This window comes from Hermetia illucens, chromosome 1 (assembly GCF_905115235.1).
Source record: "Hermetia illucens chromosome 1, iHerIll2.2.curated.20191125, whole genome shotgun sequence".
Taxonomy (NCBI): Eukaryota; Metazoa; Arthropoda; class Insecta; order Diptera; family Stratiomyidae; genus Hermetia; species Hermetia illucens.
In genome coordinates, this window is record NC_051849.1 from 139,348,574 (window position 1) to 139,471,790 (window position 123,217).

The following is a 123,217-nucleotide window of genomic DNA, read 5'->3' on the forward strand; positions in this document are numbered from 1 at the left end:
CTGATGATAGCCATTCCTGTGTGTGTTCCTGACAAAGCCGGGTATTTTTTGGGAGTGGACCTCCCGGTCTCGTAGTTTTCTCGGGGGCCAGAATAAAAATTTCAAAAAGGGATAATAGGAAGCTCACAGAAGTTACACCCCCTTATGATTTTCACCCTGGGTCCCATTTTTCCGTATAATTTTCACTCTGAGCCCGGATGTGACGTTGTTAAATTTTTGATTGTTAACATACGTGTCCCATTGATAGGAGGAAACATATCATTTTGCTTTTTAATCTCTTATTATTCTAGAGGCCAGTTCTCGCCCGGCCTGCTTTGCGTTCTTGCATTGTAGAATGAAACAAGTCGGAATACCGGAAGCTCGCGCTTCGGGTATAAAGGTTTTGTGTTCATCTTATGTAAGAGACGCACATTTTTCTGTCCGTATATAGCTACAAATCCAACAATCCATCCAAATCCTTCATATTTTTCCAAACTACGAGACATACGTACATATTAGAGCCATAGATATCACGCTCACCCTAAACAAACAAACTGCCTATTACCTACTGTACACATATATGCACGTATCTAAATTTATCGTACCCATATTTCCGATTTACGCCTTATATCTATCTGAATTAGGCACTACCCGCAAAGTTCATTAGCACGCATATATTATATACCTACATACAGACATGTCTGGTTGACAATTAACTAAAAAACTAAAGCAAAATAATTGTCTGCGACCCAATTCATAAGAATTCATTTCGTTGTGGTATTGACCACAGTTAGATACTAGACAGCTACCTCACTCCCCCTTGCCCCTCAAGGGGGGAAATCAGTGCGAGTACACACGATTTCAAATTGTTTTGCTCTTGAGCATGAACGAGATGTACCAAAAACCCGATCAGCTGTGTTTGACATACCGCCCGGACTTGCCAATGTATTGGTGAAATTGGCAAGTTTTTGCTTATGTATAAGTGAATACGTGAAACGACTTTTTGCTATATGGGTGACCACGCCGTAGTATCAGAATAGCAGAAGCTTACCGATCTCTCTCTTACCAATACGATTTGACGAAGATTATGCCTTTTCCTTGTTTAGCGTCTCTGATGTGTACAGATAAGCTTCTGCAAGCACATTTGCAAGTGGGGTCATTTTTGTAAGGGTACTGCCTATAGTAGATCTACTGTGGTATTGACGAATTGATATGGGATGATGATGTCATGCGGGTTGTAGAGTGCACGAAATTCACAAAAAATTATAAAGTTTCACCCCCTACAACTTTGTTAATAATAGTTGGATTTTCTTCAAACTTGACCAAACTGTGCATTATATTCTTCATTACACGCATGCCAAATTTTGTACTTCTGGGATGAACATAAGGGGGGTACCCGGTAAATATCTAAAATGTGGAAATATACTATTATTAACTTTATTTGTGCAGATATCGGAACCGGATATATTTTGAGGCCTAGATTTTGTAGAGATGCACTACTGGGATTTTTTTCAGATTTTTCGGTTGGATAGGTTCTGAGAACGAGACCTGTTACACTTTTTGTGAGTCATATTTTGAACCCTCACTCCCCTATGTTTCATATAATATCAAATATTGAATCAGATTCGAAAAGTACTAATAGAGACCTTTCATTTGATACCCTACATGGCTACATTCTGTGAAAAAAAAATGTGCACCCTCCATTCACATGTACGGGGAGCCCCCCTTTAAACTTAACACAAGATGGCGCCACTTGCTGCATGCAAAGGGATCACCAGATTACATACTCTCACCAATTTTCGTGACAATCGGTCTAGCCGTTTCCGAATAAATCGGGTGTGACAGACATATAGACAGACAGACAGACAGACGGACAGACAGACACCGTCTCGATTCTAATAAGGTTTTGTTTCACACAAAACCTTAAAAAGTTAGAAAAATAGAAGCTCGACCCTTTCAAATATTCCTTCAGGCATTTCTAAATTGCAAAATACACTAGCCGCCAAAAAACGCATAAGGGAAAATTTTCTGAAATCTTATGTTTCCAGGTAGAACTGTTCGCTTCAGATATGAAAGGTTTTGTGAATTGGTTGCATGAGCAGATTTGAGTGGTCATTGGTCCCATTTGTACCTAACTCGTAGCGTTTATGCATTTAGTTTTTCACACCATTCGCTTTAGTATGATATTGCCTTTCAAAGTCTTAGAATGCATGAAATTCGCACAAAAGTAACAGCTTTGACCTACTATAACTTTGTTAGTAATAGTGTTATTTCCACCAAAGTTTCCAGTACCATGCTCTATAGTATAGCGTATATTACTGCAGTTAATGATTCTAGCATAAACTTAAGGGAGTTTCCCACCTTTCTAAAAAATATGCCTATAATAAATATGGCTATCTCTTATATTAAGTTTCTTTAAACCGGTATTGGTATGGAGAGTATTTTGAGGCCTAGATGCCACACCTTTTCAGTTAGTTGCCTTCGGTAGTTTCTGAGAACGGGTCGTTGAATTAACTGACATCTTTCGGACCCTCGCACTTCTCTCCTTTGCAACCAATGTCAAAACGAATACCGGCTTGGTAATAATATTCCACACGGCTACACTCGGTGAAAAAAAAATTGTACACCTCCTTTTACATATATGGGGTCCCCTTCTCACCTTTCTACCAAATTTCGTATCAAAAGAAGTAACCGTTTCTGAAATATAAGATGTAACAGACATACAGTAAACCGATCTTGTTTGATATAAAACCTTAAAAAACGATTGAGTAGTGAATACTAGACAATTTTGATTTGGAAAATCGTGTTAGCCACGGAAAATGTGAGTTACTTGTACGTAGGATGTTTTGTAAGATCGCTGTAAAAGCAAGGTATGGGTAATATGGTACTCGTGGAGGGGTATATGGATGCGAATATGTACATCGATATTTTTAAAAAAATTACATGCCTCTGCGCTGGCTTTTGGATATTTGTCAAACATTCAAAATATGCCAAAACAGTGACTCGAAACATAAAGTGTGAAAGAAGCTACTCAAAACCTCTCTACAGTCCAAGGAGTGCAATATTATTGCTAACCTGCAAGATTATGTCGTCGGTAGGTTTCGCGAAGTCCAATTTCGCATAAAAGATACTTGATGGAATGTCTTCTCGAATAATGGAGAAAAATTCCAATTCCGCAACATTCCTCCCCAACAACACGAAGGGGCCGGACGGGGTCGTAGAAAAATTTACAGAAACCCCACCTTGACCAAACTTTGGTAAAAAATACGTACTCGACTGTTGCCTGTTCAGTTTATGATTTTCGTTCGACCGAGGCATGATTATATGTTTTTCAGGTTTTGTGTAAAACAAAATCTTATAAAATCGATGCAAATTCTGTCTGTCTGTCACAGGCATTTTTCTCCAAAACGGCTTAACCGATCCGAACGAAATTTGGTGGATAGATGAAAACTGTGGAAACCCACGCACACAGCAAGTGATATTAATTTAGGTGGAGTTTAAAACGTAGAAAAAAATCAGGGTGGTGCGTTTAGATGAAATCTAGACTTCAAAATATGTTGCATTCCGATATCTGCTCAAATAAACTTACTAATAGTATATTACTAACTTTTAGATATTTACTGAAAACCCCCCTTAAATTCATCCTACGACTTCCGACACTCAGAACTATAGAGAGCGGTAGACGGACGATATTGCAGTATATTTTAGATTTGGGACGTGCGCTGATACGTCGATCACAAAGAACACCAGTTGTGGAATGCCACCTCATCCAGGTTGCGTTAATGCGTGAAGCAATTTCATCACGCAGTTCTCCATTGGCTGATAGCATTGACTCGAGATATTTAAATCGCTGAGTTCAGAGCAGGTTACTACCATTGACAGAACTGAGCGATTTAAATATTTTAAGTCAATGCTATCAGCCAGTGGAAGACTGCGTTATGCTCTTCACAAAGAGAAACACAAAACCTTTTATACCTGAAGCATCTAGTTTTAACGAACTATATTTATTTTAGCGTGTATTGGTGTAAGATAGTGTAAATTGTGCGTATTTTATTACCTAGTGACTGATATAGGGACACGAGTTCTAAAGTTAACCAGCCTCAAAAAAGATAACATGAGATTTTAACATTAGCTCAAAAGCTGGAAATTGTAAAGAATATTGAAAACGGGTTAAGTAGGCACGTCACTATCGGAATATAACATAGCGTCGTCTACAACTTATGACATTAAAAAAAAATTAAGGAAATTCAATTCAGGACCAAAAGATCTGAGGGTAAACGCATAACCGGCCCAATGATTGTTGAACAAGGCAAACAGTTTCAACAAGACTTGAACTTCGATATCGATTTCAAATTTTCTGAAGACTAGCTCAGAAACTTTAAGACTCGTCACGGTATCAGAAAATTTCTGATGAATTAGAGTCTGCCAGTGGGGAAGAATTCAAAGTTAATTCAAGTCTACTGTGTCTTAAACGACGAAACTGACCTACGTGGCGTTGCCTACCAAAGTCAACGCTTGCTGATAGGCATGAGAAAAGTGTTAAAATTTTTAAGAAAAATAAAGATCGGTTAACAGTACTGGTCTGTTCTAATTTACGGGAACCACAAGCTAGATCCTTTTTTAATAGGAAAGTAAAAGAAATCTAGGGCTTTGAAAGACTTAAGATGGCAATAGCCTGTAATTTATAGAGCATAAAAAACGCATGATTGAATCAAGAATTTTTTCGAAATTGGTTTTTCAAAAACTTTGCGCCAGATGTAGGGAAGAATTTCGCAAATCGAAAATGCCTGAATAAAGTAGAGCAATTTTGTTCTTAGACAACTGTAGAGCCAATCCAGATAAGGGAAAAATAAGCATCTGGTAACATATCAGTTGATTACCTTCCTCCCAATGTTACATCTCCTTTTCAACCCATGGATGAAGGGGTGATCTAGAATTTTAAGTCACATTAAAGACGTTATTTTGTCCAAAGTTTATTGGTATCAGATTGTGACAGGACAGTTTTTCATTAAAGATGCCATCTTTACTGTTGCTTTGGCGTGGGGAGTGGTAAAGCAGGGCACGCTAATGAAGTCTTGGCGAAAACTTTGGCCTGAAGTTGTGGCAGATGATGTCATAATTACTGAATGCGATACAGTGGATGAACTGGAAGACGTTTTAGATGATTTGCCGTTAGAGAACTCTATGTCAAAAATTAACCGAGAAGAAATAACAGTGTGGGTGGAAGTAAATGATGATGACGTGGCGGAGGATATTCTGACAGATGAGACCATCATGCAGAGTGTCATCCATCAAACACCCAAAGATAATGGGACATATGACTCGGAAAATGATGTAATGATAATGATGATAATAGTAATAGTAGGATTTCCTTCAAACTTATTATTATTCCCTGTATAATGCTTTGTGTTCTTGCCTAATTTCATACTTCTATAAAATTTCCATTGTACATATAAGATCGACAAAATTTTACACTCCCATTTTACATGTATGGGGAGCCGCCCTTAAACTAAATGTAAACTAATGCTATCTACTGCATGCAAAGGGACGTTGCTACTAAATGTCCTACTAATTGTATTTCTAGGATAAACTAGGAAGTTTTCTTGTAAATTTATAAAATATGGCAATATACTATTACTAACTTTATTTAAGCAGATATCAAAATGGCATGCATTTTGAGGTTTAAGTTTCGTATGGATGCACCATTGTAATTTTTTCAGATTTTTCGGCTGGATACGCTCTGAGAGCGAGACCTTTTACACTTTTTGGGACAAACACTTTGAGCTGTCGCTCCCCTATATTTAACCCGGTATCAAAAATAACACCATTTTCGAAAGGTAATAATTGATCCCTTTCATTTGGTACTCTACACGACCATATTCTGAACAAAAATATAAACCTTAAACTCAGTGCAAAATGATGCTACCTGTTGCATTACAAGGGATTCACAGAACTCATATCCTCACCTAATTTCATGACAATTGGTTTAGCCGTTTCCGAGTAAGATGGATAGACAGAGAAAGCATAGGACAGACAGACATCGAATCGATTCTTATAAGGTTTAGTTTTACACAAAAGCTTGAAAACTGAACAAAGTCTCATGAAAAGTAAGATTGGTTGGATGTCCTACACTGCACAAAGGAGTAACTAGGCGGCATAGGTATACATGGTGCTGAGCGGTTTCTATGAGGTGGCGGAGAGGCATCCTCGGCGCTGGACGCAGTACCCGTGAACGTGGGAACCTCATTTAAGAAGAAGAGACCTGGGGTTTATAGTGAACCTGAGATACGTGATTGCCAATTTAGTCAGGAGCATTGCTTGGCATGCTAACGAGGATTATACTCTACTCACACTGACAATTACGCAATTTGTAATTAAAGGCCAACCGGGCTCCAAAAGGAAAGGAAAGGGAGTTCTTCAAAATAACGAATGGCAGCTTGAATGGACGGACGATCATAGAAAAAGCCAATCAGATCACACAATAGGGCAAGGAAACATGTGTTTTTTACACCCAAAAGACAACTGCTTCCCAGTAAGTACCACAATCCTACAATTGCGGAGAAAGAACAAAAAATCCTACGTATAATATTCGAGCAATTCACACTTTCATTGACTAACGCAATTACGGTAGCTTTTTTGTTAACGGTTCAGTTATTTCCTTTTCTAAATCAAATTTTCGGGCTAGTAGCATCTCCAACCAGCTTTAAGGCTGGGTGTGAAGACTTTATGGTGGTCAACATCCGATAAATGGATCATAGCGCATCCACTACGGTTATGCGCCCTCATTGTTGGTTCGACGAAATGTGCTTCAGATCTCTCTAGGTCTTTACGAGAAACCCACACTCCTTCTCCACTGTTCTGCGCCATGTGTCTTTAGATTGGCTCACTTCTCGACAATGCAGTTGTCGCTCTTTCTTAAAGTGTGATATATCCGCGTCCACTTCTGCCAGAGTACATTGACCATGGGGCGGGAACATCCGTTGACGAAAACTTGGAGATTTTGAGTAACAAAAGGGGTCACATAGAGAACATTACCGCGGAATAGCCTCAACTTGATCTTAGTGCTCAAATAACTGCATTTCCAGATTTTGAATAAAACAGTGAAGGCGAATCTGACACTGTTAATGTGTCGGATGAGATTATCGTTGCCACCGTCGGGAGATACAACGCTACCAAGATAGATAAATGTACCAACGGCCACGGGGTGGGAGGAACTCCCATTAGTACAGATAGGGCTAGTGCGGTGACTAGTTAGACTAAAAACATTGGTTTTGGTGGGATTTATCTTCAGTGTGCCTCTCTTTACCCTTTTCTGTATATCCCGATCCATTTCGCTAAGAAGCATCCGTCTAGGCAAAGATTGCATAGTCTATGGTAACTGATTCCAAGGTGTGGTAGCCGCTTCCGAAGCATAAGCAGTTTGAGAATTGCAGATTGCTTGCCCATAAATCTCTATCTTTTTGAGTCACATTTTACGGCAAATAAGAGAACCCCCCTGCTCCTCCCGTCTTAGTAATGAATACAATTGGACAGGGTGTAGTTGTAGTAGTAATAGTTACCTGAACGCCAAGGTGTTACATGGCTATTGCAACTGTGATGCCTCTTCCCTTTTCCTCTATTAACTAGGCTTGGGACTGTCTATGGGAGAATTCGTGAAGACTACGCCTGACCCTTTTCAGGTGAACTTAAAAGATTGAATATTCTACTCCTAGTGGAAAAAGCAAAAAGTTGGTGTTGGTTTCCACCTGGAAAGTCAGTATCATATCACTTGATTTGCGAGTAAGATACAATGGCGAAGATGATAAAGAGAGTTATCTACAAATGACTGCTACTCACGGCACGTGCACTTCACTAAGGATGGAATAAGCACGATGGTAAGCCTGGAAAAAGGTGCGTGAATTCTGGTGAGTCGGCATACGATTGCCTCTAAGTCGGTTTTTAAATACCGGGAGGTGGTAATTGACGCTAAACTAAGCCTAAGCGAACATCTGAAGTATGCATGTCGAAAGGCAGATAGTGCCACTGTGGTACTTGCAAGAATGTTGACGAATATTAGAGGGCTGAATTGCGGTCAGAGGTTACCTGCAGCTGGAATGGTACGAACCATGCTGTGTAAAGCAAGAATATGTTTAGGTCAGAGTCTTGCATCGCAGATGGCGAGTCCAGGATGCAACGTATAAGCCCGTTTCGAAGATTAAATAATGGGTTAAACGGAGACATAGGGAGACCAACTACTATAATACCCAGCTCCTTACGGAGTATGGTAGTTGCAACTGTCAATGCCTGCGCTACTTTGAATGATCCGTAGCATGTGATAATTGACATCATAGTCTGATTATGCTTTAAGTTACGGCTAAATAATTCGGCAAGTTCTTCCACGACCTCCTCAGGGTGGCCATTGGAAACCGTCTTCGGAAGGCTAAGACGATAGAGTATATAAACTGATCCAAATGACGAGGATCTGTTTACCTGCTGGTCATATGTTAGCCGGAAACGGATCTGGCGGGGAAATGAGCCAATGCAACATCCTGGGAATGGTCCTGCCTGCACTGGAGAAGGTGCTGACCGGATCCCAAGCCACGGTGGAACAGCACACGCCCAGGTTTGCGAGGACAATGAGGAGCTTGGTTTTAGTATACGAACTCTGAATAATCTTAGTGGCCGGGACATGGACTCAATGAACAAAAGTAAAGAAACAGACTATAGAAGAAGTGGTGGGGATGCCAGGCGCATCATTGGGGACGAGCTGCTGGTATCCAACTAGGAGACAGTAACCGTTGAAGGCAGTACAATCGGTGCTAGTCGTAGCACCGCTGTGCTAAAACCAACAACAATTGCTTTCGGGAGCGAGGCGGCAGACGGAACAGTGGTTTCTAGCTTGCAATCCGCTGACATCAAGCTGAGTGCAGCAAGTACAAGCCATAGTACCCCTAACCAAACTGACGACTTCGGGGGTCCCCTCTAAAGTAAGAGCTGACAAGAATGTCAGTCCCCGGAAACCAGCGTAGATCCACTGGAGTCCTCTTTAAGAGCCAGTACCAGGAGGCCATACATATTTTCGACTGTCAACCAGCGGGATGAAAAGGAACTCGCTAAACACCAGGCGATTGTCGAAGAATATAACAAGCAACACCTCAGAAGTGAGCAGATGGCTCAAAACGAGATCGAACAACAACACAAGCGGAGCAGGTTGTACATGGGCTCCGACGCCAAACGATCTCTACAAACAGGTAAGCAACAACAGTCAGCCGATGAAGTACGAACTAAGAAATCCTTCAGTGACGTGGCCAGGATTCATTTACGTGTGACTTTGGCAGATGGTCATTCCAATAACGACAAACTAGTGCCGGAAGTGTGGACAAGTGTTGAGGATAGATTGTCGGAGAAAGTCATTGAGCATATGCCGGCTACGGACACTAGGTGAACCATTCATTGAGAACATCAGAGAGATCTCTAGCTGCGGGATGGGAGAACTACTTTCATCCGTGAATGCTACAGACGGGCTCTCAAAAGCTGAGCTGGCTGGACTCTGCCTCCTTGGTCTTCTACAGCAGTCATGGTCTTAAGAGTCTGCGAAATCGCTTTCGCACCACAGCGCTATTTGGTCTCCTTGAAGCGGCCACTGATATCTACTTTCCCACCGTTATCATCAACTCAGAGTCCGCAGTTCTAAATCTTTTCTTGCTGTTTTCGGACAGAGTTTTAACTGGGTGCTCATTCTTCTTTGAGAAGCAGAACTAAATAGTGCCTCCTATTGTAATCAATATTATGGTCAGTCACGATTTCCACCTACGGTGCTATGTGGTTCTTAATAGTTAGCTAGTTAGAAGGTAGTTCCACACAGTTTGGCACGATTACTCTTCAAGATTCTATGCGTAGTATATGCACATATTATACGGTTGATAATTTGTCACTAAACTATAGTTCAATGCAAGGTTTTGATGGAGAAATTTGCAGACTGCTGCTGGATGATTTATCCTCCACAGCTGCATAACCTAGAACTGGAATTGTTGGAGGCTTTGATGTCAATACCTGGCAAGAACGCATTTGTTATATATCCTCCATGAACGGGTTTCTCTGACTGCATGTTGATCTTCTGCTGCTTCATGGAGCCCCACTCTCTGCTGTTCAAGTGCAAATGAGACAATTTATTATGTACCGAGACTAGAGAAGGAGTCTCTCAAATTTCTCATAGAAAAACTCACGAAGAGGATACACTTGAATCTTCGGCAAGGTTTTCATAGTAACGTCCCACCTTGGAGAGACCTGATGACGTGGCATAGTGATTGTCAAATTTTCTGCAGCTTTATTGTACGTATTGCGTTGTGCAATAGTTGTGGGAACCGTACTGTTTCTAAATTGCAACGGCTGAGTTTACTACAAAGGTTGCTTTCCCGACAAAAGTTACAAAATTTTTATAAAATCCTATTTAGTTTTGGAAGAGCAAACTATTGTCTGTGTGCTCCGGATAGCTGAGTGGTTAGAGCGCAAGGCTGTCGTACGGGAGGTCGCGGTTCAAATCTCACTGGTGGCAGTGGAATTTGTATCGTGATTTGATGTCGGACACCAGTCAACTCAGCTGTGAATGAGTACCTGAGTCAAATCAGGGTAATAATCTCGGGCGAGCGCAATGCTGACCACATTGCCTCCTAGTGTACCGTTACGGTCTTGAATGAAGTGCTCTAACACACTTCAAGGCCCTGATCCAACATGGATTGTTGCGCCAACGATTATTATTATTATTTATTGAGCCAAAGGTGGCAATGACGTTATCAGTGACCGAAGTAAACTTTAATTTTCGAATTTTTGGCCTACCGACTGGGAGCATCTCAGCATATTGTGCGAATGCAACTTGGAATTAGATTAAAGCCTTATGAAGTTCCTCCTTGGATTCACCCAGTTAGTAAATGTCTCCACACCGAAGTCAACCGAAACATCATGAAAGAGTTCTTTTCTAGTTTGTAGGGCAATTCGATTATTTTTCCCTTTCATTTGGTATTCGTTTACAATGTTCTGTTTGGGAACATGACTTGGTACAGGGGTCGGTTTATGAACACGTTATGTGCTCAATGTCTGTATCCTGCAGAAAACTGTCCTAATCCTGTCAAATGGTATAAGACGCAGACGATAAATTCGTTCAGTTGATTCATCCGAACGAAGGACAGGTATTCAATCCCTGGTGGTGCCATAATTGGAGAAAGTTGATACATCTACATAGACAACATTATTATTCTTGGTAAAACTAGAGCAATGCATTTAGACTTCAAAATTGTCCAGATGCTCCAATCCTCACCAAACCTAAAAATTGGAAACTTAAGGTAAACCTGGAAAAATTAACTTTGGTGTTAATTCAGGTTGAATTCCTGGATATATCATTAATCATGATGTAATTTTACCGGCTCATATAAAAATGCTGCAATAACGAAAGCGACCTGAAAATGTTAACCGTGTTAAAGCTTTTTGGCGGAAAAACAATGGAAATCCTCACAGATCACCAACCGCTGGCTTTTGCACCTAGCAGCAGAAACCATAACGCCAAGCTGAACAAGTCGGAATACCGGAAGCTCGCGCTTCGGGTATAAAGGTTTTGTGTTCATCTTATGTGAGAAACTTCAACGCACATTTTTCTGTCCGTATATAGCTACAAATCCAACATAATCCTTCATATTTTTCCAAACTACGAGACATACGTACATATTACAGCCATAGATATCACGCTCACCCTAAACAAACAAACTGCCTATTACCGAATACTGTACACATATATCCACGTATATCAATTGATCGTACCCATATTTCCGATTTACTTCTTAAGGGGGCTTTACACGCAACGATAACTCGTAACAATTCATTGAACGATTTATCGCTCCAACAAATCGAAAGAGTAGAGCACTGCTTACACGCTACGCTAAATTGTAACGATTTCTTGTCAAATGTCACCCTACATCGACCCCCCAGTCTTTATAAAAGCTTTAACCATGGAGGAAGTAGTGTTGCTGTCGCTGTACATCGGTTGTTTGGTGAGAAAGGTGAAGAATCGTTACGATTCCCAGAAATTGATGCCGGCCGGCATCAACCATCCACTCCAACTCCAATCCCAATAAATCGCTACAATCTCCCGTTTACACACAACGATAAATTGTAACAATCTGATCGTTACGATAAATTGCTACAATGTATCGTTGCGTGTAAAGCCCCCTTTATATCTATCTGAATTAGGCACTACCCGCAAAGTTCATTAGCACGCATATATTATATACCTGAACACACACATGTCTGGCTGACAAATAACTAAAAAACTAAAACAAAATAATTCTCTGCGATTCAATTCATAAGAACTCATTTCGTTGTGGTATTGACGAATTGATATGTGATGATGACGTCATGCAGGTTGTAGAGTGCACGAAATTCAGAAAAAATTGTAAAGTTTCACCCCCTATAACTTTGTTAATAATAGTTGGATTTTCTTCAAACTTGACCGTTGTGCACCATGTTCTTTATTATACGCATGCCAAATTTTGTACTTCTGGGATGAACATAAGGGGGGTTGCCGGGTAAATTTCTAAAATATGGAAATATACTATTATTAACTTTATTTGTGCAGATATCGGAACCGGATATATTTTGAGGCCTAGATTTCGTAGAGATGCACCATTGTGATTTTTTTCAGATTTTTCGGTTGGATAGGTTCTGAGAACGAGACCTGTTACACTTTTTGTGGGTCATATTTTGAACCCTCACTCCCCTATGTTTCATCTAATATAAAATATTGAACCAGATTCGAAAAGTACTAATTGAGACCTTTCATTTGATACCCTACATGGCTACATTTTGTGAAAAAAAAATTTGCACCCTCCATTCACATGTATGGGGAGCCCCCCTTAAACTTAACACAAGATGGCGCCACTTACTGCATGTAAAGGGATCACCAGATTACATACTCTCACCAATTTTTGTGACAATCGGTCTAGTCGTTTCCGAATAAATCGGGTGTGACAGACAGACAGACAGACAGACAGACAGACAGACAGACAGACGGACAGACGGACAGACAGACACCGTCTCGATTCTAATAAGGTTTTGTTTCACACAAAACCTTAATAAGGTTTTGTTTCACACAAAACCTTAAAAAGTGGAAGGCACGAATAGAAGGGTATAATTACGCACCGGGGAAAACTAATGTTGTTGCTCTATCGTAGTTGCCGTTAAAAGCGAATAGCGTGGAAAATTCGGCAACGGTGCATAGCGGCACGAAAGATAACACCGACCTTATACCATGAATAAACGTTTGAAAACTTGTAATTTCACAAGGAAAAGTTCAACAAGGCATCACAATTTTATCGATGGCAGTCACAATTTGGGCTAGCTTTCCCGCTTTCATTGCCTTTGGGATCCTTTAAATCAGGGAAAACCTTTCACCCACGGTCGGGTAGAAGAGTAACGAAATTGTCCATTTAAGGAACAGCCTGCCATTCGGTCCCTCCATCGGTCGAGCTTAATCTTCCTGACAACAAGATGAATGTGAATGTAATCCACAAAACGCACAATCTGTTAGCGCCGCTCACAACCCTATTGTAGGATACACAGTCAGGGGATTGTACCTTCCCAATCATGCGCAGGTAAGACTGAAAGCCCCTATGCCGGTTTAGAAACTCTAAGAAGCTCGCGTTCAGATAGAGCGTCAATTCAAGGACATCCTCGTCTAACCTTCTAGCGTCTCGTAGAGCAGGGCATATCAGATAATCCCTCAATATCCGTAAGACAACCCGACACGTGCAATGAATTTTCTAATGTGCCTGGCATGCCTTTCCATCTTCCGGAATTGACAACATTTCTGAGATCAAGCATTACGAGGAGCAATACTCGTCCAGATCGTTGACTGTGCACCTCATAAACTGCATTCTCCATTTCCATGACAGCATCCACCGTGGATCTTCATGATCTAAACCCAAACTCTATTGGGGATAGGCTCCCGGCAGTACGTATCATTTCTAACGGTCTGCTTCTTATGACCTTTTCTACACTTCCCGGTGAATGTTTAATGCTCCAAGCAGTAGGTCTGGCCGATTGTGGAATACTAGTTTATATACCTCTGGTGGGATACCATCGAATCCTGGATCTTTCCCCTTTTTCATCTAAACAATTAACTTTTCCAGTCCTTTCATGGGGAAATCTTCGGCACCTTTCGCGCTATTGTCATCAGCTCGTATAGATCAGCTTTAACTTCCGCAGCGCACTGCGCTGGCAATTGATGAACGGTGCACAACGATGCGTATTGATTCGTTCGATCATGTTAACCGCATCCTAGTCCTTTCCAATCCCGTCCTAAATACCGGACAACGCCCGAAACTGGAGTATGTGCAACTCTCTTACTAGCAGTGCCCCGTTCTCTGCAGAAAACACACCTCTCCTTTTCATTGAAGGTCGCTTTTTGATCTAACTACCTGCATCTGTCGCATGTTGCTCTCTTGTCAGATCCTGAGTAGATAGGAAACGTAAGTCCACCGCTGAAACGTCTGTGACACTTGGTAGGGGTTACCTGAATTCGTACCCTACATACCATTCAACCAATTTTGATTTTCCTGCTGTTAAGGAGTTTCCTCGAATATTACTTTACAACGAAATTTGGTAGACACACGTGAATTGTAAAATCCCACGTATACAGTGAGTGGCATAAATTTGCGTCAAGTTTAAAGGGGGGATGTACAATTTTTTACCGAATATAGTCATGTGGGATATTAAACGAAAGGTCTCCATTAGTACTTTCCGAATCTGATATTAGTTTTCAAGTGAATTGCCCATCCCAAAAATGTGGAAAAATCAGAGTGATACGTTTATATGAAATCTAGCCTTCAAAATATGTTCCATTCCAATATCTGTTCAAATAAACTTAGTAATAGAATATTACCAACTTTTCGAAATTAACGGAAAAATCCCTTTAAGTTGCTCCTAAGAATACTATATGTAAATTGCACCAGTATGGAGGACAGTATCGTGCATATGCATGCTAAGTTCCATATTATCAAAGTTATAGCAGTTCAAACTTATCAATTTCACACGAATTTACTGCATCTTGAGCCATGCAAATAAGATGATGACGTCATAATGGACGCGAATAATTTCGGTTGAAATATCATGGCCATGTGCGATATCAAATGGAAGGGTTTAATTAATACTTTTCGAAACTGGTCCGATATTTGACATCAAGTGAAATGTAGGCGAAAGAGGGCTCAAAATATCACCCTCAAAAACCTATCCAACCGAAAAATCTGAAAGAAATCATAGTGGTTTATCTAAACGAAATCTAAGCCTCAATATACATCCGGTTTCGATACTTGCACAAATAAAGTTAATAATAGTATATTAGCATAATTTAGAAATTTAGCCGGAAACCCAATTTAAATTCATGTTAGAAGTACAAAATTTGTCAGTGGTATAAAAGATAACATAGGCATGACTCTGGGGAGTTCGAAGGGAATCCAACTATTATAGAAGGTGAAACTTTTACATTTTATGTGAATTGCGTGCATTCTGGAACGCGAATGACGTCATCATTAAATATCAATTCGTCAATACCACAACAAAGTGAACTGACATGAATGGGGGGTCGCAGGGAAACATTTCGTTTTAGTCTTTTAATCACTTATATATAAATATCAATTACTCGAGACAGGCATATGTATATATTTACAATATATGTACATGTTAATGAAGCATTGGGGTAGTGCCTGATTCAGGTAGATATGTTTGTACATTAAAACAGTGGTATTCAATATACGTACTTTATATGTACATATGTATGCTTTTATGCCCGAAGTAAATCGGAAATATATACACGATCAATTTATATACTTGCATATATAAAAAAGTATTCGGTAATAGGCAATGTTTGTTTGTTTAGGGTGAGCATAACATCTTTTTTTTTTTTGTGCATACACGGAGGTGGAAAATCTTAGAAAGACACGTCCGCCGCCCGAACGGCGGAACAACAGCGGGCGCGTGTGGGATTCACACCCACTAAAAACCACCCCCGGTCTCTCCAGCCCCAGCCCCGCGGGACCACCATTGAGGTATTACTTCGCGGGGTAGGTTTGCTCTTAGGCACTCATCCTTCTCTTATTTGCAGCTTTCCTCCTTCTTTGTTCTTTCAGCAACTCCTCCTGCATTTGGATGATTGCGCCACCAGGTTTTCCCCTGAGCCTCTGGCAAAGCCTCCTTGCCCGAAAACATGCGGCTCGCAAACTTGCGATTTCATTGTTCCACCAGTAGTTGGGTTGCCTACTGGGGAGCAATCGCCTTCTGGGCATAGTAGCATCGCATGCTTCCGCCACCCATCGAGTGATCTGGGTGGCTTTCTCTCCAGCCGTACCATTCAGGGATATGTCGGATTTGAGCACCGCGGAAAACGTGTCCCCCTCGAACGCTTTCACTGTCCAGCCAAGCATACCACCCGGCATTTTGCGAAAACTCTTTTTCGAGCTCGATCCGCCCTTGATCTCTATGCAGATTGCCTGGTGGTCGCTGTGAGTATAGTCCTCACTGACATGCCAAGCGATTCTACTGGCTAAAGCATAACATCGAAGTCGGTAATATGAACGTATATCTTGTATGTAGTTTGTATGTAGTATAGCAATGGAAAAATTTGCGTAGAAAGTTTCTCACATAAGGTGAACACAAAACCTTTATACCCGAAGCCCCAGCTTCCGGTATTGCGACTTGTTTGTATCTGTTCTGTGAAAAAGTTAACATTTGCTAATAATTTTGAACTCATGGTCTGAAGCGTACCATTTTGACTATCATCAATACAGTGCTTTCCAGATCAAATTATTTGTGTAAATAAATAGAGGGCAATTGAAATTTTTACTGTGCACACACGGAACTGTCATGCACTCATCTTCCCCACAGCGAAACATGAAACCTTTTATTCCTGAAGCGTCTAGCTTCCGGTTTCTCGATTTGTCTATGCTTTTGTTGACATTTTTTGGAGGAAGTTTGTAGACCGCGCTTCATAATTGCCGCGCATTTCCTAATAAATCTTTCCTCTTGAGCTCTCGGGAAAACAGTTAACTCGGCCTATGTGCAAACCCATCTGCCCAGTTTCAGTTATTGTCGGTGGGCTTCTTTCCGGAACAGAAATACTGGAAGGTAATGGGATTCCCGTTCCCGCACTGGCAGCTGCATCACCTTGTGCGACTTCCTCTGCGTTTCGCGGTGCACATCCCGATGCCTGGTCGGGTGTTTCAGCCCTTGTTAATTCCTTTGCTGGACGCCGCGGCAAACAACGCATTTTGGTACTGCTGCTAAACGCAACGAACTCTTTCTATCTCCCATCTATATCCTCATTATTCTTATTATTTTTTTTCTCCACGGAAATGGTATTAGCACATCAAATGAAAAAGAGCACGCCGCAGTATTCAAGAATCGATATACCCTCGGCCTCCCAGAGGCCTCAACTACACTTGGTTGATCCTGAACTCAAGAACGGATCTGCACCGCGGTTTACTAACCGACCCAGTGTACACTACCCGACCAGGATACTGAAAGAACAGCCTCCTGATACAAGCCGTAGTTACCAATTTGGGAGAGCTAGGAGCTAGCCATTCTAGTTTATTTATTAATCAAAAACGGATATATAGTTTATTTGGAAATGGATGCGAAACTTGACAATATGCAATATGCATGAGTTCTTGACGGAACAAGTACCTTCTGTGACTGCCAGTATCATATCGGCCGAAAATTAAAACATTAAACGAAAATACTATTTTTTTTGTAAATTTTAACGGGACAATTCTTTATCAGAACGAAACGCAGATCTTGCAAGCAACCTTCATTGTCAATTTGTCGAATAACACAATTCGGATAAATGGCATTACTTACAATAGCATCCGGTAACATAACACCTAGATATCAACAGACATCCTTGTTTCATTATTCCTCCATTTTCGGTCGAAAACAATTTCCAGAAGACTCCAAATCAATTTACCCTATACTTGCACCTAATACCAAGCTGTTTGAGAAAAATTTTATATTTGAACTGTGTATGAAAAACATACATATAAGCATAATCTCAGTAACTTTCAGTTTTGTTATCATTTATCTGGTCCTTTCCAATTTGAATTTGAAGAAAATTAAAATTAACTTGTCAACACCAAGATGCTAGACAAATTCTTTATACAACCACTGTACATCTGAGATAGTGATGTGTATTGAATTATATTATGAACATGTTCTTCTAGTCTAGAATCATTGACCGTGAAAATTGACAAACTCGAAGTGCATTCGTTTCGCTTTCAAGACATGATCTTGGGTGCATCATCGCCAATCGAGGGAACCTGCTACTTCTCGCAGGGCTGGCTTTTGCCTTGTTCCCGGTTCTTGCAACCAATTTGTTTATAAACTAGTGAAAACCTTATCTGGCAGTTCAACAACCTGAGTTAGTGCATCTGCGGGTGAGCAGCAATTAATCCTAGCGACTTTGATCTTCTGATCGAATTGTCTGGCTCTTTAACCCAAAGAGCATCCATAGAATACAATGGAAATTCGTACTAGCGAATTTCCACCATTTGGGAAGAAATTAACATTCGTTTATTGTATTCAACGCTGTTTCGGGTCATAAATATTACCGTGAGACGTGAGATGGATGCCATTAACTCTGAGAAAAGAACGTTCTTTCCCAAAGTTTCAGTTGCAAAAAGCCTGGAACATGAGAAATGATGCTGCCGCAACCTTCAAAGAGGAAACAGAGGACAATTTATTTTGATGGATTGGATCAACGATACTTGTAGATATTTATGCTAGAAAATAATTAAGTGTACAATAAGGAGCTATTCTACATAAACGAGTGTCGAAAGGAAGATACGATATATGTATGCAGCTTACTCGTGCATGTTACATCGCACATATAGATAGCTGTAGATTTTACCTTTCGTTACAATATAAATCACCAGTATGGAATGTTCAGGCGAGTATATATAGGATAAACCCACATCCCACCATCTATTCTTGTTTGGTGCTCAAATGTGTCCTGTTCCTGTTGTTCCTTATTATTGTTTTCCCCACCGCCCATTTAATTCATTGTCATTACATTTATGGTGAGCAAATGATAGATTCTGCCGTTTAATGTGCTTCGTGTCTATTCTATTATGAAATATTTTATGTAACGGAAGTCTCCTGGTTCTCCTTCAAGAAAAGGGTACGATGGCTGCCTAAGTTTCAATCAGCCTAGAATTAAGATTACTGATAGCTGAAGTAATTAATTTCGTACAATGCCTCGTCCGTATGTAGAGAAACGATGACACATTATAAGAATTGAAAGAAGATAAATCCGATTGAAGGTCTGATTTGCCCCGCTTTAGGATAACATTATGTTAGACAGTGAATGAAAAAAGGTGGATAATTTCATCGCTAAGGAGCATTGGACACAATGCAACTACTCACAACGGAGCACAGGTCGTGGAAGCCACTACAGCCTTGGCGTATTAGGCACCTCTAGGATATGTTGATGGCTGGGAAAGTACAAATGCTTTGCATACAGCCTAGACCGATACCGTTACATGTAAAATAGGACAATGTGAAACTTTTTATTATGATTATTAAAATATCTGGCACGTAAAACAGGTGTTTTGAGTTTCTTCTTGTCGTTTTATCGTCTCTATTTGTCTTCGTTTGCTTACCTTTTCCGTGATTGAATTAGAATTTTCATAAATAAATGAAAATAAAACAAAATGCAATTCATGTCCTCAATTTCACTTTATTTTCTATTCTTTAGAAATAAAATGAAAAATAAGCACTCCACTCCATTGTTACGAAGAAAAAACAAATACATAAAATAAACCTCATCATTACACAACAAAAAAGTATTTGTCTCTATGAATTTTCTCTTGAAATATATGTATAAACGCTACTTACCAAAACATTTTGGTGCGTACCCTAGTTAAAATAAGTTATTGCGACTTTAGTATTTTAAAGATGATTTTTTTAATTAAAACGCCTGTAGCAGCTAAAGGGTTAAAAGAAAACGGAAAAAAAATATTTTATAATTTTTGCTTGGAATTTCATGGGGAATCCGAACTGTTGTATTAGTACTGGAAATCGTAGTATAAAGTAATGAGCGTGGACATGGATAACCTCGCCTAGGATCCACATATCCATATGAATATACTATATGTATGGTATATGAGTTCCCAAGCAAGAAACTGAGGACTATTTCACGAATAATTTTCATATATATAATAGATTATACAGGGTGTCCCGCTTATGATGGTATAAAGTTTAATGGTGGATAGTACCACTTGTTTGAGGAAAATCAATCCAGGAAATTGGTACTCTATCTTTTACCGTTACAGAGTTATAGAGTTTTTCGTAAATACTATCAAAAAGCATGACCTTCCCAACAAAATCACAATTTTCCTCTCCTTCAATTATTTAATCTCAGATTTTCGGAAACTACGTAAAATTTCTTATAAATGAATTTTTCTTTACTTTTTATTTAAATTTTAAAGAAATTTCAAATTAGATTTTTTATCTAAATTTCAATAAGCTTCTTCTTGATGTCGTTCCCGAGGGTGCTATTGTTTTTTTAGCGATGAAGTCCATTTTCATTTGTGTGGGTCGGTTAACAAACAAAACATGCGCTACTGGGCTGACACCAACCCTCGAGAATTGCATCAAAAGCCTTTGCATTCACCCAAAGTCACAGTGTGGTGTGCAATTTCCTCAGCTGGAATTATTGGTCCCTGGTTTTTTGAGGAAAATGAGGTTACAGTGACAGTGAATTCGGCCGGTATGTAAACATGCTACAGAATTTTTTTTCCCACGGCTAGAAAATTTGGATTTGGGGGACACTTGGTTCCAACAAGACGGAGCAACAGCACACACTTCAAGAGCATCGATGGCTGTTTTGAGGGAACACTTTCCAGAGCGCCTTATCTCAATTAGAGGCGATTTGGAATGGCCGGCACGTTCTCCCGATCTGTCCCCTTGTGATTTTTTTCTATGGGGTTTTTTGAAATCCCGTGTTTATGTGAACCGTCCAAGAGGCCTACAAGATTTGAAGACCAACATCTAAGAAGAAATTGCCAACATAACACCTGCTATGCTAACAAGAGTCATGACAAACGCCAGAAATCGGTTTACGCAATGTATGGAGAATGGGGGACATCACCTAACAGATTTGATTTTCAAAACAATGTAAATAAAAACTTTAGACATGTACCTACATTATAAAAAATAAATAAATATTTTCCGATGCATACAATACTTTTTATTGAGTTTTGAAAAAAGGAAGTTATGCTGCCGCACCCTGTACTTGCAAACCTGTAAAGTTGATGAAATTTGCCTCATTACGCTTACTTTCAAATGACATGTAAAAATGATGGGCAAGGATCCTCAAAAATGTTAAACCTCCCCTTTCCCATGTATGGGACGCCCCCCCTTAACCCCAATGCAAATTATTGTCATTGTTTGCATGTAAAGGAACTCACATACTCTCACCAAAATTTAGGACAATAGGTTCAGCACACGGACTTGTAACTGGCGCTGCAATAGATCAACGTATACCCCTTTCAAAGTTCGTCGTGACAAAGATGACTGTGATTGGTAAGATGCCAAATTCTGAAAATTATTGAAAATTCCACCCAAAGAATCGAACATTGGAAGACAACCAGACATGCACGGCAACTGCCACTCAGTAGAGATACTGAAATATAGTATCTGAAGAACGAGACTCGCCACTGAAAACAAAACGAACCAGAGGTTCTATTTCAAGAGCTGCTGAAACATTGAATAAGATTGAGAAAAAAGCAGCATTCAATTACAATGAAGACTGCAATTACAAAATGCCTTGAAATGTCTTCGTTGATCTAATGATTATATTGTGTTTACAATGTCGTCCTTTGAAGTTTCAATAAGAAATGCCTGGTATGTGTTGTTGACAAGGACATGCGGTCACTCCGCGTTCAGTTGATACAGAAATAAGTATGAGACAAGAGGACACAGTCGCTCCTTGAGAACATTTAAACAGAACGACATCATCAAACCCATTTAAATAGGAAAATTCTTAGCACTGCTCCACTGTTCGTCCTCCATTTTGCAAATTTTTTCTTGTTATCTCGGAAATATGATATTTCTCCACAAGAAAAACGCCCGATCTAAAACTTCTAGTCAGCTACAAGCTCAATTTATTAAAAATTAACGCAAAATATCAATGTCGATGCTCCATGAACTGATAGTACGCCCTTGGATTATAACGATCGTACATAGGGTGCGTCTTAACAATCAACTTGAAATGCAAACATTCACCGATAAGAACGATTAGTGCCATCAAATAACCAAACAGTAAAACAACTAAAGAACTCCAGAATTTCTTCAGATCCATGAGAGCTTCGGCAGGCGGTTGTTCCTCGGCTAATAGATGTTTCGTTGAATCTTTCAACCATTTATCCGTGAGACCTTCATAAAAAAATTTTCCAATGATCAGAAAATGTATTCCTCATATTAACCTACCTGCTTCGATCAATCGTCTAAGATATTTATCAATATTTGGCTTGAGCGGTGAATTCTTCTCAAGTCCAATAGATACTGGGACATTTAAGACACATTCTTTCATTATATGCAAGACTTCTCCGTCATCTTTCTTGATTTCAAGTGTACGTTCCAACCGAAGATTTCTTAAAAAGTACTCGTTATCGTAATATGCATACTTCCCATTAGCGATTCGTTGCACCTTTATAAACGAAAAATATGAAAGTTACTATTATTGCAAAATTATGAAAAGTAAAGATTCATATACTCACGGATTTATCTGGATCATCAATTTGCTCAAGCTTATCTGCAATCTTCTGGGCGGTCTCGTCAAAAGCTGCGTTGAAAAAATCTTTGTTTTGGGCACCCCACGCACCAATAATTAGAGAGCTGTCTGCCAATTCATCAAGCGTATCAATTGTTATCCTGAAACACATGCATTTTATCGTTTCTGCATTGTTATCTTAGACATTATTAGAAAAGTTGCAATGTATAATTTACAAGATGCTAACCCAGCATTTAGTTTAACTTTCACTTTTATTAAATTCAATAGAAGGGAAATCTACTAGGGTTTGTAGTAGAACCGTCCAAAAGACTTGAATCACAATTGGGTTGAATGCACTGAAGACTGATCTGATGCTATTCACTACTATGATTATCTGAACGAATAGATTTTGTCCGCTTTGTTGCTAGGTAAACTGTCTGGATGTAACCATAAATTAGAAGTTAGTTTGGAGACTAAACATAGAATTGCGGATTAAGAAAGTTAGTATCGCTTGTAGCCTATGGCACGATTGTCGACCGTCTTCTGACTATCCCACTCACAGAGGAAGACTTCGAGATCGAAAAACAATACATTATGGGCACTGCAAAGAAGAACGGATGCAACCACCATAGATACGATGATCCGGAGACCCACACGAAGGATAGAACGTAGTATGCTTACTACACTGCACAGCCAACAATCGACTTCTACCACATTAAAAGGATCCAAGTGTCACCTTTTCAAATCTGTCAAAGCATATAAAAAGCCCATTAAAAAGGTTCGACATAGAACTGGTAGGATCAAGTCGTATCGATTAGCTAAAATCTCAGTTTGCTAGAAAAAAGGACCGGAAAACGGTAGATGAGATGAGCGGTATTTATAAAATCGCTTGCTCAGATTGTCCGAAGGTGTATTCAGACAGACAAAAAAGCTGGTAACCACGAGATTTAGGGAACATATGAAGGAGCGGTCAAAGGGTAGTATAGGTCCCAGGGCGAAACGTAGATTGGTACCCACAATGGAGCATAAAACCTGGGAAACTCCTGCTGAACCAACACCAACAGCTAGACTACCAAACACTATCTCCACCTCCATGTAGTGATCGCTGGGAGCTCTTTCTTAACGAAAAACTGCAGACGGAGAAGGATGAAGGCGGGTCTCCCGCACCTAAAAACGGGACAAATTGTACCAACGTCCAGGTTGGAGGTTACGGAGAGCTGACAATCCTACACGGAAAACAACTTATTACGAAGCCACAACCAGAGCCTCAGACTGGACTGATAACATAACGGCGAACTCGGCAACGACAACGGAATAAAGATTTGCGCATTTTCTCATGGAACGTGCGCTCCCTGTTCAAAGATGGAGCTGCCAAGCAGCTAGCCGGTACCCTGTCGCAGTATAGAACTGATGTAACAGCGTTTCAGGAGATGCGTTGGACAGGGACCGGTTTCCTGAAGAAGAGTCGCTCCACCATATATTATAGCGACCATCCAGTAAACCATGTGCTAGGAATAGGCTTCTTAATTAACCCAAAAATAAAACCTGCTGTTATCGGCTTTGAAAACATAAGCGGATGGCTATGCACTCTCCACTTGCGAGGAAAATTTAGAAACATAACCCTCATTAACGTTCAAGCCCCTACAGAGAAGACTGCAGAGTCGGAGAAGGATAGGTGCCTTCTACGAGGCAGTAGAACGAACCCTCGAAGATTGTGCCAGATTTTGGAGATTTTAACAACAAAGTAGGGAAAGAGCCCGTATTCTGCGATACGTTGGCTTTCATAGTTTACATCAAAATACAAATGATAACGGACTGCGGATTATTCAATTAGCAGTGTCACACGAAATGGTTGTGGGAAGTACCTGGTTTGCGTGGAAAGCGGTCCACAAACAAACGTGCGCCTCTCCAGACGAGACCACTTTCAACCAAATTGACCACGTGCTGATCGAACGCCGCGACCTCTCAACCTTAATGAATATGCCCATATCGTTGGCGTGATGCTCCGAGCTGGAATAATAACACCACCCAGAATCCCCTCTGACAATCAGGTGGGAGTTAACACTGAAGCCATCCACAACACAGCGCTCCGCAACACCCATAAGAGGGAAATTGATGCACCAGCCGCAAAACGAGTCGCAACGGCTGGTTTGATGATGAATGTGAGCTAGCAACGGAACGGAAGAATGCCGCATACCGAGTAATGTTGCATTCTCAAAGGACGCGGGCACACGCGGAGACTTATCATGAACTCCGGCGAGCGCAGTAACGACTTCACAGACGGAAAAAGGAATCCTGGGAGAACCAACAGGTCTGTGAATTCGAAAAGTACAGGGAGTAACGGCACCAGGCGCGGAATTTTTACCAACAAGTCGGCAGGATGAAGCCTTACACACCTTGATGCTCATCCTGCCGAGACAAAGAGGGAAATATGATTTCCGACAGAATGGGCATATTGGGGCGATGCGTTGAGTACTTTGATGAACTACTGAACAACCAGAACATCGGCGAAATAGAAGTCCCGCCAACTGAAAACGACGGGCAAATACTGCCACCACCAAGTATAGAAGAAACAGTCCGTGCAATTCAGCGGCTTAAAAATCATAAGTCGCCAGAAGCCGATGGAATTACAGCCGAATTAGTTAAATATGGAGGCGACCAATTAAACCAAGTGGTTCATCAACAACAGCGAATCAATGCCTGACGACTGGCAAAGAGGCATTATCTGTCCAATACATAAAAGGGGAGGTATCACACAGTGCAGCAATTATAGAGGTATCACGTTGCTGAGTACCATCTATAAGATATTCTCCGCTATCTTGATAGTCCCATACGCTCAGAACACCGTTGGCTCATACCAAAGAGGTTTCACTACAGGCAAATGGGCAATAGATCAGATTTTCTCTGTGCGGCAAGCGATGGAAAACTGTTCGAATATGGACATCAGTTGCACCATTTATTCATCGATTTTAAAGCCGCCTATGATAGCATAGCCAGGGTAAAACTGTACACGACCATGAGAGAATTCGGTATCCCCATGAAATTGATAAGACTGACTAGGCTGACCCTGACCAATGTGCGAGGCCAGATAAAAGCAGCAGAATCCCTCTCGAGACCATGCGACAACAACTACGGTCTACGACAAGGAGATGCCCTATAATGCGTCCTCTTTAACCTGGCCCTCGAGAAAGTGGCCCCTGATGCTGAGGTAAATGCAAGAGGTGCGATCCTCTTTAAGTCCACCCAACTACTGGCCTATTCTGACGATATCGACATCATGGGAAGAACCACCCGAGACGCACAAACTACCTTTATCCAGATCGAGCAGCGGCGCGAGATCTTGGGCTGCACAGCAATGAAGGCAAGACAAAATATATGGTGGCAACGTCAGCATCGAAGACGAACCAACCAACAACATCAAACCGCACTGGTCAAACAGGAAGAATAGGATAGGAGAATACAACTTTGAGACCGTTGATAATTTCTCCTATCTAGGGTCGAAAATCACAACCGATAACAGCTACGATGATGAAATCCGCGCAAGGTTGTTGTCAACCAACAGAGCCTATTTGAGCTTACAATGACTGTTCCGCTCGAAACGTCTCACCATAGGGTCAAAACTCTTACTGTACAAGACTATGATCTTGCCAGTCTTGATGTATTCCTCGGAGACTTGGGTTCTTAGCAAAAAAACTGCGAAGTCTTGGCCGCATTCGAGAGAAGAATCCTCCGAAGAATTTTTGGCCCCCTACATGAGGATGGACAATTCCGTAGCCTACACAACGACGAAATCTATGAGCGATACCATGACCATCTGGTTGTGGATAAAATCCGGCTCAATAGGTTACGGTGGGCGGGTGAGTTAATCCGTATGGATGAGGATGACCCAGCCCGGAAAGTCTATAAGGGCCATATCTATGGTAGAAAAAGAAGACGAGGCAGACCCTGCCTAAGAGGGAGCAATGGCGTAGGTCAGGACGCCACACAGCTTTTAGGGATATCGGCGCAAAACCGGGGTGTCTGGAGTTCCTTATTAAGGCAGGCCTGGACCGTATATCGGTTGTTGCGCCGTTGATGATGATAATAATGAAGGGGGGCAGATGTGTCTATCAAATACTCCCGAAAACCCACAAAATCTATGGAAGCTTATTCATTAGCAAACAGCCGGTAGACACTAGATTGAATTCAGATCTAGGTAATTGCTTTTTCCCGTTATTTAAAAAACTAATAAAAACTCTTCTTCTTCCAGCATATACAAATAAGTCTTTAAAATATAATTTAATATTTCTTATTTTTCAGGATATATAAATAAGTCTTTAAAAACTGATTTAGCAATATATTTAATTAGAATAGTATTATAGATTTAGTATAGCTTAAAAATACACTGAAGAGCAGAATTGTTAACACTGATGAAGGGAACAATTGGTTCACGAAATATCGGTTTTTGCAAGATCAATAAATATCACTAGCAAATTGACAAAGGCAGGGCTTAATTATTTCAAATAAAAGAGACTTTCGATGCTTCCACTACCGAAAGCATAGTTCTTGAAGAAGCAATTTTTGCTGACGTTCGAGTTGGAGACTTATGAATAAATTAATTAAGTAATCGAAAATTCATAATAATTCCACCATGTTATTTACATAGCATGCCCCAAGTCCAGAAAAAGGATGAGGCAGTGTCCTCAGTAAAACAAAAATGAAATCAGGGAAAGAGATAAATCAAATATAGTTGAAATTATTCCACTATGTTAAATCCTGTCTGATTTCTCTTAGTGACAACGCGACAGGCCGACCAAAAATGCGTTCAATACAGTTAAAAACAAAATGATCATGTTGGGTGCTAAGCCCCTGGGAAATGATAGGGCGTTCTCCTCAGTCAACGTGGCAGGACGAGTCCCAGTCTTGTCGAGAAAAAGGCAAGAATTCTTGACGCATGTACGGCGTCAGGACGTAAGTAAATTAGTCCGAGCGAACTAAATAGGTATCTACACGCTTAATATTGTTACCCTCACTATAAAGAGGGAAGAATTCACAAGAGTTCTTCGGAAAAGGCGTATCCATATCTACACTCTAAAATAATCCCAATGGTCCGATGCCAAAAGCTGCGACATCAAATGCGAGTCCCATAAAAATGGCTGTAAACTTCTCTATTTTGGTAGCCCACACATTCAATACGGTGTTGGCATAGGCATCTCTGAAGGTTTCCGTGATGTTATTAAAGAAGTCGAGCGATTTGATGATAGAGTTAAAGACACAATCCACAAAGCGACCTATGCTACCCTCGGGGTCACCAAGACAGGTAAGCGGGTTATCAATTGAGGTACTTGTCTTTGAAATAACGATGTTCGAATGAAGGACCCTGAAAAAAATGCCTCCAACACAAGTTTCTCGGCGATAAAACGCTCGCCAATTGGCAAATTTACAAAAACGCCAATCGGGAAGCAAAGAAAGCGATCGTTGTTACCGGAGCGATCCATTACAAAGATCTTTACAATAAAATGGACACTCGGGATGACGCGAGAAATGTCAAAAAGCCGACACGCACACAGGATATCGAACACTTCTGTTGCATCAATGACAAGAACGGTATTTCGCTTACCGACCGACGAACCGCGACGGATAGATGGCGAGAATATTTCGAGCAGATTTCGAAGGGAGAATTTGTTGATCCTCTACCCCCACAATCATTGCCGACATGTTGAGCAACTCCACTTGTCAGCACTACTGAAGTCAAGTCAGTTCGAATTACCGTCTGATCCGGTTACTACCATGAAGATTTTTGAACGCATTCTTGGCAACCATGTTCGCGAATTCGTTCAAATAACCGTGAATTAAGCCGAGTTTGTCAAGAACTGCCGTGAGAACCATCGCCCCATTAACATTGCATTTCTGTATCTGGGAAAGCGTTTGACCTTGTGCCACACGAACTTATCTGCTATCTGCTTCTGCTCTACAACAACACGGCAAAACCACTTCGTGCCTCAGTCGGTTTTCATCAAGGAAGCGCCCTCTCACAATTCCCCTTTCTTCTTGTTATGGACACTGTCACACGGGACATCCAACGTGCAGCACCCTCTACACTGTTTTATGCAGATTGAATCTTAATGAAACTGAATTTTTGTCAACGGATCCTCATGGAGCAGGTACTATCATCGTTAGTGGCAATGATCTGCCCATTACTGAGTGATTTAAATATAAGGGTCAATGGTATCAGCCAATGAAGAATTGCATTATGAAATTACTTCACTCATTGGAGCAACCTGGATGAATTGGCATTCTACAACTGGTGTTCTTCGTGATCGACGTATCAAGTAACGTCTCAAATCTAAAATTTACCACAATGTCGCCCTCTATGATTCTGAGTGTTGGCTGACTATAAAGGACAATGAACGACGTCTCGCATTAATGGAGACGAAGATGTTGGGTTGGAATAATGGCGTAATACGCGTTGATCACATCGAAAATGAAAATATCTGCGATCGATATGGGGTTGCACCGATCGTGGAAAACTTGTGAGAACGCCACCTTCGATTATATGGTCACGGAATTCGGGCTAAGGAAAATTCGCTTGCCAAGATTGCTGGATCGTGATTTAAAAACATCCTGTCTGCATTTACATTAGGCCTTTGATAGAACAAAATGCGGCAACCAATCACGATGAGCCAACCACGCATATGAATGGGACAAAGGCTAAAAAAGAAGAATCTAAAATTCATAATATAGCCCACAAATAAAATAAAAGGCACAGGGGCCCAAGAAAAAACAGAAGTCTTCCGACAATTATATGGGGACTTAGCAGGGAAAACTGGTGAACTCTGAAGCAAAGCACTGAAATCAAGAAATTTATACTGTCCCGAGGGCAGAGTGGTAACCGGGGTCAAGGCATGGCTATCGCTTTATCTCAGCAAGAGGGGTTTTGCCAAGCCTAACTCACTTTTTTCTGTATACATAGCTGCTTAGCAGTCACTTATGAAAACACAAACACTGCCCGCACTGCTAGTGATCAATCGTATAATCCTGTATCCGTTCAGAAATGCCCTTGGTAAATATCAGGTGCTGGATATCGAAGGAACAGAATGGATGTTAGGTGGTCACCCGAGGGTGGAACTGGTCTAACATCAAATGATGATGACCGGTATATACGGGATAGAGATATACGCCATTTTATTGGCAAAAGGAGAATTTTTGCGTTAAAACAACCAGTTTGCACCCCTCGAAACTTTTCCCTAAAAGTAATCGGCTTTATCAGTATTAAATGCAATTTATTGCCAGGCGAAAATCTTTATAAAAGAGGCTGAAGAAAGCATGAAAATTCTAATAGGAGTTCTAACAAGGCATTGTTCTTTCTACTTTCAGCTGTAGGCTTGAATATTTGTAGCCAATGTAAAGAAGAGATACCTGCGAAGGGCCCCCTTAAATCGTGAATACGCATCTTCTCTGCTTTTGAAAGACGTCGTTCAATTCTTTTAAGCCTGCGTGCAGTGCAGATTTTAAAGGTCTCACAATTTCCCTAATGGAAACTTATCGCTTTCTAAACGTTCAATTAGGTCTAATGAGATTTGTAAACGAGAAATTATTTGATAGAAGTTCATTTCATTTTAACAGGAATACATAGTCTGAAACTGATAGCGAAGAAACATAAAAGTTAAAACCCAATACCTTAAATGATCAAATTTCAAAATGAAATTAGAAATTTAATCAAACATATTAATCATAACTATGATATATAATATTTGTGATCTACTCACCTTGGTGATGGATTGGCTAAAATAGCAGTCAAACTGGCTCTGTAAATTACGACAACCTGAATGCAATAGGTCCAATACCATCCAGTTACTAAGCGTAAAGGCCAATCATGCGGCATCCTTGGTAGCGCTACTTGTAATTGCATACTATAAGTCAGTAGCAGGCAGTTTGAGAAAGTATCAAATATGTCACTCCTGTAATTATGTCTTTGTTGCTCAACATTCCTTTCTGAAGGTCTTTCAGTATTTTCACAGTGGAATTTCCGGCCTATCCTGAAGACTGCTAAGGGATTCATTATGGGTTTCCCGTAAATTATAGAGCGATGAATACAAGAAATCGCGTAGAACACTGCGCCAGCAAAAAATAATGAAACCAATACCCCCGTCCACATATTAACACTAAAAAGACATGTTGATCATCTTTGATAATGTTCATGCAAACTTATCAAATTTGCAGCTAATTAAAACGTACCTTAGTGGCAAGATGAAGGTTTTCCACGAATTATCTGTAGTTGACTCAGGTGTTAGGAAGGTTAAGCATTCACTCGAATGTGGAATGCTCAAGTCCATTAGATCCAAGTGATATTGGTTTAGGTGCAAATCAGCAACGGCAATGTCGGCCTGCCGTCTAACCATTTCTCCAAGAAGGCCAGTGTAGCTTCCATTCAATAATTTTCTACCCCATTTTTCATCAGTTGTATCATGGCTCTGGTAATATAATGCCGTGAAATTCATCACCTGAGAAATAGCTTTTACTATTTCCACCTCAACCCCTGCATATTCGTTAAAGGCACTAGTTTTCTTGAGTACCATTGGAATATGCTCAAAAGCAACGACTTTGAGTTCATGGCCTGAAATATAGTTAACATAAACGCATGTAAAAGAAGACAAAAAAAATTTACCACCCTATATTATATCAATGCTGGGTAAGAAGGAGAAACCTTAAAGTATTATATTTAATCATAATATTTTTTCAGAACTCAACTTTGGTGACAATATATATTTGGTAGACTGTTCTGAGAAGGTGCATTCTGGAGCTGAAACCTAAGAGAAGCCCGCAATCATCAACTGGGGAAAACGAATTCAAACTAATGAAAAATAATCAAGACGACATCCGTAATGAAAATAGGTTCCTGTTGCTTAGTGCAGATTAAAAAATAAATAAGGTAAAAACAATATAAAGAATAAACAATAAATTTAAGGTAACACTCCAATTCACTTGTCGACAATGTGATGTAACTAATCGGAAAAACACTTTCCATCTGCCTCGTCAAAGGTTCCATCCACAACATCAACGTGTAAATATATAGCGAAAGCAACTACAGAAACTGCACCATGTTGGTCCCAAGTCCAGGTAAAGGAGGAGGGTTTGAAACAACATATTTAGTACTATCTTCAGTAAAACAAGATCGAAGAAAGTGAGAAAAAGTAGAGGTAGACGCCCAGCTTAGTTGAGACAACTTCATCACACTGCATCCTACCTGACCAGCGATTGGCTCTAACCCGTCATCCACCAAAAACGAAACATCATGTACATAAACACAATGAACAACCTTGGACAGGATTGATACCATGGAAACTACCGCGTAATCGAATGAGTGACTACACTCTTTGGTCCTGGAATGTCACGCCGGCTCCACATGTCTGGCACTTTCGCAAACTCCAAATCTCCACAACTTCTTGGGAGATTAAACATTGCCATGCACACGCAAGTGCGTTAGTATTTTCTGAGCAGGCATGTAAATTGCCTTCGATTTGTCCAAAAAACCGACACTTGATCAGATCAATGGCAAGTGCTTAAAGTACTAAACAAATCTGGTGTTGTCAAAGACTTATCTCATCAGGGCAGCAGGCGCGAAGTCAGAGTTCTAGTAGTCCAGGAATCGAATTGGAATGGTTACGAGGTATCCAGCATGAGGTCGTACATAACCTTCGAAAGTGGGAAGCTATCAAGTAAACATGAGTTTGGAGTCACTTTCATCGTGCATAGGGACTTTAAAGCAAATTTTGTTGACTTGAAACCTATACACAAAAGATTGTGTGCGCTTCGTATTAAAACAAAGTTTTTTAATATATGGCTTGTTATCATACACGCCCAAATTGAAGAAAAAAATGACGAAGTCAAAGAGCAATTTTACGATGACTTAGAAAGACTATATGGTTCATTGCCTCTGAATGATGCCAATATATTGCTCGGGGATTTTAACGTCAAGATTAGGGATGAGGACCTACATCAAAGAACGACCGGATGACACAGGCTCCATGATATATTACATAAATGATAATGACCTCACTGACTTTGCAAGCAGCAGATATTAAATCACAAAATCTACATGCTTTCGGACACAAGCATGTCTAACAAGTCGGGAAACCGGGAGCTGGACGCTTCAGGTACGAAAGGTTTTGTGTATTTCTTAGTATGTAGCACGTAATATATCCATATATTATGTGAGAGTATCCACTTTCGGGTGATATTGACATTCATAGTCTTCAATTTTCGAAGAAGCAGCAAATTTGAGGTATTGTAACTTTGTTAGTAATAGTACGATTTCCACCAAACTTGGTAAGATTATGCTCTATATTATAGCCTATATCACTGCAAAATTTCATGGTACTGGGATGAACTTAAGGGGGGTTTCTAATCAATTACAAAAAATTGTAGTAATATACTATTATTAACTTTATTTAAACAGATATCGGCATGGAAGGTATTTCGGAGCCTAGGCACCATATAGTGGCAGCCTCCTGATTTTCAGATTTTTCGGTTTGGTAGTTTCTGAGAGGCCCCCTTAAAGAAGTGATCACTTTCAACCCCCCGCGCTCCCCACCCCTCCAACGAATGTCAAAACTAAGATCGGCTTTGAAAACTAATCGAGACCTTTAATTTGATACCCAACATGACTATATTTGATGAAAAAAAATTTTACACCCCCCTTTTGCATGTATGGGGACCCCCCCCCCCCTTAAATTCGACGTAAAAGGATGTAATTCACTGTATGCTTGAGCGTTCACAGTTCCCACCTTTCTACCAAATTTGGTGTTAATCGCTATAACCGTCCCCGAGAAAAATGCGTGTGACGGACAGACAGACAGACAGACAGACAGATAGACAGACAGACAGACAGACAGACAGACAGACAGACGGACAGACAGACAGACAGTAAACCGATTTTAATAAGGTTTTGTGTTTACACAAAACCTTAAAAAGGGGTATGACCGTCCCCAAATGGCATAACCATCATCCAGATAGACAACATTTTCATCACTAAAAGATTGGCTTCCTTGACGCGAGATCATATCAAGGAGTAAACTGTGATTCCAACAACTACAGGTGCCAAGACCCGCGGAATAAAAATCAACCCAAATTTGAGTTTGAAAAGCTAAAAAATGACTTAATAGCGAAAGAGTACAAGGAAAAACTGGAAGAACGATTAGGGTCTATTCTCTAGAATATCACGGGGAACTCTATAGATGACCTAAAAGGCGCTATCAAAACAACAGTCAAGAAGTCGTTGGATATGGATTCTGGCACCGGAGAAATAATTGGTTTGACGATGAATGCAAAGAAGCACTTGACAAAAGATAAACGAAGCATATAGACAATAGAGCCGAACACAAGGATGAAAAGAGAAAATTACGAAGATCACCGACAAGCAGCTAATAAAATACTAAGTCAAAAGAAACGAAAACATTTGACGAGGAATTAACACAAGCTTACAAAGTAGTGAAGGGCCTGAGGAGTGGATAAATACAAAAGCGAAGCAAACACGGACGAAAGTAAATCAGTTGAGAGATGAGCGTCTTATTTCAAATAACTCCACAACCCCTCTCACACAACCCAATCACCAGAACCCACAAGAATTATGGTCGCACATAATGGGAACATTGAACCGCGGAAGAAATAGACCCAACAATCAAATGTCAAAAAATGAACAAAACGCTGGGCATAAATGACATCCTCGCTGAATAAACAGGCGGTCCATGGACCCCGCAAGCTATCCATAATTTAGTCCTCCCCCTCTGGGGCCGAGAACAGATTCCGCAATAGTGATCAAAAAGTATGATTTGCCCTATCAACAAAAACGGTGGCAAGTTGGCACGCGAATATTCTCATTACTTTGTACGTCCTATAAAATTTTCATACAAATACTAAAAAGAAAAATTAGGCTGTACGCCGATGAGACGATTGGTAAATACCAAGAAGGTTTTCGGACTAGAGGATCGATAATTGAGCAGCTATTTACGGCCAAACAACTGCTAGAAAAATGCTGGGAATTGATTCCCCATATACAAGTTGCGGAAAAGAACCGCATTGTCAGCAGTTTCGCAAGCATTTTCAACGGTCGCCGTAAAAAAAAAAGAAAAAAAAATAGAAAACTCGCCATCAGGTAGATAAAATACCGAAGGCGATTTCCTTTACTCGCCGAATCCTCCTTAAATGATATTTGAACACGTACTTTTCAAACTGCTCATACTATTTCATCATTTCCTTCGCCACGCCTGCTTAAAGTATGCCTGTCTCTACTTTTCACTACTTTTCATTTCATGATTTAAACTAAAGAAACACTAACTGTCAATCTGATCTGATCTTACGACTATCATCATCAACGGCCCAACAACCGGTATCTGATCTAGGCCTGCCTTAATAAGGAACTCCAGACATCCCGGTTTTGCGCCGAGGTCCACCAATTCGATATCCCTAAAAGCTGTTTAGACTTACGCCATCGCTCCATCTTAGGCAGGGTCTGCCTCGTCTTCTTTTTTTACCGTAGATATTGCCCTTATAGACTTTCCGGGTGAGATCATCCTCATCCATGCGGATTAAGTGACCCGCCCACCGTAACCTATTGAGCCGGATTTTATCCACAACCGGACGGTCATGCTGTCGCCCATAGATTTCGTCGTTATGTAGGCTACGGAATCGTCCATCCTCATGTAGGGGGCCAAAAATTCTTCGGAGGATTCTTCTCTCGAACGCAGCCAAGAGTTCGCAATTCTTCTTGCTAAGAACCTAAGTCTCCGAGGAGTACATGAGGATTGGCAAGATCATAGTCTTATACAGTAAGAGCTTTGACCCTATGGTGAGACGTTTCGAGTGGAACAGTCTTTGTAAACTGAAATAGGCTCTGTTATCTGACCACAACCGTGCGCGGATTTCATCATCGTAACTGTTATCGGTTGAGATTTTCCACCCTAGATAGGAGAAATTGTCAACGGTCTCAAAGTTGTATTCTCCTATCCTTATTCTTCTTCGTGTTTGACCAGTGCGGTTTGATGTTGTTGGTTGATTCGTCTTCGGTGCTGACGTTGCCACCATATATTTTGTCTTGCCTTCATTGATGTGCAGCCCAAGATTTCGCCTGGATTGGCGCCTGCTCGATCTGGATGAAGGCAGTTTGTACGTCTCGGGTGATTCTTCCCATGATGTCGATATCGTCAGCATAGGCCAGTAGTTGGGTGGACTTAAAGAGGATCGTACCTCTTGCATTTACATCAACATCGCGGATCACTTTCTCGAGGGCAAGGTTAAAGAGGACGCATGATAGGGCATCCCCTTGTCGTAGACGGTAGTTGATGTCGAATGGTCTTGAGAGTGATCCTGCTGCTTTTATCTGCCCTCGCACATTGGTCAAGGTCAGCCTAGTCAGTCTTATCAAATTTGTCGGGATACCGAATTCTCTCATGGTCGTGTACAGTTTTACCCGGGCTATGCTATCATAGGCGGCTTTAAAGTCGATGTATAGATGGTGCAACTGTTGTCCATATTCCAACAGTTTTTCCATCGCTTGCTACAGAGAGAAAATCTGATCTGTTACTGATTTGCCTGGAGTGAAGCCTCTTTGGTATAGGCCAATGATGTTCTGGGCGTATGGGGCTATCCGACCTAGCAAGATAGCGAAGAATATCTTATAGATGGTACTCAGCAACGTGGTACCTCTATAATTGATGCAACGTGATACCTCTATAATTGATGATCCCTCGTTGCCAATCGTCAGGCATTGATTCGCTGTCCCATACCTTGAGCACAAGTTGATGAACCACTTGGTGTAAGTGGCCACCTCCATATTTAACCAATTCGGCTGTAATTCCATCCGCTCCTGGCGACTTATGATTTTTTAGCCGATGAATTGCACGGAATGTTTCTCCTAAACTTGGTGGTGGCAGTATTTGTCCGTCGTATTCAGTTGGCGGAACCTCCAACTCGTCGATGTTCTGGTTGTTCAGTAGCTCATCAAAGTACTCAACCCATCGCTCCAATATGCCCATTCTGTCGGAAATCAGATTTCCCTCTTTGTCTCGGCAGGACGATCATCGAGGTGTATAAGGTTTGATCCTGCTGACTTGTTGGTAAAACTTCCGCGCCTGGTGCGGTTGGTCCCTGTACTTTTCGAGTTCACAGACCTGATGGTTCTCCCAGGATTCCTTTTTCCGTCTGTGAAGTCGCTTCTCCGCTCAACGGAGTTCGTGATAAGTCTCTGCGGGTTCCCGCATTCTTTGAGAATGCAACATTACTCGGTATGCGGCATTCTTCCGTTCCGTTGCTGGCGTACATTCATCGTCAAACCAGCCGTTCCGACTCCTTTTGCGGCTGGGGCCAAATATGTTTGTGGCCGTATCAATGATAACGTTCTTCAGGTGGGTGTGAAGATCATTTGTTGATGCTTCATCTCCAGGTCCTCTGTTGACTGCGGTTATTGCGGCATCCATTTTCCTTTTATAGGTGTCGCGGAGGGCTGTGTTGTGGACGGCTTCAGTGTTAACTCTCACCTGATTGTCAGAGGGGATTCTAGGTGGTGTTGTTATTCGAGCTCGAGTCTATGTTGGCCCCGATATACTCGTATGTTCTGACATCAATGTTGAGAAGTGGCGGAGTTCAATCAACACGTGGTCAATTTGGTTGAAAGTGGTCCCGTCTGGAGAGGCCCATGTATGTTTGTGAACCGCATTCCACGCAAACCAGGTACTTCCAACAATCATTTCGTGTGACACTGCTAATTGGATAATCCGCAGTCCGTTATCATTTGTATTTTGGTGTGAACTATGGGAGCCAGCGTATCGCCTGAATATGGGCTCATTCCCTACTTGGCTGTTAAAATTCCCAAGTATGATTTTGATATCATATCTGGGACAGGCTTCAAGCGTTCATTCTACTGCCTCGTAGAAGGTATATTTCTCCGACTCTGCAGTCTCCTCTGTAGGGGCGTGAACGTTAATGAGGCTTATCTTCCATTATCTTACGACAATAGTAAATGATTTACGTAAAACATTACGTGACAACGTCTTATGTTACGTGTCTTAAGGTAAGTGACACTCCATTATGCGCATTGTAAATGCGGTATAGGGATCTTTCCCACCAGCAAAAGAGATTTTTATAAACCTCGACAAAACAGCAAAGGAAGAGGATCGAATCAAGGGTAGATTTGTCGAAGATTGAAGAAGCCTTAAATGGTGAAAAATGCGAGGTGAGGGTGGTATATAATATTATAGACCGCGATAGAATTCCAAGTGGAACTCAAACAAAAAAAAAATATTATAACCAGCAGCTTTTAGTATCATTTGTGCATTCTCAGCAGCAAAACCGTGGTTAATGGTTGCAAAGACGTAGCTTGACAAAGTGTGACTCATGCAAGGCTTTAAAATCTGCACTACAAAGCAAGCATATTCTGAAAGGGTTTCTCCTTACACTCATTTAAACAATGAACCAATTTATGCAAAGCAAGAAATGATGCGTATTTAGACCCAGATTTTACAAGTCCTTGTCAGAACCAATTCAAAATAAGTTACTGGGATAGAAACGGCATCAATCTGCATAAACTGCAAATATATCAATTATTGTTTGACAAAAATATGCTTATATCCGAAACTCATAAAGATAATTTTCAAATTTATGAGTCTTGCATGTGCGACACTAAGGAGAAAATCCACGACGGTACCGCAATACTTATCACACTTCACATTAAGCATTATCCTCTAGAAGAGTACTGAAAAGAGTACCGTCAAATGAAATGGACAAACAAGTTGCTCGGGTGATTAGAAAACGAACAGATCCAAACAGAACTCTAGGGCATAATCTCATCCCAGTAGAAATGTTGAAGAAGCGTCTAGGGAACGGAATTACCCACGTTATCCACATATTCACCACAATTCTACACCTTGCCTTTTATCACAGATAGAGCACTTCAAGTTTTACAATAATTTCTAATTTCTGATCAGACCTAAATTACATTCTACAGGCTATACCCATCCTCTCAAAAGTATGATATTTGAAAACCTAGAAACTTCAAAAATAACACCATAGGAAGTGTAAGATAAAGTAATTCAACAGCACCAGTTTAGCTTTCATAGAATTGTCTCTGAGAAAAAGGGTGCATTAAAGGATAGAAAGCATTGCTTAACGGTCTACTTGGACGTGGCGCAAGTTTTCGGTGCAGTGTGGCACAACGGTCTGCTCTGCAAATGTCGTCAAAACTTACGCCATAATGACAATCTGAACTCACGGAATTCAGTTCTGGGGTTCAAAGTACGTATTCAATACCAAATTCTCCCAGAAAGCCCAGGGCTGGATACTACGAATGATCGTAAACATTCACAGAGGCCTCAAAATTGCAGCAATAAGAGGAGAAATACTATTTCAAGCTAATGTCAGTCAATTAAAAGATTTGAACTTCCTGGAAAATAGGTAAAAGACTAAAACAAAATATTATGTAGACATGCCATACGTAATCTTACTTTATAAACAATGTATTCTGTAGCATGGACTATTCCTCATCAGATATGGTTTAAAAACTCATTTCAATTAAATTTGTGGAGGTTTGCTTACCTTGAAGGTTACTTGTCTTGTCAAAGAACAATTTGTCTTTCTTAACCAGCCTTCCATTGAACCAAATACCTAAACTTTTTCCAACAAACGTCCCCTTGAAGATATTCGGAAAAGGCACTGTTATCAGTTCAAATCTGAAAAAAAAATCTTTCATTTTCGTTAGCTATGCGAAAGGAACTGCCTACCCAATCATATTTTGCTCCTTCAAATCATTTTGACTGTCTATAGTTCTAACAAATATTACTGACAAAATCCTTCGCCAAATATAATTCACGTCCTTCGTGAAGATCCGATGATCGTATAGTAAAATAAATTTCGATCGTGTATTCAGGACCCGGTGCTCATCCATGAATATTAGGAAGCGTTTGGCTTGAATACCGTTTAAAATGAAGATGAAGATAAGTTCACAATTCTTTCTCCTGACCTCCTTTAATACTCGAACTGTCTTATAGTCGGGATTCAACATGTCTTCGGAGTCGTGAATACGGATAATGAAGTGACTAACCAGATGGGGCTGTTTTTTAAAGAATGGCGTTCCCCAAATTTCCTCATGGAATCCATCGGTTATAATTGTGAGGCAACTTTGAACTTTACTTTTTTCGACCAGTTTGATTATAAGCTTTTGGCATTGGGATGCGTAATTTGAATAATCCAAAGATTTCAAAATAGCGTTGCCTATTCTGAAAGATACAATAAAACATACAAAATTTATTTTATGATAAATATCTTCAAAATGTTTTCGTTGGTAAGCATGCCTTAAATCGATAATGATTAAGGAGGATTGAGATGCGGGTGGTTCAATCTACAAAGACAGCCTTTCGCAGAAGTACCTTTCCATGGATTGTTATGCTTTGTAAAAGCTTGCAGGGTTTTCTTGTCAATGAGATGCGCATTTCTCAGGAGAAAACCCAACTACTGGTGGAATAGGGAATTGCGCTTGCCACATAGCAGTTGAATGGCTCAAGTAAGTAAGACTGATCAGGATAGAAAAATTCGTCCTTAGAAACATTAACCTGATTATCCAGCGAAACAAGAGAGAATGTTTTAAGGAAGTCAGTTAACAGGAGGAGATGAACCGTTGGAGAATCACTTATAGAATTTTAATGGAACAACTTTGAAGCCGTTCATCTCTGCAGATCACATGCACGTGGAAATTATCCAGGAATCCCCCCGCCCCCCGACTGGACCTGACAACTTTCAGAGGCCTCTGGATGCACCAGCTATTTCCGCTGTAAACAGAGCTAAGCGAAAATAGAAGACAATAAACGTTGAGGCCTGGATGGTATACCGAATATGGCCTGAAAGCCTGGAGAAGAAAGCCTTTCAAATCGGTAGTATGAATCCACTGTATGAAGTCATCAAATGGCTTACTGGCTTATCTGAAGAAAGTGAGTACTAGTAATTATCGGGCGTTAGTAATCATGTACCCGAAAATGCATCCAATTCAGCCAGTGATAATTGCTGTCCTGAGCTATCTCACTGCCATTGTTTGCAACTACTTAGAAGAAGCAAGGGGAGGGTATGATACCGATGACGAACCGAAAGAATAGACTGTCTACTCGAGCGTTGCACAGGGTTCCGTACTGGCTATGGTATATCACTTAATGTTCCGGTTCCGGAAGAGCCCACGGTGATGGATTTCGCCGATGTTATAGCCCTGATGCTTAATCCCACCCGGTATCTTAGAGAGCATGGAAGATACCGGCAGTATCTCTGCTGGTTTCAATTGGACACAGCGCCTGGTAGTCTAATCTACGATGCCCCGTAGGGCCTAAGGAACACTTCTTCCACTGTCCGATTCGTGACGAGAGAAGAAACCTAGAGGACGTTCACTGGCTTGGGAGAAGTATAAATCTGTTTGGGGAAAGTTCGAAATTTGTTACGGATTTGGCTGAAAAACTATGTAAATATACATATATATATAGTGTCCGGATGGCTCAATAGTTTGAGCGCCAGGCTATCGCGGTTCCCACTAGAGGAAGCGGGATTTGATTGCAAATAAGTACCAGAGTCAAATCAGGGCAATAACCGCCGGCGAGCGCTATCCTGACCACATTAACCGTAGTCCTTTAGCGGGCTGGTACGGTTTTGAAGGAAGTGTTCTAACACACTACAAGGACCATATCCATTTGGACTGTGGCGCCAACGATTATTATTATATATTACGTTTAACACTCAATTGCGCAAAAAAGATCCAGATACACTATTTAAACACTATCGAAAACTTTTTCGAAGCCATTCTCGTGTCCCCCACAATTGCTTTTTGATTATATTATTCACATATTTTATATATTATTTACTTCACTTTGTTTACCTCTCATCACTCCGACAAGTTGGAAGTGCAATCAATGCCACAGCGAGAAGAGGAGCAACTTTTAGTAACTGCTTCATTTCCATGAGGAATCCACCACTGAACTAAAGCAAACTAACTTTCTGCGAGTGAAGGCACTTGAATTCTTGTCCGCACGTCACCCGGATGAATATTTTATCCTTCGTCCTTATTCGTGACGTTCAATCAATGAAGGGCAAACGAAAGTGCAAGTTTAACATGAAATTAATGGCATTTAGAAAAGAAAGTGAAACTGATTAGAAAAGAAACATTGATCGAATGCTGAAAATCTATAAGAAGAACCTAGAAAAGTTATAGGAGTAAAACCGGAAAAACCTTGAACTAATTCGACCTTGCATGCAACCAATATTTAGATTCCCATCTATTTTACAAAATTCAACAAAGATATTTCCTCAATAGCGAGGCAAAATTATAAGTCCCAATCTTTGAACTGAATTCAATTTTAATTTTTATGTACAATGTGTACAAATTGCACGAGAAAGGAAGGAAAAGGAAAATTTAAACCAAAAAACTCCTCATTTCGAAATTCCTGGACAAATGATGATTTCTCATCAAATCAAAGATATTTTATTCTGGTGTATGTTGGAGCAATGAATGGAACGTGTGATGTGTGTGATGTAATTAATTTATTGATATATTCGCTGTTATTGCTATTACTTGTAGCAACGGTAAGTACTTATAAATCAATTATCTGGGTACAGAACTAAAGAAGGGAAAAAGTAAATAATTCCGTAATAGGTTAGGACAGGTGAGCGTTTAGATCGAGGCTTGTACTTGATTTTTTATTAAAAGATATGTTTGCTATAGATGACAATCAACCACCAATGATAGCCACAACGCTATAAACCTGGTTCACGAGTTGAAAGGTTTTTTTTTATTCTTAAGATTTTGTATCAAAAGAAAACTTCATTCAAATCGACTTAACGTCTCTCTATGTGACACACCCAATTTACTCCGAATAAGTTGAAATCTTGTCACGAAACATGGTAAGAATGTTTGGTCCGTGGATTCCTTTGTGACGTTGCTAACGACATCTAGACACTTCCTTGGAGTGAGAATGTCCGAAGCCACCTCGACTAGTTTAATTACCTTCCTTTCTTACCGAAGACTCTACTCCCTAAAAGCGACCTAATTGTTAGAGGGTTAAGAAGGACAGTCTCTATTATCTCAAAATACTCACTTTAGTGTGATACTGACATTCAAGGTCTTAGATGTGCGCTGAAGCAACAATTTGACCTATCATAACTTATTATTATGTTAAGGGGAATTCGCACTGCGTCCTAAAAGAACTATTATGCCCCTCTTACTGATTATAGTGTATCTATTAACTGTAATATCTCAAGCAAGCCTATAAACGTTAGGAATTTTAGTATATTCCCTACTTCCAAATCTTTCAACTGAGGTTTCAACACACTCCGCACAGAACCTGCAGGCAGTTCCCGTAGATATCCCTAGCCTCCCTATATGGTGATAGTCCGGTCGGCAGTAACCAGTGAGAATTCCCGCTATGATTCGAAGGTTCTTCTTGGTGTTAAACAGTCCTTTGTGTAATTGGGTTTGTATCCCCCAATAAGCACCCTCCTTTTCATTTTTCAATATTTCCGATTCCATTCTGGCTGTGTGAAGGCGATCTTGCTCCCTTCTTGGCTAGTTCGTCCGCTGTTTCGTTGCCTTAAATCCAACATGCCCTGGAACCTAGAGTATTCAGGCCTTATTGAGTGAGTGAACCGTATTCAGTCTCCCAAGATATTCCCATACCCGTTTAGAGTTCACCTGGTTGGATCTAATTGCCATGATCGCTGTTTGGCTGTCAATCAGAATAACAATGTTCTGCTCCCTGTAGTTCCTTTCGCGATTAAAGGCCTACTGCGGATATTCCCGGCCGGAATATGTTAGTGTGCTTGCCCATTGGCTTCAATTACATTTTCCTTCCACCAATGACCCCGGAGCCCGCTCCCTCTGCTGCAAGGGATCCGTTAGTGTACCAAGTAATCAATTGCTGGTTTAAGCCGTATATCATAGCCACGCTCGACCAATTTGCCTTGTTACTCCAACATGTTTCAGACTTCTTACCCAAGTGCGACCTGTAGTCATGTTATCCCTTGGTATCAATAATTCGGGGTATTGCCTAGAAAGAATTTTAATCTTCCCTCGGTTTAGGCGGCTACCCGCCTCACTGATACTCCCGTCCATCTTGAAGATTGCCTACCTTCCTGAGTAAGTATAATAATTTTAGGTCTATCGTAATTCCCAAATATTTGACCTCCGTTTCTTGTTTAACCTCCATGTCATATAACCTTATGGTTCTCAGGTAATCAAGCTTATGTTTCCTAATGATACTATGGTGGTTTTGGCTGGATTAATATGCAGTCCCACCTTCCTGCACCAGACACTAGTAACCCTTAATCCAGTTTGGATTCTATCACATAAGGTATCCTTATATTTGCCACAACAGATTAAAACAATGTCGTCCACCTGGACCTGTATTCCATTATTTATTAGCTCGTCCAGGAGTTCGCTCAATACTCTCTAACTTGCACACAATACTCCTTTCCGGATCAGGGCATCTTGTATCTCTATTTATATATTTTGTTTCTATGGCTTCCCGTAATACATCCGTGAGCTTACAGCGTGTTAACACTGATGTAGGGGATTACGCTTTGGAACGTTTGTTCTAATACATATAACCTTCTCCACCGTTTTGAGTACGAACGATGTCAAATTGGTTTGAAAGATTTAGAGTGAAACGGAATAAAAACCATTTTTGCCTGCCTCCATGCCCTTTGTATATACCCCAGAACTATGGGGCCCCTTACCACCCTTGGAAGAGACTCTAAGATGATTTCTAGATCTCTGGATTAATGCTGGGAAGATGGCATCTACTCTAGGTGATTTCAGTGGTTTAAAATTTCCCACTGCCCACCTTATCCTAGCTTTCGAGCATACCTCTTTCGCTAGTTTCCAGTTCTTCTTTCTTTTCTTTTTATTAATTTTGCCTGACGGCAGAATGTTGTCGCCTTCCGCCGTGGTGTAGGACCCAGGGAAATGAGTTCTGAGAAGCAGGTATACTCTGTCTTCCTCATTCTCGGTAAATGTCTCATCCTCGCGTTAAGAAGTGGTAAAGTCCTCCTCTCACAGTACTGTTCTAGTTTAGCGGCTAGCTCCAGTGGGACCAGGATATCGTCTCCTGGAAAGTAGCCCGATACGACGACTGGCTCTCCAGTGCTCCCCCGGCTTCCAGTTAGATTTGGGTAGACACAAAAGTAACCTAGAAGATCTAGGTCTAGGTCGTCCGGCTTCTATTTTTTACTGGGCAGCAGGACTGCTTCCCTGACTGATCCAGTCCCTTTCATCTCTATGGCCTTCGACATCCCTTCGGGGACCTCGGTGTCTCCTCCGAGGTGTTTTTCCTCAACTTTTACCTGTGCACGTTCACAGGTATGTTGCCAAATGGTTAATTGATATGGCAACTCAGACGTTTGATTGCCCCAGGGATCGGTCATCCACCGCGATCATAAGGAGCCTACCCTTGGCTTCCTTGCTTCTGAAAACACTCCAAAATCGCGTATGGAGATCCTCATTCTGAGCCATTAGGAGCTTCATGAGCTCTTCCGCCTCTATTGTTGCTGCTTTCAGAAGAAACACTTTCACCATGTGTGCTCCTGGTATATCATCCCCAGCACTTGTCGACAGTTCTGCTCCCTCCCAGCTTGGCAATTTGCCAGTCTGCAGTGTGTTCCATCGTGCAGTCCAGTATGTGACCTGATCGAAATCGCATCCCGGTGAACACAAGTTTCGCAGTCCAGCCTTTGCACATCTGCCCGACGATAAGGTCTTCGATAGTTTACTGTTCCTCACGAGAGAGTATTTGCTCGAAAAACGTTTTTGGCAGTATGGTCAATCGAATGTCCTTGACCGCACTAACATTGCTAATGGCGGGCTTCCTGATTTCTCCCTTCACCCAAGACCTATGCGAATTTTTTCCCCTCCTGGGTTCAGGTTTGGGTTTCTTAGGAGCGTTCCCCTCATGCGGTCTAATCTTCGCTTAATCTCTCTTGGCTTCGATAAAGATGGCTTAGGTGTGGCTTAAACCTTCTTAAGGGCCTCTTCTGGTTTCAGGTCTTCCTTCAGATAACGCAGGTACCATTTTAGAGCCCCAGGGACCGTGTAGTGCTAGCTTAATGATTTTTTTCCAGATTTTTCGATTGGGTAGATTCTAAGAATGCATCCGTGAAAGAATGATCTCTCTCGAGCTCCCGCCCTCCCCATTTGTGCATTAAACGTCGGAACTGACATTGAAAAGTATGTTATTAATCGAGACCTTTTGTTTGATACCAAACATGAACATATTTAGTCAAAAATTTAACACCGCCATGTAGCTCGCTGTATGCATGGGCGTTCACAGTTCGCACACTGCCACCAGATTCGGTGTTAATCGGTACAAACGTTTCTAAGAAAAGTACATGTGGCAGATTGATGGAAAGACAGGCAGGCAGAAAACCAATTTTAATAAGCCTTTGCTTTAAACAAAACCTTAAAAAAGGGTTTTACTGAAGTACTACTGCCAACCATCAACCTTACCTGATGGTTAAGACGCCTACCGGCGCGGAAACAACGTCGGGCAAAATAACATCCCTCCTTCAGCAGCGGAAACCACCATACATGTAAAAGAGCGTGGTGTAAAATTCCTTTTATTAGAATATGGTCATTTGATAATTTTCAGAACTAGCGTAACTTTTGATATTAGCTGGAAGCTAAGCTTATTCGCATCTGACGGTTTCTGCATGAGATCACAAAAGGAATTCAGGAGTGAAATAATGAGATTATGAAACTTATGTATGTAATCCACTTAAAATTTCCATTGGAGGTATTGTTCAGGGAACAGATTGAGAAAACACAAATAGTCTGCAATGGCACTGCCATGCAGCTTCAGTTTTCAGTAGGGTTAATAGATTTGACTCACGGTACATTAGGCACGGTAACATTTAATATCATGGAGGGCTCACATAGACCCGTGATGAATTGACCAGCAAAGTTTGAATCCACGATTTTCCGGTTTGCGCCAGGCGAGCTGCAAGTGGCACGGTCCACTTGCTTAAATAAGGATATAAGTTCCCTGGGTCGGAGACAAATTTTTTGTGGAGATTCCCCTACGGGAGCGTCGGAGGAAATTGTAGTAGAAGCTGGCGTAGTAATCAGTAGGCCTGCAGTAACCCTGCTAGCTCGGATAGGCCCATATGGCCAGAACATCATCGGCCCATACCAAAGAAGCTTCACCCCAGGCAAATCAGCAACAGGTCAGATTTTCTCTCTGCGGTAAGCGATGGAAAAACTGTTGGAGTATGGACATCAGTTGCACAATTTTTTCATCGACTTTAAGGCCGCCAATGATAGCAAGACAAAATATATGTTGGCAATGTCAGCATCGAAAACCAACCAACCAACAACATCAAACCGCACTGAGCAAACGGGAAGAATAAAGATAGGAGACTACAACTTTGAGACCGTTGATAATTTCTTTTATCTAGGGTCGAAAATCGCAACCGATAACAGCTACGATTATGAAATCCGCGCACGGTTGTTCGCAGCCAACAGAGCCTATTTTAGCTTACAAAAACTGTTTCGCTCGAAACGTCTGACCATAGGGTCTGTTCGAGAAACAGATCATCAAACATTTTCGCTTAACAGCAAAATCATTATGATGGTCACGGCACCCGCACAATGCACCATACTCGAATAGCAACATTCACCTTGCACCACAAACGTGCTAACCAGGTGCGAACAGGTAATCGACCCATTTCAACTGCATGCAAATAGTATAGAAAGCAAAACGCTGACAGAAGTTCATCACGGTCAAGATGGGATTACAAATAAGATTTTTTTTGATATATATTCGTTTTAGCAAAGAATTGTAATTTGTTGATTTAGCATTTGAAGAAAGAAATAATTTGAATATAAATGAAAACAAAAATGAATAAAATAGTCTACTCATAATCAATCCGTGGTGTTTTCCATTACTGGTTTTTACTAGCCCCATTACCCGTCCCAAAGGTCGGATATCTTTCTTGTGGTCTAAGAGCCTTAAGCAAATATCCCAAGGATTTTTTCTCTACTCCGATACTCAACAGAGTCAAACTCTTAATTAACAAGACAATGATCTTGCGAGTCTTTATATATTCCTCGGAGACTTGGGTTCTCAGCAAGAAAAACTGCGATCTGTTGGCCGCGTTCGAGAAAAGAATCTTCCAACAAATCTTTCGCCCCCTACATGAGAGTGGAGGATGAAATCTATGAGCGATACCACAACCGTTTGTTGTAGATAAAATCCGATTCAATAGGTTGCGGTGGGCGGGTCACCTAATCCGTATGAGTGAGGATGATCCTGCCCGAAACGTCTATAAGGGCAATATCTATGGTAGAAAAAGAAAAGGTAGCAGATCCTGCTTCTGATGATGCGATGGCGTAAGGCAGGACGCCAGACAGCTTTTAGGAGTATCGAATCGATGGACCTCGGCACAAAACCGGGATGTCTGGAGTTCGTTACTAAGGCAGGCCAAGACCAGATACCGGTTGTTGCATTATTGATGAAAATGACCAATTGTTAGAAGGCATCTTTTTCCGTGTCGGTTCAACCTATTTGCGGTGTTTTTGCAGTGAAGGGACCAATCGTGCTGGTATAATAGCAAACATCCTCAGAGAGGACAACGAACAAATTTATTAATAGTTTTTATCGCCTTCGTGTTCTATGACGCATCTTTTGACACCACGACATCAAGTTTCCTGTAGAGCGCAAATATGAATGCACTTCTTCCGAAAGGCTTTTGCGAGTTCCAAAGTTCAGCATGGATGCAAGCATCTGGTTGGTTAGGACTAATTCACCTATGTCCTGACGCCCTCCATGCGTCAAAAAACGTTGCTCATTTCTCAACAAGACCAGGGCCCGTTCTGACGCGTCGAAAAAGGTGACTGCCCCAGTATTGCCCCAATGCTTTTGTTCAGAACGATTATTTTTTTAAACCTGGTTTTGGCGAGATTATTTAAAAAAGATTCAGGCTATGTTAATTTAGTTACGGATACTTCTGCTGAAAATGTAGAGTCATAGACGGAGAAGATCCGCCTGAAAGGTTTGTTGGTTTTATCAACCCGTATTGTTTACCACATGTTTATGCATTTGAAACTTTGTGATAATATTCAACTTTTATTTTTTTTCTTTACTTGTGACCTCAATCATTTCGAAATGAATACTTGTACTTAAATTTAAATTTAAAATTTTATTTTATAAAATAAAAACTTTAATTTGGAGTGCTAATATTTTTATTTCATTACATGGGAAAAATGACTTAGAAATTAGTTCCTCTAAAATCAATTCTGCTTAAGCGGAGGTATCGGAAAATCCAATGAAAAACATTTGCATGAGCACGCCGTTACAGGGCATTCCGGATTTGTGCTGTGAAAATTAATAGAAATTAATAAGATCTTTCGTTTCTATACATACTGTGTAGAGTTGGGTCGAAAGCGTTACTGTTTAAGACAAAACGTTTACCTAAACCACTCCATAAGATGTTCTGTATGTCCACCATGCCTGCATGTTTGACACCATGAAAACCATTTCGAGAAGGCCTTAGACTTCCATCCCACATTATTCTGAGCTGAAGTACCGTGTAAAGAAGTTGCAGTTGTTGTGCCCATATGTAGAAGGCACAGTGAACACCGTGGCAGCGGTTTTCGGCAGTTTGGACATGATGATAGCTGAAATGTGAATGTAAACATACAGAGTCAATAAATATCCATTACGAACGTCGACATTTGCTCTCATTTTATTGGTAAACACTATTTACCTTATTAGGATTTGCTGCCGCACTTCGCATCCTAACATCATCTTGTAGCGCACTCGAAACGGATTTTCCACAGAAATTGCAAAGCACAAACACAGAACGTGATATCTTGGGGGGAACTTGGAGGGACTCCATCTTAATGTCGAATTCCGCCCGCTTCTCCCATAGCTCCCACGTGTCCAATAAATCCCGATAGCTGTAGAAAATGAAGAGGCCTCGATTGAGTCCATATCAAGGAGTAATTTCAACGACTTACGTTTCGATCCAATACTTGAATCTGGGTTCTGTGTGAACTTCGCTAGGGAAAAACCTTATTGCTAATAAGGACACTGTTTGGATATCTTCTGTCCAGTCTAAATAACTTTGGAGTAAGTTGATTCCATCCTTGGATTCTCCAGTTAACAGTAGCCCATGTAAGTCGCCGTTATCAATACAGTTTTGTATTGTATTCTTGACGAGTTCTGCCAACTTTGAATCACTTAAATATCTACAAGCAAACGCCATTCGATCGGCTAAAGATATCTCTTTTTCATTCTGTGGGTTTTAAGTGACCATAATATTAGAGAATCATGAAAATTTTTTGGGATACTTACAATGACAGTGTCGTAATTGTCTGAATCGGATGATAGAAAGGCAAAAATGGTACGTAAATATGGATCATTAATTTGCGCAAAGGCGGACGGTCGTTGATTTTCGCCTGAAGCTTTGCTGCGATCTGCGTTGAATCCGGTCAACGCTATAGCTGCTAGTCGATAAGTTGTGCTGGCCGCATTCTAAAACAAGAAAAGAGAATTTACTATTAGTTACACCCCATCATCAGTAGCTTCAGGACTACGCATATATCTCGTACGAACGATGACAGCCGGACCGAAAATCGAGGATTGTTTATGCTGCGATTTACACAAAATAAGATCGGAGCAACAAACAATGGTAAGTTTAGACAAATGGCAGACAATGGAAAATTATATTCCAATACACAATATAATCGATCACAACGATAGGAGAAAGCAAAGATAAGGGAATGCAGTCTCTAAAGTTTCACCCGCTTAACAGATGATAACAAATGATAACCCTAGGTAGCATATCAACTATGACTACGCGACATGATTATCTGGTTTTGGCGATAGCACTTACGGTAAACATTTACAACTAGCTGAAACAGAAAACTATACGAACGCTACCTTTTTCAAAATTCTACGGACTTACGAATATGAAAAGAAACGCAAACGGATATTGTTGAAGAAGCTCAACTCATTGATCAGAAGTTCATCATGTACGATATAGGAAGCGCCTATTGTAAGCAAAATTCCTAATCAGGTTTTTATTAAGTCACTGATCAGTTTTATTAAGGAAGAAATTGGTCCATTGCATAGGTAATTGGACTACCCTTTAAAAAAATATGCCAACACATAACATTATACCAGATGTGGAAAAAGGTATAAAAATTCATGAGCAGCGAGGCGAAGAAAGAAACCCCCTAATCGACGGGAAGCTAAAATCATAAGAGACAACAGAAAGAAAGAGTAAACACCTAAAGAGTTCTTCCAACTCTTCAGTCTAGAAAAAAAAACAAGCTTATTTTTGTATATTTTTTTAACGAATTGTTTCTCACTTTAAGACAATGGTAATCCATATGCGTTGTGAAAATCTCCGGTTTGAATAATTTGAGTTAAAAAAATCCGAAAGATGTATGATGAGTAAATAAGCAACTATCGGCCCTAGGAGAAAACATACAATAGGATGAAGCCTAATAGGATTCAAAGAACCGCGTGTGCAGGTGCTACTGGGGCTCTGCAGTCCTGCCCGGCAGATGCTCTCAATGTACTCTTGCATCTCCTCCCCCTAGACCTCCACATTAAATATGTTGCGAACTTTGCTGTGGACTTTTCAACCAGGGCGAAGTGGAAGCTCGGCGGCGTGTTACAAAGTTATGACACAGTATTCTTTACGGACGGATCAAAGATGGCCTGTGGAGTCGGCGCGGGGGTTTTCTCGAATACACATAGTGTATCCAAGTCGTATAGTCTCCCAGGCTTTGTCAGTGTATACCAGGTGGAAGTACTGGCGATATTGGGCGAGATTCGAGCCCCAAGTGTAACATAGCTATTCTGACCGACAGCCAAGCGGCCATCAAGGCCTTGTATTCAGCGACGACATCTTCCAGGCTGGTGGACCAGTGCAGAGACGCGCTGAACCGTCTGGGCGGCACGCTCAAGGTCACTCTCCTCTGGGTTCCCGGGCATAGGAACATAGAGGGGAATGAGCGGGCTGACAGATTGACCAGGCTCTGCTCTGCTCTTGGCAGTGCTTCGGTAAATACAGGTGTTCCGCTGGCGGCGATCTGCACGGAGCACTGGCCCATGGGGGACCATGCCGCTAGGCTCGGCATACTCTACAATTGGCAATGCCGAAGCGGCGGAGAAGGAAGGGAAATCCTCATGCCCTTTCTCTGCGATTGCCCAGCTCTGGCTAGAGTCAGGTTGCGGACACTGGGTAAACCATTTTTTGGGGACCTCAGAGAGATTTCTAGCTGCAGGGTGGGAGAGCTGCTTTCTTTCGTGAATGCTACGAGCTGGCTCTGAAGATCCGAGCCGGCTGGACTCCGTCTCCCTGCTCCCATAACAACAGTCACGGTCTTAGGAATTTGTGGCATCAAAACGGCGCACAAAAGCGCTAATTGGGCTTCTCGGAACGGCCACTGAAACCTACCATCGGTCCTACCTCAATAAGGCTTTTTAGGAAAAAAAAAACAAAACGGCGGACAGTGGTTGCAATACCAGCTTTTTTTCTACACATTTTATGGACAGAAGTCGCAAAATTTTCAGTCAATACATAAGAAAAATGCAAAAAACGAATTTATAAATTGCTAATGCTGGAAGATTCACAGCGGATGAAGGTAAAAGACGACTGAAGGTATCGGGCAGCCCAAAGGCAAATCAACTGACGAAAGTCCTTGTAGGATCTGTTATATTCCAAAAAATAATAAAACTTATGTAATGATGGACAAGAAACATTACGACAGCTTGGCGATGAAAAAGTCGATAGGAGATAATTATTTTGAATTAAGATGCTCTTTAGTAGTGGTCGTCTCCCGGTGCCAAACTCCTCCTTAGCCAGGCTTCAGGAATGTGCGAAATCATTGTGAATTCCAACTCCCCTACAGACGAGTAAACCATCGTCAAGTGGTTGCGAGAAAATGCTAGAAACTGGAGACTACTAATACAAAAGAGTAAAAAATTTTAAGTGAGATTGAGGGGAGTGGGTGCGCTGACTGGTAATGGCCTTTCTCCTTACGCCTTCTCCCAGAGAGCAGCCCCACGCAGCAGGATAGGTTTCACTACTTAGCGATAATCAGCCCGTTATCATACTTTTACCCGCCCCCCCCCCCTTAATATGCATCATCAGAGATCAACTAGCCTTTGCTACCTTTTTTATCCATAATTTAAGTGTCTCTTTATGTTCAGCTTGTGCAGGTCATGATAATTGAAATAAGAATACAAAATCTACACCTTTTACTTTACTAAAAGAAAACATACTTTGCAAATATGCATATTTCGGCGACTATTTGTCGTGTTCTTCATTGCTAGTATTCAAATAATAATGACTTCATGATCACCAGCCCCGATACAGACAGTATCGTTTCTGCTGTTGGTGAAAAGAGCCTGCTCCGGCTTTGACTACGTCCTGGGGCACATCGCAACTACAACTTCGGCTTTTTCCAGATCGCGAAGACTAGGCACTCCATCGTCATCATATCATGAATTATTAATATCGCATCGACGTCAGAACCACACAAAACACAACAAATTCTATATTGTCACGGACCTGCTAATTCTATAAACGGGAGCCGCATGTCGTGTATCAAGCTTCTTGACATCTTTTCGATAATGTCTAAAAGACAGCTAAGGCGATATGAACAAGACACACCGGTTGCTTTTCGACATTTTCGCAGCAGGAGGAATTCCTGATTTTTCCACTGGGTGGGGAACACTCCTTCCGCCATGCATGATTTGAATTGGCTTATGAACTACTTTGGCTTGGTCTTAGTAACCAATTTGAAATTTCTCGAGAATCCCCCATACATATGGATGGGATGGCGAACCAAAGCTTTGTTTGGTATAAAGAGTTTCAAACGCGCATGCATAATAAACTGAAAAAACGTTTGCATAGTGTTGCATTGTTGAGTTCAATATGTCGAAATTCACACCAAATGGAAAGCATTCAAGATCAGTAATATTTTTCGTTTTTATTTAAGGAAAATTGCTGCTGAATTGTATCGATTACTCATCGTGAGCAAGCTCCATTGCAAGATACGGTATTTCAAAAAAGTGGTGATTTCGATGCTGCAGAAAAGGAACGGGGAAAACCAAGCGCCTACGAAAGATCGGGAGGATTCAGGAGATCGGCAGATGGATATCACATAAGTTGAACGAGGCGGAGATGGAAAGGCGCAAACACACCTGTGAAATGTAACTTGCACAATACAAAAGAAAATTAGTGTTCCATTGCACATCGATTGTGGGGATAAAAAGAAATTTTTTTTCCAAGCGGAAGAGATCATAGGTAGATCCAAGCGCACCATCCACATCGATTGCAAGTCCGAATTGCTTTGGCAGAAAGCGTGTGGTCTATTATGACCTGTTAAAGCTTGATGACGCGATTAATACTAGCCGCTACCAACAACAATTGATGGATTTCGACTGTTCACTGCTTGAGCAACGACTAGAATACCAAAGGGAACAATACAAGGTCATTTTTCTATATGACAATGTTCCACTACATACAGGAAAACCTGTTTGCGATACTTACTGAGGACAATGTGTAGCTACTAATAGAGCATACTTTGAATAAATCTCTTTTTCATTTGAGGATTGAGGAAGTCCAGAGTTCGCATCGACTTGATGGCAGACCGGACCACTTGGAAAGTAACTTACTTCCTCTTTTGTGGTCCGCACCCAAGTTTCGCAAAAAAATTGACAGGCATTTTTGTCTATCAGCGTAACCGAAAGTGGTGAAATGTGGTAATCGCTCCATTTATATATAGTCGCAAACACAACATGAGTGCTAGTTATATTCAAGTGAAATCCGTCATACATTCGGACCTAAACTCAGGCGAAACGATTTTTTTATGGACCACAAGAGAATTGCTTCCCAAGTGGCCCGGTACGTCATCAAGTTGATGCGGACTCAAGACTGTCTTAATCCTCGAACAAAAAATTCGCTTGGACAATATTTAGGTCTCTCTTTCTGATTTGCTCTCCCAATACTTTCCTTACAGTAAAGCGAAAAGAATCTGAATGATATGGCTTACATCATCGTTCAAGTCTCTTAGTTCTGAATTTGCTATTATTTTTCGAAGAATATTGACTTAGCAAGTCTTTCTTGGAAATAATTATTATTTTCGAGTGATTCTTATATTTATTCATTGATCGGACTATCGAGTATTGCATTCTTCAACTTTTGGATGTGTTAGCGAGCCGTTTCGCCGGGTCAGCTTTCTTCAGTGAAGAGGTTCCTTTTTTCGGTAATTTGCTGGGCTCTGAATGGCTTACTGATTGCTCTTCTATTTCGTTTCCCTTTTTTCGCATGCACCTTGCAATGACTGCATTTCCCTCGTGACTTTGCCATTTGATATTTTGGCATCTTCCTTGTGCCGTTGTAAATAATAATTTAGTGGCTTTTATTAACATCTGGGTGTTTTAATAAATATTCCGCCTCTCCGTTCAGAACACATAGAATTCCTTTATGCGTTGTCCAGATGAAAGAAAATGCTGTTCCGATTTGCTCATTTCGAGGTTCGAAGACATTTTCTACCCAGGGAATATCAAGATTTCTTTTGCTTATTTTCAAGCTTGGAACTCTCCCGAAAAGGATCCCGTATGGATCTCGTTTTCACTCCATTATTAGCTTAAGCAGTATCATATATCACAGTAGCCAAGTTTCTTATTTTGTGGGATGACGGCTGGGAACTAAGTTGCTGCAGCATGAAAAACTCCCCTTCCTCCTCCTTCATATGTGGTTTACTTTTCAGGGTATCCTTTCTATAGCTAATTTCTATTCACAATATATTCCACTTAACCAGCCTATGCATAAGAATGCTGCTCCTTCATGAAACGAAACGTCTGATGGGAGATCGCAGTGAGTGGACAAGGAAATGTTATCTAGGTGGTCGACCTCTTTGAGAGAAAATGGTAACTGTAATAGAACAGCTCTATGATCTATAGAAGAATCATCGAGAGAGAGCAACAGCCTCCACTTTGTACTTCATGTTATGTTGCATCGACATATGTAGCTTTGCGAATAGCTACAAGTTTCTCCAGAGCAAGACAGATACTGTTGCTGCCGGATGATTACCCGACCAGAATTAGTAGGCTGACGTTGAAGCTAATCTACCACGGAATTACATAATCCATTGTTGTGTGTGTAGAATTGACGCGTGATTTAGAATGCCCCTAAAATGGTTAATCAATGGTACTTGCTTGTACAGCATGTGTCCGTAACCAAGGCGATGCGACATTTTTTGCGCGAGAGGTATCCAATTAAACTAAACAGTAATCTGGCTCATAGATGATCCTGTCTCGCAAGTGAACAGATAAAAGCTCTCTCGTATGTAATGCCGCGAGGATGATCAATAGAAAAAATAAAATAATTCGTGGAAAAAATTTTACCTGGTCCGTTGCTGCCTTTGACAAAATGTCAATTGCTTCCTTTATTTTCATATAGAACGTGCATATCATTGCTGCTCTAGAAAACTCCTGGAAAGAAAAAACGAAAATAAGTTCAAACAAACCCGCTCAAATGTCCTAGTTGTGAATATGTACCTTTCTTGAGCATAAGCTTGGAATAAATTTGTTCAGCATTACCGAAAAGTTATTTTCGAATGTCCACCCGCATAGGCACTGTGCAAATTCACGCTGTTCACTTCTATTGGGGGTGAAAATAATCGATTAGAAATTGGCGGTTTTGATTTCTTTTCCTGCTTACTTGTAAATAGTCGCAAATGAACAAGAATTTGAAAAGTCTGGCCACTGAATAGCATCACATTCACTTTTTGACATTGGTGGACCATCCGCTGCGCTACTAACGCCTAAAATTTTCTTTAGGCCGATTAGTTGTCCATCTCTCGCCATATTTGCTAACAGATTCCAGACTGATTTCAAGGTGGGATTTTGTGCAACATCTCCGTTTTTCTTAATTTCATTCTGTAATTAGTTTTAAAAGATTAACTGATATCTACGATCTAGTATCATTTTTCTGCAAATGTTTGCTACCGATAAAAGTAAAATTAACAGCGAAAACTACAATTAATCGATCGCTCGATATTCTCTTTAGTATCAACTGAAATGAGGCGTAGCCTTTGTGGTTCGTATTTTGGATTCTTTGAATAAATCTAGAAAAGTCTGGGCGTGCTTGGTTATGTACAAGTTAACACATTCCTATTTCTGCCCAAATAAACACATTCCTCAAGTAAGCATTTATCTGTAATTAACACCATAAACTCAAGAGCGCATATTCCCGAATTGGACCCACATACAACCACCCGATCCAACTCCATACTTTAAATACTATAAAATTCAAGCGGATTTGCTTGGAAATTTTTTCCGACGATCGAATAACGTTTAGGGCATCAAATTTACCTAAAACACAACATTTATTGGAGAAACGAACTATTTAGATGCACGCATGTGCATTTCCGCTGCGAGGTAGAACAGGCTTTGTACATATCCTTTAACCAAGGCAGGTTTCGACCAGGGAGAGAAGTACATCCTGGATACAGCGAACAAAAATGGATACAGGAAAATCGCGATTGGAAAACTAATAAGGCAGAAACAAGAACGAATATGGAAGAGCGAACACCAACCGAACATGACTGAGGAGACAAAATGGATAAGCGTGCCGATCTCCAACAATTTCCATAAAATAACAACTCTTATGGAAAAATTCAACACAAAAGTGGTTGGTAGAGACATCACAGTTAAAAGAAGACTAGACAGAGAAAAGGGCCAATTGAAAAGGAGGAAAAGAGCGGCATATATAAAATAAATTGTAACGACTGTGACAAAGTCTATGTTGGACAGACCAAACGGCTCACCACGACGAGATTTCAAGAACACGTCAAAGAAACGGGATATGGTGAAAGACCAGGAGCCTACACGATGAGATCAGCAGCGCCATGCAGATTATTGAAGAGGGACATCCAGTAAAACCAGACAGCCTGGAACCAGTACGACATATAAATAAGGCTCATACATTGGACGCATGGGGAGCCTAGGAATAATGAGGAGCAAACCGGAAAAGCGGCTTAACACCGACGAAGGAAACTGCATATCAAGGCTCATTACAATGATCGCCTACAATACTCATTAATCTATCTTCAGTAAGAGACATTAATAGAATAAAAAAAATATTAATAACTTAATAATTCGCCGCACAACATCATCGCCAAATCGACTCGCTGCGCGCTTATTGTTACAGCAAAGAGCAGGCGAGTCCCTTGCATGCGGCTGTCTGTAAGGCAGACTGTGGACTGACTCCACTTAACTTGAAGGATCAATCTTTCTATCCTCTGAGTGGGGTGAAGTCGGATCAAGAACGGACCGATGAATGGAAGTCGAAGGCAATGTATGGTAAACACGTGAATTATGTTTGGCAGCCATTTGTCGATTTACATTTTTTGAAAAGATGGCTGTGTGCTAGGGAGCTCTTTGCTGAATGTGTGCCATTAAGGATGGCGTGGTTGCCACCCGAGCTTAAAAAAAGCTCATGAAAGAGCGGGTCGAGAACGGCCAGTGCAGAATGTGTGGTTCGGCGGCGGAGACGTTGGACTTTAGTGCAGGCAAATGAAAGTTATTTTCATTGTCGCAAACATTCCGAATGGAGGAATTAAGAAAGTACAATGCAGTAAATCGTCAAATTATTGCATTATTTGCGGAGAGCCAAAGCAACATGTTCAATAAATTGCTAAGTGGCAAGTTAAACGAATTCAGAACCTCATTTCTATTAGCAAAAATGGTCAAGCATCTATTTATCCGTAAGTTTCCTCGTCGGTCACAAGATATTTTAGCTTTGGATGTGTCACATAACTTTACTCAAATTGCATTGTAAGCGGAGAAATTAGCCGTTTTGAATTAAATAAACGTTAGTGTCAACGTGTAAAAGCAATTACATAATGTGCAGCAAATACAAAATGCTACTTTGGCCGCCAGTTAAAGGGAAACTTTTGAATAAGAAAGGAGTAAAGCTTAAGGTACAGAGGCTTGAAACTCCAACTCTGAAATTACATATAGTAAAAAATCAAACTAGGCCTGTGCAACATGGCACTTAGGAAGAAAATCTAAACTTTGTTTGGTGTAAAATAGTTAAGCCGGTCGAATTATTCGAGAAACCGCAATGTGTTTCAGACGCGTTACTGCTTAAAGATAAAGATAACCTATACTACTAAACGTCAGGAGTATCGAGGATGCCATCTTTTAGCCATCCTCGGTACTGTCAAAGCCGATAACTACAAGTCGTCGTCCCAATTAGATGATAAAACAAAAGCAACAAACAACTAGAATACGAAACCCGAAATATATGTAGATACTTTGCTATGACGAAGTTTATACGAAAGGCGTTTGCGAGATCTCAAAATATAAGACAAACTGCCTTGACTTAAAAATCAATACTCTTACACAATTATAATCTACTGAATTGATTTTGGATGATCCCACCCGAAAAGTCTATACGGGCAATATCTATGGTAGAAAAAGAAGACGAAGCAGACCCTGCCTAAGATAGAGTGATGGGGTAGGCCAGGACGCCAGACAGCTTTTAGGGATATCGAATTGGTGGACCTCGGCGCAAAACCGGGATGTCTGGAGTTCCTTATTAAGGCAGGCCTAGACAGGATACCGGTTGTTGCGCTGTTGATGATGATGAATTGATTTTGAAAACCTGAAATCTTGTTGACATAATGATAGTTTTGAAACCAAAAAAAAATCTAGTTCAACAGTCCATTGTGACTTCCTAAATCAAAGCTTTAAATCTACTTTTCCTTACCTCCAACCCATAATCGTTTAGTGCTCTTCGATTGATAACCTTGGCAATGTCATCACATTCCGGTGAAAGATTATTTCTTGGATCCCATTGAATGGTCTTCCTTATTGGTATCGTGTAATCAATTATCCTTCCTGAAACATGAATGCAGATTCTTGTGTTTCTTAACGTAAATGCAAAACAAACCTGTGTCAGACAAGAATAATGCCCGCTCGTAATTCGTTGGATGCCATGAGAAATCGTGTAAAGTGCTGATTTTACTCGTTATAGTGTTTCTCGTTTGAAATGGTGCTAACAGTCTTTTTGTTGAATATATATCACAGCCATCATCGATATCGGTGCAATGGACTTCTATCATATGACAAAGTGGGGAGTCACGTTGGATTGCCGAGACAACGCTAGTCCTGTGAAAGTGTGTAGTCAACGCTTTATGTTTATGTTTCTCTGATATTCGGTGTTCTTACCTTGTTGGGCACCATGTCAAATTAGTTATGTTTTTGAGAGTTTGAATTTGAGTCAATGGCTTGTCGATGTTTCGTAGATCCCAAATTCCGACAACGGTATCGACATAGCTAGCAAGATATCGACCGCTGGGCGATACACAAAGCCCATAGACCAACTTTGTTTGTATGGACGCACAATTTGTATTGCTTTCTGGAATGAATGAGTTCATTCTCTAGTTAAATATAGAGATAGGATAAGGAATTTTATGTGACAAAGTTGAAATGCCCTTCTAAAGTTCGAAACCAAATTTTAGGTGAAAGACGGTCCCAGTGACCACCAACAACCTGTAAACGATTCAATCATGGAATATCTGTAAAAAATGTGCGTTGGCTACCCTTGGGTGAAATTGGAAATAGCTGGCGGTATATGGTAGTATGGGTTTCGGGCCCACTGTAAAGTATAGTGCAACGATTGTTTTCACTGAAACAATGTAGAGAGAGATTAAGCAAACAAAAATCGCTATAATCTTTCCTTGTCACGAACGAAAACTTTAAACGCGTTTTCCTGAAAACGGTTTATTTCCGTGCAATTCTAAAACAAATGAAGCGATCGACTTCAAATTTGATACAGATATTCCTAAACGCATTAGCTTTTGCATGAATCTAAAATCTCAATTAAATTGTTATAATAAATAATGTTTTTAACATGTTCTTTATGAAAAGATGTTTAGGTTTATGCAAAGCAGAATAACATATTTTAAAGTAAAAAAAAATTTATTCATTGATCACAGTTCATTACAAGGATCTGGGCGTTGCACGGCGTAAACCCAAGCAGTCAACTTTGATGAACTGTAGCGCTTCCATTTTGTTTCTTTTTTTTAACCACAACAAAAAGTTTTGTGAATACCTTTGAATATCAATAATATTATGCATTTTCCGAACTATAATATCCAATTTTTCGTTAAAAAAATATTGGAAAAGCCGCTATTTACAGGAATTTCCCTCCTTACGTCCAAAAATCTGAAATGTGTCGAAATGAAATATCTCGACGACGGGAATGGTGAATATCCAAATCCAGAGATGAGTAGAAATCCAAAGGATGGACTGCCTACAACAACGAATACATCTATAAAATACTAGGGTCGACAAGAGCATCGTATCAACAATGTCAACACGACATCGTTCACGGTTCGTCGAAATGCGCTTCAACTCCTTGCAGACCTTCCCGAGCCGCTCGCAGTCCTGCGTCAAGTGCATGGCGTAGCTAGCAATGAAATTGTCGCCCCTTCTTAATGTGTGGCCTACCCATTGCCACTTCTGCCTTTTGATCTCATCGTCCATAGGTAACGGGTCGTGCGCCGACGAAGTTTTTCGAAATAGTGTCAGACCAACCTACCCGTACGCCAAAACGTAGGCAAGTGCTGACGAAGGCTTGGAGCTTTTGAGTAACAGCGATGATAACTTTTTATGTGGTACTTCTTTATAGCAATACAGAAAGAACACCAGCATAAAACAGTCTCAACTTAATTTTGATGCTGAGATAACTGCATGTTAATGCGTCCAGTGACATCGATTTGGATGTCATTGTCGGCAAAAATAATGCTTCCTAGACGTAGAAATTGATCAACGCCTTCTATGTTCCAGATACGTTTAGTGCGATGATGGTTTTGTTGATGTTTATCTTCAGCCCGACTCTATTTGACTCCTTTTCTAAATCCAGAGCTATTTGGCCAAGGTCCATTAACCGATGAGAGAGCGAAAAGATGTCATCAGTGTAATCAATGTTTTTGACGCAAGATGTCATAGTCCACTGAACACTTCCACGTCTTCCGGGCAAGTCAGCATGAAGAAAGACCCATAACAGGAAAAAATATTGGTGACAAAATGCAACCCTGGTGAATTTCGATCTTGAATTCTTGAGATTTTACCTTAACGCAGCACGTGACATTTTGCGAATACAACGCCAGATAAATTCCCTCACCCTGCCGAAAGCCTTCTAGAAAACGACGAAGAGCAGCTGATGCAAAGACCTAAATTTTACATTTGCAAAATGTCCGGATGGCTCAAGTGGTTAGAGCGCTGGGCTGTCGTAGCGGAAGGTCGCGGTTCAAATCTCGCTGGGGGCAGAGGAATTTGTTATCGTGATTGGATGTCGGACACCAGTCGACTCAGCTGTGAATGAGTACCTGAGTCAAATCAGGGTAATAATCTCGGGCGAGCGCAATGCTGACCACATTGCCTCCCACAGTATACTGTGGTGTACCGTTACGGTCTTGAATGAAGTGCTCTAACACACTTCAAGGCCTTGATCCAATATGGATTGTTGCGCCAACGATTATTATTATTATTATTATTATTAAAATGATCCACACGGTGCTGACGTGGTTAATGCATGAGAATTCAGAGCAAAAACCATCCTGCTCTCTGTCGATTAGCTTTCGAATTGTTCCTTGATGCGTTCCAGGATTATTTTAGTCGTACTCAAGAAGATGCTCTTCTTTGCAATCTTAACGATCATCCACTTCTTCCACTTTCTGAGAAAGTTATCGGATTCTCAAGTTTCTGTACGAGGGGAAGTAATAGAGCTACAGAAACTGTAGGTGCAGCAAAAAATAACTCTGCGAGGAGACCGTCAAGCCCAGTGACCTTAGTCCAAGGCCGATGCCAGTCCGTCTCTTGTTACGCACATCTAGAAGACAACTTTTAAATCTAATGCTGATCGCAAATTGGTCAATCTGATTGCCTGTACGTTGTCGGTCATTTGAAAATCAACTGACCTTATGGCAAGCTCTGTGCTTGAAAAATGCGCTACCAATGACGAGGCGGTGTAAGCTGCAGAAATCCACAAACTCCCCATCATTATAGTTATGCTTACCAAGATCCCCCATTTCATCGAGAAATGTGCGGAAGTGGTGAAGCGTATGTAATGTGCAACGTTCCTCTAGAAGAACATCAGTAAAAGCGTGGAATACGGGCCGTCGGAAGACGGGGAACTAATGGATTTTATTCCCTTCTACAGGCAAATACGAACAGCAGCGGACGACGCGGAAAAATCAGGAACAGCCACAATTCTTGGCGAGAATACTGCAAGCACCAAAAGGATCGCAGACGACCCACTGAAAGTGAATTGGGGAAAAAGCGAAAGGAGAAAGATACATTTGAAGAAGACTTTATTATCCAAGTAGTCTGTAGGGAACAGAAAAAAAAAGAAAACGAAGAAGGACAAAAGGAAACAACACGCTACGCTGTCAGAAATCCGTTTGTACAAAGACAAAATACGAGGAAACGAAGAAAGTCTAGACCGTCGGCTCTGTTCATTAAACCGACTGAAGGCAAGACATTTGCGGAAGTTCACAATAAAATACGCTACAAGATGAAGCTCGAAGACAGTGGAGCAGAAGTGTCTCTTCTATACGGAAAATCAACGTTTTGTGTTCATCTTATGAAAAACATCCTATGCACGTTTTTCCATTCGTACATACCAGCTAAAAATTCAAAATAGTCCTTCGTATATTTCCAAACAAAATATACACATGTACATATTAAAAGCATAAATATAGATCATTTTTAACAAACAAACATATTCTACTAACGCATACTGATGCATTTTGTTTCACACAAAACTATCCATGAACCATAAAAAAAAATTAAAACAAGTCGGGAAACCGGAAGCTGGACGGTATGAAAGGTTTTGTGTATTCCTTTTATAAGAGCATTTGAGTGTGCATTTGTCCCATTAGTACGTAGCACGTAATATATGCATATATTATGTGAAAATATCCACTTTCAAGTGATATCGACATTCAAAGTCTTGAATTTGCATAGAAGCGACAGCTTTGACCTATTATAACTTTGTTATTAATAGTGCGATTTCCACAAAACTTGGCAAGATCATGCTCTATATTATGGCCTATATTGATGCAAAATGTGTCGTGGTATTAAAATGAACTTAAGGGGTTTTTCCAGTCAATTACTAAAAACTATTTTTAACTTTATTTGAACAGATATAGTGGCAGCCTCTTGATTTTTTTCAGATTTTTCGGTTGGATAGTTTCTGAGAATGAGTCTGTTAAAGAAATGACCACTTTCAAGCCCCCTCACTCCCCATTTTTCCAACAAATGTCAAAACTAAGGACGAGTTCGGAAAGTACTACCCCACATGACTATATTTGATGAAAAAAAGATCTACACTCCCCTTTTGCTTGTATGGGGACTCCCCCTTAAATTCAACGTAGAATTATGTAACTCACTGTATGCGTGAGCGTTCACACTTCCCACCTTTTCACCAATTTTGGTGTCAATCGCTACAATCATCTCCGAGAAAAATGATCTCACGAAGTCCACTCTATCCACCAAGCTAATCCTTAGCAAGTTAAGTGGTTTGAATATTTGATAGGTGCCGTGCATATGAAATTGATAATTATTTTTTTCTTCTTCTAATTAATTTAGTAATTCCGTAAATGGTTATCAGCTGAAAGTGTTTTCAAGCAATTTTTCAATAGTTAGGTAGCAAGAACACTTTGCTCTTATATACGACTCTGGTATCGTGCATTTCAGATTATTGGCTTCAATGTGCTGTTCATATTTTCTGATGTTTTAGAATGCAGTAAATTCAAACATAGAAGACAAATTTGACGCAATAAAATTGCTCATAGCATAAGAATTCATTTCAAACTTTATGGTACTTAGTGTTTTCTTATGAATCCATTTTACAATTGAGTAAAGCCAAAAAAAAATGCAAATAAAAATTCCATATGGACAAAAATTCCATCAAAATACTACGACCCGCAAAAAGTTTTCAACCCGACGAAGTGTCTTGCACACCAAGCTAATTCGTAGATAGCAAACTTCTATCGGCAATTGGTAAAGGCGCCAGGCGCTGATGGCATTCCGGCAGAAGTTTACAAACTGGTGTTCCGCCAACGGCCAGAATTGCTGCTTGAAGTGTTCAACGCGTGCTTGAAGGAGGGCATTTTTCCTTGTCGCTGGAAAGTGGCCAGACGCGTTGATCAGTAAAGGTAAAGAAGACCCGGAGCTCCCGTCTGTATACCGACCGCTGTGTATGCTTGACAGGGCCGGAAAAGTGCTCGAGAAACTCATCAGGGGTAGACTCGCCGAAGCGATCCGCGCTTCCGGGGAGTTATCCCTAACGCAGTTCGGGTTCAGAACACGAAGATCCACAATGGATGCAGTTATGGAGGTCGTAGATGCGGTTCATCGGACCGAGGCACGCAGCCGCTGATTTCGACGGATAGTGCTCCTCATAACGCTTGTTGTCAGAAATGACTTCAATTCCGTAAGATGGACAGATATGCTAGGCACACTAGAAAACTCATTTGACGTGCCAAGCTATCTCTTGCGGATATTGAGGGATTATCTGAAAGACCGCTCCCTGCTCTATGAGACGCCAGAGGGCCAAAGGATGATGGAAATCACGTCGGGAGAAGCACAGGGATCTATCCTAGGGCCGGGCCTCTGGAACGCTTCCTACGATAGTCTGCTGAGACTCGATATACCCGAAGAGTCGCGCCTGATCGGTTACGCAGACGACGTTGCGGCACTTGTTGCCGGGTTGAACAGGCACAAAGCAGGCTTGGCATATTGATGCGACGGGTAAGCGGATGGATGACTGCTCACGGTTTCAGCCTTGCGCTGGAAAAAACCGAAATAGTCATCTTGACCAGAAGGAGAATTCCGACCTTGCGTCCCATAGCGATCGGCGAGTGGACTATAGAGTCAAAACCAGCGGTTGAATACCTTGGTTTAATGCTCGACCCGAAGATGAGGTTCTTCGAGCAAATCAAAGCAGCAGCGGGTAGGGCTGCAGCTGGAGTCGCGGCCTTGAGTCGGCTAATGGCTAATGTCGGGGGCCCTATATCAACTAGGGGACGTCTCCTTATGGGAGCAACGCAGTCGATTCTACTCTATGGTGCGGAGGTATGGGCTGATGCCCTTGACAAGGAGGTGCATCGTAAACGCCTTGCTCAAATGCAGAGGTGGGAAGCTTTGCGAGTGGCGTCTGCTTATCGCACAGTCTCCGAACCGGCTGTGATGGTGATCGCGGGAGTGATCCCCGTTGCCCTCCTTGCCAAGAAGCACAAAGCTATCTACTGCCGTAAGGGCGAAAACTTAAGATAGGTGGTTGCCTGGGAAGAACGTCAACGCACCCTTACCGAGTGGCAACTTTCTTGGCAAAATGAGCCAAGGGGCAGATGGACTGCGCGGCTCATCGACAAATTAGACCCGTGGTTGAACAGAACGCCCATGAGATTGATTAATTCCTTACCCAAATTCTAAGTGGGCATGGATGTTTTCAGTCTTACCTGCACAGGATCGGAAAGGGGCGATCTCCTGATTATGTGGGGCACACATTTTGAGTCCTTATTATATTATATTAAAACTACTGGCTTAGGAAAGTAATAATCGAAATCTTTAATTTGATAACCGACATGACTATATTCGGTAAAAAAAAATTTGCGCACATGGGGACCACCCTTAAACTCAACATGGAACTATGTAACTCACTGCTTGCAAGGGGATTCACAGGTCCCAATCTTTCTACTAAATTTCGTATCAATAGGAGAAACCGTTTCTGAGATAATAGGTATGACACACAAATAGAGAGTGAAGCGATTTTAATAAGGTTTTCTTTTACACAAAACCTAAAAAATATGTGGTCCAGATTGAAGCAGAATGTGTTTACGGAACCCAGACCCAAAAATAGAAAGCAGTTATTTTAAACAAAATTCTATCAAGTTATAAATTGAGTAAGGCCGCCGTAGCTTTTCGGTATAAAAGTATGAAACTTTTTTTCTTCCAGAAATTATTGCAACAGGTAACAGTTTCCATCCTAGATGCACGTTAACCCAACGACCTTCAAAAAATACAAAAGATATTCATAAAGCATGTAGCATGTGCTTATGCCAGTCATGTTCCAGACACGACAAGAAAGAGTTATGCCGTGGCTTGTAAAGATTCGACCATTCAGCCTCACCTCTATCGTATTACAAGCCATAGACAGCGTTCCGAACATTCACTTAAGGACGATCATGGGAAAGTCCCTCTTTTCCAAACCTCAGTATGTTTTCTTCAATAGCAGAGAAATCGCTCTTCACAAAGCAATTAACACGTTTGCGTCCTGCTGGCGACTATCAAAGTCTACTCACGTCACTTAACAGCCGTAAGACTCGGCATACCCTACAATTCGTATTGTCGCAAGTTGCGAAAAGAAGGAAGAAACCCTTAGACATTCCTTTATGTATGGCGGAGTGATGCTAAGCGCCCGTCGGGCGCCCCAACGGCCGAATTATAATCCAGAAAAATAATGTCCCACGTGCAAATTTTCATTTTGGGTGTGGTTTGAAAACAATATTTTGAAGTTGGTTTTTAGCATGTTGAGTTTCCCAATGTTGCCTTCAGAAGTTTTAGTCATTTTCACATAATAATCCCATAGGTTGGCATTTCACTCCGCCGAAATGCCCCAAACAACGACCCTCAGGTCTTTAAGTCTCTTGTTGCAGGGTGGGAAAGCTTCTATCCTCCGTAAATGCTACGGGTTAGGAAGGTTTGAGGCATCACAACGGCGCACTTCTTTTTCATTAGTCTTTGTCCCATTCACAAGCGAGGTCGGCCCCTCATGCCAGTTCACGAGGTTTTCAAATCCCCATTCAGCGTATCAAGCCACCGTTGTTTCAGTCGGTCTTTTAGTCGCTTACCATTGACTTCGATGTCTAAACCAATCTTTGCAAGTGAATTCTCTTTAGCGCGAATTACGTGACCATACCACCGAAGACACCTCTCCCGTAATTTTTCTACGATCGGTGCAACTCTTTATAAATAGCGGAAATCTTCATTTCGGATGTGATCAAAGCGTGTCACGCCATTAGTTCAACGCAACATCTTCGTCTCCATAGTCGGCAAGACTCAGAACCATAGAGGGCGACAAGGCAGATGACAATACTGTAAATTTTAGATTTGAGACGTTCGTTGATACGTCGATCACAAAGAATACCAGCTGTGGAACGCCACTTTATTTATGTTGCGTTAATGCGTGAAGCAATTTCGTAACGCAGTTCTCCATTGGGTGATAGCATTGATCCCAGATATTTAAATCGCTTAGTTCTGGGCAGGTCACTGCCGTTGACAGTGATTGTGCCTGTTTCATATTCAGTTTTATCCAGATTCAATCTGAGACTGTGTTACATGATTCGATCATTCCATTTCTTGACAAGTTGCTCTACATCATTTTTGCTATTAGACGCTAGGAAATCATCATCTTCATGAAGTAGTGTATAGGAATGGTGAGAGGGCGCTTCCTTGATGAACACCAACAGAGGCACGAAACGGTTTTGATACACCTGCCACACTTTGAACTTTACTTTTCGGATCGTGGCAGAGCAATTGAACCCAACGCACCAGTTTTTCTAGTACTAAGTGTTGTCGTAGTGCATGCCGGGTGAGTTCGTGTAAAGAGGGCGATGCTTCTAACAATATTTCTTCATGAGTAACCACACAGCGTGTATTGCGTCAGTAATTCCGTAGTTCTTGACAAATCCGGCTTAATTTGCGATTATTTCAACGATTTCATGAATATGGTTGTCAAGAATTCATTCCAAAATGTTCATGGTTCTACTTTATTCAATAACCCCACTGAAGAATTCGCTGAGCCACAGTGTTGAGGCTCAAATCGTCACTTTCCATAGCTCAGATGCGATGTCGTCAGGTCCTGTGGCGTTCCCCGATTTCATTCGTTTTATTGCTTCAGTCGCGCTGACAGTTAAGTCCTTGAGTGAGCACATGTCTGGACGATTTAATTCCACGGTCTTCTTAGGACACGAATTGATTTTGTGACCACAATCAGAGCCCCGCTGAGAGAAGCAACAACGGTACCAGTCAAACCAAGTGCATGGCTTAGCATTCATACTGGTGGATGGAAGACCTATCTAAATCTCTAACGAACTAAGGAGTACGGAACCCGTGTTGAAATTCAACACCACGCCGAGGCCCGAAGATCTTTTCTCGCTTGAGCATAACCACAACCCCCATGAAACTCCCACTAGGGGGCCAACCAACCAACGGAGTAAACCCGAAGTATGAGAGTCAAGGGGCTATACCGGTTCCCATGGTACCAGTATACCCCTGGTAAGGTTTGCTGAACAAATTGCCACTTCAGATGAGTCCCCGTGCAGACTCGGGTCTGATCGCCCTGATTAGGCCTTTGGAGCATTCACCTACTGCATCACGACCGGCAAGCCAAAGTAAGTACAGCGTCTCCCGGTGCCACATTGACCGGTAAGCAAAGTAACGTTCTTGTCATTGGTAATTGCGTAAGTAAGATCATGTATCTCCGGATAGCTCAGTGATTAGAGCACAAGACTGTCGTACGGAAGGTCACCGTTCAAATCTCACTGGTGGCAGTGGGATTTGTATCGTGGTTTGACGTCGGATACCCGTCAACTCACCTGTGAATGAGTACCTAAATCAAATCAGGATAACAATCTCGGGCGAGCGCAATGCTGACCACATTGCCTCCTATAGGGTACTGTAATCCTGTAATGTACCGTGACGGTCTTGAATGAAGTGCTCTAACACACTTCAAGGCCCTGATCCAATATGGATTGTTGCGCCAACGATTATTATAAAAATACTTCGATTAGGTAGGGTCGTTCTTCAGGAAACCGATCCTTGTCCAGCGCATTTCTTGTAACGCAGTTATGGTAGTCTTATATTGATACAGGAAGCTGCTCCTGCTCTTTTCAGGGAGCACAAATGACCCATGAGAAATGCGTAGTTTTGGTCAGTTTAAGCGGTTTGTTCGGTATTATCTGGGCTGCCTTTCACAGTGACATATCCTGAAATGAGCGAGCTGATATGGTAGTCAGGCGGGACTTAGAGTCGGCGTGAAAGTAAGATCGTCATACATACGAAGCATTGATCCATACGCGACCAAGCCGCTAAAATGCGGTTTCTCCGTAACACACATTGACGCAGTTTTGAAGAGACAAAGACGCTTGTACTTTTCATTGGGCCGGACAGAGATGATTAACGCTGCCAGTTGGAGCTGAAGGTTTCTTATGAGGTTTTAAATCGACGTTAATGCGGTAACTACGCTACATAAACATTTTACAAAGAGGCCATTTAAGCCATCAACCAATCCAGAGTAATCCAAGCTTTGCTTGTTGGGTGATTATGATAGCTTAACTGGGACATTATTTCGTAAGATAATTCGCGAATGTGTTCCTATGGTCATTGGCGCAAAGGTGCATTGTAATGTAAAAAAATCACTTACGTCGGGTATCGTACAATTTGATCGACTTCTGACTCACTCCCGCCACGAGCAATTTGTTTATCTTGTCCCAGCACAGCGAATGGGCCGTATCCCCCAAGCCAATCAGGCTAGCTGCGAAATACACGGAAAATGCAATCTGGAACGCAACGAAACGAAAAATATAGAAGCTCACAAGGTTCTTTTGGTATCCCGCGGTCTACATCCCAGATCGTAATGCAATAGTCCGAGCGGTTACGGTCGTGTCCTATCGCAAGGAGATTTGGTTCGACCTCGTTCCAGGCGAGGCACAAGCAAGTTCTCTGCTGCCGCGGAGCTGAAAGGGTTCACATATTTATTCAGAGTTTGAACCTATTTTGCGTGACTTACTGAACTCCATGTTATGATCGTTGATAGAGTCGAAATTACACAAGCTCACCTTCCCGCTTGCCAGGCCTATTGCGACCAAGACCTCCTTTGAATATGAGGGCGCCATGCAGCGAACATATTGGTACCGGGTTTCGGATGCAAGCAGCGACGCGTACGTGTGCGGTGAAAGTTCAATGGAGGAATCTGCGGGAAGCAATTTGGTAAATGCTAATGTCGGATTGCAAGTTTCATTCATCTACTTGTCCGGACTGCGTCAGAATTTTCCTGGACTTTGTAGAGGTTCACCTCTGGCCCCCATGTCACGAAGTTATCAGTCACGTTGGGGCACCAGCTGAGACCGTGGATCATTCCACCACTCATTGCGCCGTCACATGTGGGGTTCTATCGCTTTTGTCAATGAATATATCACTTTCGCCCTCGAATTGTTAAACTGAGACGTATTTATATTATTTTCACATGGAAGCACATTTATCAACAAAGTCTTATCAGAAAGTACTTGAAATGTCACTTAGCCGTCAAAGTAATGGAGTCCATCAGGAGTTCACAATCGACGTTACGCTAATGGTTTGAGTTTTGGGTTAATTGTGGGGGATCCCCTAAAATTGAAACGTATCTCCTTAGATTTTAGATTTATTTATTGAGCAAAAAAGGAAATATATTTGGGGCACAACATATATATATACAAATATTCACTTGAAAGCGCAAGCGTGGCTAAGAAAGGATTTAACGCTAAAGTGGGAAACATAACAGCGGAATGAATGCGTGCGTACGCAGTGAAAGAGCTGTCAAATGAAGTTCATCATGCGGACAATATACAGCAAGTCCGATGGGCAATGCGACACGCAAAAAAGTTCGGAAATTGAACTTTTGCTATGCGTGGCGCATGATAGTTTGTTGACACTTCACATCATTTGCAATTTTAGCGGCGTTTTTCGTTTGCGGCAGTTACTTTTGAATGTAATTAATTTGAATGAATTCGTTTTTAGAGCTGCGGAAGACACTATTTGAGTTGCAAGTGCAAATAAGTGATGTTAGTTCTATTAGTTCCGCAGTTTCGATTCAAAAAAATGGAACTTAAGGCGGTGGCATGTGCACTCTTAGCGGCATTGTTTGTATAATTTCCATTGCATTGTACATAATCTTGAAGTCTACACAATTAGCCTATGTACCATTCTATATTTGACATAACACATGCCAACCTAAGAATAATTTAGAACTTACAACTAAATAACCGAACAACGCAAAACAAAACAAAACAGTACTTCGTATTGGTAAATGAGGAGATGAGGTTTATTTTGGGGAACTACCATAAAGCGCAGTCCTTTCTTCTTGTTGCTACCAGCCCGAGAAAGGGCTACTTTTTACTCGATCAGGGCCTGTACAACGACAAGGAGGAGATTGGAGAATTGAGGAAACTTGGACTGGAGAGTCTAATTGGTAGAAGGTGTGACCTTTATTCAGGGAAATGGTTAATAGTTAAAGAGTTCTCATTTTATACAAGCTGAGTGATATCGACTGTTTTAATCTAGGCAACATGAAATGAATAGGTGACCGACACTTACACAAGGATTGACTGCCGGACCATTCGCCAGACGCCGTTAGCCTCTGCGGAAGTCCGGGGAGGCGTGATGATTGAGACGAAAATGACTATCTGATAGGATGGACAGCCCTGACTCCGCTCACCCAACGAGGCGTTATCAAGACTTTTTATCATTGGATTAGTGTGGTATAGCCACATGTTCAGCCTGACGCGTGACAGTTTGATCATATGGGGAATTATGGGACAAACCCCGGAGAGAGCGTACAGGAGAGAATTTTTGTGGAATTTTAGGTTCGGCCTGAGGTGCTTGTGTTGGAAGGCTTTGGCTACGGTAGTCCATGCTGGGAAACCATAGGTCAGAAATGGCCGAATAGGGACCCGAGATTGGAGGATATTTTTAAGGGCAGCTGAGGCCTTAGAGGTTTTGGCTATAGATGATCTAACATGGGGGTTGGAATTGAGTTTGTCGTTGAGAGAGATTTCCAGGTATTTAATGTTGGAAGCGTCGACGCCCACGTGACAAGTTCTGTTGGAGAGGAAGTCTACAAGTATTCTATCATAAATAAGGGGAGGGGGCAGTTAGTCTGGCTTAGCTTAAATAGCAGGTCCTTTTTCGAGACTGAATCGAATGCCTGTTCAAGATATAAGTCGCAGGCTACAGTGCATTGCCTTTTTTCCGGACGATTGAGGTTTTCGAAGCCCAATTGATTGAGTGGAATGTTGAGGTGAATTAGTACGATGCCTTTGAAAATTATTCCAATCTTGGATAGAAGAGGGATAGGCCTGATATTTTTGAGATCGCCAGAGCAACCCTTCTTAGGAATAGGTATTAGGAGAGCTGATTTCCAGGATACAGGGAAGTGCTCGTTATTCAAGCAGTTGTTGAAGAAAATCGCGGGATGTTCAGTGATGTTAGATGCCCACTTCCGTAGGATGCACAAATGCTTTCGACAATGTAGCCAGTCGAATAACTCTACCATGTTATTGACATAGCATGCTGGTTCAAAACCCAAGTAAAGGAGGAAGGTTTGAAGTGCTGTTCACCGCATTAGTATATCCTATGGCAGGTCTCTTGGCTCCTATCTTCATCCCTGACCAGCATTCCGCTCTTGAGAGCTAATTTCCTCTGCTCTCCTTTTCCTTAGCTCCATTGGTAATTATGAGGAAAACCGGACCCGGGATGACAATTATCTGCGTCTGAGGGGAAAATTATGCGTGGCTTCCTATTATCCTTTTTTGAAATTCCTATTCCACCTCCTTTTCATCAGACCTGCTCCTGAGCCTTGTTAAAGGCCTTTACGGGTTTTAGGCCTTCTTTCAGATAATGTAGATACCATTTAGCAGCTGCGCTATTTAGGCGTGTCTCCTTTCTGACGTTTGATATGCTGACCTTGAACAGGGGTCTGTGTTAGTGGCGATCGTAGTGGACCAATGTTAACCTTGGCTCTACTGAATGACTTACCAACTTCCACCTTCTTGAGTGTACCTGGTTCTTAGTATTGTGGAGATGAGCTTCCACCTAATAACCCAGTCTATGTGTAGTGCGGGGTCTTGCTTGTTTGTTCTTGGTTTTTCTAAATTTTTTAGTAGACATACTCATATAATTTTCACGAGTATGGCGGTTAGGAGATCTGCCCCTGACTTAACATGGTGGTTTTTAACAAAGGCTTAGTCTTGTGGATCTGATAGAATGGATAGAGGCTCCTAGCCCTCCTTATTTTGTTAAAAGGAATTCATGGCTTTTGTGGCAGGATGATATAAGAACAGTGATGCAACTTCATAAGCTGTCATTAGAAAAGAATAGGGCCTGGCATACTGCAAATTAATCTGACAACCTCTTTCTTTTTAGACATACGTGTAATCTTACATATGACGAAAACAACAGCTATCTGAAGTGTCCGCTGCATCCAATGTGAATCTCACCGGGACTACCAGCTTGTCCTCACTTTCCGTCGAAAGTTCCGTTTCCCTGCGTTGGATTTCTCTGAATATTACCACATCTAGTGGTGCAATGACCCCCTTGTTCTCACTCCAGTTAGTTACTGTCGGCTGGAAGCGTGAATCCTCTTTTACATACCGGTATTAGGCCAATTGCGTTAACTTTTCTTTCCTTGAGTTTTTCTCTGGAAGAGGTGGAAGCGAAGGTCCTGACAGGTAAGGTTTAGCGTTCTGCTAAGGGAACATGGATAATAATCCAGGGGTTATTATAGTGTTAAATTTTTTTCTTCCACTTAAGGTTTAGATGTCACATTCAAGTAATCTTATGTTGGTAACTACTTTCGTTTTGAATCTATAACTCTTTTTTCGGAGCGTTTGTCAAACGTGCCCATACAGTAAAAATCAGTAAGCACGATTTTTTTATGCGCACAAACAATAATAATAATAATCGTTGGCGCAACAATCCATATTGCACTTCATACAAGACCCTAACGGTACACTACAGAACACTGCAGGAGGCAATGTGGTCAGTATTGCGCTCGCCCGAGATTATTACCCTGATTTGACTCAGGTACTCATTCACAGCTGAGTCGACTGGTGTCCAACTTCAAGTCACGATACAAATCCCACTCCCACCAGCGAGATTTGAACCGCGGCCTTCCGTACGACAACTCAGTGCTCTAACCACTAAGCTATCCGGACAGTAATTCTAATAATCTAAAAATCTAATCCACAATCTTTTACAAATTTATGGCATAACTAACGATTGCACGCATCTGAAATTAGCCAAAGTAGTAAATTGGAACTCGGAAGAACTTTTTACAATTTTGAAAACGCGGAAGCACATTTCGCAATAAGAAAATCACAAAAATAGAGTGTGCTTTGTTCAAAATCTAGTCAAATTGTCAAAATTCACAATTTATGGCCAAATTTATATGCGTGACGTAAGATTTTGTGTAAAAAAAAACCTTATCCTTATTAAAATCGATTCACAGTCTGTCTGTCTGTTACACGCACTGTTCTCCAAAACAGCTAAACCGATCCGAACGCAATTTGGTGGACAGATGGGAACTATGAAATCCCACGCATACAGCGAGTGACATAAATTTATTAATAATAATAATCGTTGGTGCAACAATCCATGTTGGATCAGGGCCTTGAAGTGTATTAGAGCACTTCATTCAAGACCGTTACGGTACGGACATAAATTTAGGTCTAGTTTAAAGGGGGTTCTCCATACATGCAAAGGGGGGGTTTACAAATTTTTTTCACCGGATATAGTCATGTGGGATATCTTAGTTTTCGAAACTAACATTGCGTAAATTGCAAAGTGCGCGAGTAAGGAGTCAAAATGTACGCACCTAAAGTGAGACAGGATTCATTTTCGAAAACTGCCCAACCCAAAAATCCGAAGAAAATTAGGAAAGTGCGCTAAGATGTGCGCTGTATAAAACAAAACCTTATTAAAATCGGTTTACTGTCTGTCCGTCCATCACACGCATTTTCTTCGGAGACGGTTGTAGTGATTGACACCAAATTCGGTAGAAAGGTGGGAACTGTGGACGCTCATGCATACAGTGAGTCACATCACTTTACGTCGAATTATCGCTCATAGCTTCCCTCGTTATGTAGGCTACGAAATCGTACATCCTCATGTAGGGGGCCAAAAATTCTTCGGAGGGTTCTTTTCTCGAACGCGGTCAAGAGTTTGCAATTCTTCTTGCTAAAAACCCAAGTCTCCGAGAAATATATGAAGACTGGCAAGATCACTCTCTTGCACAATAAGAGCATTGACCCTATTGTGAGTTGTTTCGAGCGAAACAGTTTTTGTAAGCTGAAATAGGCTCTGTTGGCTGACAACAACCGTGCGCGGATTTCATCATCGTGGCTATTGTCGGTTGTGATTTTCGACCCCAGATAGGAGAAATTATCAACGGTCTCAAAATTGTAGTCTCCTATCTTTATTCTTCTAGTTTGACTAGTGCGGTTTGATCTTGTTGGCTGACGTTGGTATATTTGGTCTTGCCTTCATTGATGTGCAGCCCAAGATCTCGCGCCGATCGCCGCCTGCTCGATCTGGATGGAGGCAATTTGTACGTCCCGGGTCGTTCTTCCCATGATGTCGATATCTTCAGTATAGGCCAGTAGTTGGGTTCTCAGCATCACGGTTCACTTTTTCGAGGGCCAGGTTAAAGAGGACGTATGATAGGGCATCCCCTTGTCGTAGACCGTTGTTGATGTCGAATGGTCTTGAGAGTGATCCTGTTGCTTTTATCTGGCCTCGCACATTGGTCAGGGTCAGCCTAGTCAGTCTTATCAATTTCGTCGGGATACCGAATTCTTTCATGGCCGTGTGCAGTTTTACCCTGACGGTGCTGTTATAGGCGGCTTTAAATTCGATGAATAGATGGTGCAACTGGTGTTCATATTCCAACAGTTTTTCCATCGCTTGCCACAGAGAGAAAATCTGATCTGTTGCAGATTTGCCTGGAGTGAAGTCTCTTTGGTATGGGTCAATGATTATGAATGAATGTCAATATCACCCGAAATGTCATAATATATGAAATACACAAAACCTTTCGTACCTGATTTTCCAGCTTCCGGTTTCCCGATTTGTTGTATTTGTTTTAGGTTAAATTCGTCGCATTTGCAAATAACATTAAACTCAAAGTGCGAATCGTATGAGGTTGACTATTGTCAATACGGGGCTTTCCATCAAAGAATTCATTTAAATTGCTTCTAAAAAGTAGAGGGCAATGGAATTTTTAACTACATGACACGGAACTCATGCACTCGCCGCTCCTCATATCTTCTTCTTTTTCTTCAGCCTTTGTCCCAAGCCCCCCCACCCCCCTCACAAGCGGGGTCGGCTTGTCGTGATCGGTTTCACCATTTCATTTTATCAAACGCCTGATCTGGATGTAATCGCAAGGCTTTTAAATCCTCATCCAGCGTGTCAAGCCACCATCGTTAAGCCCGGCCTTTTGGTCGCTTACCATTGACTTCGATGTTCAGACCAATCTTACCAAGTGAACTCTCGTTAGCGCGAATTACTTGACCATACCATCGAAGACGCCTCTCTCGCAATTTTTCCACGATCGGTGCAACCCCATATCGATCGTGGATATCCTCATTTCGGATGTGATCAAAGCATGTCACGCCAGTAATCCAACACAACATCTTCGTCTCCATTACCGCAAGACGCCGTTCATTGTCGGCCAATACTCAGATCACCAAGAATACCAGCTGTGGAACGCCACTGCATCCAGGTTGCGTTAATGCGTGAAGCAATTTCATTACGCAGTTCTCCATTGGCTGATAGCATTGACCCGAGATATTTAAAACGCTTAGTTCCGGGCAAGTTACTGTCGCTGACAGAAATGAGCGATTTAAATATCTCGAGTTAATGCTATCAGCCAATGGAGAACTGCGTTATGCTCCTCACATAGGGAAACACAAAAGCTTTTATACCTGAAGCGTCAAGTTTCCGCTTCCGCTTTCCCGACTTGTTTTATTTTGTAAACATGGAATTTTACTTGCAGTGACTAAAAGTGAGTACAATTTCAAGTTGGTAGCTTCTCTAGTTTTATTGCAAGTGTTAGCTCGACATCTTACCGGTTGTGCATATTTTGGACAGGCTCAGTACAGTAGTGGATTACCACAAGCTACCCTACCACGTCAAGGTGATGTCCAAGGGCCCCAGTACACCGTTCCGGAGAAGGCCAAAGTAGCGGATTAGGTCCGTTGTGTGGGAATTTGTTTAGTTTATATAAATTTTCCACTTTTGAAACACATGCCTTCCCGCATTTCTCCAAGTAAAGTTTTTACTATTTCGGAAAAGCGTCTCGGCACTGTATATACTATAATATATGACTATGTATCACCACAGTATATCTTACACAAACATAATTTTAGATGTACTGTGTATCGTTGCGTTGAGATATAATTTCATTTTACTTCCCTAAAAGTTTTTCAACAAACTCCATTGCTCGAAACCATTCGCTCACTCCACTCTTATTTGCTCACTTCATCCGACATTTTGGTGTGGGCGGAGTTGGATCCCCTCAAATTGAATGTGAAATCTGTAATTGATTGAATGGTGCGCATGTACGCATTTGTGCTGCTCAAGCCTTCCGAAGACATTTTTGAAATTTTAAGAGGCGGAGTTTCTCTTAAACTTGGATAACGTTCAGTGATGTTCAAACTTTATGTTATGCTGTTTTCCTGGTGTGAAGTACCCAATGGGATTATTGCAATCGGAATTTGTGGCTCGAAGCCCGTAATATTGATATCAATAGACGCGTTTTTCTTTGGTAATTTCTAAGAATTGGTTGTGATTGATTACATGTATAAACAGCCTTTAAGAAGCGATTACTTGGATTTGCGTTGAAATCACCTTGAAAATGTTTGGCCCACATCGACACAGTGGCCAATTTCAAATTGGATTAAATACATTTGCACGGTTAGGTGGATGAATGTGCAGTGCAGTGCCATCGAATTATGGACACTAAGAAAATTCAATTCAATTCATATCAATTGCGCGGCATATTCTGAACACAAAATTGAATGCATTACGAGATAAGTGGATTGCACAGGCACACTTCGCGAATATTAGGTGTTAAAACTTTCTTCGTAAGGTCTTGACTCACATAAACCTTTTCTGTTAAAATACTTCAACTACTTTTAATTGGATTGATATCAGAGACTTGGGTAGCCAAGGAAGAGTGGCGATGGTTCGACTGGACGAAAAACCCTTGACGGAATTCGCGGCAGGGCAGAGTCCATTGCCTTGGATAATGATTGCAGAATCTACATTGCAAATGGCAGAAGACCATCGTTTAGGACTTTTAAATATTGTTGCTGGTTTTTGCTGGCTTCCACAAAGTGCAACCATCACTGAATGAAAGTATTTAACAGTTGAATCGATCGACGTTCCCGGCGGCTCAGGAATTCGTTAGACGAGACTGTGACTTCCGAAAAGGCGCTTCCTACTGTGCATAACAGTTTAGCCTCAACATCATCTCAGGAGTCTAGCCTCCAGGGCTCTCAATCTGAGTTGAATTCGCTTGCAATGCTTTCCTACATCAAGGTTGCTTCCACTGGCCCTTCACCCCTGATCTAGCGGCCCACATGCGGCGAGTTACGGTTCACCGAGCCTCCGATCCTGTCTTGCTACAACGGGATAATATCCGCAGCCTCCTCAGCAAGTCACGAATCGAAACATAGCCGCCCCACTTTTTGACATCGTTCCTGTCGCCAACAAAGCTCCACAACCCGCTACTGCCATATATCCTGGCACTTCATCCATCCATACCAGTGGCTTCAAGTTGAAGATGGCGTCCCCACCTAAACAGCTCTTCATCTCCAGGCTAGCGTCCACAATTTCTACGGACGATGTTCTGGAGTATATAAAGAGCAAAGTTGGTTTACTTTCTCCTCTGTCCTACATTAAACTCACAAAAGACAACAACACCGACCGGGTGATTGCATCTTTCAAGGTTACTTATCCATACGAAGTTAACGTCCTTGGCAACCCTTCTTTCTGGCCTGAAGGTGTATTCATCAAGCCATACAAGCGAACCAATTCGCGGGTAAATTTCAAGGCAACCGGCCTGCCACGCCCTTAAGAACCAAGCTGGGGGCCTTCAATTTATTCGCGCTGGCTCAGCAACACCATGCCATCTGTATTTCCGAAACCTGGCTGGACGTTGCCATATTAAACTCCGAGCTCCCCGAAGGGTACTCCACTTTCTGCTGTGGCAGGGACCGGGATGCTTCTCGTAAGTCCACCGGCGGTGGGGTCTTAATTGCAATAAAAGATACACTCCCCGCCGACCTCGTCTTCTCCTCCTCTGGCTTTCCTTTTGATTGTGTTGCTCTTCGTGCCTCCCCGCCCAACTTCCTCCCGTTCATTGTTTCTTGTGTAAATGTCCCCTGTGCTAGCCCTTCTCACGTGTATGAAGAATTGTTTGACAGTTTGTCTGAACTCCTTAACGTCAGATTCCCTTCCCTCCCTTTCTTCCTTTGCGGAGATTTCAAGCTCCCCATGCTCAACTGGCCTAATCATCCTAGCCTTCCAATTCTTTCCAACAACCTCTCCCATTCTTCCCTCCTACTTTCTTCCTTTATGAACATTTGCTCTGCCCTGAATTTCAATACCACCAAAAACACCTTGGGTCGCACTCTCGACCTCTTTCTTTCCAACCTCCCCTAGCGCCACCTCTCTTTATTTCCTTGCACATCCCCGTATGTCAAACCTGACGCTCATCACCCCGCGGTTGAATTTGTAGCGGAGCTCCCTCGTTCAAAACCCAAAACCAAGCGTAAACCCACTAAGTCCAACTTCCGCAAAGCCGATTTTGACGGTCTGAACTCAGCTTTAGCGTCTTTCAACTGGGTACATATATTAAGCAACTCATCGTGTGATCAAGCTCTTAACACCTTTCACAATATCCTGTCTGATCTCCTCTCCTGTTATGTCCCTTCTTCCCCTCTCTGCCTACGTTCGTACCCAACTTGGTTCACAACGGAAATTCTTATTAACATTCGCTTGAAACATACACTGCGGAAAAAGTTTCGGGCTTCTAAGAATGACGCCGACCTTGCTCACTTTAAGACTATACGCTCTACTGTGAAGTCAATGGCCAGAAAAGCGCGTAAAATGTATTTATTGAGCGTTGAAGCCGTCCTTGCCCGCGGTAACTTAAAACCCTTTTGGTCGCTCGCAATTCTCGTAATCCAACTCAACCTCTCCCTTCTTCTATCAGCTTCGCTGACTCCACCGCCAACTCCCCACAACAATCCTGCGACCTTCTCTGCACCTACTTCTCTTCAGTGTTTTCTCCCTCGAGCCCTCGACTCCTCGGAATCTCTAGCCATTCCTCTCCATAGGCCTTCCTTGGTTGAGTTCCTCATTGGTAATTTTGACCCCAACACATTTCCCTCCCCCTGAGTATAATGTACAGCAAAAGTCTAGATGAATGCTACTTTCCCCGTCTTTGGAAAGAGGCCCTTATCATTCCTATCCTCAAGAGCGGAGACCCTTCCCTTGCAGTGAACTACCACCCCATTTCTCTTCTCTCGACTTGCCCTAAAATCCTGAAAAGATACGTCAACGACAGGTTGACCGCGCACTTCGGTCACCTCATTGTCAAAGAGCAGCATGCTTTCATGAAACATATAATAGATCAACGGCTTTAAATCATCTGGTCTTTACCAACTTTGCTACTAAATACTTGAATTCACGACATGAGGTACATGCTATTTATACCGATCTCTCCAAAGCCTTGATACCGTTGCCCATAACATTCTCCTCTTTAAACTTTCATTACTAAACTTCCCTCCCTCAGTTATCTCCTGGCTTTTCTCCTATTTCTTATACCAAAGTTTCTTTTCATTGTCACTTATCTGGTTCCTTCTCTGCTTCCTCTGGTGTTCCCCAAGGCTCTATACTTGGGCCCCTACTCTTCCTGTTTTTTATCAATAACCTTGCCTCCATCCTCACCTGCCGTATTTGCTTTACGCAGACGACCTTAAATTGTTTGCCTCTGTTTCGTCTCCGTTGGACTGTGCTCTCTTACAGTCCAACCTTGATAAGTCGTTGGTTGATTAGTCCGTTGGTGTTCGGTCAACAAGCTAACACAGAATGTCAACAAGTGCCACTGGATGCATTATTCCCTTAAACCCTCCCCAACATTCTTTTCCTATTCTCTCAGTGGACAACCCCCTTCTCTACTGACCTCCTCCAAAGACCTGGGTGTAATATTCGACGATAAACTACGTTTCAATTCCCACTTCCTTGACATCATCCTCTGACTTTACCTCAATCCAGCCCTCCTTAACACTCTTCAATTCCCTTGTCAGAAAAATCCTTGAATATTGCTGTGTAGTTTGGTCCCCTTACCGCATCCGTGACTACCGCGCTCTTGAAGCAGTACAACGCAAATTCACCCGGACCTTCTTTTACAAAAAGAACCTTCTACGGGTTCACTCCGCACACTCAATCTCCCCTCCCTACAGCAACGCCGTCTCTTCCTTGATATGAGTATTCTTTTCAAACTCTGCAATTGTGTGATGGACTGCTCCGCCAACTCGGATATTACTTTCCGTATCGCCTCATCTCAGAACACACGTATTGCGGACATTTTTGATGTACCATTCGCGGATCTCGAGATTTATTTTCACTCTCCGATCCCGAGGCTTTGTCGGTCCTACAATGCCCTAAGCTTGGGTCCTTTGACTCTATTTCCCTCTATAGCTTTAAGCGTAAAATAAGCCATTCACTTGCTCCTCCCTCTGAGGACAATATGTAATAAGGAACTTGCTTTCTGTGTATTGTCCTCATTAAATAAATAAATAAATAAGTTGCTTTGCGGTTCTCCAACAATATTCCGAGCACAATCCGATCTATTTTCTACATGATTTTGCGTTCACCCGTATAGTTCGATCGTAGACTTGGTTAGTCGCTCTTTTCTCCATGAATATTCTGTGGCGTATGTAGAAACCTTATTCATACTTGCTTCTTCTAACCGGCCATTTACCACGAATGAGAGCAAGAATAGCTCCTTTTTTCGCTGCTGGAATATCAGGTTTTCTGCCCATGCTGTCAATTACACGATTCAACTACAACTTACAACAAAGTGCACATTTTTTAAGCCGCTAGCCTCGAAATCGATTGATTCAATAATTGATCTTAATGATGTCAAACGTTTTACAATGATGTCAGTTGTTTTCACAATAAAAATCGCCTGTTTAGCAATGTAACGCTACAACCCACGGCACGCAACAATGCTCTCAGGTTTCTATTCAGTAGCGCTTTCAGAGTAAAGCAAAACATAACGGTACTTTTTCTAGTGCCAACAGGGAGTAGAAAGTGGACAAAAAATACGAAGCTTTTGTATAGCAAACAATTTACATAACACAAAACTAAATACCCTAAATTTCCTAGTCGCATTGAAATCATTATTCATAATTCGTTGGCACTACACTGTACACAATAATAAGGTTAAACAAATGGGTTAATGGGTTCAGAATTCAATGTTTTCTCACTTTGCGGTTGTGATCGAAATTTCAGATTTCACGAGGGAATTAAGATAACTGATCCGACGTCTGGTTTGATGAAAGTTGTAACATTATTTAAAAGTGTGTTGAAAATTTGCGAGCCTTTTCTGAAATACTCTTACGTCACTGTTTATCATAGACCGGTTGCAAACAATTGGGTCGGTCTGGGGTTAAAGAAATTTGCCCAAATTCTCAGAGCCCATATATAGGATGACAAAGACAAATTTCCCTTCCCCACCGCCCCTTGTCACCCTGACAAAACAAATTTCCCTTCACTTATTTAACTTCGTGCATCCTAAAGCAAAGAAACATTTTTTGCCTTATCGAATTCAGACATATGGTGTGTCAGATGAAAGGACTCAGTGCGGTTTAGACCCGAATCAAAAAAGCGGAGAGTAATTTTTCTTGCAAATAAATGTCTGGATTGCTCAGTGGTTAGAACCACAGTAGATCTACTATAGGCAGTACCCTTACAAAAATGACCCCACTTGCAAATGTGCTTGCAGAAGCTTATCTGTACACATCAGAGACGCTAAACAAGGAAAAGGCATAATCTTCGTCAAATCGTATTGGTAAGAGAGAGATCGGTGAGCTTTTCCTATTCTGGTACTACGGCGTGCTCACCCATATAGCAAAAAGTTGTTTCACGTATTCACTTATATATTAGCAAAAACTTGCCAATCTCACCAATACATTGGCAAGTCCGGGCGGTATGTTAAACACCGCTGATCGGGTTTTCGGTACATCTCGCTCATGCTCAAGGGCAAAACAATTTGAAATCGTGTGTACTCGCACTGATTTCCCCCCTTGAGGGGCAAGGGGGAGTGAGGTAGCTGTCTAGTATCTAACTGTGGTTAGAACGCTGTTGTAGCGGACGCTCGCGGATTAAATCTCACTGGAGGGGGAGGAATTTGTATTGTGACTGGATGTCGAATACCTGTCGACGCAGCTGTGAACGAGGGTACCTGAGTGAAATCAGGGTTATAACTACGGTCAAGCGCCATGCTGGACCACATTGCCTTCTACAATGTACGGTTAGTTAGTTTAGTTAACTGGGAGGAGCCGCAGCTCCGCGCACTCAGGCCATTATTAGGCCCATTGTGCTATCCCCGCAAGTTGCCTATTCAATGGCTTCCCGCCTACGGTGTTCGCAGGCTTTAGCGAATCTGAGAACATTCTCAAGAGGCAGAGAGTGTGCAGATTCTTCATTGAAGAAAACCTTGCCAAGGTGTCTTCGTCTGAGATCTGAGGATGCCGGGCAGCTGCATAAAAAGTGCAGGGCCGTCTCCTCCTCCTCCTTACATTGGCTGCACACAGCCGAAACCACTACCCCAATCTTTTCCATATGGTAGTTTAAGGGGCAGTGTACCGTCAAAAGCCCTACTAGGGTTTTCATGTCCCACTTTTTAAGGGACAACAAAAATGCCGCTCTAGTGGCCCTAGGCTCCTTTACAAGGATTTTCGTTTGCCGGCAAGAGTCCAAATTTCTCCACTCGGTTGCGTGAATCCTTGCAATTTCACCCTTCAGAGTAGACTTGACAGTACATGGTCAGATTCCAAGAGCTGGTTCTGGCCCCACCATTGTGGATCCAGACCTTCGGCGAGCCAGTCTGTCAGCCCCCCATTACCGGCGATGTTAGAGTGCCCAGGCACCCACATCAGGAATGTTTCGTTCAGTCGGCCAAGTTTCAGCAGTACCTGATGACAACTCCACACCAACTGGCTTGATATGTTGTTGCCCGACTGTCGGAACAGATTCGAATGGTGCGACCCCTCCGTTTTTGTCGCAGACATTCTTCTGCTGCCAATGAACTGGCATATATCTTCACCTGGAATATGGTCGTCATTTTTCCGAGGGGTCTTGCCAGTTCTATGATCGGATTCTCCGAGAACACCCCTGCGCCCGCTCCATCCTGAGTGACCCGTCGGTGAAGATTATTAGGTCTGTAATCTGAAAAGACTCATGGCCACTTGTCGACCATTCTTCTTTTTCGGTGATTACGACAGTGTATGTCTTTTCAATGTCTTTCACGCCCCAATGATATCGAGCCTATATGCGTCGTTGGCCGCTTTCCGTTTCACCTCCAAGTGAATGGGGGGTGAATTTAGGATAGCTTCAAGTGCCGCAGTCAGGCAACCAAGTTTCTGAATCTGCGTTAGCAGCTTCCTGCTGTTAGCAAAGTTCAGTCTTGGCTACCAGACGATGCATGCATACATCAAAATGGGTTTTATTATGGATGCATACATCCAGTATATCCGTTTGGGTGAAAGTCCCCAGGTCTTACCTATCGCATTCCTACAGCACCAGAGCAATCTGCAGGATTTCTGATATTGTTCCTGGATATGATGCTTCCACGTTAACTTGGAGTCGAAATGTACTCCTAAGTACTTGACTGTTTGTGCCAGCTGGATTTCCGCCCTTGCTAAGGTGGGTAGCGTATAGCTGCCCCACCTGACGTTCCTAGTGAACATAACTAGTCCAGTCTTCCTAGCGTTCACCGTGAGTCCATTGCGGAGGCACCAGCTGTGGATTACATGCAGAGTTGCATTCAAGCGGTCACATACTGTGTCCGCAAACTTGCCGGTAATTATTACGGCTAGGTCGTCCGCAAATGCTTGCGCGAAGATTTTTTTGGCCTCCAGGAGCCTTAGCAGGATATCCATCACCAAGAGCCATAACAGTGGAGAGAGAACCCCTCCCTGTGGGCAGCCCCTGAGACATCCTGCTTCAATAGATTTCTGGCCGACCGATATGTGGATTTTTCTCCACTCTAGCATGTGAAGGATCTAACTGATTAGCAGCGGTTCAATTCCATGCTGTCTTACCGCATCACAAATTGCTGCGAATGAGGGATAATTGAAGGCACCTTCAATGTCCATGACTGCGCCTAAGGCGTATTCTTTTTCGAACATCGCCTTTTCAATTTTTGCCGTAAGTTCATAGAGTGCTGTCTCCGTGGATTTGCCTTTTTGGTAGGCGTGTTGTCTATGCTGAAGTGGCCACTTAGGAATGTGTGTATCCTTTATGAACCGATCTACTAGTCTTTCGAGTCCTTTTAGCAGAAAGGACGTTAGGCTGATCGGTCGAAAGCTTTTTGCGTCTGTGTAGGTGGGTTTTCCTGGTTGGGAATGAGCAACACCTTCACATCCCGCCATTTAATTGGAATATAAGCGTGTGCTAGGCATGCGCGATATATATTCCGAATATGTAGACCCACGGCATCCATTCCTTCTATTACTAGCGCAGGGATGATGCCATCCGGACCTGCAGACTTGTATCTATGGAACGAGTTAAATGCCCATTTCACTCGCTACTTTGCATGCCAGATTCCAGTCTCTCGGTTGAGGGCTGTATGCACCTGTTGGCCCCGAGATTAGATTTTGGATGCTGCCTGGGAAGTGTACTTCAAGCAAATGATTTGCTGTTTCTTCAGCGCTTTCTGTGTACTTCCCATTCTGTAAACGTAAATAACCCAGTTTCTGGCTACGTTCTTTGACCAGAATCCGCTTCAGCTTTGAGGTTGCCTCAAGAGAGTTAGTCTCTTCGCAAAAGCGTCTCCAAGATGATCGTTTAGCCGATTTTATGCTCTTCTTTAGAGCCTTCTGTGCCTCTTTATAGCGATTCCAGCTAGTGCTTGATGTACCCTTCAGAGCACGATTGAGGAGCATCCTTGTCGTTCTCCTCTGTTTTGCCAAACCTGAGTTCCACCATGGTGTTTTACGCTTCTTTGGCTTCTTGAGTGGACAGCTTTCTTCGAAAGCTTCTCTCATGCTAGTTGTGATCATCTGGGTTGTCTTCTCAATTCCAGCAATGGATTTGATGCGCTTCCCAGGGATCGTGACTCGGGCGCTCAATTCTGTTTGATACATTATCCAATCTGTCTGCCTCGGATTCCGAAATGGAGTGGGTGGAGGTGGATCCATGCCCATAACGAAATCAATGCGTCTGTGATCCGAGAGTGTGATATCGTTTGATACTCTCCACTCTCCGATCAGAGCCCCGATGTCAGGAGATGCCACCGTGATGTCGATGACGTCTCGCCTGACCACGTTGAAGAAAGTGGGTTCATTATCCACATTTAGGATCTGCAAATCGGTTCCTACTAGATACTCCAGCAGTCTCGATTCTCTTGCATTGATGTTCAAACTTTCCCAGCATATGTGGTGAGCGTTGACATCACATCTTGCTATTACCCCCATGCCTCTACTTTTGGCATATTGGATAGCTCTGATGAATGTTCCACTGGGAAAGTCTTCTGCGTCGTAGGGGAAATATGCAGAGCACCATAGTATCTCTTTATCTCCCTCTTGACTTTTTACGGTTAGCTTAGCCGATGTGGTGTCACCATCACATAGGTCGCTAACCAGGTTAGTCTGGAAGTCTTTGGAGACTACCATGCAGGTGCGGGGTCGATCGCTTCCATTGCCATACAATCGGTCAGCATGTTGGAAGTTTAGGTTGCCCACCAACAACCCACGGTTCTTGTATGAGGTATATAAATGTCTTGCAGCTATTGATCCGACGACTGATAACTGCAGTCGCCGCCTTACAATGCTACAAATTTATTTGGGAAATGTGGCACCTCATCTACGTTTCAGATGTAGATGCCGGGGGCTGCATGTCCCCTTCAATGGTTTTAGGAGCCGACACTTGTAACGTGATGGTCCCCAGCCCATAGTACAGCCGGTAACCCGATTTTTCCCGAACCTTCTTACCATCAGTTTCGGGAACGCCGATAATGAGAAAAGTTCCCGGCCTATCGGTTCTCTCTCTTGTTTTGCTACCTAGCAGCAATCAAGTGGAAGTGTTAAGGTTGTTCTGTACACCAAGTTGTTCCAGAACCTCAACGCCATTTCGCTCTTCTTCTGGAAGCCAGAGGAAGCACTTTTTGATCGATAGAAGCTCAGAGACCCTTTTCAAGGTTAGTCGCGCACCCTCCCACACATCGTTAAGGGAGGAGCAGTGTCTTCGTCGGCAAAGTTCAGCCGTAACATTTTACGGTATACACCTACCGACTCAAAGCAAAGCTTAATGCCTTGCGCGGAGGCAGTCCTTACAGCTAGGAGGAGTTTCCTCCTAAGCTGTTCGCACTGCTCAGTATCGTAGCCGGATGGATTAGAGTCGTCATACAGGACCCATCCATCGGCTTCGATAGCCTTGACTGCAAATGAAGGCCTAGCCATTGCCGGCCGAGCCCTCTTTGCTGCCTTTTGTGTCGAAGAGTTCGGTTTCCCCTTAGCCGCAGGTGCCTTGAACGCTCCTTTCCCCTCAACACAGCTCTTTGGTTGTGCGTTGCCCGGAGGCGGTTTGCCCGGAGCCTGTTTGCCCGAAGGCAGTTTGCTGTCCGTGGACAGGTGCTTACCCATGGGCAAGACTTTAGCCTGAGCAGGTGGCGCCGATTGGAGCCTGGGGTCAGGAGTACTGACAGAAGGGGCCTGCTTCGGCTCCTCCGTTAAGGACTGGGTCCCAAGTGAATTGGTTCCCATTTGAATAAGTGGGGAATCTGAGTCTAGACTCAGGTTCTCCATCGATGAGCTCAGGGTTGCCCCTTCACTCGGGGTTGGATTATCGCGATCGAAGTTTAATTGTGTTTGCTTTATAGGTTTATGTTTTTGTTTTTTTTGTCTTTTCATAGTTGGCTGCCATGGCCTCAATTTTTCCGGGGAAAGTAAGTCGATCTCGGCAGAGCCCCTTTTTGCGGAGACAAGGCAGTTGAAACTGGGGGTCGCCTGCCACCCAGAGTTCACCGTTTACGGCCACATCGTTAACCCCTGTGACCATTCAGCCCTCGGCACGGTAGTCGCACCTTGGCTTGGGGTTTCCTGGAGGATCTTCCTTACTGAGCTCCCTCACCACGACAAGGTGTCGAGGGAGTCAATGTACCGTTACTGTCTTGAATGAAGTGCTCTAAACCGCTTCAAGGCCCTGATCCAATTAGATTTTCGTGCCAACGATTATTATAAGTGCTAAGGTGTTTGTCACTAGGAAGTCTTATCTAACGTGCTTTTTCTGAGGTTTTGTGTGAAACAAAACCTTATTAAAATCGGTTTACAGTCTGTCTGTTCGTTTCGTCTGTCACATGCATTTTTCTCGGAAACGTATATAGCGATTGACCCCGAATTTGGTGGATAGGCATGAACTGTGATCGCTCATGCGTACAGTGAGTTATATCATTCTACGTGAAATTTAAGCGGGGTCCCCATGCAAAAGGGGGTTGTACATTTTTTTTTCATCAAATGTAGTAATGTGGGGTACCAAATGCAAGGTTTCGGTTAGTACTTGTTGGGGGGAGCGCGGGGCCGAAAGTGATAATTTTTTTCACGGACTCATTCTCGGAAATTACTCAACTAGAAAATCTGAGAAAAGTTAAGAGGCTGTCATTATATGGTGGCCTAGGCTCGGAAATGCCTTCCGTATAGATATCTGTTTAAATAAAGTTAATAATAGTATATAACTATAATGTTTAGTAATGGACCGCAAAACCCCCTTTAAATTCATCCTAGAATCACGAAGGCTGTAACATAGGATATGATCCTACCACGTTTGGTGGAAATCGCACTATTACTAACAAAGTTATAATTTGTCGCTTTTATGCAAATTCAAGACCAAGAATATCAGTATTAAGCGAAAGTGGGTCTTTTCACACACGAATTTAGTCCGAGTTTCAAAATTGCGTTAAAAATTGCTGTGGAGCTAAAGTATGCTCATCATGTGAATTTAAGGGGGTCGTTTGGCATCAATTGTATCTAAATATAGTATAGAATATATGGGTAAAGTGATTTTTTCATATTCGGAGTCGTTCGGAAATTATAGTGTTAAACACGTGATAAGTCACATGCTAGATTTATGTCGATCGCCGTAATAAAGCTCGTCTTTATCGGTCCGAATGACGTTCGAATGACTTCGCTAAAAGGACAAGAATTGAAGCCAAGGCCGTACATGTGTTTCTTCAAGAAACCTAGGGTTTATGGACTAGGTATAGCAGATTAATGGTCAGTTACAGTTTTATGCCTAAAAATCGCATTCCACTTTTTAAATGCGTTTTTCTCGAAACTACATGTTGAAAATCGGCTGCCACCATAGCCCAAAATCTATCCAACGAAATTTTTTGAAATTTTCACGTCTTATTCAGAACATATTTCTACGGTCCGCAAACTAGGATAATTGCAATTCATTCAGTAGTTTTTTTTTATTCATTGAAGAAGCCGTGAAAAAACACCAAAATTCATAAAAAAAAGTTTAACACGGCACCAAAAATTTAAGTTTTTAATATTTTTTAATAATCCTAGCTTGCGGACTGTAGTTAAATCTGTACATTAAAATGCCGTTTACTTTTTTTCTCTAAGATGATCGCAGCGCCCTCTAGGGTGGCAGCAGAAAAACATCTGTTTTTGAAAATGGGTGTATAAATTGCTCTGTATTTCAATAACGAGCTATGCAATCGGGCTGGAAAAATTACTATGCACGCTCAAGATATTAGTAAATCTATGATGAAAAATTCGTACTTGTATCTTCATCCAATTCTTCACAAAAAATTTCTAAAAAAAGCGATTAAGGAAGGAAACTATATAAGGAGGTTTTCAGAATCGATTTCTTTTATAGCATATATTGTTAACTCAGCTATTCCAGAAGACGCTGCAAAATTTTCTAAGCGGAATTTTTGTACCTTCAGAGGCATAATCTGTCTCATACATAAAATATCACACTACAGCAATTATAGAGGTATCACATTGCTGAGTACCATCTATAAGATATTCTCCGCTACCTTGCTAGGTCGGATAGCCCCATACGCTAAGAACATTATTGGCCCATAGCAAAGAGGCTTCACTCCAGGCAAATCAGCAACAGATCAGATTTCCTCTCTGCGGCAAGCGATGGAAAAACTGTTGGAATATGGACATCAGTTGCACTATCTATTCATCAACTTTAAAGCCGCCCATGATAGCATATAATAATAACAATCGTTGGCGCAACAATCCATATTGGATCAGGGCCTTGAAGTGTGTTAGAACACTTCATTCAAGACCGTAACGGTACACTACAGAACACTGTATTATTACTCTGATATGACTCAGGTACTCATTCACAGTTGAGTCGACTGGTATCCGACGTCAAATCACGATACAACTCCCACTGTCACCAGCGAGATTTGAACCGCGGCCTTCCGTATTACAACGCAGTGCTTTAATCACATGTAATTGGAGAACTCTAGTTATGACATTTGGCGGACTAATGGCTATTTGCGGCTTAAATTATTCAACTAAATTGTCAAAAATTGTTCGAAATATGACTAATATAAGTTCCCAATTTTATTAAATTCCTATTCATTTTTGCCACTAAAAAATACCAAGAAATTCGGCGAAAATAATCCTTCTTATGCGGCTTACCCGCTTATGTAGTTCTACCCCCTAGCTGGCAGTATACCTGTACCCTAGATAGTAACCTTGGGAAAGCCTTTCGGTGAAGAGCAAACCGTGAATGACCGGTGCACATGGGGGTACACTGGGAGTTTTCGGAGCCGTCGAGAGTTATTTGCCGACATCGACAGGATGTGAGGCTAGGTCTGCCAAGGGGGTAGTTGTGGCTTGTATCAGGAGGCAGCCCCTTCGGGACCCTGGTTGGGCGGTGTACATTGAGCTGGTACCGATCCGTCGGTGAATTTTGGAATTCGCTAAGTGGGGGGAAGGAGGAAGAGTTGACTGCGTTTGGGCGCAATACAAAAATGCGTAATTCATCGCATCAACCAATCAAAGAGGCAGCAAGGGTCGAAACACCTAACTAGACACCAGCACAGCCAAAAAAAGAGGAAACCTTGCAAAGTGATGCGGCTACATACCCGTGTGATGACAAATCCAGTACCCTGAATTGTTCCTGTTCCGGAGAAAATCCCAAACAAAATCGCTAGACCTGATCAGGTGAAATCAGATACCGACCGAGTTTGGAACGCAGTTCACTGTTTTTGCTAGAGTCGAAGAGGAAAGGATAATGAGGAAACAGTGGTGAAGTGCTTGCGGTCGGCAACGATCCTCCAGAAGAATCTCAACAAAGGGGTAAAGGACTGAAGAAACTGGAAGAACTCCTGGGCCGCATTTCCTTCTACAGGTGCACATGGACAGCAACAGCAGCCGCATTTCCCGTTGAGAACATTGTAAGCGCCAAACAGATCGCAGACAGCTCACAGCAAAGCAAAGTGAGAGAAAGCGGAAAGCGCGTCTGAAGGAGACTTTATCCAAATAGCCTCCAGGGATCAAAAAATAAAAAGGCAAAGAAATATAAAAGGAAAGGACAAGCTACGTCTTTAGAAAACCGTTTGTCCAAATCCAAGGCGATAGCGAATGGTGAGTCACTAACGGAAAAGACAAAGAAATGAAGAAGGGCTAGACCGTCGGCTCTGCTCATTAAACCGAAGGAAAGAAAGATATTTGGGGAAGTTTTTAGTGTGCTATAAGATGAAACGGAAAACGAAGGGTGGCGGAGTCCTCGTTGTATTAGGTTCATTCTGCAAGACGGTCAAGGGCTACTGGGAGAGAAGGTTCTTGTTTCTATTCTAGACTCTATGTGCTCATCAGGGACCCGAGATCTTGGCTGCCTCTCAGAAAAGTTGAAAGCGGAAAGCGGGTGAATTTTCGAGGCTAAAAACCCGTTGTGGTGGAAGTTATTTCACACCTTAGAAGCAGGAAAATCAAAATTGGATGGATAGCATGGAAGCTACGATCGCGAATAACTCCTACCAAATGTTGCAGGTACTTGGACTATATACACAAGTCTACAACTTGCCAGGAACCTTACTGGTAGACAGCATACCACAGATGTGGTCAGGTAGGTCACTAAGCAAAGATTTGCAATGGAAAAGGAAATCGCGTTATCTGCAGGGATTGTGGTACGTCTGGTGAAAGAACACACTCCAGGTTTGGCGCAATATCCGGGAGAGGCGAATCCTGGTAGGGGGTGACTTCAATACCAGGGCGCTTATATCGTGCTTTCCTCGTGATTTCCTCATTCAGACTCCAGAGGGAAACGGCTCATAGTATTAATCACCGAATCCACGCCAACTTTCCGGAGGCCAGGCTGCGAAGAAAGTAGCTCTGACTTAGCCCTTGCGTCGGAATCACTGGCACCGTCAATGGACGTTGCTGACTTCTCGTCACGTGACTACCAGTACGATACATTCGAAATAATTGACGCAATTTTTCCGAGAGCACCAGATCGGCGCTCCTCTAATGCGTGAAACGTTGCGAGGGTGAACATAATGGAAGTTCTTGCAACTGACACTGTTGTAAATTCAATGTTGATTCTGATAACGAAAAACGACCTGTGAAGCTCTCATGCCTCAGAAGAGTCCTAGCCGTGAAAAGCCGTCTACTGGTGGACGGAGGTAATTCTTTTTTTTAAAGGTTTTGTGTAAATACAAATCCTACCTGCTCAAATAAAGTTAATAATAGTACATTAATATGATTTTTAGTAATTGACAGGAAAACTCCCTTTAACTTCACCCTAGAATCACGAAATTTAGCAGCAATATGGGCTAAAGCATAGAGCATGATCTTGCCAAATTTGGTGAAAATCGCACTATCACTAACAAATTAAGATTATTGCAGAACGCCGTTCATTGCCTTTTATAGTCGGCCAATACTCAGGACTATGGAGGGCAACAGGACGGACGACATTGCGGTAGATTTTAGATCGTTGATACATTCATCACAAAGAGCAGCAGTTGTGAAAAGCCACATGTTAAAAATGCGTTCAAAAATCTGCAAGGTATGGAAAAGTGACCAGACCGGACGGTCATTTGAACTTTCCTTTGGATTACTCCATTGTATATATTGGAACTGTGATACTTCCTTGCCAGTCAGATGGTTCTACATTCCTGAATAACCCAATTAAAGAATTCACTGAGCCACAGTGTTGGGTCTCAACTTTTCGCTTTCCAGAGCTCAGATGCGATATCACCAGGTCCTGTTGCTTTCCCCGACTTCATTCGTTCTATACCTCGACTTCAGTTACGCTGACAGGTGGAATTATTTCCCTGGCACAACGGTCGGTAAGCACAGCACCTTTCTTGTCATTAACGCAACAGAAGTGTTCGAAATCCTCTCGTCATCCCGAGGGTCCAGTTTATCGTAAAGGTCTTTGTAATGCATTGCTTGGGTAATCTTCGATCATTTTTTTGCTTCCCGATTGGCATTATTGCAAATTTGCCGATTGGCGAAGGTTTTATCGTCGTGAAACTTGTAGTAGAGACATTTTTTACGGACCTTCATGTCAACATCGTCATTCCAAAACCAAGTATCTCGATTAATGTACCGATTACCTGGTTTGGTGACCCCGAGGGTTGCAGAGACCGCTTTGTGGATCGTGCCTTTAATTTTGCTCCACGATTCTTCCACATTCGTAATGGTTGGTAATCGCGTAAGCGAGATCATTTTTCCTTTTTTCTCACGAAACTGCCACCATTTAATGCGCTGCGGGCGGTAACATTCCTCACGCTGTTTTATCGATGGCTTAATTCGCAGGACGGTAATCAACGGCCGATGTTGAGGTGCGATGGTCTCATAGGGAACGATTTTGCAATCAGTGACGTTGGTAAAATGTCGGTGTCTTATAAGAATATAGCCAATTTGCGTTTTACTATTCTCACTATAAAATGAAGGAAGATGAGACAATCGTTTGATGAATCATGTATTCATAAGTACAAGGTCATGGGTGTCCGCAAAATCGATTATAAGCTCGCAACCCTCATTGCGCGCTCCAAAAACTTTCCCCGCATAGCACCTGTTACCGTCAGCCTTTTCACCTACACGACGATTAATGTCGCCAGCAATTATGACATAGTAATCAGAAGGCACGTTGCAGTTCCTGTCTGTGGTGCGTACGCGGTGAAGAAGCAAATGGTGTGATCAGCTGATATAATGGTGAACTTCATCAGCCATCAAATCGTTCTACTTCTTTAATGGTATCACGGAAACTCTTTGAGATGGCAATGCCAACACCATATTGACCATATTGAGTGTGTGGGCTACAAAAATCGAGAAGTTTATAGCCATTTTCACCGCGTTCACGTTCAATGTCGCAGCTTTTGGCACCAGACCATTGGGTTTCTTGCAGAGCGCAGATATCAATGCGCCTTTTCCGAACGGGTCATGCGAGTTCCTTCGTATTTCCAGTTAGGTTACCAACATTTAGCGTGCAGACACGTATTTGTTTTGTTCGAACTAACTTGCTTACGTCCTGACGCCGTCCATGCGTCAAGAACCCTTGCCCATTTCTCGACAGGACCGGGGCCTGTCCTGGACGCCCTAGCATTTCTCCGAAGCTTGTGACTCAATCCGATCATCATGTTTGCAACGACAATGTATGATATACATTTTCTTGGTCGGCCTGTAGCGGGACCTGTCACCAAGAGAGATCAGGTTAGATTTAGCATAGTGGAATAACTACAAATATACTTTAATCATCTCTTTCCCTGATCTCAGCATTTTTTTTTGTTTTACTGAGGATAATATAAAGTACGTTGCCTCAAACCCTGCTTCGTTTACCTGGGCTTGGGACCAGCATTCTATGTTAATAGTATGGTGGAGTTTGGAGTACTGCGAAAATTGCTGACCTACATCCACACTTACCACATCGTGTGGTACAAAGCTTTCACACCTCGGAGGAGATATGCGCCACAAAGGCAGAATACAGATCAGTTGGAAGATTTCGCAATACGATAAATAAAAGCAAAGCTCGCGTTTTTCAGAACCTAGTCAACAAGGCAAAGAGGATTTGCCCTGCATACTAAGTACTGATATCCCCGTATCAGTTGATGGTAACAATGCGAAAGGCGCCGAGGATTGCCCACTTTTCATCTTGAAAGAGCTCGAAGAGGCAGTTCTCACTATGAAAAATAAGAAGGTGCCTGATCCTGATGGTATCCCGACATAGGATCTGTATTCCACCAATAGCGGGACCTACTGCTGACCCGTTAAAGCTTTTTCTGAAGGAGGACATTTTCCGCTGTCGCATTTAAAGTCGCTGTAAAGTGGAAAATGAGAATCTGAGTTGCCGTCCGCATACCGACCGCTATGCGTACTTTACAGGCCTGTGAAAGTGTGCGAAAACCTCATTAGGAGTAAACTCGCTGAAGTGATCCGTGCTCGTACTTATGGGAACAACGCAGTCTGTTCTGTTCTATGTCGTGGAAGTATAGGCTGATCGAAGTGTATCGTATGATGGGTTTCGTCAGAAATTTGTGCAGACACAGGGGAGCTCTCTCCAGGTAACGTCGTCAGAGAGATGCTGAGGAGTGCTATCAGATGGAAACGTGTTTCGCATTACTTTTAGTTTGTTCTTATTGCGAAGAAGATTGAACTTGCCCGGTGAAGCGACTCCATTGCCCGTCCCTTCTTCCTTTGGTGAAAGGAATTCGCTGAGTTGAAGAAGATTAGCTCGAAGTAATGTGTCAAACAGGACGGGAGGTGTTGCGGGAGTCCAACACTCTGTGCGTAAATGCATTCACTTACCCTAAAAAAAAGTAAACCTCACACCTTATGGTCTGGGGAGCAATTACAAGTTACGGTTTTGGGAAAATTATATTCCTGGAAAATACTGCACCCCTTTTCTTGAAATTCTCAATATTAACGGAGATATAAGCGTTTAAAGTTTTTCCTAAGATTCCTTCAAATTTCAGCAATTTTCCTGGCACCGAGATCCCGCAACCAATATACCATTTTGAAGCTAAGAGCTCGGACCCTCGCCCGGTAGCAGTGATCACGAATTAACCTCCTCTCCTCCGGAGATATAAGCGTAACTCAGCAGCCTACATAGAAATTGGCGGGGCGATGGTTGTGGGGATAAAGCGTCAACCTGGCAATCTCGTTTTTTACCGATACCTGTTCAAATAAAGTTAATAATAGTACATTACTATAATTTTTTGTAATTGACAGGAAAACCCCCCTTAAGTTCACCCTAGAATCACAAAATTTTGCAGCAATATAGGGTACAGCATAGAGCATGATCCTGCCAAATTTGGTGAAAATTGCACTAGTACTAACAAAGTAATACTAAGTCAAAGCTGTCGCTTCTCTGCAAATTCGAGACGATGAATGTCAATATCACTTGAAAGTGGCTATTTTCACATAATATATGCATATTTTACGTGTTACATGCTAATGGGACAAATGCACACCCAAATCTCTTTATAAAAGAAATACACAAAACCTTTCATACCTGAAGCGTCTAGCTTCCGGTTTCCCGACTTGTTCTGGGTTCGAATCGCTGTCGTCATGGATGTCTGTGTTCGTCTTGTGTTTGTCTGCCTGCTCTGAGCTTATCACTTGCAAAAATTTTCTTTTGTCTACTGTCAAAGCTAACTGAGAACATAGGAAAATTAAGATAATGTTGCACCGTGTCAAATGACAGCTAGGCGAACGAATACGTAAACGAATTAGAATTGAAGTAAAATCAAAAGAAGGAAATAAGAAATCCACATAAGAATGTGGTTTTCTTTTACTTTTCACCTTAAAGTTTCCGCATAGAAAAGCATCTTTTTCGTCTTGATATATTGATTTCCTTAAAAGCAAAATCTTTTGACATAATTGTGGTATTTACACAAGTATAGAATTATCATTGAGCTCCTCACCGAACAGAATTTTAACAAATAGTAACAACTCGTTGAATATGATCCACCATGTGCTTGGACTTCCGGATTCTCGAAGGAATTTTTTATTTCAACATTTTACGGTTTTTTGGCCGACTTCTTCCCATATTTCATATTGTATTTTTTATCGTTAGTTTCTTTAAAGCTTCCTCTATTTCAATAGTCCCTTGCCTGACAATTGTCCATAGTAAGGCATTGCGATAGTTCAGTCCCGTTATACGGATAATATTTTGGTCCGTGGTTTAGTTCAAAGTTGCCACATTTGGTCGCAAAAGAATGCTACCGAGCGTTATTCCAAAGAGGAAAGGTTTTGACCGGTAAACCACGACTTTATAAGAACATTCCAACTTGAAACAAAACATGGATTAAAATTTCAAAGAAGTAGATTTTTAAAAAAAGCCTAATTGCTTTCAACCACCTATTTTTTGATTTTTATGAATTAGCGAATTTTCAAAATTCCACGAAGTTTGCGGATACCAGGCTTTACAGTAACAAGCGGTGTGGTTTCCCTGGGTCCATGCAAGCAAGAAATATAATTTCTCTCACTAACAGAGACATATGTTTTCTCTGGGAGTAATTTCCAAACTGTTGCAGTTTCATACTTAATGCAGATTTGATGGTCCGAAAAAACGAAATGTCTTTTTAAAAATAGTGCTATAAATGGATTTGCTGATTCTTTAGTTAAACATAAACTTTAACCAATAATTTTCAAGTTGCGGATTAGGTATCGCTTCCTAAAATTATTACATCATTATCATCTAGTGCGCAACAACTGGTATCTATGGCCTGCCTTAGTGAGGAAGCTCAAGCATCACGGTTTCACGGTGAGGTCAACCAATTTGTTATCCCTAAAAGTTGCCTGGTGTCCTAGTTTAGGCCAGCGTTGTTTTACAGTAGAAGCTTCGTCGTCATAGCTGTTATTGGTTGTGATTTTCGACCTTACACAGAAGAAATTATTAACCGTTTCACAGTTGTATTCTCCTATCTATTTCATATTGTTTTCGGTTGACCAGAGCTATTTGATGTTGTTTACTTTCTTTTTGGTGCTAACGTTTCCACCATGGATGCATTCTTTTGTCTCATCACCTGCTCAATGTGGATGAACGCAGCTATCTCTCATCTCATAATATCATTATCGTCAACAAAAATCAGTAATTGGGTGGACTTGAAGAGAAAAGTTTCTCTTGCCTTTAGATCAGCATCACGGATCACTTTTTCTAAGGCCAGAGAGTGATCCTGCTGCTTTTATCTGGCCTCGTTCAACGGTCAGGGTCGAATTCTCTCCAGCTCCGCCATGTTATGTAAATACTCATAGCATGCTGGTCCCAACACCACGTAAAGTGGGAAGGTTTGAGGCAACGTATTTAATACTATCCTTAGTAAAAAAACCCGCGATCGGAAAAATTGAGAAAAAGTAGAGGAAACTCCCCCATATTGCATCCTATCTGATCAAACCCCTTCGTCAAAGGAGTCTAATGCAATTGATCTGGGCCTCCAGGTGGGGATCGCATGTGAGCTCTGGAAAGCGAAGAGCTGGGACCTAACACTGTGGCTCAGTGAATTCTTTAAACGGGTTATTCAGGAAGGTAGAACCATCTGACTGGCGAGGAAGTACCACAGTTCCAATATGGAAAAAGAAAGGTAGTCCAGCAGATGGTTCAAATAACCTTCCAGTCCATACTTTTCCATACCATGAAGATTTTTGAACGCATTTTGGACAACGGTATTTGCGAAATCGTTTAAATGACCGTGAATTAAGCCGGATTTGCCTAGAACTGAGGAACTACTGACGCAATACACACTGCGCGGTTACCCATGGAGAAAGACTCTGGATCTAGAGAAAGCATTTAACCGTGTGTCATACGAACTCATTTGGTATGCTCTACGACAACACTTAATGCCAGAAGATCTTGCGTGCAGAGTTAAATTGTTCTACCACGATCAAAAATGTAAAGTTGAAAGTTTGGCGGGTGTATCAAAACTGTTTCGTGCCTCTGTTGGTGTTCATGAAGGAAGTGTCCTCTCACCCCTCCTCTTTCTTCTGGTTATGGACCATGTCACATGGGACATCCAACGTCCAGCATCCGATACACGGCGTTATGCAGATGACATTTTCTAAGCATCTAATAGCAAAATGATCTCGAGTAACTTGTTCAAAAATGAAATGATCACCGCATGTAAGGCGGTCTCAGATTGAATATGAATAAAACTGAATTTTTGATGACCGATTCCAATGACACAGGCACAATCAGCGGCAGTGACCTGCCGAGAACTGAACGATTTAAATATTTCGGGTCAACGCTATCAGTCAATCAATGGAGAACTGCATTATGAAATTGCTTCACACATTAGCGCAACCTGGCTGATGTGACGTTCTACAACTGTTGTGCTTCGCAATCAATGTATCAACAGCCGTCTCAAATCTAAAATTTACCACAATGTCGTCAGCTCTGTCGCCTTCTATGGTTCTGAGTGTTGGCTGATTATAAAAGAAAATGAACGGCGTCCTGTGGTAATGGAGACAAAGATGTTGCGTTGGATTACTGCGTGAAATGCTTTGATCACATCCGGGAATTTCAGCAAAACTGGTAAGCGTTACCCGAGTGACAGTGTCCTGCCCAACAGTCCACACCAGAGTCACTAACATGCACAACCCCAAGGCCTGAAATGGGCTATAGAGCCTCGAATTCTCTCCAACTATTCGTTATTGATGTTTAATTCACTAGAAATGAGTTTGAACAGAAACTCTTTTTTGACTCGGTTAGTTAAGGGTTTGTATGAAACAAAACCTTATTAAAATCGATTCAATATCTATATGTCTCAAAAATGTATGACGTCATCATTATATAATATAATAATTATATATAACCGCCGAAGCCGGTCCCAAGCCCGGTTGTGAAAGGAGGAGGGATGGATAGCTTCAGTCTGAATGGCTGTACGCCACCGCAGCGTCTCAGGGGGTAGGTGAGGAAAGTGCAGGAACTTTGCAGTCTTGCAGATTACTCACTAAGGAAGCTATCTACACACCTGGCAGCTAGGGATAAAATGCACCACCAAAAATGAGAAGAAGGAGAAATTTAAGGTCCGGTACGGATAACCGGCGGGAGTCGTCTGACTTGGTGACTGGGTCGGGCTCTCGTAATGGACAGCACGGCGTCGAAACCGCTAGTCGTGGGGCGGTTCGACGTCTAGGCGCCACGACGACCAGGAGCACAGCTCCGCCTGCTGCAGCTGTTTCGCCACAACCTGAGGCGACCACTTCAGCAGGTTCGCGTAGGAAGCGGATGAAATGGACTGAAGAAATGAACCTCTTCATCATCCGCTCCTACTACGAAATAACGGCGGGGGCGGGTACAACATCTTACCGCCCCTTGTTGCACCAGAGATTCGTCGAGCGTTTCCCGCAATTCGCTCACGTGACTGTGCAGCGAGTCGCAGACCAGTACCGCTTTATTACTCGCAGCGACACAATCCCGGCCACCATCAGGGAACGTGTTCGACTTGAAGTCACCGGGGAAACTGGTGACCGAGAGTCGATGGTGGCAGAGGCGGCGGCATCAACAACACCACGCCGCACTGCTGGCAACAGGTTCAGTACTCGCCGAAGCACTCTTCTCCACCGTCCAGCTGAGGTTTCCGCTGAGGTTCGGGACGAATTCCAAAGAGCGTGTATAGAATTCTCGGATATGGATTCTTTGCATAGACCAGGCATTCCCAGGCTCTATGCGTCTCCAGCAACTCCGGGAATTCTATCTCAAATCAATGATGAGATTGCATCTCGACTGTGTGCTGATATGTCGCTGCTGCAACTACAATCACTTGTGTATTGTGGTGCAGTTGCGGCTATCAGATTGCACGGTCAGAAGATTCGCTTTCGTGTTATTGGTTTGAGTGACAAAAGAGATCCACCATTGAAAATTCGTCTGGAACGTCGGCGGGACTCACTAAGGCAGGACATTGCTAGACTGATTCAGATCAGCACTGGCAATGCCAGCCGACGGGTGAGAAACAAAGTGCAGAGGGTTTACCGGAACTATGCCATCCCCTGTGAGACACCTGTTGTTGAAATTCTGGACACATTAAAACAGAAACTTTCTGTCATATGCAGTCGGTTACGGCGGTATGGCGAAAGTTATTCCAGACGTGTCCAGAATGCAACATACGCGAGGAACCAGCGGAGCTTTTTCAGATCTCTCAACGAATCCCAACAGAGCGCCCAGACAATACAGTTCTCGGTGACGGAAGCGAAAGAGTATTGGGGTGGACTTTGGGCGTTACCTGCCCAGCATGCTGAGCATGCTGAGTGGATCACCGCCGAAGGCACCCGCCATGTCAATACACCTGGCATGAATTTCGCGGATGTTACCGAAGAGGAAGTTCGACGAGCCATAAACATCTCGAAGAACTGGAGGGGCCCAGGTCTGGATCGGGTGCAGAATTTCTGGTATAAGAAATTTACCAGCGTACACAGTCGGTTGGCACGCAGTATAAATGAGGTCATGAGTCGGCCGAAGAAATTTCCACCTTTCCTCACTGCGGGGATTACCTACCTTATCCCTAAGAAGGACACGGTGCAGGACCCCGCAGACACAAGACCGATCACTTGCTTACCAACCCTCTACAAATTCATCACGTCCATTATTAGTGGAAGGATCAATGCGCACCTCGAGACCAACAACATTCTGTCCGAGGAGCAGAAGGGCTGCCGAGTTGGGTCAAGGGGTTGCAAAGAGCAACTCATTATCGACTCGGTAGTTGTAGGACAAGCAACTAGAGGCCAAAGAAACCTCTTCAGTTGCTATATCGATTATGCCAAGGCTTTTGATAGCGTTCCGCATACCTGGCTAATCGACATCCTACATCTGTATCGCATTGATCCGAAACTAATAAAGTTTTTGGCGACAGTCATGGAAGGGTGGCATACCACCTTATCAGTCCGTACATCTGAGGGTGCTAATACCTCAGAGCCCATCCGTATTCGGAGGGGCATCTTCCAGGGGGATTCATTGAGTCCTCTTTGGTTTTGTATGGCACTGAACCCCCTTTCATGGCTACTGAATGATGCTAGAGGGCATGGTTTTGCAATAAAATATGGCCTACGTGCTAAGTGCGAACTGACACACTTGATGTACCTAGATGACATCAAGCTGTATGCTGGTACTGACAACCATGTTAGAAGTCTGTTGCGAATAATAGACATGTTCAGCCGTGATATTCGGATGGAGTTTGGATTAGACAAATGTCGAATCCAAGCCATTCGCAAAGGTCATCACGAGCCGCAAGCCGGACATAGCATTGGTGACCTCCACATCGAAGCTATGACCGAGACAGACTTCTACAAGTACCTAGGAATTCTGCAAGGTACCCATGCTCGAGTTGGTGATCTGAAGGAAGCTCTGCTGTCCGAATTCCTGCGACGTGTAAAGCTGGTGCTGAAATCGCATCTCTCGGGGAAGAATAAAATAAGCGCGTTGAATGTATTCGCTATCCCTTCACTGGCTTATGCATTCGGAATATTGCCGTGGACGAAGACCGATCTGGAAAACGTCCAGCGGCGGATACGGACAACTATGTCCAAATTCCGAATGCATCACCCAAGGTCTGCCGTGGAGCGGATAAACCTGCCTCGTGACATCGGAGGTAGGGGCGTGGTTGACGTGGCGGCACAACATCATCGCCAAGTCGACTCGCTGCGCGCTTATTTTTACAGCAAAGAGCAGGCGAGTCCCTTGCATGCGGCTGTCTGTAAGGCAGACTGTGGACTGACTCCGCTTAACTTGAAGGATCGATCTTTCAATCCTCTGAGTGGGGTGAAGTCGGACCAAGAGCGGATCGAGGAATGGAAGTCGAAGGCAATGCACGGTAAACACGTGAATTGTCTTTGGCAGCCATTTGTCGATTTGCATCTGTCGAACAGATGGCTGTGTGCTGGGGAGCTCTTTGCTGAGACGGAGGGGTTTATGTGTGCCATTCAGGATGGCGTGGTCGCCACCCGAGCTTATAAAAAGCTCATCATGAAAGAACGGGTGGAGAACGACCAGTGCAGAATGTGTGGTTCGGCGTTAGAGACGTTGGACCATCTCATTTCTGGCTGTACTGTTATGGGACCGGTGCAATACATCACCAGGCATAATGCTGTATGTAAGGTTATCCATCAAAACCTTGCATACAAGCATGGGCTGATCACGGGGACATGTCCGGTTTACCGATATGAGCCGCAAGCAGTACTTGATAGTTCTGCTTACAGCATGTATTGGGACCGGCAAGTTCTGACTGATCGCCATACCGCACACAACAAGCCTGACGTACTGCTAGTTGACAAGACGGGTCGCTCCGCGTATATTATTGATGTTGCTATCCCCCATAATAGCAACATTGAACGGAAATACGTGGAGAAGAAGGTGAACTATGAGCCATTGGCTCGGGAAATCAAAGAAATTTGGCGTCTCGAGCGGGTGGTTGTAGTTCCCATAATATTGTCAGCTACAGGTATTGTACCTAAATCCCTGACGGCTTCCCTTGATGTCCTGGGACTTTCGCACAGTCTGGTTCAAACCATGCAGAAGTACACCATTCTGCATACGTGCTCGATGTTGCGGGGGGTACTCGACGGATTCTCCCACTGACCTACCACCGGCCACCACCACCAGCGCCCCTTTAGTTTTTAAGTAGGTAGGATCGTCCGAACCTAAATGCTTGGCACTTAGTGCTAGTATTAGGTAAAATCCGGCATCTGCCGAGATTGTGATAACTTGGAAATAATAATAACAAACCAATTGGATCAGGGCTTTGAAGTGTGTTAGTATGACAGCCTTGTGTTCTAACCACTCAGCCATCCGGACACTTATCATCAAATTAAGTGAACTATCTGAACGGCGGGGTCCGTGCCGACATTTTAGGTTTAGGTTTTTAGTTTTTTTTAGTTATTAGTATATTAGTATGAATTAGTCTAGACAGACATGTGTATGTGCCAATTAAGTTTGCGGGTAGTGTCCAATAGGATGAATATGTGTTTGCGTTAGTACTACTGGTGTTTACTTCGTATATATGTATGCTTTTATGCACAGAGTAAAGTGGAAATGCGTGAAGATGCGTTAGATCAATTTGAATGGGCAACGTTTGTTTATTTAGGATAAGCTCAATATTTTGTCTGTATATATATCTGGAGTTTAACAGTTACTGAAACAAAACCTTTATACCCGAAACGCCCACCTTTCGATATCGAAACTTGTTTAATATATTGAAAACTTACTGCACAGATATTGTTTGCTACCGTATATAGCGTTTCAATTGGTTTGATCCTGAATCTAACGGGTTTTGTCTTTCGATGCATATGTTATTTGTAATTGTGATAAAATTTCTTTAAGTTGAATTCGCATTTCAACATCAACGGCGCATCAACCAAGGTCTGCTTTAGTAAGGGACTTCTGACACCCTGGATTTGTCCCCACGTCCACAAATTCGATATCCCTAAAATCCCCCTAACGCGATACCTTTCTAATTGTTGCACTGGCCATATCCCATTTTATAGGTTTTGTGTAAAACAAAATTTTATTAGTTTCCATTTAATGCCTGGCTGTACGTCTGCCTGTCTGTAGGTCACACGCTCTTTACTCGCAAAGCATGCAGTGTTAATCCTTTTACATCCAATGAATGATATGATTTTGTGCTAACTTTAAGGAGGGCTCTTTCTTTCTTTTATTAGGACGGGGTCACGTGGGATATCAAATGAAAGGGCTCAATTATTAGTTTGCAAAACTTTCAGTGTTTGGTGGGAAGTAAAGGAGTTAGGACCCACAAGGTGTGTACCATAAAGTGTAACAGGTCTTAGATTAGAAACTGCCCAACTTAAAAAAATTGACAAAAAAATCAACAAATGTACCTAACTAGATTATCGAAAAACCTTTAAGGGGGTCGTCCCCTGTGAAGGCCGTTTTTATTCGCTTTTTTAGAAATTTTTTGTGAAGAACTGGATAAAGGTACAAATATGAATTTTTCACCATATATTATATTTATTAATATCTTGAGCATCCGTAATAATGCCAATTTAATGCTAATTTTTCTAGCACGATAGCATCGCTCGGTATTTAAATACATTGCAACTAATACACTTATCTAAGGTGTTTTCCGCTGCCACGCTAGAGGGCGCTGTGAACATCTTAAAGAAAAAATCTGTCTGCCAGTCTTTCTGTCTGCAAGTCTGTCTGTCACACACACTTTTCTCGGAAACTATTACTCACATTGAAATTTGGTGAGAAGGTAGGAACTGTGAACGCCCACGCATGCAGTGAGTAAGTTAAGGGGGGGGGGGTCCCCATACATGCAAAAGGGGGTGTACATTTTTTTCATTAAATATGGTCATGTGGGTGTGAAATGAAAGGATTTGATTAGTACTTTTCAAATCTGTTTGGAAATTAAACATTTCTTTTACGGACCAATTATCAGAAGTTATTCAACCACAATATCTGAAAAACTCACCGAGCTGCCAGCTTTAGGTTTGTTGACTTATTTGACCATCATCCTAATCTTAAATTGGGTGCCTAAATCGCTCGTCTCAATTGCCCAGTTGTAGGCAAGCCTACAAAGTTCGTCAAAAATTCCAAAATTCATTCATCATCTAAAAATTGGGATCTCCTCCTCGCTGCTTTAACATGTGACCAAGCTCTCGACTTCTCTCGTACCATTCGAACTAAGTTGCTTCCCTCTTTTGTCCCTTCATCCTCTAGGTCCCTGCCCCCAGCCTCGTCCTGCATCCCACCCTTCTTTCACTTCTACACCTCTTCATATAGAGGCGTACAAGAGTACAGTATGATGCATATAACCATAAATCACTACATGCCTACCTGCATTTTTCCCTATTCTGGTTCAAAGTTAACAAAACAAAAACCGTTCAATCCAAAGAAAGTGGTGCGTCACCCATTTAGTCATCATTATTGGAAAATGGCCATTCATTTCAGAAGCTAGTCTTCGGCCTTGATGATGTACATTTCGTTAGGATAATTGTATCACTGAGATGACCATAGTGATTATTTTCCACAAATCTGATTCAAGCTCTGGCAAAACTCAGAGATTCCCTACTCATCCTTTTGTGATAAATAAAAGTGGAAATCATAAACCAAGAATTATTATTTATTAACGGCGCAATATCAATATGAATTCAAAAAGAATGTTGCAATTCAGCCGGTCAAAACATGAACCATCATCAGCAAGTTTTTCATTTACGCTGCCATGGATGGCGTGATTGAAACTTGTATTGTCGTGGCTCAAAGTGTCTTTATCAAGTTGGCTCGACCCAATAAGTTTGGGTCCGTAGAAGAAACCATTGGTGGTTGCTTTCCTATAAGAAAGATCTGAATCGAGCATTCCACCCCAGCACTTCCTCCAAGTTTTGCACCTCGTTTCGATTTGTATACCCCAATATACTCGTACGCTGGAAAAGTCGATTTCTCCGCTCAAATCATGTCTTTTTGTCACCACAATTTACCCGAGATATTCTACTAGTTCGCATCTTTTGATTCTTTTCAACCTTGGATTTGAATGCAGTAGTTCACTACCACATTAAGATTGTTTGAAACATATGGAAGTTAAGGATTTTGATTACCCAAGTGGTTTGCCACTAATTGCGCCATAACTGTGTTAAATAGTAACTCGGGTGAGACCCACGAAACAGATCCTACTCCGTACTGGTACCTACTTTCATGGTTTGAATGGGTGTTAGGACTGGTCTGTTAGATGGTGAACAATCAGTGAGAGAGATTTCAATGAAACTGATCCCTCCCCATAGGAACACTAACATGAAGCTAGAAAAGGGCAAGCTTCAGCCTCGTTTCTGAATGCTGCAGTGTTAGTGGCGTCTTCTGGGAGTGCCTGTGCTAAGAAAAACATTGGGGCTGAACCCGAAGCCAAGGTTTAACTATTGAGGTTTTCGTGATGGGATCCTCCATTTGAAGTGCATTGACGTAGCTACTTCGAAGTGACCCTGCCAGGTAATTCTAGATGGCCGAGCTAACTTCAGCATCGCGAATACCGTGCTGAGCAAGATGAAGCATACTGAATGTTGGATATGCTGCCCTCGTCGGAAGCCAAACGACATCATCCGAATCCTTATTGCACAGAACTCCGAATGCTGACCTCGGACGTTGGAGGGTAAAATGCATGAGTCCCAACAAGCAGACGTAGACTAGTTATACGACCTCTACACGGCTCTTGTAAAAAAATTAAAAATGAAGACTGGCTAAAATCGGATCTACCCGCGTGAATGTAAAAGACTCGTAAGAACTTCGAAATGCGATTTGTTAAGAGTACACTGTGAGGAATTGGAAGGAGAAAGAGAGTATTAAAGGCTATACTGGGTCCTGAGCGGGATCTAGAAAATCTAATTTCCCCTGTTTTAGAGTTGAGTTAATGTACATTTTTTTGAAATTATATCATACGGAAGAACAGGTAACTGAATTGGAAAGAAGAGGATTTACAGTTTCTGTACACTTTTCAACCAAAAAGTGTTGCTAGGGAATCTGTGACACTGCGGGGGTGGGGGGGTTGTTAAAAGTGAAACGCAAGATCTGCTATACTATCCTCTGAAGAAGTCAACTGAGAATTTTGGTTCTTGAACTAATGGATTTAATTGATGAAATTTTTTCCAGTTAGAAGATAATTTAAGTGACGAATAGATAGATAGGCATTGACAATTTCAACCGCAATTAAAAAGTCCTTCGTGTAATTAAAACGTATACATACTGAAACATAATTACAATGTTCACCTTAAGCAAATATATATTTCTCAATACCCATTGAAGCTTACATACATATACATATATACATGTATTCCTGTGTAGAATTGCCAAATCTCCCATCAGGCGCGTTCCTTCCTGTATGGGCATGTTTATGCGCAGGCCGGGTAGGTGGGAAGTAAACGCCCACTCGTGGATAAAAATTGGCTATGGGAAGGATACCCAGAAATAAAACCAAACATGGAGGAGCAGAAGAAGAATGAAGTTACGGTGCAGGGCTTCGGAAACCCAGTACCGGCGGTTTTTGGGAGTGAGCAAGCGGGCTCCCGGCCGTCGATATCCAACGACCGCAGTGCCTCAGTAGTGGGAACCTTGGCTACTGTGGCATCTAATGTTACAAGCGTACGGGAGGAACTTGAACTGGCTCCAGTGATGGATCCGTTCAGAAGGAGCTCGATTTTTTGCAGATCCCCTCCCACACGGGCACAAGCCCCCACGATCGCTACCCCCAGTGGGAAGCGTATAGCGGGAGCCTTTACTCTCGGTAAAAAGATCATGGAGCTGTGTGAGTTTATAAGGGAGCGCAGGAACATTCACCAAAATATAAGGGCAATGATAAGAGGCATCCGTTTGACGTACGGCAAGGTCCAGGATGAACGAGTAGGGAAGTCGCCGATTGGAAAAGTGAACCAGGCAACTCCCAAAAAGGCGGAGTTCATGAAAAGTAGGTCTGAAGCTGCCAGTGAAAATACTGCAGTGGCTACCTCGGGAAAAGGGATCGAACCTTCAAAGGCGGATGCGGAAGCTTGGAGGAAGGTAGAACCACGGAAAAGAAATTATCGGAGGAAGATTAGACCGGAGGTGATTTTCATTTCCAAACGGGGCGAAGGGTCATACGCCGACATTCTCAGGAAAGTGAAGGCAGACCCCGAACTCACCCATTTGGGAGACAACGTCAGTCGCATTAGACGGTCGCAGAAGGGAGATCTTATGTTGGAACTTAAGAAATCCAAGGATGTAACTGCGGACAAATTCTTAAGCCAAATCGGGAAGACTTTAGGGCAGGAAGCTGACATAAGAGCTAGCAGGCCGGGGATCACTATAATCTGCAAAGATATAGATGAAATCACGACGAAGGAGGAGGTTCGCGAAGCGTTGGAGAAACAGGTCGATCTTGCCGGACTACAAGAGTCAGCGGTGAAAACGCTAAGGAAAGCCTATGGGGGAACACAAACCGCCATCATCAGCCTACCAGTGGAGAACGCACTCAAACTGTTAGCAGCAGGGAGAGTGAGAATAGGCTGGGTTATGTGTCGCCTTAGGGAACAGGTGGCGTTAAAACGGTGCTTTAGATGCCTTGGCTTTGGTCACATTGCGAAGTCATGCACTAACCCAAATGACAGGTCAAAGCAATGCAGGAGATGCGGAGTGGAAGGCCACATCAGCAAGGACTGCGGAGCTGACCCAAATTGTCTACTGTGCAAAGGAAAGGAGGGTGTGGACCATCGGCACATTGCGGGCAGCAGCAGGTGCCCGGAATACAGGAGAGCCCTTAGCACAAATCGCAGATGAGGTTGATACAAATCAACCTCAACCACTGCGAGACGGCGCAGGATCTACTCGCGCAAACCATCAGCGAGAAAAACATCGATGTGGCCATACTAAGTGAACCATACCGAAACCGCGGTGGTAGCGTTTGGGTCAAAGACCAAACGGGCTAAGCAACGCTGTGGACTTGTGGAGAACAAGCTTTCCAGGAAATAACGGAGCACCCGGAGGAAGGCTTCATCAGAGCGAAGGTGAAGGGCATCCACATCTACAGCTGCTATGCTCCACCCAGCGCTACAGTCGTTGAGTATGAGCGGATGCTTGCTGCTCTTGTTTTGGATGCAAGAGGACGTTGGCCAATCATAATAGGAGGCGATTTCAACGCATGGGCTCTTGAATGGGGCAGCCAGATAACTAATGTCAGGGGACGTGTTCTCCTCGAAGCATTCGCGGAGCTGGACGTGGTACTGGCGAATGTTGGGTCTTCGTACACTTTCCGGGGAAGAGGCCTGGGGTCTATAGTGGACCTGACGTACGTGAGTGCCACCTTAACCAGTAGAATCGCTTGGCATGTCAGTGAGGACTATACTCACAGCGACCACTAGGCAATCTGTATAGTGATCAAGGGCGGATCGAGTTCGAAAAAGAGTTTTCGCAGAATGCCGGGTGGTATGCTTGGCTGGAGAGTGAATGCTTTCGAGGGGGACACGTTTTCCGCGATGCTCAAATCCGACATATCCCTGAATACGTACGGCTGGAGAGAAAGCCACCCAGATCACTCGATAGGTGACGGAAGCATGCGATGCTACTATGCCCAGAAGGCGATTGCTCCCTAGTAGGCAACACAACTACTGGTGGAACAACGAAATCGCAAGTTTGCGAGCCCCATGTTTTCGGGCAAGGAGGCTTTGCCAGAGGCTCAGGGGAAAACCCGGTGGCGACGGTCGAGGGGAGGCACAGAAGCAATTGCGTGGCCGCCTAAAGGAAGCCATTCGGAGGAGCAAAAAGAACTGCTTCAAACAGCTGTGCGACCATGCCGACATAAACCCTTGGGGCGAGGCTTACAGAGTGGTGATGAAAAGGCTGCGGAAATTAGCCCAGGTGACCTGTCCGCGCCTCCTGAAAAAGATTGTTACCACTCTGTTCCCTCACCACGAAAATAGGGGAAGGCAAATTTTTGTCCAGCTGAATGACGGCATAATACCGCCCGTCACTGTGGAGGAGCTGCGGGAAATATGTGGTAGGTTCGGCGACAACAAGGCCCCAGGTTTGGATCGCATCCCCAACCGAGCTTTGAAACTGGCAGTGAAGACTAGGCCCGAACTTTTCGGCAACACCTTCGAGGCATGCCTAAAAGAAGGAATATTCCCTGCCCAGTGGAAAAAGCAAAAGTTGGTGTTGCTTCCGAAGCCTGGCAAGCCACCTGGAAACCCAGCGTCTTATCGTACTATCTGCCTGTTGGATACAATGGGGAAGATGATGGAGAGAGTCATCTACAACAGACTCCTGCCCATCGTCGAAGCCAGCAATGGTTTGTGGGAACGCCAGTTTGGTTTCCGACGCGTCCACTCTACGGTGGACGCAATTGGTATGGTGGTAAACCTGGCAAAAGGTGCACTGATTTCTGGCGGCTGCTGTGCCGTGGTGGCGTTGGATGTCAAAAACGCATTCAACTCGGCCAACTGGAATAGAATTAAACGGGCGTTGGCTGACATAGGTGTCCCCGGATACTTAGCGAATTTGGTGGAGAGCTACCTCTCGGAGAGGACTCTCTGGTACGGGACGGATGAGAGCCCCAAAGAGTACATTGTCACATCCTGCTCTACTCGCCGCCTGTGTGGGCAGAGGCGCTTGCAAACTCTTAGAGACGGAAGCAGGTGAACTCGGTTTACCGGCGGATGGCTTTGAGGGTTTGCAGTGCTTTTAGAACCACATCAGATGAGGCAGTATTGGTGGTGGCAGGCATGATCCCGGTTGACATTCTGGCCAAAGAAATGAGTGTCCTGTACAATGCAAGACATATGGAGGGCATGCACAGCGTAGAAATGCGGCAAGGTCAGAGTCGCTTGATCTCTGGCAACGCAGATGGGACGAGTCTGCGGAAGGTCGATGGACGCACAGGCTCATTCCCAACATTGGGGTGTGGCTTGAGCGAAAACATGGGAAGACCAACTACCATATTACCCAGTTCCTCACGGGGCACGGTGGTTGCTACAGGCAGTATCTGCACCGCTTTGGGTTGGATGATTCTCCGAACTGTCCCAGATGCGATGGCATACCGGAGGATCCAGAGCATGTGAAGTTTCACTGCCCACGATTTGCGATGGAGAGAAGGAGCTTAAACCAGGTGCTGGGCAGGAGCGGGACCCCGGAGAGCTTGGTTACTGAGATGCTGGAGTCCGAGGAGAAGTGGCTTGCGCTTGGCTCCGCAATCATCCAAATGCAGGAGGAGTTACTGAAGGAACAAAGAAGGATGAAAGCTGCAAATAGGAGAAGGATGAGTGCCTAAGAGCAAATCTACCCCGCGAAGTAATACCTGAATGGTGGTCCCGCGGGGCTGGGGCTGGAGAGACCGGGGATGGTTTTTAGTGGATGTGAATCCCACATGCGCCCGCTGTAGTTCCGCCGTTCGGGCGGCGGAGCTGCGGCGGACGTGTCTTTCTAAGATTTTCCACCTCCGTGTACGCACAAAAAAAAAATATATACATGTATTTAAATTACCCCAATATAAATGTATCTGAATATTTCTACTTCATATGGTGCTAAAAAGCGTACATATATATTACATCTAAATCGAATACAGCTATGCACTGAGTACTTATATATACATATATGTATGTAGAGATCAGAATTGCATACCTTTTTTGTGTTTTTCGCACATGGAGGTGAAAAAGATACTTTCGCTCCAGCTCCGTCGCGCAAATGTCGGAGGTAGAGTGAGTACGTGTGGGAGGTGACGAATCCGCACCGGTGACACTGACCGCCTTTTGACATACATACTCCAGCTGATCCCTAAAGATAATATTGTCGTTAATTATCACCCCCAAATAATTGGTAGCCACCTTTGCCACGACCGTACATCCACTGACTGTCACGGAGTTCTAATTTCTACGGTTTGTTATTATATTAATACTGCTCCGGTTTCTCGTTCGCCCGGCAACTTTTGGTCCAAACTTTACCGCTCTCACATCCTCTGCGTGCTTTGCTGTAATAACCATAGCCAAATCATTCACAAAGCCGAAAATTGTTGTCCCCTCTGGGACGGGAAGTGCAAGCACTCCATTATGCCTGACATTCCACAACAGGTGACTCAGCGAAAGATTGGACCTTGTCTTTACTGCGAACTTCAAAGCTCTGTTTGGGATGCCATCCTGGGGTCTAGTCGTCGATTCTATCACATATATCCCGCAGTGATTGGAGATGCTATACTCTCGTTGAGTTTTTTTGTCAATGAGGAAACCATCTCGTTTAGAGACGCGGGCAGGTTAGCTGAGGCGATCTTCGTAGCCTTTTCGTTACCGTCCTATAGGCCGCACCTCATGGGTTTACATCAGCATGGTTGCATAATTGTTGGACTTGTTTTTACTCTTTCGTATAGTTTTTTAGCAGCAACGCAGTTGCTTTTGGATGGATATCTTCTCGACTGTCGCTATCAGAATTTCCCCTGAACCTCCAAAATATTGCTTCAGTGCCATCTGCTTCCTTACCCGACACATAACTCTGCCTATTCTCACTCTCACCGCAACTAACTCTTTGAGTACTTCCACTGATGGGCTTATGATGGCGGTTTGTATTCCTCCGTGGGCTTTCCTCCACGTTTTCACCGGTAACTCTTTTAGTCAGTGTGGATCAAACTACCTTTGGAAGACCTCGCCTCCTTCATGGTGATCATTGCAGATTATAGTGCTGTCTGGTTTGTTAACCTTTATGTCGGCTTACTTACCGAAAACTTGGTTGCACGTCTATGGCTAGTGAAATGCGCTTGCACACCATGACGATGTTGATACCCAAAATCATGGTAAATATTTGTTGAGAGTTTGGAGTTTACCGCAAGTGGCAAGCATGTGCACTCGGCATAATATCATACATCCATCAAGCATTCTTTTATCGGCACGATGGGACGCGCTCGATGATAAATTTAATATTTTACCCGGGCAGAATTAGCGTACATACCTATTTACATATTCCTCGAGTAACCAAAATTGATCCATATAAATATTATATAAGGTTGCCAATAGCCCTTAGTATGGTATAACGCGTAAAAACGCTGCAGCTCCCCTCACGATTTCCTGAGATGCCTGCACTTCTTCCCTACTATTCTTCGCCAAGTGCCTTTGGGGCGATCGACTCGGAAGAGTAGAATCCACTGTATGGTATAACCAGCAATGCGTAACAAATGAGTAACCAGAATTGACTGACAAATAACTAGAAGAACTAAGAAGGTAAAAATAAGATGTTCCTTAGAAGTCCTACTTTAGGTTGGCGCTAGAGTATAGTATATTATTTTATATGTGGAGTAGATTCTTTGTGCCATGTCTTAGGGTGCAGCAGATTTATATGAAAAGGAAACTTTGAACTTGAAAGTGAGGGAACGAAACTCAAGAGAAGGGACGAGAAAGACAGGGCCAGTGGTATAGGAAAGCTCCGCCGAAATGTTTGACGCAGAGGAATTTATGAAATAAACTCCAGCAGTGAGAAATTGAAGAAACAAAAGACTGGAAACGTCATCGAGCTAACATATTTGGAGGATTCCTCTACTCGTGCACTCAAAGTAGAACTATTCATCGAGCTTGATCCTCAGAATTTCAATGATGTCGAAGGACGTTTATGCAAAGAAGAATTGGCGAATAGACCTTTATATTAAAAACTAGTCGTGGAGACAGGAGCCAGGAGGTGGATTTCCAAAACCCATCCGGAAATTAATAGTGCAAGTTTCGAAAGTGACAAATACATAAAACTTTTGGTTGGTTCTTAGGGAAGAGAGTATTGGACCGAATTCCGTGACTGGAATGTGGCTTGCTGATGTACTTAAACAAAAATGTCTAAATGATTCTTTCGCCCATTTTCTGATTTTTCGTAATGCTAACATCGTCATACCCGGGACATATTAAATCCAATTCGATTCTATCTCTCATTTGGGCTGATCTTAAATTGTTCAACTTTCGAAAATTTTCATTGAGAACGAAAATTGTTTGAACAATGGAAATTATGTTTGTGGCAGCGGAAGTGCTGGAACTCATTATAAACTAATTACAATTATTCGGGAGGACCTGCGCGAAACTAAAAGATTTCCGAATCAGATATAAATGAATGAAATGATTTTGACCTGGCAGACAGACAGAGAGCGTGCACCTCAAATAGTTATTTTGTTTGTTGTACAACATCACAATTTGGAAAAGTCACAAAAATTATCCGACGCAGCGATAGCATTTTGTACTATTAAATTGGAACCTATTTTGGAAATGGGCTGAATTAATTTCTAGCAAATTACACAACTGCACAGCAATCAAGCAATTATCCTTTGGTTTCGTGCTCGCTGATATGTAATTTGTCGCGTTATCGGGCGCATCTTGTAACGCTTGGCAGCCATGTGACTGTAGTAGCTACTGTAGAAGGGAGGGGAGAGGTCCTGGTCTCGGGTGCGGGTACCTGTACCTGAAAGTGTTTAGCGTAAGCGACAAAATGAAATTCGTCAACCCGTCATTAGTACGAGCAATTATGATGTTAACGACAAACAGTAAAATGCCAAAAAGGCACTTCTCTGGGAATAACGAATTTTCCGAGCTTGGCTAATTCGAGGGAAACCAGCAATAAGACGCGAGCTGGAAAGTTTGCTTTTGTTTCAAACACAATTTGACTGCAATTAGATCTCGCATCAGCCAAATCAAAAGATTTCTCTCCCATTTACTAATGGTCCTTAAGTAACGGATACAAGCGAAAGCCATGGAAGCACACAACCTTTCGTTGGCTGGCGATGAAACAAAGGAGATGGCAGAACGCCATGATCGTGCTTTGAGTGATAATTTGACCGACAAATTACTTTAAAATGACCATAAAGTGGTGTCCAGATCGTGCACGAGAAATCATAGTTGGGATGGGATGCTTTGCAGGAAGTTATCCGGCGCGAGGGTAGAGTTACCGCTGAAGAGAATTTAATATATGAATGGAAGCTGGAATATTGGGGAAAAGTATTATACCAAATCCTGGGGATTGGTACATATTTGTCTGCCACGTGCGCTGTGAGTTAAAAAACCTTCCCACCTTTGCGCTTTTTGAAGCTCGTTATCTTTATTTTACATTTTTCGAAAGTGTTGATATTTATAAGAACTGTGTTAAAATTTGATGAAGATCTGAGCAGCACTTCTATAATTAAAACGATTTCTGTGAGTCGCCGCGGTACATTTCGCACCCCTTCTCAGTGTAGAAATGTTAAATTGGACAAAAGCGAAATTTTTAGAAATCTATGGTGCAGGTTGAAAGTTGCAATTATCGACGATTTTCCTTTAAAGAAATTAAACGCATTCTTCTCAAAACTATCTATATTTTTGAACGTTTCCGAGCCTAATCAATCAATTCGCTAGAAATGGCAACTGCATATTCTAAGCATGTGTGGCTATCGTTCTTTTACAATCAAGTTAAAGTATAAAATTTTACAAGTTATGTCCAATAAAATGTGTCAAAATCAGCCACTCCTACTACGAAATAACGGAGGGGCAGGTAACATCTTACTACCCCTTGTTGCACCAGAGATTCGTCGAGTGTTTCTCGCAATTCGCGCACGTAACTGTGCAGCGAGTCACAGACCAGTACTGTTTTATTAATCGCAGCGATACAATCCCGGTCATCATTAGGGAGCGTGTTCGACTTGAGGTCACCGATGAAATTGGTGACCAAAAGTCAATGGGGCAGAGGCGGCGGCATCAAAAACACTACGCCGCACGGTAGGCAACAGTTTACTGCCGAAGTACTCTTCTTCACCGGCTGAAGTCCCTGATGAAGTTCGGGATGAATTCCAAAGAGCATGTAAAGAATTCTTGGAAATGGATTCTTTGCATAGACCAGGTATTGCCAGGCTCAGCCCATCCTCAACAACTCCTAGAATTCTATCTCAAATCAATGATGCGACTGTACCTGGCTGCGTTCTGGTATATTGCTATGCAACTACAACCATTTGTGTATTGTAGTACAGTTACGCTGTCAGATTGCACGGTCAGATCGTCAGCGGAATTCATTACGGCAGGACACTGCTAGACTGACCCAAAGTGCCACTGAAAAGGAAGTTCGACGAGTCATAAACAGCTCGAAGAACTGGAGGGGTCCTAGTCTGATTGGGTGCAGAATTTCTGGCATAAAAAATTTACCAGTATACACAGTAGATTTTCACATAGTGTAAATCAGGTCAGGTCAGGTGCAGGACTCGAAACTAGAAGCCAAAGAAGTTGCTCTATCGATTACGTCAAGGCTTTTCATAGCATTCCACACGCCAGGCTAATCGATGTGCTACGTCTGTATCGCATTGATCTCAAATTAATAAAGTTTTTCGCGACAATCATGGAAAGGTGGCATACCATCTTATCACCTCAGAGACCATCCTTAACGAAGGGGCATCCTCTTATCACCTCAGACCCCATCCTTCACGGAGGGGCATCTTCAAGGGGGTTCGTTGAGTTTTCCTTCGTTTTACATGGCAATGAACCCCCTTTCATGGCTACTAAATGATGCTAGAAGGCATGGTTTCGCAATAAACAGGGCCTACGTTTGGGGTGCGAGTTGACACACTTGATGTATTTAAATGGCATCAAGTTGTATGCTGGTACACCCTAGAAATCTATTGTGAATAGTGGACATGTTTAGCCTTGATATTCGGATGGAATTTGTATTAGACAAGTGTCAAACACCAGCAAGTCGACTCACCCCGTGCTTATTTTTACATCAACGCAGGCGACTCCCTTGCATGCGGCTGTTTGTAGGACAGACTGTGGGCTGACCCTACTTAACTTGAAGGGTAGATTTTTTAATCCTCTGAGTGAGTTGAAGTCAGACCAAGAGCGGATCTATGAATGGAAGTCGAAGGCAATGCACGGACGTGAATTGTCTTTCGCAGCCATTTGTCACTTTGTATTTGTTGAACGGAGGGAGGGAGGGAGGGGAGGGATTTATGTGCGTCATTCAGGCGTGGTTTCCACCCGAGCTTATAAAAAGCTCATAGTGGAAGAGCGCGTGGAGAATGATCAGTGCAGAATGTGTGGTCCGATATTGGAGAGTGGTTGTAATTTCCATAATATTGTGAACTATAAGTGTTGCAACTAAATCCCTCACAGCTTCACTTGATGCCCTGAGACTCTCACACCCTCTGGTTCAAACCATGCAGAAATACGGATACGTGTTCGATGTTGCTGGGAGTTCTCAACGGATTCTCCCTTTGCCATCTAATTAGATGGGATCATCGATTGTTAAATGCTTGGCTCTTAGTGCTAATATTAGGTAAAATCCGACATCTAACGGGATCGTGACAACTCGGAAATAAAATCTTAATTAAATTATTTTATACAATAATTTGCCAAATAAATTCCTAAGGGCTTGTCTTAGGGGCCAAAGGTTGGGAAAACCCCCTAAATAGGTAATTCCCGGGTAATATCCTTGATAACACTTCAAAGACCAACATTTGTAATTGTTTGAAACAAAACCTTATTAAAATCGATTCGATGTCTTGTCTTGTCCGTCTGTCTGTCTGCCATACCCGATTTATTGGGAAACGGCTAAACGGCTAAACATCCCGTTCCGATACTTGCTTAAAGAAAGTTAATAAAACAAAAGGAGGGATGTAAATCTTTTTTTCACCAAATATAGTCATGTGGAGTATCAAAAAGGTCTCAGTTAGTACTTTCCAAAGCTGGTCTTAGTTTTGAGATTGAGTTGGAAGCGGGGAATTTGGGGGGTCGAAAGTAATCATTTATTTAACGGGCCATTCTCAGAAACTGCCAAACCGAAAAATCTGAAAAAAATCAGGAGACTGCCAATATATAGTGGTTAGGCTCCAAAATACCTTCCATACCGATATCCATCCAAATAAAGTTAATAATTATATATTACTACAATTTGCAGTATTTGGCTGCAGAACCCCTTTAAGTTCATCCTAGCACCATTTTGCTGCAATGTAGGCCATAATATAGAGCTTTATCCTACCAAGTTAGGAAGGAATCGCACTATTAATAACAAAGTTATAATAGGTCAAAGTTTTCACTTCTTTGGAATTTCAAGATTTTGAATGTCAATATCACCCGAAAGTGAATATTCTCACATAATATATGCGTATATTACGTGTGGTCAAACGGTAGTATAGGTCCAGGGAGAAATGAAGATTGGTGCCCAGGATGGAGCATAAAACCTAGGAAACACCTGCTGAACCAACACCAACAGGTCTACTATCAAACCCTATCTCCACCTCCACGTGGTGACCACTGGGAGCTCTCTCTTAACGAAAAGCTGCAGACGGAAACGGATGAAGGCGAGTCTCCCGCAGCTAAAAACGGGACAAATTGTACCAACTGGTCCTCCAGGTTGGGGGTTGCGGAGGGTTGACAACCTTACATGGGAAACAACTGAGAGAGAATACTGAAGCCATCCACAACACAGCCCTCCGCGACACCTATAAGAAGGAAATGGAGGCCGTAATAACCGCAGTCAACAGAGATCCTGGAGATGAAGCATCAACAAATGATCTTCACAATCACCTGAAGAACGTTATCATAAATACAGCCACAAACATAATTGGCCCCAGCCGCAAAAAGAGTCGGAACGGTTGGTTTGATGATGAATGTAAGCTAGCAACTGAACGGAAGAATGCTGTATACCGAGTAATGCTGCATTCTAAAAGAACGCGGGCACGCGCGGAGACTTAACATGATCTCCGGCGAGCGGAAAAGCGACTTCACAGACGGAAAAAAGAAGCCTGAGAGAACCAACAAGTCTGTGGACTCGAAAAGCACAGGATGAAGCTTTACACACCTCGATGCTCATCCTGCCGAGACAAAGAAGGAAATCTGATTTCCGACAGAATGGGCATATTGGAGGGATGGGTTGAGTATTTTGATGAACTACTGAATAACCAGAACATCGGCGAGTTGGAGGTCCCGCCAACTGAAAACGACGGAGAAATACTGCCACCACCCAGTATAGAAGAAACAGTCCATGCAATTCATCGGCTTAAAAACCATAAGTCACCAGGAGCCGATGAAATTACAGCCGAATTGGTTGAATATGGAGGCGACCAATTACGCCAAGTGGTTTATCAACTTGTGCTCAAGGTGTAGGATAGCGAAACAATGCCTGACGACTGGTAAAGAGGCATTATCTGTCTCATACATAAAAAGGGAGATAACACACAGTGCAGCAATTATAGAGGTATCATGTTGCTGAGTACCATCAAGAGGATATTCTCCGCTATTTTGCTAAGCCAGATAGCCCCATATGCCCAGAACATCATTGGCCCTTTCCAAAAAGGCTTCACTCCAGGCAAATCAGCAACAGATCAGATTTTCTCTCTGTGGCAAGCGCTGGAAAAACTGTTGGAACATGGACAACAGTTGCACCATCTTTTCATCGACTTTAAAGCCTATGAAAGAATTTTTTTTTCTTTTTTTTTTTGGGAGTAGGGTAGGTGAATGCGTCTACGCACAGAGTGTTGGACTCCCGCAACAGTACGCTGGTGGACTACCAACTAATCACCTCCCTGCAATCAGAGAAATAGCCTGGAATCGATTGACACATTACTTCGGGCTAGCCCTCCCGCTCTCTCGGCTTTGGGAGCCTTCAAGTCAGGGAATTCCTTTCACCAACGGGAGGGGAGGGGAGAAAGGGAGTTGTTGTTAGTTCAGGGGACCCCTTACCGTCCGATCTCTCCGCCGGTCGAGTTCAATCTTCTTCGTAATAAGAAGAGCGCGAACATAATGCGCAATACGATTCCAGCTGCCAGCGCTCTTCAGCATCTCTCTGACAATGTTGTCTGGAGAGAGCTCCCCTGTGTCTGCATAAAGCTGCTGGCGAGGCCGTCCCACCTCTCGCAAGAGAAAAAGGTGTGTTCAGTGTCATCCGCCACTCCATTGCAGAACACACAATCTGGAGATCGCGCCTTCCCAATCTGTGCAGGTAAGACTGAAAACCTCCATGCCCACTTAGAAGTTGGGTAAGGAAGTAATCAATCTCACCGTGCTTTCTCTTCAACCATGGGTCTAATTTGTCGATGAGCCGCGTAGTCCACTTGCCCCTTGGCTTATTTTGCCAAGAAAGTTGCCACTGGCTAACGGTGCGTTGACCTTTTTCACGGACAACCACTTCTCTTAAGTTTTCGCCCTTACGGCGATAGATAGCTTTGCGCTCCTTGGCAAGGAGGGCAACGGGGATCACGATAAGCAGACGCCACTCGCAAAACTCCCCGCCTCTGCACTTGAGCGAGGCATTTACGATGCACCTCCTTATCAAGGGCGTCAGCCCATACCTCCGCATCATAGAGAAGAACGGACTGCGTTGCTCCCATGAGGAGACGTCTCCTAGTTGATATAGGGCCCCCAACATTCGCCATTAGCCGACTCAAGGCCGCGACTCCAGCTGCAGCCCTGTCCGCTGTTGCTTTGATTTGCTCGAAGAAGCTCATCTTCGCGTCGAGCATTAAACCAAAGTATTCAACCGCTGGTTTTGACTCTATAGTCCACTCGCCGATCGCTATGGGACGCAGGGTCGGAATTCTCCTTCTGGTCAAGATGACTATTTCGGTTTTTTCCAGCGCAAGGCTGAAACCGTGAGCAGTCATCCATCCGCTTACCCGTCGCATCAATATGCCAAGTCTGCTTTGCGCCTGTTCAACAGTGTGTCCGGCAAGAAGTGTCGCAACGTCGTCTGCATAACCGACCAGGCGCGACTCTTCGGGAATTTCCATTCTCAGCAGACTACCGTAGGAAGCGTTTCAGAGGTCCGGCCCTAGGATAGACGTGATTTCGATCCTTCTCTGGCCCTCTAGCGTCTCATAGAGCACGGAGCGGTCTTTCAGATAATCCCTCAATATCCGGAAGAGATAGCTTGGCACGTGGAAGGGGTTCTCTAGTGTGCCTAGCATATCTGTCCATCTTACGGAATTGAAGGCATTTCTGACATCAAGCGTTATGAGGAGCACTATCCGTCGAGATCAGCGGCTGTGTGCCCCGGCTCGATTAAACGCATCTACGACCTCCATAACAGCATCCACTGTAGATTTACCTATTCTAAACCCGAACTGCCTTGCGGATAAGTTCCCGGCAGTACGGATCGCTTCAGCGAGTCTACCCCGGTGAGCTCCTCGAGCACTTTTCTGGCCGTGTCAAGCATACACAGCGGTCGGTATGCAGACGGGAGCTCCGGGTCTCCTTTACCCTTACTGATCAACGCGAGTCTGGCCACTTTCCAGCGATAACGAAAAATGCCCTCCTTCAAGCAGGCGTTGAACACTTCAAGCAAGCAGCAATTCTGGCCGTTGGCGGAACACCAGTTTGTAAACTTCCGCCGGGATGCCATCAGGACCTGGCGCCTTCCTGTTTTTCATAGTGAGAACCGCTTCTTCGAGTTCTCTCATTGTGAAAAGAGGGCAGTCCACGACGCTTTCCGCGCTATTTACATCAACCCGTACAGGGTGTCTGGGAAACAATGCCCGCACGATGCGGTCCATCTGGTCGGTGGTCAGCATGCAGGGCTTCCGCAGAGCTCCGATTTTCCGAGTGATAAGCTTATAGCCAAGTCCCCAGGGGTCCTCATTCACCTCATTAACAAAATTCTGCCAGCCGCGAGCTTTGCTTTTATTTATAGGGCTGCGGAGTCTCCTTTTTGCTGATCTATATTTATGGCACATGCCTCCTCGTTGGTGTGCAAACGTTGTGCGAAACGGCGGAGCTTATGACACTCCTTCCATAAGTCGGCAATTTCTGCCGTCCACCAGTACATAGAAGACTTGCCGCGCCTGGGGCCTCTCCGGGGCATGGAAGCCTCACACGTCGTCGTTATCAGATTCATCAATGAATTTACGATGGTGTCAGCTGCGACACTACCACCCCCCGGAGTGCCCTCAGCGCGGCCCTACCTGCTCCAA

General features: G+C 42.6%; 2 protein-coding genes across 2 annotated transcripts; both read right to left on the reverse strand.

The window, feature by feature from the left end:
• Positions 1 to 22,059: 22,059 nt before the first annotated feature.
• On the reverse strand, positions 22,060 to 41,775 carry LOC119661285 (probable glutamate receptor). Its single transcript, XM_038070561.1, has 8 exons — positions 41,646 to 41,775; positions 39,517 to 40,011; positions 39,332 to 39,465; positions 30,983 to 31,361; positions 30,514 to 30,909; positions 22,773 to 22,926; positions 22,483 to 22,702; positions 22,060 to 22,428 (listed from the first exon to the last, which is right to left on the reverse strand). The coding sequence occupies exons 1-8, from the start codon at positions 41,726 to 41,728 to the stop codon at positions 22,181 to 22,183; spliced, it is 2,109 nt and encodes a 702-aa protein (XP_037926489.1). The 5' UTR covers positions 41,729 to 41,775; the 3' UTR covers positions 22,060 to 22,180.
• A 7,202-nt stretch (positions 41,776 to 48,977) lies between these two features.
• LOC119646640 (GATOR complex protein MIOS) lies at positions 48,978 to 71,148 on the reverse strand. The gene is made up of 15 exons (XM_038047153.1): positions 70,888 to 71,148; positions 70,649 to 70,831; positions 70,455 to 70,595; positions 70,283 to 70,393; positions 60,016 to 60,205; positions 59,738 to 59,955; positions 59,555 to 59,685; positions 56,501 to 56,718; positions 56,338 to 56,440; positions 56,185 to 56,271; positions 50,110 to 50,289; positions 49,773 to 50,050; positions 49,520 to 49,712; positions 49,225 to 49,430; positions 48,978 to 49,128 (listed from the first exon to the last, which is right to left on the reverse strand). The coding sequence occupies exons 1-15, from the start codon at positions 71,006 to 71,008 to the stop codon at positions 49,044 to 49,046; spliced, it is 2,445 nt and encodes an 814-aa protein (XP_037903081.1). The 5' UTR covers positions 71,009 to 71,148; the 3' UTR covers positions 48,978 to 49,043.
• Between the last annotated feature and the right edge of the window lie 52,069 nt (positions 71,149 to 123,217).

Coding starts and splice junctions, on each gene's coding strand:
- LOC119661285 (XM_038070561.1), bottom strand. CDS start 41,728: ATGGAAATGAAGCAGTTACTAAAAGTTGCTCCTCTTCTCGCTGTGGCA. Junction 40,012..41,645: donor ACTTGTCGGAGTGATGAGAG/GTAAACAAAGTG, acceptor TGTATCTTTCAG/AATAGGCAACGCTATTTTGA. Junction 22,927..30,513: donor TTAGCCAATCCATCACCAAG/GTGAGTAGATCA, acceptor CATGTGTTTCAG/GATAACAATTGATACGCTTG.
- LOC119646640 (XM_038047153.1), bottom strand. CDS start 71,008: ATGAGTGGTGGAATGATCCACGGTCTCAGCTGGTGCCCCAACGTGACT. Junction 56,272..56,337: donor CAAGCTTATGCTCAAGAAAG/GTACATATTCAC, acceptor TTTTCTTTCCAG/GAGTTTTCTAGAGCAGCAAT. Junction 49,713..49,772: donor TTCAAGTATTGGATCGAAAC/GTAAGTCGTTGA, acceptor CATTTTCTACAG/CTATCGGGATTTATTGGACA.